Raw genomic sequence first — 144,179 nt, 5'->3', positions numbered from 1 at the left:
TCCGAACGGGGATCGGAAGCTCCGAACTGATCGGAAGCTCCGATCGAACCGCTTCTTCCGAACTGTTTCCGGGTGCTTCCGAACTGGTTTTGTACCACCGGGACCTACCCTACCATTTTCGGACGTTTCAAATCTGATTTTCCACTTATTTTAACCAAATAAGGACTCCTTAAACATGTTTTGATACTTTTAAAATTATATGTCATTTTTTAACATGTTTAAAATCACCTAATCTTGTAAAATGAAACCGGGCTACTACATTCTCCCCCTACTTAAGATATTTCGTCCTCGAACAATCTTAAGTACTGAATGCAGTAAAATACTGAATAAATATCTTAAGTACCAATATGGACTTGAATAAGAACAACAAGTTCTTTATTCTCTCATTATCAATCATCACTGTATCCTGATGAAAAATTGTAATCACTTGACAACTCAAAATCATATCTCTAATCTCATGGGAAAACCACCCAAATAAGGCTTACAATCACTTAATAAGAAACCCAAATCACCATGCTGATCATGCCCCCGATCACTATCTAAAACTCTACTAAGGCCAGACTATACTGATCGAATCTCCTGGTTCTCCCCCAGTACCACCTGCGAAAACTTTCCATCCAGAATGTACTCTTGTCAAAGAATCCTTTCCAAGACCATTCTGTCAACGGAAACTAAAATCTGTATCTCTGATAAAGTCAGACGATAACTTTCAATTATCTTGGCACTAATCCAGTACCAATATAAAATTCATAAGAATATTCCTTTTGGTAATTATACCCCTTGCTATAGCTGTGCAAAATATCAAGACTCAGGTAGCCTCCCCCAATAGCCTATCTGAAATAAACCTCCCAGAAAACACCGGCGTAGGTCGCGCTTCCTATCCCGTCTTGAACAATCCAACACAGTCCTCAGCACCTGGTATAATGCATCACTAAAAGTATGATGAAAATCCATCATCAATAAACAATTACTCAAACACTGAGTATCTGAGGAAACAAGTCAACTCTGGCACTATGTCAAATCACTGACTTTTTGAATCAAAGGAAAAATCCTAGAACTGATCATCTGAAAACTAGCACAACCCTAATCCTTGGTTATGCAAATATCAACTAATTCAACACAGTTGAATATTGATCAGAAAATACTTGGAATTTAAATTTAGAAAATTCTCAAATCATAAATCCACATGATTGTCAAAATACAACTTATTAACATTCTGTTATCACAAAACAGAATTATCAAACGAAATACTCAAATACATCATCCGTCAAAATCATTCTGAGTGTCATCATTCTTTTCTGACTGCGTCTGAGATCCCTGCAAAGCATAAATCTGACCCTGCATCCGAGACTGTTGACCATCTCCATGATGCCTACTCTGGGTCCTCTGCTGCACTGATGCCTCAGACTATCTACTCACCTGAGATTCCATCCTAGATGCTTGTCCACTCTGTCCACTACGCTTGGGACAATCTCTCTTGAAGTGATCAACACTTCCACAGATGAAACAAGCTCCAACAGCGGCTCTACAATTCTCAGTGGGATGATCTCTCCCACAATGATCACACTGCAACTTTTTCTTGCCCGACTGACGAGTCTCACCAGATCCTGTAGATGAAGAAGATCCGGATTTCTTAAACGACTGAGTACGGGGACCCAAAGAACTCGTGGGTCTTGACGAGATGAATGACCTGTTGCGTCGAATGTTGTCCTCTGCCTGGTGACATCGACTCACTAAACCCTCGTAAGTCATGTCATCTCCCACAGCAATTCGGTCATGAATCTCCAGATTAAGGCCTTGGAGGAACAGATTATACTTCGCCTCTGAACTATCGGAAATCTGGGGGCAATAAGGCAACAACTCAAAGAACTTCAACTGGTACTCAATCGACATTGATCCCTGCCGCAAACCCAGCAACTCACTTGTCTTCGTCTGTCAGAGAGCAGGAGGAAAATACAGCTTATGAAAAGCCGTGCGGAACTCATCCCAGGTAGCAACTCCTCGGGATACAATAAAAGGCGCAGAAGTAGAATCCCACCACTTCCGAGCTCGTCCTTCGACCAGGAAATCAAGAGTCTCCATCCGCTGCTCCTCAGTGCATCGGAACTCCCGAAAACAAACTTCCATACGTCGTAGCCAGTTTCCCGCATCCTCTGGTGACTCTCCTCCGACTAAAGGCTTCGGACCCATCTGCATAAACCTATGCATGCTGAAACGCCTGTGATCATCATGGCGATGGTGATGACGGCCCCGACGATGCTCTCGATCGTCCTGATCACCCCAGCGTCCACCTATGCTGCCTTGACTACTCTCGTCACCATGACCCATCATCTACACGATGATTAAAGGTTAAACCCAATTCCAACAATCTAGTTCCCAAGATTACTATGCATGCTCTGATACCATAAATGTAGTGACCCGCGCCGTGATCACCTACTAATCAGAACTTAAGCATGCATTTAACTTAATTAAACATAATCAGAGAAATAACAGCGGAAAATCTTAAAGATAAACAATTTCAAGATAAATAAATTTTGATACAACCAAATCGAATATATACCGAATAAAATCTTAATCTAGAAATCCTCTGATGACCCTTGCTACCAAGCTCTGGTCACCGATCAACTACTGATCTCGCTCCTGGTCCACCTGCAAAACCTGCCCTGTCGAATGGGGTGTCCGAGATAAAAGCAGGGATGTGAGCGCTAATGCCCAGTACGTAAAGTATTGAATATACAGGTCTATATGATGCATGCAACATGAACTATGAATGATCTGGGTAACTGGGATCATATCTGGAAAATCATGCTCAGTTCATAGGCGCCTCCAGTATGCGCACGCTGCTCCGAATATCCAGTGGGTGCCACACATACTGAACCCGATTGTTAGAACCTAATGGGGGGGATTTAGGTTCTATTGACAACTTTAGCAATTTAAAGCGATTATGCAAGTACGCAAGCGGAAGACTTAAGCAATCAAATAATAAGTGCGGTAAATAAATGCGTAATGTAAATAAAGCAGTAAAAGGGATAAGAGATGTTTATGGAAGTTCGACGATTAATCGTCTACGTCTCCCCTTCTTGGTTAAGTCGATTAACCAAGGATCCACTAGCACTTCGAATGTCTTGGCCTTGATGGCTCTAAGGATAGCCTTACAACTTGACACGATCACCGCGCCGATATAACTCAACACTCTTGGCCTTAAGGGCTCCAAGGACAGCCTCAACACAACACTTGGCTTCACACTCAAGTGCTTACAACGATAGCACAACACACTTGGCTTCACACTCAAGTGTTTACAACAATAGCACAACCAACTCACAAACTATTTTTACAAACACTCTCAAATATATCACACAAACACTTTGATAGTGAGAAATTGCTTGCAAAGGAGAGAAGAGATGAGTTGGGATGTCTCCAAATGAACTTGGATGGCCTCTATTTATAGTTGGCAAAGTTTTGAATCTGATTTGAGTGCTTGGAGCGTGTGGTAAGAAGTCAAGGAGTGACAAAAAGTGTTCGGCGCCGCTGCCTACATTTTCCCATCTCTGAGCGGATTTTGTGGAAAAATCATATCTTCCAATCTAACCATTGGATTGACCTGAAATTTGAACTGAAGCTTTAAAACATCTGGATCTTCAATCTGAACGGTTGAGATTTGATTCTAACGGGTCAAACATTTCCAGTAATTTTCGGAAGTCACTTCATCAAGTTTTCGAACTTGTTCTGTGCAACAAAGTTGAAAAATTCATATCTCCATATCCATCCGTTGGATTGATTTGAAATTTGGACAGAGGTTGTAAAACATCCTGAATTTGAATCTGATCGGTGAAGATGTGATTTGGATGTCTCAAACAATCCCAGTTAATTTCTGAAGTTGAATCTTCATAATTTGCTTCATGTTCTGCAGAAATAAGTACTGTGCAATCTTTGTAGAAAAATCATAACTTCATATCTAGCCGTTGGATTGATACAAAATTTTGATATAAGTTTTAAAACATCCTGATATTGATTTTGATCGGTGGAGATTTGATTTGGATATCTCAAGAACGTCCAGTAATTTTCCGAAGTTGATTCTTCATTCTTCACTACAAGTTCTGCAGAAATAGGTACTGCACAATTTTTGTGGAAAAATCATAACTCCATATCTAGCCGTTGGATTGCTCTCAAATTTAGACAACACATGTAAAACTTCTTCATCACGATTATGACCGGTGAAGATCAGATTTAAATGCCTATAAAATTCCCAGTAATTTTCGGAAGTTGCTGCTCCATACTTTGGCTTCTTCTTCTCTTTTTTTTTTTTATATCTCTTAACAATGTTTCATCCATTCAATGAGCAATAAAAGACTTTATAAATACATGTATAGCTTCAAAATAACTTCCAACAATTTATTTGTCAATAAATTCTAATCTGCAAAATCTCACTTTAAATGGTTAGTAACAATTAACCGAGTTTTGTAATCATCAAAACATAATATTATGAGACTTGTTAATGCATTAAAAACATTAATCTCATAACACGAGATTTGTATGCGTTTAAGGCGTAACAATCTCCCCCTTTTTGATGATCACAAAACTTGGTTAAATAGGAGAAATAAATGTACAATATTAAATAAATAATTTAAATTTGCACAATATAATTGCATGAATAAAACTCCCCCTAAATTAAACAATTAGTTAAGAAGAAAATGGTTATCAAATAACCAATTTTATTCTTCATGCATTTAACCATACTAACTCTCCCCTTTAGTTAAAGTATTTAACCAAACTAGTTCTCCCCCTTTTTGTGATAATCAAAAAGACTGGAAAAGTATGCAAAAACATGAGAATTGAAATATGATTTCTAAAATGCAACACATAAATTTCACATAAATAACAAAATATGAGCGTATAATATTGAATAAATACAATTAATTTGTATTATCCAAAATTAAGTTGCTCGAATTTTATATTAAGCTCCCCCTTAATATGTCATTATCTTTAGAATATGTCAACAAGTGATTACAACTCAATCATGCCAAGTTCACCACGCAAACGAATAAAAGTATTTTCATCTAGTGGTTTTGTAAAAATATCGGCAATTTGATTTGTCGTGTCAACATATTGAAGTTCAACTTCATTTCGTTCGATGTGGTCACGAATAAAATGATGACGAATGTCAATATGTTTGGTGCGCGAATGTTGAATCGGATTCTTTGTAAGACATATGGCGCTAGTGTTGTCACAGAAAATAGGGATTTTTGAAAAAGAGACGCCATAGTCGAGCAATTGATGCTTCATCCAAAGAATTTGCGCACAACAACTACCGGCAGCCATATATTCGGCTTCGGTCGTTGATAACGCAACACAGTTTTGCTTTTTGGAAAACCAAGAAACCAAACAGTTTCCTAAAAAGAAACAGGTTCCACTAGTGCTTTTCCGGTCCACCTTATATCCACCAAAGTCGGCATCACAATATGCTTTTAAATCAAAGAAAGAATTTTTTGAATACCACAAGCCGAGATTTGGAGTATTTGAAAGATATTTGAAAATGCGTTTTAAGGCGAACAAATGTGATTCCTTTGGACATGATTGAAATCGTGCACACAAGCAAATACTAAACATAATGTCCGGTCTACTAGCAGTAGCATATAATAAGGAGCCAATCATACTACGAAAGGAAGATTGATCTACAGTTTTACCATTTTCATCCTTGTCGAGTCTGATTGCTGTGCTCATCGGTGTGGATGATGATTTTGTGTTCTCCATTCCAAACTTCTTTAGAATCTCCTTGATGTATTTGCTTTGGTTCACAAAGAACTCATCCTTGCACTGTTTGATTTGTAATCCGAGGAAATAGTTAAGTTCCCCCATCATACTCATCTCGAAGTGTTCCTGCATCAACTTAGAGAATCTTGACAAAGAGTTTCGTCAGTAGAACCAAAAATTATATCATCAACATAAATTTGCACAATCAAAAGATCATTTTTGACATTCTTGGTAAATAAGGTAATGTCGATCTTTCCTCTTGAAAAACCATTTGAAAGCAAGAAAGTAGACAGTTTATCATACCAAGCTCGAGGAGCTTGTTTCAAACCATACAATGCTTTGTTTAGTCTAAACACATGATCAGGCAAAGAAAGATCAACAAAGCCATCAGGTTGCTCAATATAAACCTCTTCTTTCAATTCACCATTAAGAAAGGCACTTTTGACATCCATTTGAAATAATTTAAAATTTCTAGAGCAAGCAAAAGCAAGTAGCATGCGAATGGATTCTAGTCTAGCAACAGGCGCATAAGTTTCATCATAATCTATGTCTTCTTCTTGACTATATCCTTTAGCAACAAGCCTAGCTTTATTTCTAGTGATAGTGCCATGCTCATCAAGTTTATTTCTAAACACCCATTTAGTGCCAATGATAGATCTATCATGCGGCCTAGGAACAAGAATCCAAACATCATTGCGTTTAAACTCATTCAACTCATCTTGCATCGCAATTATCCATGCATCATCTAACAAAGCATCATCTATGCATTTAGGTTCAACATGCGAAACAAAGGCAAGATGATTACAAATATTATTAAGAGAATAACGAGTGGCTACTCCCTTCGAAGGACTTCCGATGATAAGATCCATTGGGTGATCTTTGTGAAGCGTCCACTCTTTCGGAAGTGGTGTTTCCTCAATGGAAACATCTATATCATTTAGGCTTGAGGAAGCCAACTCTTCTTCGAGTAATTCTACATCATCAATGTTAGTGCGAACAATAGTAGACATAGATTCATCAAAAATAACATGCATAGATTCTTCAACAAGTAAAGTGCGTTTATTAAAAACTCTAAAGGCCTTACTTGAGGTAGAATATCCGAGAAAGATACCTTTGTCGGATTTGGCATCAAATTTGCCAAGGTTGTCCTTACCATTGTTATGTATGTAGCATTTGGAACCGAAAGCTCGAAAGTAAGAAATGTTAGGCTTTCTCCCTCTCCATAATTCATATGGAGTTTTCTTGAGAATTGGCCTTATTGATACGCGATTGATAATGTAACAAGCAGTATTCATTGCTTCAGCCCAAAAATATTTTGGTAGAGAATGCTCACATATCATGGTCCTCGCAATCTCCACAAGTGTCCTATTTTTCCTCTCAACGACCCCGTTTTGTTGAGGAGTCCTAGGACAAGAAAAATTATGACCGATGCCTTTCTCTTCACAAGAGTTTGAAAAACTCTCATTTTGAAATTCAGTTCCGTGGTCAGTTTGAAAGATTTTTCTCATTCTCAACTCGTTTGACAAAAGTTTTAAAATAATCAAAGGCATCATTTTTGTGGGCTAAAAACAATGTCCACGTGTAACGTGAAAAATCATCCACAATGACAAATGCATAAAGCTTTCCTCCTAGGCTAGAGTTCCTCGATGGACCACATAGATCTAGGTGAAGAAGTTCAAGGAGCATAGAAGTAGATATAAAATTTTTTCTTTTAAAAGATTCCCTTGTATGTTTGCCAAGTTGACATGCATCACAAATAGAATCTAATTTTAAATTGAGTTTTGGCATACCAACAACTAAATCAAGTTTAAAAAGTTTTTCTATGGTACTAGGACCAACATGACCTAGTCGTCTATGCCAAAGAATGTTGTCATCAACATTCAAGGATACAAGACTTTTAATATTTGATAAAGATAAATTGTTTAAAGAAACCTTGTAAACATTTTCACTTCTATATCCTTTGAAATTTATGGATTTGTCACTAATAAATGATACAGTGCAGTGTTGGGGAGTGAATTTGACTTCATAACCTCTATCGCACAATTGACTTATGCTTAGTAGATTATGCTTAAGTCCTTTCACTAGGAGTACATCATCAATTAGGCAAGAATTAGATATACCTATTGAGCCGATGCCTTCAATGACTCCTTTGCTGTTGTCTCCAAAGGTGACCGTTCCCTTCTCCTTAGGTTTGACTGATTGGAGTAGATCCTTGTTCCCCGTCATATGTCTAGAACATCCACTGTCTAGATACCATATGCTAGGGAGAACAGTTTTTCTAGTTCCCTGAAAGAATTGTTTTGGTACCCTTTAGTTTTTTTGGGTCCACAATGTTAGAAAAGAGAGATACAAAATAGACTTCTAAGAGTTCAGTCTCTCATAGCAACATCATCGCCACTTTCTAAGAGTGCTCCCAGTACTAGGTAGGGCATATGGCCACTTTAAAAACCTATTTCCTTGGACAGAGCAACGTTCAACAGGGAGACCAGCCGCAAGTCAAGGCATTTTTAAGCCGGTCTATATTGAACTCCCTTAGATTGTGATCTCATAATGCCGACTAATGAGTTGTTAAGTACTCTTAGGCCTCCATTTCATATAGCTCTTTTGAACATATTGATATTTCAATGATCTGCATTTATGTCTAACATGACCAGATTTGCAACAATAAGAACAAGTAGGGGGTGATCTCATCTTAGCCTTAGCTATTAGACTAGCAAAGTCTATAGACTTCTTACCATAGCCTATTCCTCCCTTATCAAAGCTACATTTCTGTATGCTAAGTAGGTTGTTCAATTTATTGCTACTCACATTGAATTTATCGAATGATTTTTCTAAGTGATCTAGGTCATCCTTAAGTCTAAGATTATCATGCTCCTTAGTTTCTAATTCTTTTTTAAGATTTCTATTCTCTTTTCTAAGAACCTTAGCCATATCAAACATATCTTTATAAGCATGTAAGAGTTCATCGTAAGTAGGTACCTCGTCATCGTCGTCAGAGACGATGTCATCACTCTTAGCCATGAAGCAGAGGTTTGCTTCCTTGTCGTCGTCGTCGCTATCACTCCAGGTAGCTAGTAGGGCTTTCTTCTTTCCTTTGTCCACTTTCTTCTTGAGTGGGCATTCATTGGCGTAGTGACCTTGTTGTTGACAGTTGTAGCAGGTCACTTCTCTCTCAGGTTTCTTGTCTTTTTTGAATTTGTTTCCTCGCATGAATTTCTTGAATTTTCTTGCGATGAGAGCCATGTCATCATCGTCATCTTCTTCGACTTGTGTAGTCAAAGCTGTCCCTTTGTGCTTGACATCTTCTTTCTTTGATTCTTTTCTCGTGGACACTTCTAACTCATGGGTTTTTAGGGTCCCATGTAGTTGATCAAGATCATAGGCGGCAGTGTCCCCTTTGTTGGATTCGATGATGGCGGTTCTCTTTGCATCCCATTCTTTTGGTAGGGCACGAAGAGCTCTCCTCCAAATTTGCTTGGTAGGATATTGTTCTCCCAATTGTGCTAACTCATTGATGATTTGAGTAAGCCTTCGGAACATGGTGTCAACATCTTCATTGGATTCCATCTCAAATGTTTCGTATTTGAGTTGGAGTAAGTCGATCTTTGTCTCTTTCACTTGGTTGGTGCCTTCGTGACATATCTCTAGCTTGTCCCATATCTCTTTAGCGGATGAGCACATTGATATCCGGTTGTACTCGTTCATATCTAAGGAACAATGCAAGATATTCATAGCTTTAGCATTTTGCGAAATTAATTTCATGTCCTCTTTTGAAAAGTCATCCATTCCCTTAGGAATTTCAACCCCATCAACTATTTTCATAGGTGTATAGGGACCTTTCACCGTCACTTTCCATAGGTCATAGTCTACGGATTGGATATATAGAGACATACGATTTTTCCAATACCCGTAGTTTATGCCATTAAAAAGAGGAGGACGATTAGTAGATTGCCCTTGAGCATAATCACTCGCTAGGTTTGCCATAAAAAGGATTTGAAAAGTATTTTCAAATGGCTCTGATACCACTTGTTAGAACCTAATGGGGGGGATTTAGGTTCTATTGGCAACTTTAGCAATTTAAAGCGATTATGCAAGTACGCAAGCGGAAGACTTAAACAATCAAATAATAAGTGCGGTAAATAAATGTGTAATGTAAATAAAGCAGTAAAAGGGATAAGAGATGTTTATGGAAGTTCGACGATGAATCGTCTACGTCTCCCCTTCTTGGTTAATTCGATTAACCAAGGATCCACTAGCACTTCGAATGTCTTGGCCTTGATGGCTCCAAGGATAGCCTTACAACTTGACACGATCACCGCGCCGATATAACTCAACACTCTTGGCCTTAAGGGCTCCAAGGATAGCCTCAACACAATACTTGGCTTCACACTCAAGTGCTTACAACGATAGCACAACACACTTGGCTTCACACTCAAGTGTTTACAACAATAGCACAACCAACTCACAAACTATTTTTACAAACACTCTCAAATATATCACACAAACACTTTGATAGTGAGAAATTGCTTGCAAAGGAGAGAAAAGATGAGTTGGGATGTCTCCAAATGAACTTGGATGGCCTCTATTTATAGTTGGCAAAGTTTTGAATCTGATTTGAGTACTTGGAGCGTGTGGTAAGAAGTCAAGGAGTGACAAAAAGTGTTCGGCGCCGCTGCCTACATTTTCCCATCTCTGAGCGGATTTTGTGGAAAAATCATATCTTCCAATCTAACCGTTGGATTGATCTGAAATTTGAACTGAAGCTTTAAAACATCTGGATCTTCAATCTGAACGGTGGAGATTTGATTCTAACGAGTCAAACATTTCCAGTAATTTTCGGAATTCACTTCATCAAGTTTTCGAACTTGTTCTGTGCAACAAAGTTGAAAAATTCATATCTCCATATCCATCCGTTGGATTGATTTGAAATTTGGACAGAGGTTGTAAAACATCCTGAATTTGAATCTGATCGGTGGAGATGTGATTTGGATATCTCAAACAATCCCAGTTAATTTCTGAAGTTGAATCTTTATAATTTGCTTCATGTTCTGCAGAAATAAGTACTGTGCAATCTTTGTAGAAAAATCTTAACTTCATATCTAGCCGTTGGATTGATATGAAATTTTGATATAAGTTTGAAAACATCCTGATATTGATTTTGATCGGTGGAGATTTGATTTGGATATCTCAAGAACGTCCAGTAATTTTCCGAAGTTGATTCTTCATTCTTCACTACAAGTTCTGCAGAAATAGGTACTGCACAATTTTTGTGGAAAAATCATAACTCCATATCTAGCCGTTGGATTGCTCTCAAATTTAGACAACACATGTAAAACTTCTTCATCACGATTATGACCGGTGGATATCGGATTTAAATGCTTATAAAATTCCCAGTAATTTTCGGAAGTTGCTGCTCCATACTTTGGCTTCTTCTTCTCTTTTTTTTTTATATCTCTTAACAATGTTTCATCCATTCAATGAGCAATAAAAGACTTTATAAATACATGTATAGCTTCAAAATAACTTCCAACAATTTATTTGTCAATAAATTCTAATCTGCAAAATCTCACTTTAAATGATTAGTAACAATTAACCGAGTTTTGTAATCATCAAAACATAATATTATGAGACTTGTTAATGCATTAAAAACATTAATCTCATAACACGAGATTTATATGCGTTTAAGGCGTAACACCGATCTTGGACTATCACCGTCCTGGGTAAAAAACCGTACACGGTGCCCCGTCAGTCCAGTGGGTGTCACACGGTACCCGATCATATAATAACAACAACCCTAGGGCTGAGCGACCCTAGAACAACTGGTTATCTCAAAAGGATAACAGGCTCAACATGGTATGCAAATGCCACATACAAATCATGAACAGTAAATCATGCATATTATGACAGATAATAATGCAACACATAATTATGCAACACATAAACATGAATATTCAGCTGGCTATCTCAGTCTGTACTTACGTACCTTAGTTCTACTAGGCAAGCTATACCAGCTCTAAAGTCCAAGCCTATAATCCGCACTACAATGCAAAATACTCATGCATTATAACAATATTCTAAAACCTTAACTGCGCCTGCATCCGTCGTCAGCCCGCTGATGACGATTGCCCCAGAACTTGGGCACCACTCCGCAGCAACCTTGGAGCGCCTTGCCAACCTCCGGACCAAGCCTAGGAAGGATGGAATAACTCCTAAACTCCTAAAACTAGGCTGAAACCGAGAGAGAAAGATAGGAATTGGTGTGAAATTGTGGCCCTCGGAACCCATATTTATAGGCCACGATCGAAAGCTCCGATCTCCACCTGCAGCTACGTGTTCAATCCTTGAAGACACTTGGCACTGGACAGGGATTGGAAGCTCCGAATGGGGATCAGAAGCTCCGATCGAACCGCTTCTTCCGAACTGTTTTCGGGTGCTTCCGAACTGGTTTTGGACCCCCGGGACCTACCCTACCATTTTCGGACGTTTCGGATCTGATTTTCCACTTATTTTAACCAAATAAGGACTCCTTAAACATGTTTTGACACTTTTAAAATTATATGTCATTTTCTAACATATTTAAAATCACCTAATTTTGTAAAATGAAACCGGGCTACTACAATTTAACTAAGTGAAATCCTTACAAAATTGGTCGGATTTCATGGGATTTGGGTTTATAAAAATAATAAATTTATTTCTAATAGTTTTCCTAACTTTTTTTTTTTTTTACAAAATATCACTTTCCTAAAATTTATGCTAGTAAATTCTAATATGTATTTTAATTTTTTTCCAAACAACAAAATAGAATTTGAATTCCATGAATTTAAAATCCAATTCCAATTCCAATTTAAATTTAAAATTATATTTTTTAGACATCTAAACATAATGTAGCTATTTTGCTATGGAATGTGGATAATGATTGCATCTAAATATAATTTGATTCATATTTTACCTTTTTTTGAATGCTGAAAAATTGGAAGAAGTTATGAGAACTTCCTTTTTTTTTAAAAAAAAAAAAAACATCGGGGCCCACTGATTTTAACCAATCATATTCTGTCATGTCACCCCAAAGGCAGTGCCCTTGGGGTAGCATAGACTTTCCCGTCTTTTGCATTGCACCATTATCTTTACTTTTTTTATTTAGGTTTTTGGTACTTTTTAGAAAGCAAAAAAATAAAATAAAATAAAAAAAGAAAAATAACTCCAGACATTATAGGTAGTCCATCCCGTAGGAACTACGAGATCACCCCAAGGGCACATATCGATCATATATAGATACATGTTCAACAAATAGAACATATTAGTTGTATGTTCCCAAGTTGCGTGATCAGAACACACACACATATAATTTACAATTTCTTTGTGAAATCTCACATGAGAAAATAATTATATATTTATGAAAAACAAGTATATGGTTAACCCCCTATGATTTTAAAAAAAAAATGTACACAGACAATTTATAGAAATATTAATATCATTCAACTCCTTTGTATTTAAAATAAATTTCGATCATATATATATTTTTAATATAATTCAAATCTAATCTAATCGGTAAAAATGAATATAAATTAATTTATTTTTCTGTTTTATTTTTTAGTCACATTGGTATTTCAAATGTATTTTTTTATCATTCTATATAGTTTCATGTTGCAAAAAATATATCATTTTAATTGCACAAAAAAAACATTTGTCGTATGATTTTAATGATAACTAGCAGTAGGGGCACATGCATTGCGTGTGTAACAAATAAACATCATTTTTTTTTCTCAAGAGTGGAAGATGTGGGAGGTTAAAAAGTTGAAATATCTTAAAAATCAGCATATATAGTGGATTTTAAGATAATTAAAATTGTGGTATGAATATTTTTGATGAGAGAAAGTAATTGAAAAAGAATGTGGTATAAAAGATATTTTTGGGCATTTGAAAAACGAACCAAGACGCCAATAATCTATAAGGTGCTCAAACTTAATTAATAGTAAAAGATCTTCATATGTTCAAATACATAAAATATGAATGAGACGTCGTCTAAAGTATTAAAAGCAAATACTCAAAACTAAGCAGTTGATATTATTTGACCTTCAATTTAGAAAATATGCAGAGTTAATCGTCTATTTATTTTTCACAAAGAATTATCAGTTGTTTTAAAATTACTTACTACGTTCAATACAGTCAATCATAAGTTAATAAGCTTTTCACTTTGGATAGATCGTTGAGTATATTGTACATGTTTCGCGTTTAATCTTATTTTAAAAATATTATTCAAAATAATCAAACGTGGTAATTTAAATAATTAATAGCTAATAATATAGCATGTAATATAAATTATACGATAATAACAATGACGGCCACAACGCTAAATAGGGGATTGAAAACAACCGCGACAGTGACAAACTTTAAAAGTTAGCATTTGAACTCCTTCCCTTAAAAGGTACGTATGCTCATACAAATGTTTTTCTGGTATCTTACCACAAACAGAATGTATTTGATTTTTTATTTTTATTTTTTTAAAAAAAGAGTTCAATGGTTCATCATGAGCATAAAATTTGTTTTCTTAAAAATGCTGGCCGGATCCATCCAGTTTCATAATCATTGATAACAACGTAATTTTGCGACGCAGACTTTTTTTATAATCAACTAAACCGACCCGTGAAATAAATATCTTACGAGACTCTCTTTCAAGTTAATTTCGTAAAATTGATTGTTTTAAATCATGGTAATCACGAGATGCGTGTTCAAAACTGGATGACAGCAAATCGGCCCCTCTCCTTGGCGTAAAAACGAATCTAGTGTTACATCGTGAAACTTAATTATGTTATCAAGTATATCACGAACAACCTCAGTACGCAATGAACGATCAACACGATCAACTACAGCGAGCCGAGAGTTTCACTCTCTATCTTTAAGGCAGATTTGCCCGCCTAGGTGCTAACGGAAATGGTGCAAAATGTCTTCCAAGATAGAACGCTGATCAACTTCGAGTAGCAGCACTGCCAACATGAAGAACTTCGAACAGAAGTGTTGTAAGAAACTTCATATGCAGAAGAGAAGAGAAGAGAATGAGTGAATTGGTGAGAATGAATGCAAGTGGGGTGGTCTATTTATAGACGTTGGACAGTTGCATGCAGACGGATGCACACTTGGCCGAGGGGATGCAAATAAATTGTGCCAAAGCCACGCCCGGTCCGAGCCGAGCCGGCCGGACGGCGGTGGCGCGCGTCAGAAGAGAAGAGAATGAGTGAATTGGTGAGAATGAATGCAAGTGGGGTGGTCTATTTATAGACGTTGGACAGTTGCATGCAGACGGATGCACACTCAGCCGAGGGGATGCAAATAAATTGTGCCAAAGCCACGCCCGGTCCGAGCCGAGCCGGCCGGACGGCGGTGGCGGCGGCGCGCGGCTTATGGTTCGAACCTAGCATATTATAGGTCCGCTCCTTTTAACAAACATGGGTACCTCTTAAGACCCCAACCCATTGTCTAAACTTGGACATTATATTGTGTCATTCATTCCCATATTTTACCAATGTGGGATAATGAGCATGAAAGCCTCATTCACCATCTTATTTACCATCCATTATTTCCAACAAATTATTACTATATAGTTTTATTATTTGGTTTTTATTAAAGTATCCAAAACTTTGGCTCCAAAATTTTCGATGTTTAAAATTCAATTGACCAGTCCTTCTATTGTTCTATTATTGTCTCCAGTTCGTCGGCAAACGTTATGCCACGCAAAAGTAAAATTGCTGAAGTAAGAATAAATACCGAAGATAGTTTGCAGGCAAAATAATCGAGAGTTGTGGTTCAAATTGTCTCAACTTATCGTCACCCTTCAACAAAATTAAAGTACTGCTCCCCTACCAAATTTAAAGCACTACTTTCTTACACCTACAAGTGTTACAAATTGCGTTTGAAATTACAAAATTATCTTAAATATACTTTTGAAATATTAAATACACTTTTAAAAGATTAAAATATTTCAAAAGTGTATTTAGGATAATTTTATAATTTCAAATACAATTTATAATCCAATACATGTGGCATGATCCAAAGAATTATTGAAAAAACAAAGTTTACGAACAAACACACTATTTTACCCTAATTTAATTCATCCGAGAACTTAGTTAATACGAACAAATTAATAGTAAAACCAAGAAAAACAATGCCAATAAATTTAAAAATTGGACCATATATTTGAGACAATTGAAAAACAACGAATCCAATATAATTGAAACTGAAAAAATATTTTAGACCGAGAAAGCTCAATAGCACATATTTATATCAAACAGGTTATTTATTGAGCATGCATGACACAGGAGTAGTCGTTGCCATGGAACCTTGGATTTGGAGCTGCCAATAATTCATCCTCGTTATTGATTAACCCCTTAGTGACCCCACCATGTAAACAATGTTTGTTTTCGATTTTTTTTTTTTTTTTTTATAAATAAATTTATTTGAAAAAACCCAATGTTATGTCTTCGGTTAGTTTTCGTGCAAGATAATTTTTAGCATCAACCTTTTATCACAATTTTTTTCCTTTATATATATATATATATATATATATATATATATATTAAAATTTAAAACTTTAAACCAACAATATTTTAGTCATTGTAGCGTATAAACATGAGGGAAGTGTTATGATCTATCGGGTGAATTTCATCCGGTGGATCTGGGCCGTTCATGGGCCCGGGCTATTTGGACGATAAATTCACCCGGTACAGCATAAAATAAGCCTAAACATGAGGGAGATCGAACTATTTCTCCCCAAAAAAAACTATTTCCTAATGAATTTTTTGTTTCGATCTTAAGATACATATATTTTTACTTCTTTACTATTTTATTAAGGCTGAGAGCCTTAGAAAAATTGTTTTGGTGTCTTGGTCTGAGTTTTTTTAATCCAAAAATACCCCTCCACTCACCTATGTTCTTTCTAATATTTTCAATTTTTTTTATTTCCCCCCTTTTTAATTCACTTTATTTTCTTCTCAATTATATGAACATGACTGATCTCATACCTATAACATATATATACATAAATAATATTCATGTATTACGTCGCACACATATCGGGTGTGCCTCGATTGCTAATCTAAATTAAGGTTAGAAGTTTAGGAAGAAAATATGTGTTCGGATTTATTATTTTAAAAATACATATTATATGGTAAATATTATTAAATTTTATTTCATGATATTTTCTGTGGACATTGATGAAGGATTCGAGCGTTTCAAAGTTTTAAAATATGTTGTGTCTGAGTAAAATAAACAAGAAGTTATATTAAATTTTAATCGTTCCAATTTAATCGGATGTCCCCAAATACAAGCTAAATTAAATTTCAATGATTATATATATACAGTACAGGGAGGAGAGAAATCGGGATAAAACCCAAATACGTCCTTAAAGTTTCCTAACTTTCCAAAAAATATACTAACACTTTATTCGTTCCTAATTATGTTCCTTATTTAACAAATAGTTTTTTTAATATGTCCCTCAAAATAAAAATTGGCTATAATACCCTTATTCTAACAATTATAATTAATATTTCCTCTGGGCTAACAAAATGGTATCAAAGCCTAGGTAATTTTATTCAGACTTTATATTATTCATTAAATCATACTTTTCTTTGTTGATGAAGAGATTTTCAACAAACCATGGATTCAAACGAGAGTTTGAACCAGAAGGATTTCATTTATATGAAATCCCGTAAACAAGTGAATCTATTTAAAATAGATTCTTTACAACAGAACTTAAAGAGACTTAGGTCTTTTATACTCTCTAAAGAGATTAAAAAATATGATTTCTAATTCTCAATTTCTAGAGATCACACCAGATTCCTCTAAACTCTCCGGAGATCTTAGAGAAATTCAAAAGATGGTACAATATTACAGTAATCAGCTGTATGAAATACCTCAACAGATTGGAGAAATCCTTAAAAAACAAGAAGAAATTCTTGTAACTCTAAAGGATCTTCAAACTAAAATTATAAATCTAGAACATACTTCTGGTTCTAGAAAGGGAAATACAGGAGAAAGGTTACCACTCTCGTTTGGTACCGAACCTCTGTTATATCAGAAAGGTAAAACCAAAATGGTTCAAAAACCTTTAACTGATGATGAATTGATGATTAATCTTATAAAGACAGTATCAGAGAAAAACACTATCTGATGACTACTTTAGAAAGATTAAATCTCGAGGATCTACAAGATCTTGCGGATTCTTTTTCGAATCTTAAAGTAGTAGATCTAAAAATGAATTCTCCTGAGGATGAACAACCCATAGGGAATCCCCCGAGATATGTGGTTAAAACATAAGAACCACATAGTGAGTTCCATGTTAAAGAAAATTCACATCCAGCAGGAACCAGATCAAGAAGGAGTAATATACCAATACATCAAACTCCTTATGAAAAAACCGTTTTAGACCCGATACATCCTTATGGGGTTATGTTAAACCTGGTTGTTCTGGACTTCAAAAACAGAGAAGATCTCATAGATGATTGGACATCAGCCATGAGAATAGCAGCAGGAACTTTAGATCTCAATAAAGAAGGATTTATCAAACTTCTGGAAATGAGTCTAATGGGATCTGTCAAGATAGCTTGGGAAATGACCATGCCAAAAACCAAAAAATCAATCTTAGCAGGAGAATCACTTAGCGAGATTGGAGGAAGAATGACCACTCTTTTTAAAGCATAATTCATAGGAGTAGACTATTTCAATAATCAAGATACAGAGAAAAAGAAAAGATATACTCAAGCTCTGTATAGCCTCGAATTACATGATATCAGTTTAGTTGATGAATATATTATGTTATTCACCAAATACAGATGAAATTCGGGAGTTGAAGAAAATGTAGCCATTCAGCTATTTTTTGCGAAAATGCCAAGCCCCTGGAGAGAAATGCTGATAAAAGAATACGTTCCAGGTAATCTTGATACTTTGTCAAGACGCGCCTCTTTTTTGAAAGGAAAATTAGTGGAATGGTGTCATATGACAGCATTACAAAAGAACTACAAGAAAATAAGGGGTATTAACAAGCATACTCCTCTATGTTGTAGAGAAAATGATCTCCCTACGGTTATAGGGAATAAATCACAGGAATTTAAAAGGAAGAAATTCAAAAATAATCCCTACAATAAAAGAATGAAAATTTCTTGGAAACCAAGAACATTTTGGTCCAAACAAAAGGCCAGATCTTATAGATCAGATAGAAGAAGTAGACCTACAAGAACATTCCCAGCAACAAACTCATCACAAGGAAGGGGAAGAACACCATCTAGAAGAACTTTCAGAAGAACTCATACGAGAGCAAGTGAAAGTTTCAAGGATTGCAACTGCTGGACATGTGGAGCAAGAGGACATATATCTACAAACTGTCCAGAAAACGAGAAAAAGGGAGTTAAACTCTTTGAAGCAATACCAGATATGGATGATGCGGTATTCTTTCAAGATCTAGTCCAAGTATATCAATTTGAAGATATCCCCTCAGATGAAAGTATATACGAAGAAGATATATTGTTTAGCCAAGATGAATCTAAAGATGAATCAGAATCAGAATCAGAATCAGAATCAGAATAAAGAAGAAGTGTTTCGACACGAAACACAAGAGAGTTTGGCTGGATTTTTTTAGTCAAACCACGATATCTCATAATATGGTCCAAAGGCTTATGAGAGAAAATCAAATATTACAGAAGTACCAAGGATTTTCGGCAGGACAAGTAGAGAGGGTCTTAGGCAACCTAGGGCTAAGACAAAGAAGACATCATTTGATTTACAAAGTATCCAGAAGGGAAATGACAATCCCGATGGAGTTAACAAGTAATCAAATAGAGATGCAGTTAATTCCTTTTGAAGAAGTAAGAGAGGAATTGCAAAAGCTGAAAAGTGAGGTAGCAAGAACAATGTCTTGGATTCATATTGGAGCAATCCAAATAATGATCAAGGCAACTTTTAAAGAAGGAATAGATTCACCCATAGATATCGTAGTATGTGATAAAAGAATGGGGAATATCCAAGATGCTGTTCTGGGTACGATCTCAGGAAATCTATGTGCAGGAAAAATTGTAGGAGTTATTTATCCAAGAATAGCCTACAATTTAGCTGACAGAGACTTTAGTCGAGCCTTGACGTTGCATCAAAACTTCAAGGAAAAAATATTAATGAAGGAAGGTAATAGACCATATTCTATTACTTATCAAATTTCATATGCTCTTTTTAATACGCATCATTCTGAATTATTTATTAGAAATGAGTTTATTAAAATTCCAGAAATCTTTGGAAAAGTTTCTCAATCAATATACCCGGAAAGAATCGAGTTTCCTTTAATTCAGGAAACAAACATTCAAAGACAAGATAAACCGGTTCTATACAGATATCTAAAAATAGAACCCCGAAGGTTATCTTTCCAAGGTGACCGAATGACAAGTCTAAGGTGGGAAAAATCTCCTATTCAGGAAATTCCACCAGAAGAAAAGGAGTTTTCAATAATATGAAAACTTAGATCTCCAGAAGGATGGAAAGAAGTCAAAATAGTATTCGAAATTACAAGTCACAGGAACCAATTTTCTTGTAACTCGATTTACTATTTAGAGCAGCAGGTAATAGGAACTTACCAATGATTAATAAATATTGGAGAATTGGAAGTTCAAATCTGTGGAATTCCAGGAAAAGAAGTGGGTTAGCTCATTCTTGGCCTAGAGTTTCTGGAGGACCATAAACCATGGAAACGCCTTGAAAAATGAATAGAGTTTATGGCAAAAGAAAAGACTTGGAGGATTCAATAAGAATTCTACGAGATGAAAAATCAAGAGAATTGGATAAGGAACAATCCCTTAATCAGATTCGAAAACTCTGTTTACAAACATAGGAAGAAGCAATTGTTGAAATTAGTAAGTCATGAATATGATTTACTAGAACGCATTGAAGAAGTAGAAATGAGTAACCATACTCTACCTTCTGAGACCTTAGGAAAACTAAAGGCAAATAGTCTTAATCGGATTACTGAGTTACAACACAGTCTGTTAAAAATGGCGGGGCCATTTAGTAATCCCTTTAAAAAATGACAACAAGTCCTTTCTCCATATACATTCCAATAGCGATGTTGTATGAACAATATAAGGCTGAATATTTTGCAGCTTATATTGACTCGGGAGAAGAAATTTGTACAGCAAAAAGAGGAGTCTTCCCTGAAGAATGTGAAGAAGAATTGCCAAAAATTGCTGGACGAGATTTCTCTCGAAGAATTTTAATTCTTTGCAAAGGAATAAAACAAGCAGAGATCCTTATAGGAGGAGCAGGTCAAACATCTTGGTACAAGGTAAAGATACCACCAATCTATTTCCATGATACAAGAGCTGATATCTTGTTAGGAAATAACTTCTTACAAATGTTTAAGAAGTACACACAAGACAATGAGTCAAGAAGACTTATGTTCACTACAATTTATGATCATAAAATTATCGTTCAACGACTCAAGGTTGCTTTTTATCGACAAATACCGATAATATTTCGTAGCCAGCGTGGTGATAAAGAACAACTTTTTCACCCAAAAATGAAAGATCCAAGAAGGTTTGGAGAAACCATGTTGAAAATAACAACAGAACGAGAACTCCAAACAGAGGATATGGAGCTTCTCAAAGTAACTCTAAATCACAGAGATATAGAGTTAGAAAATAAAGTATCCCTTGAAGATGTCAAAAAGAGGCTCAAAGAAAGTTACAACGAGCATCCTTTGGCATGGTGGGATAGAAATCAACTCAAAGCCAGTCTTACTCTAAAGGAAGGCAAAGAGTATGAATTCGTCAGATATAAGCCTATCCCAATGAACATAACAGATCAAAGGGATATGGGATTGATTATCAAAGAATATTTGGACCTTGGTCTAATCAAAAAAGGAGTTTCACCATATAGCAGCCCAGGTTTTCTGGTCAGAAATTATGGTAAAATAAAAAGAGAAAAACCCAGGTTAGTTATTAACTACCAAGGTATTAATAAAATCCTGGAATTTGATGGGTACTTCATACCCAATAGAGAACATCTAATTAGCTGTGTACGAAATGCTAGAGTGTTCTCAAAATTTGATTGTAAGTCTGGATTTTACCAGATTCGAATGGAAGAAGGCAGTAAGAAATTCACAGCCTTCTCTACACCACAAGGACATTATATCTGGGAAGTTATGCCTATGGGATTGGCTAATGCACCCCAAATATTTCAAAGAAAGATGGATAATCTTTTTAAAGATTATTTCAACTTCATGTTTGTTTATATTGATGATATTCTTATAGAATCAAAAAACATAGATGAATATATTAAACATTTAGAGATTTTCTCTAAAATTTGTACACAAGAAGGACTGGTTTTATCTGAAAAAAAAGCAGTCATAGCAACAAGGAAAATTGAATTCCTTGAAATTGAGATTGATGAAACTGGAATAATTCTACAACCTCATATTGTGGAAAAGGTAAAGAATTTTCCAGATAAACTCAAAGATGTAAAACAACTCCAAAGTTTTCTAGGAGTAGTTAATTTTGCAGGGATGTTCATAAACAATCTGGCAATGTATAGAAAGGTGTTTAGTCCTTTGTTAAAAAAGGATGCAAGGTTTATATGGACCGATGAATATACTAAAGGGGTGAACCAATTAAAGGAGATGTGTAAGAATCTCCCAAAAATGGCTATACCCGTGGATGAAGATGATCTGGTGTTATTTACAGACGCCAGTGACGAATGGTGGGCAGCAGTTCTTACTAAGATCACTCCGGATGGAGAAATACCATGCAGATACTGTAACAGTCTTTTTTCAGAATCTGAGGCTATCAGATGGCATATCAACGAAAAGAAATTTTATGCAGTTAAAAGGGCTTTCGAAAAATGGTCATTATTTTTACTTGCTAAAAAATTCACTTTGAAGGTTGATAACACTAATGTAAAAGCTTTCCTAAGGAATAAGATTGAATCTAAACCTGAGAAGGCTAGGTTATTAAGATGGCAAGCTTTATGTCAAAATTATATTTTTGATATTGTTATTATTAAATCTCATGAAAATATTCTTGCAGATTTCTTAACAAGAGATGGAAGGCAGTGACGTAGATTCCATCATGAAAATGCAGAGGCATCTCAGGGAACACCTTGGGTTGCTTCAAACCGAGTTCAACCAGCTTGTCATAAGTGCCGATATGGCGGGCAGGTTACAACAAGCTGATCGGATCAAAGTATCCAATCGAATCACAGGATGTATGCAAGCTCAAACTCAACTATGGGCTGCTATTCAAGGGCCTATTATGTTGGAAAACGTGTTCAGATCAATTAAGAATTGATACTCGGTGCAGCGAAAGTTTAAAAATTTTTATTTTTCTATATGGAACGATTCCATATCATGGGTATCAAAACTTTACGATTAAATTATGCAAGTAAAAATAAAATCACAATTAAATTTTTACCTCTTCAAACAACGGCTTGATTATGGACACAAACAGAATTTAATCTGCTCTTTTTGTATATCCCGGAACCGATGGCTTCACGATCAATCTCCAGAATAAGGTCCACGAACAGAAAACAGAAACCCTTTGATTGATTGCACTAGAAATCAATCAGATATTTATCGATGAGAATAAACAGATTTGATTTGTTAATTCGGAATGTAATTTTTCACAAAAATCACAGACCGAATTTTCTCAAAAGGGACAGAGGATTTCAAAAATCCCCTTGAAATAATATGAGTGATTTTCGAAAATTTCTAGAATGAATTCTTATGATTTTTGAACACTACTCATATATTTATAAATAATTTCTAGACTAGATTAAGTTATGATTATATTAGGACTCTAACTCTTTAGGGCCCATAATCCATAATTTAAGCCCAACAAGCCAAGCCCGTTATTATAGAAATTAATATAAAATTCATCGTGACTCTTATTGATAAACTGATTTTACCAATGTACACAGAAATCATTTCTGCATCTTTTAAAGTCAAGATAATTTTTCTGAATCCGAATTCAGTGATTTCCAAAAATGTTCATCCCTATGTCATTTTAGGAAATTCCACTCCCTTTTAGTTAAGAAGTCCAACTTCTCTTTCATTAAATTTAACTCTTTAAATTTAACTATCTCAACGGGGTTTAGTAATCCATTACTTGTGTGACCCTCAATGGTTCAGGGATACAGTTAGCCGTGGGCTCACAACTCCTTGTGACTCGGAACAATAATTTCCGACTTGCCCAACGAATCATGGTAAGAGCGTCTAGAAACATCGCCCCATGATTCCCTAGGTATCACTGATAGTACCTGCAAGAACCAGTAGATTTTGGTTAGCGTACAGTACGGTCCCTTCATCCAAATATCCCGATCGAATCAACAACCATTGGTGCATCGAGAATCGTTCGAGATTCGATAACTATGCATTACATCTTGGAGATCAAATAATGACATCGCATGTGTTACTAGGAAAACCGAGTAACCTAAAACACATCATGTACTCTGGCCAGAGATTCGTCACACTAATATCTCCTCAGATCGCATAGGATATCCACACTCGCAAGTATGTGGTGAATCCTTGACAACAAAGCATCGACTCCTATATGTGTCGTAACTGTACCCAATCCCGACACCTGATGACCCCAATAGAGTCGGTAAACGAGTCAAAGTACAGTACTAGCATATAGAGTCTCAATGATGTTTCAAGTAGTAAGGACTAATGGTGTACAACCAAAACTGCGGACTTTATCCACTCGATAAGTGATAACCACTTGGAAAGTCCGAATAGGGTAGTTCGATCATTCATCATATGAATATCCATTTGCATGCTTTGAACATCTCCATGTCCATTACCAATGAAACGTGGTACTTGACATCACAAATGCTAGTCTCAATCTCGAGCGATCCTTATCCTTATTTGTGGACGGCTCAATTGACTAGGAACTGTTTAGAATATACAGTGACTATAAGATGTGTTTCATAATAGTGATCTCTCTTTATTCACTATCTTATCTTACTTACACTATAGTATATTCAAGGTTTTTATCAAAACAACAATAGTATATCACAATATAACAATATGAAGAAAGACAAATAAAATGCCATTAATGAATGTAAATTATATTAAACAAAGATTGTTTTATACATAGAGTCATAAAAGCTCTTAGCCATAAGTTGGCTAACCGGGCACCCACTCTTTCATATTATGCGTGCCATAGAAAAACCACTGGTTTCTCAAAAACAAGAAATACAGCCAGCGGTTGTAAAACAATATGTTGAGGATTCTAATACTCAAGAAACAAGCGTTAATCTATCATCAACTTTTGATGATCTAGATAAAACAACAATTGATGAGGATAACTCATCAAGTCAACCTCCGCCTCTGGGGTAAAAGAGTAAGAGATCAATCTTAGGCCCCACACTAACAAGGGCAAATCTAAGATTGATACTAACCCAGCTGTAATTTTTCCATTTCAGGTTTATCAACAAAGATGGGAGAAATTAAGTACAAGAAGTGAAATCAACCTGATCACTTGCAGAGTTAATGTTGTAGGAATATATCCAAGGGTTTGGCTAAAAAACAATGTCAATCCTAAAGATGTAAAGCTATGGTATGAATTTGGGGCTCTAGCCTCAGTTTATACAACTTCACCAGGCTTCCAAAAAATATCACAACTACCAAAATGGATTCAGGAAGCAGTCCAAGAAACATGGGCAAATAATGATCATTTGTCCAGAGGAGATGTGCTCGAGTTATACTTCTTTAGTGCTGCTCCAAAACCAACAAGGAAAGGATCACACGAGCTTTTTTATTTCATCAATCTAAGGAGACCTGACATGAATAATCAAAGATTTATCAAGGATCCTATATCTAAAGAAATACCATTGGTGTCCACCTTTGGAGAAAATGAAATTTCAACCAGAAGGACATGGGGTATTTGGGTTTGTCTCACCGAGATGGATAAGGTCAAATTTCCGTTCAAATTTTATCAAAATTCTGTGAACGGATCATTCCTGTTAAACACAATGACAGGAAAAACTACGGCTTTTGCGGAAGAACTCTTCGAAAAGAAGAGGAACTTTTTGTGGAACAACAAGCTGTCGGGGAGTAAAAAACTCGCCGAAAATTTTGTAACATGGCTCATATCGGAAGATGGTCAGAGAATATCTGCCCAGAATGTCCAAACCAGAAGGAGCCAGAATTCGGAAAAACCTTCAAACCCCGAACGAATCGAAAAGATTTTTCCGAGACAAGCAAAGGTGGACAGGGACCACCAAAACCGCGTTTTCCCAGGGGCCCACTGCAAAAGCAAAAGATGCCCCGACAACAATAAAGAAGGCATGTGAGGAGAATAAATCCAAAAAAAAAAGTCAAGCATGTGACTCCTCCACTAGTAAAAGATGTCATCGGGCATGTGACTCCCACTAGCAAAAGATGCCATCAATAATGACATAAAGAATTCAAGACAGCTGTAAGATTCCCTGAAGTTTCTCGGTGAAACGAGTGGAACTTCGGCTATAAATACAGGATTTTAAGGAAGCTGAAGACATCGATCATTTCCATCAGTTTTCTTACAAATAAAACATTGTAATATTTCTCTTTCTATTGTATTAAGTTTTACTTTTATGTATTTCAAGAACAAGACTACTATGAGTAGCTAAACAAGTTATCTCCTCATCTTCAAAGGATGTTGATTTATGTAATAATATGTTGTCTGAATAAATTTCCGAAGCTCTTCTCTATCATGTTATTTTATTTAAAAAATTAAGCTTTTACTATACGCCATAAGGTAGGAAACGAAATAGGACTGTGCTAGTTGCTGCTGAAGGAGTCTGTGTCAGGAACCATCGGTTGCGATCGCGTGGTTTGGTTGTGAGGAACAACCTGTAAAACCCGGTGGACATAACCCGGCAACAGTGTGGTCAAAGAGGTATTCTGCTTTAATTTACTGACGGAAGCATGATGGGATTAAGCCTTTAAATTTTAAATAGGGAATTAAAGGGTAGAATGGACATTATTTAGTTTTAAGGACAAATTCAAGAAACTATTTAATGAATCAGGGATATATATGGAACATGAAAAGTGAAAGAGATATAATACGGAAAATGGAAAAGATACAGGGATATATTTAGGAATTGTCCCAGAGAAATCCATAAAAAATGTAATTTTTATTGAGAGATTCTATAGGGAAAACTGCATATATCACCCTTGTAAAATTCCGTGTTAGCTAATAACCCCCGGTGAAATTTTTTTAAGCTAATAACCCCCTGTGATTCTAGATTTGTAGCATACACACCCTTTTCAGCTAAAAAATGACGAAAATACCCCTACATAAAATAAATGATAAATTAAATAGTTCATAAAAGTCAAGGGCATTTTCGTCATTTTTTAGCCAGAAGGGGTGTGTATGCTACAAATCTAGAATTACAGGGGTTATTAGCTTAAAAAATTTTCACAGGGGGTTATTAGCTAACACGGTATTTCACAAGGGTGATATATACAATTTACCCGATTCTATATTATATAATACCATTTGATTTCAGTTTTCGTGAACAATTAACTAATTATTTCTCAAATAAGATTTGAGCAAACTTAAGATTATTACAGTGCGATTAATTAGCTATTAGCATTATTTAAAATTTTCTCAAAATTTCCCCCGTCCTGCCGAAACTAGTTTTCAAATTTATTTTTCCTAAAATATCGGCGAAAAGTTTTCAGAAGTACAAAAAATTATAGATAATGACAAATCTTTTAAATTACACAACTCTCCAAACGTCAGCGTCGATCTCTCTTCAAAATCCAAACAGGGACGATCATTGCACTTCAACATACAAATTTTTTTTTTGAAAAAAATTACTACCATCAGAGTATGTATCTAAATCTATGATTGAAATCAAATATAAGTAGGTATATATGAGTTTGATATTGTCCCAGATTAAAATAAATAAATAAATAAATAGAGGCTAAAACAATTTTAAAATGGCACACTACTCTACAAGCTTTTTTTCAATGATGTTACTCCATTCCGGAAATTGAATCGAATTGACAAACATTGATACGAAACTAATTAAATTCCTTGCTAGACGTCCGTACAAATGTTTGGACTTCAAATATTAAATAGTGTTATATTTGGATTCACAAATTAAATATTCGATTTTGTACGATATATTTCTAAAAATATTATTTTTTTCGTAAAAATCCATGAAATCGTCTCAAAAAAAAATTATTCTTTCATTACTACCTGTAGATTGTAATTTTAAAAAAAATTAAAATTGTTTTGCCTTTGCCCAATTTATTGCCGTGGGGACATTTTTTTTTATTCCCCTGCAATCCCACTAGTATTGATGTACATCCATTTGATCCATGTGACGCCTTAGAAAAAAGTAGGTTGCATGCACCTTCTTGGCATGATTGTGTTTTCTTTTTTTCCTTTTAATTTTTTGGGGTCACAATGTAAAATTAGGGCTAATTGCATTTACACTCCCAGTGAAAAGTCTAAAAGGCATAAAACACCATGTGTAAAATTAATAGCATGTTAGAACCTATATTTTAAAAAATTAGCATAAAAACCCCTATGAGAGGGTATAAATGTGCCCGTGTTTGTATAACATAGGGGTGGAATGTGCTACATTTTAAAAAAACTGAGGGATGCATTAGCCTATTAATATTTCTTAGGGGGTTTTATGTCTTTTAGACTTTTCACAGGGGGTGTGAATGCAATTAGCCCTGTAAAATTATTATGGATCTCAAACTTTATACAAACACACACACGAGTATGTGCATAATACAAATTATATTTTCATATATAGTTCATTATATATTATAGTAATTTTTTCTACAATTATTCTATGCTTATTTTTATTTTTAAACTTTTGGTTAGCTTAAAGCCTTGTCTTTGGATGAACACAAGGTTTTTAAAACGGGGAATACCAATTTTTTAGGTGGTTGGTTGATAAGCATGTGATAGAACACTTATTAGTTCATGAAATACGACAGTATAATGTTTTTTTATATTGACATAATATTGTTTAGGTGTAATTTTTAGAATCTCCAAAATATCCCTTTTATTTTTTTAGCCTCCTATATTTTTTTTGTGGGTTTGCATTAAAAATTCAATGTATGTAAAAAAAAATCTATTTTTTAAAAAATAAAATTCAGAAAATTTTATTTTTGAATTTGAAGTTTTGTTTAACAAATGTACTTCAAAAACCGACTAAAAATGCACGCAGCGCGTGCACACGAGGGCTAATGATGCTTAGTAATAAGATAATAGGTTAAATTGAAACGATTGCTTGCATGTATTTCATGCTTTCATATAATTGAAATATTTATCTAAACTTGATAAACTTTGTTTATTTTCATTTTTCTCAAAATTTTGAAATATACTAGCTCTCCAGTGTCGATTATATAATCATACTTTTTTTTGCACATAAATTAAGAAAAATCATTGGAAAAATAAATTTTATATAAATTTTTTATTTTATCTCTATTTAATGTATTCAAAAATCGATCGAACAATTTTCAAGGTGTAGTTAATAGAGATATATTAGTAAATGAGTGTAAAAAAATATTACTAAAGATGATATATATCTATATATTTAGGACAAACAAAAAATGAAATGTGACCTATATAATTGAGACGGAGAGAGTAGATAAATATAAAATTGAAGATTTAAAAATAAATATCTTTTAGAAATATAAAAAAAATCATTAATAAATTTATATAATGAGAGTTTAATTGTAACTTTTAAAATTAGATATTACCAAATTAAGTAAAATTTAGCTAGTATAGAAGTCTCAACTTTGAATTAAATAGTAAGATATATAGCTTCTTAAATTACTCTATAACTTGATTCAAATATTAGATAAGTGGATGCTGAAAATCACAAATAACTTATTAATCACACCAAATGGTACCTAAGGCATAATTTATTTCATGTGTTTGGGAAGATCGTTGTTACCCTGTACGTTTTAAAAGTAAGATGCATGATCACTTTGATTTCATGACCACCTCTCACTTTTAAATTTATATTGGTTCCAAAAATTAAAAAAAGTAATAATACAAAAAATAAAAGAACAATAATTTGGTAAAAATCAAATTCTTCGTTTTATATTTTTAAATTTTGATTTGTATAGATGCCAAAAACTAATTTGTATTATTTTATCGTTGTTGTTGTCATCGAACATGCATTTTAATATTTCGAGCAAGCTTTTACATACAATAAAATTAATTGTGTCAAAGACCACCAATACGAAATTTAATTCAATAAAGTGATATTGTAAGAATTTCACGCATGCATAAAATATTTTATTGTGTATAACAAATATTTTATATTGGAGATAATTTTTTTTTAAAAAAAATGCTAAAATATAAAATGGTAATTAAACACAAGTTTTCACAGGAATACAATAATGGGCTTCAAGCCTTTACTATATGGATTCTACTTAGGATTATTTTTGGGTTTTAGACACTCATTAAGGATTGAGCCCGTCGTAAACCATTTGTTCACGATGGTCTCGGGTCGGATCCGATCCGGCCCAATATAAAGCCCATTTCCCAGTGTATTGCAGCGGAAGCAAACCTTTGGTTCTCCTGTCATTATATTCTGAAATTTTTCATTTTCGTTTCCTGTAATTTTTCTTCATTCACAACTATTGCTCTGGAGTACCGCAGAAATCAGGTAAAATTGGGGCCTTGTTTTTGATAATGTTTTCCGTGAAGTATCCATGCATTTTTCGTTGCAATTGATTGCCGATTAGGGCATTTCTGCTGATTCTCTGCTTGATCTTGATCCGTGTGGTCATCGTAATCTTGCCGGCTAGTGTATATATGTTTTTAGTCTTTTAGCTACACGTAGTCCGATATTTGATTTGGATGACAATTTAAGCAAGTGCCGACGATTCTCTCTTTGGATTATGCTGAAAGGTTTTAGGATGTATTTCCTATCTCGAAGTGCTAATTAACAAGTAAATTTTGTTTTGGCTAGAGATTTTAAATTGTATGAGCATACGGTTTTAAGCTCAGAAATTAACAGTGATTAATTCTCCATATTGTTGTTGTTTTTCCTTCTGTTTGCAAAGGGAACGATGATGAAGATTGATTTTAGTGGGCTTGAACCATCCGCTCCAATCAGGGGAAATGTGGACGAGGATGAGATGCGGAACGAGATTTTGGGCACACCCTCTTTTAAACTTCCCACTATCGCTGATGTGAGTTTGATTTTTTTTACTTGTTTTAAACTTTTTCTGGTGTTTTTGAAATTTCTATCTTTATGAATGCTTAGTTGTTGAATTTACGAACTCATGTATTTGTGTTTTCTTAGTTTGATGGGTTTCAGAAGGCGGCAGTACAGATGGTGAAGCCAGCAAAGGGTACGACAACTCTTGCCTTTATATTCAAAGAAGGTGTAATGGTGGCTGCTGATTCTCGTGCAAGCATGGGAGGATACATATGTGAGCCCTTTTTTATTTATTTATCTGATTTTTGGGTTGAGACATTGGTGATAGTCGTAAGGGAATCCAACTTATTGGTTTGATGATTGTTTGCAAGACTATATGGTTTTGACTTGAATTTATAATTTGCACTGCATTCAAAACTGCAAATCTAGTGATCGAGCTTAATTTCATGAAGCACCTCCTACATGGATACTAACATTTTGAGTGAATGGTTGCCGTGTAAATGCTAAAACATTTGGTGTATTCCTAAGGTTTGGTTTTCAGTAGTTTGGTTTTGCTCTTAAGATGCATGGATAATAAGTAGTTTAAACTTTAAACAGTTAAGTCTACACTCATGTCCTGCTGAAATGATTGTCATCCATTAGAAATATACTTGTTATTAAATGAAATGATCCGATAATCTTAGTTTTGTCTGAAAAATTTTGGGAATGCTAGAGAGAGATCATATTTTTGTGGAATTCGATAAGTTTAACCTCTTCTAAGTGCCATTGAACAATTTTTGCTTCATCTCTAGAACTGATGAAACTGTCTGCTGGATGCTTGTTGGGCCTTATGTGATTTTTATTTGACACATATATTTGTGCATGTATGTTTGTGTGAGCTACTAGTTTTTTTTAAATTTGCACCACACATACATTTCGAAGTTTGATCTCGTAGTTTTTCTTAATGTAAGGTGAGATTCAATAGTTGAAATCATGTAAATTTTCCTGTTGCTGTATCATTTTCATATTTTGATCTTGATGTAAAGCTGCTCACAGTAACTCTAGGTGTTAACTATGCACAATCCCTCTCCATGTAATGTGCAAGACTAAGTTCTGTATGATTATTACATTAACCTAACAGCATCGCAATCTGTCAAGAAGATCATTGAAATCAATCCCTACATGCTTGGAACAATGGCTGGAGGAGCAGCTGACTGCCAGTTCTGGCACAGAAATCTGGGAATTAAGGTAGTGGCGTTAATTACTGGTAAATGGTTTCATCTGGTCGTCAATTTAATAGTTTTATTGCCAAGTTCATCTTTTGATGAGTAAGCAGCGGAATATGTATTGTTTATCTATCATTTAATTGAATTGAGCACATTTATATGGTGCTTGTACTTCACCTGGTATTGAATCCTATAACTTGAATCATAGATATTTGCCCAAAGGTAAAATTTTACCATACCTTTTATTTTATGTTTTCCTGTCACTACTACCAAGCAAGAACGGGAATAAAGACAGGCACACCATAAAAAAAGATCCCATTTGTGGAGGGACAGACCTGGTCATCCTGATCCCTGCTATCATCTTAATGCATTACAATACTGCTTACCATGTCGGTGTTTGAAAATATCTGTCTTGGAAATGAATTTATGTGGGCATTTTATTAGTACTCCTGCTATTTGAGCATCCTATGTTAGTACTAACGAGAGTTTTCTTTCATAATCCAGTGCCGATTACATGAACTAGCAAATAAGAGAAGGATTTCTGTCACTGGAGCTTCAAAGTTACTTGCAAACATTCTGTATTCTTACAGAGGAATGGGTTTGTCCATAGGAACCATGATAGCTGGCTGGGATGAAAAGGTATTAGGATTAAGTATGAATTATTGCCGACTGTTGTCTTTTTCCTGTATTTTTGTAACCCTATGCTATTTGGTTTAGGGTCCTGGGCTTTATTATGTGGACAGTGAAGGCGGACGCCTCAAAGGGACTAGATTCTCTGTTGGGTCTGGTTCACCATATGCTTATGGTGTTTTGGACAGTGGGTGAGTTTTTCATGTCTTTGCTCAAATGTCATTCTTCACGTATTTATCGTTTTCACTTTTTTTTTTTTTTTCATTTTCTGTTTTATTGCTAATCAGTGTAGAAATAGCTCACCAATTGTCGGGGTGGTAGATGCTGAAACTCATGGCAGAATGTTTATTTATTATATTCTTCTTGCAATTTTGTTTCTCACAATTTTGTTCTTATTGATCAACATGATTAATTCACCTTTGTGCATCTATTAACATCTTTAAGCATCACTATTGAACTCTTTATTCTAATTATGCTTCATATTTGTGCATTATTTAGATACCGCTTTGATATGTCAGTCGAGGAAGCTGCAGAACTGGCTAGACGATCAATTTATCACGCAACATTTCGTGATGGAGCCAGTGGCGGTGTTGCCAGCGGTAACTAACTTCTTCCCTACCCCCGAAAAACCCTGCCCCCCTACTGTCTCTAATGTTACCCTTCACTATATATGTATACGTGACCCTGTTCTCATGACCATGATCTCCATTATCTTTCAGTGTACCATGTTGGGGCAAATGGATGGAAAAAACTATCCGGTGATGATGTTGGAGAACTTCACTACCAGTACTATCCTGTCGAACCCATGACCGTTGATCAAGAGATGGCCGAGATTTCAGTGGCCTAGAAGGGGGAGAAAGGATTCACCGCAAATTGCTTCTACTTACCTGTGACGTGCTTTTATTATTACCATAGATAATCGTAGACAGGTTGTCTGTATCATTTTGTTTCAAATTAAACAACTTCCTTTTGCCATGTGCAAAATGATAAGTCATTTGAAGATTGTTGCGCTTGCACCTAGAGATCATACTTCGTGTCTTGCACACGAAATTGTGATATGAATCTTTGCTGTTTCTCTGTTTCCTCCTGTGTTGCATCTGAACCATTCAAACTAAGAAATGTTTTTAGAGCATACGAATGCTTTCTCAACTAGGATTCTCACCGATGTATCATTTCTTTGAACAAAAACTAGTGACGCTTACGGATATGTCATTTTTCGGGATGATGCGTATTGAATGGATGGGATCAATTTTGGTCTCTGTTTATGTCAAATGGTCACGAAGGTGCAATCTGTGTCCTATACATCAACTGTAATGAAATCTTACATTTCAAGAACAAGCTGAGTTTCATCGTGATGGTATCATTAAAGAAATCGCATAGCCAATCACTAGGATGAAAAAATGTACATGAAAAGCCTTTGCTTGGTAGATAATTCAATGTATGTCCACCTAAATGAAGCCACTAACATACGAGGTCACATTGGGACCCCATTTGGCCATTTCCCACTCGTAAAAATAAATATATGCTCTGAGAAAAATCTTTATCACGAAGTAAAAGATCTTTTTGCCTCCATATTTCCCTTTTACTTCAAGTCAATATAGAATTATAACCAATCATTATAAATAAATCCACTTCAAAATTAGTGATACTTTTCACCATCCAAATTCTAATGTAATACATGTACTGTCATCAAAATTGAAAAGGGTCCTCTACTCCTCCCCTTTTTCTCCATCTTCAGATTATAAAATATAAAATTTAGTCACTGTTTCTTTAGAAGGATGACACAAGTAAAGATGAATTTGCAAAATTTGAGCTAAATATTCGATGAAAAAGTTCGTGTAAATCGTAATCGATTCATATTTCATCGTCCGCACCAAAAGCAATGTTAGAAAGAAAATTATTACAATCGAATCTTGAACTCGAGATTTCTTGAACTCGAGATATGATCGATCATATATGAATTGACGAGAATAAATTGGACACAAAACTTGAGAATCTATTGGAACCCCGTTTAATCAGCGCACATGAGTGACAGAATGTGTGGTCTTCATCTATACCTATCCTCACGTGCAATTCTACCCAATTTATAAATCAATAATTACAAGTAATTAATATCTTCATTCCCTATAGCCATCATCCAACTGCTCCGATGTACTTGCACTATAATACACACACTATCAAACACACACACACCCCACGTATAATTGTTAGCTTCTAAGCATGGTTTCATGATTGGTAACTCCATCTAATCATTCTACTCTCCACTAATCAATTCACATTTTAATTTTATAATACAATATAGTATGGCTATTACCCTGTGGATCAGGGGAAGATCCCCCTCCTAAACTTCTTCTTAAAAAAAAAAAGGATTTCTATGTATAATTTTATTTAAAAATATTTTATACTTTAAAGAAAAACACTACTTTTCCTATACGCATCGGATAAATCTTAATTTAACTCAAAAGTCTGCAAGATAAATCGTCTCTCTTGTATTGCGAGTTTTCTTGGGATACAACTGATTGAGGCAAAGAGAAAAATAGACTGGAGATGGAATCAAGATCACTGAGGATTATCAGCATAACTTTCAATTTTTAAAAATTAGATTAGATTTTGGGTTGAACATCAAAATTGTTCATCAAAATGATTCTTTGTTTATGTATCCATTGGACCATTATGTCGATCAATCTAGTCTAGTGACGAGAAATACCAATTCTTGAATCTCGAGGCAAGAATACTTGTTGGAGCACGTACTAAAAATACACCATAAAGGCTTATTTCATTGAAAAGTGTGCACTCACTGCATTACTGTAAAAAACAAAATAGATAATATTAAAAGTTATCACTATAATATAGAGATGATAGCAACACAATACGATGGCCCCCTTTAGCAAAATATACACACACTGAGCCCCAGCATATGGCCACACTCAGAGGTAGCCCCAGTAGTAAAGACAACCCATAACCTATTACAAACCCTTTACTCTTCGTCTTCTTCTATCTTTAGGGTTTTTTCCTCTCTAATTGCAATTTTTTTTTATTTGTTGCAATTTTTTTGTTTTTGTATGGACCACACCTGACTTTAGGACAACTTACGATCTCACCTAATCTTAATTTTTTGCACACAGTTGGTAATATACACGAGATATTACAATGTGTAAACCTCGTTTATAGCTTGCATTAGTAATGACTAATGCCTTGAGTAGATCATGTTTATAATCATCACATATAGATAAAATTGGACTTCATCTGCTCCTAATTAAGGCCGTCTTGTTTGGTAGAATAAATAAGCACTTGAAAAATAATCAAGAGTTCGATTTTTCCTGCTAGCACTTTTTTGGTCGAGTTTATTGTATTAGACTTGTCCATATAACGGTTATGAGTTCTTATATCATAAAAAATTAGAGAACAACCACTCAAATTTTTTTAAAAGAACATTAGATAGTAGTTTAATTTCAATCTTAATTTTTATTTTTATTTTTTAAAGTATTGTGTCTACCAATAAATACATACACTCTATCACTTATTAAGGGTAAAGGCGAACCTACTTTCAATGTACGGAGTAATTTTTTGAAAAATAGGTATCTTATGAGACGTTTTTACGAATTTTTATTTGTGATATGTGTTAATCATATCCATTTTACAATAAACAACAATTTTTTTTATTTTTTTACAAAATTGATTCGTGAGATTGTCTCACAAATTTTTTTATGTTTTTTGAATATATACCCTCAATCACAAAATGAATTCATTTTTATATTAAAACATTTATAAAAAATATATTTTAATTAAATTTATAACTCGCCCATCACTAGAATACCTATGCCATCAACTTTTCAAAAAACTATAAAAAATTATTTATATTTATCACGACGAATCTTAATTGATTTTCAAAGGATCACGTCATTCTACACAAAAAAAATTATTATAAAAACCATAAATTTAAGAATATCTTGTTCAAAGTGACGTTGAGATTAGTTAAGATGGTTGTGAATAAATACAGAGTGGAGATAGGATTAAAGCAAAAAAAAATAAAAAATAAAAAATGACGCAAGCAAGGAAAAAACATGTATAAACTATAAATCAATGAAGAGGGACTTGCTTGTAATAACATCAACATCATTGTTCCCGGAGGACTTGAATGCACACTTAGCTCCTAAGACTGAAGAAACAAATCTTGCTTTTCCTTCACTACTCCACTCTCGATCCAATCCAATTAATAAATCACCAAAATTTTAGTCTTTCTGTTGGCAAATAAAGTTCTAATCTTTTCTCTGTTTTGGTGAGATGGGCCCCATTAATCGAGCCCTTTCTCCTTCTCCAGTCTTTTTCTCATAAATCCTTCAACTTCCTTCACCAAACCCCAGCTCAACTTGAACGTTCGAATTTCCAGAGCTTGATAATTCAATTTTTTTTTAAAATCTTGTAATACTGTTTTTCTTTCCGAATTCTGGGTTTTGGGTTCCGAATTTTCTTGATAATGCACGGGAAAAGGGGTTGCATTTGCTTTTCCCTTCTTTAGGAGCAGCTTTTTTGTGCTTGGACTTTTTCATTTCTTTACACATTTTTTCTCGAGATTTGTGGTATCGTTTATGTCCGTTGAACGCTGAAACGCCTGTTTACATAATGCTGTGCCACGAAAAGCTACCATATTTGGCTCTCTTTGTGCTGAATTTCTGCTTATACGTGAATTCTGGCGTTTCTTTGACTTCCGATGGCCTCTCTTTGCTGTCTCTTAAGTCCGCCGTCGACTCCGACGGCGCCGTGGTGTTTTCGGACTGGAACGAGGATGATGCCACGCCGTGTCATTGGACAGGAATTTCTTGCATGAACATTTCAGGTTCGTCGGAGCCGCGTGTTGTAGGAGTTGCGGTCTCCGGGAAGAATCTTCGGGGGTATATTCCGTCGGAGCTCGGCAGTTTGATTTACCTCCGGCGACTCAATCTCCATGGCAACAGATTTTATGGGTCCATTCCGGATCAACTCTTCAATGCTTCTGCTCTGCACAGCATCTTCCTCTACGGTAACAATCTATCCGGTTCGTTACCGCCCTCTTTGTGTAACCTCCCTCGCTTGCAAAACCTCGATTTTTCCAATAATTCTCTGTCGGGACCGCTCCCGAAAATTCTGCGCGACTGCCGTCAGTTACAGAGGCTGATTCTCGCCGGGAATGGGTTTTCCGGTGAGATTCCAGTGGCCGTTTTCCCGGAGCTTGCTAACTTAGAGCAGCTCGATTTATCGGCAAACGAGTTTAATGGCTCGATACCGGATGATATTGGCGAGTTGAAGTCACTCTCAGGCACTTTGAACTTGTCTTTTAATCATTTTACAGGCGAGATACCGAAAACTTTGGGCGATTTGCCACTTACTGTGAGTTTTGATCTTAGGAACAATGATTTCAGCGGCGAAATTCCGCAAACTGGATCTTTCGCCAATCAGGGTCCAACCGCATTCTTGAATAATCCCATGTTATGTGGTTTTCCATTGCAAAAGTCTTGTAAAAATAATCCAGCCGAGGCGCCTTCGGTTCAGAGCACAGGTTCGACTCAAAATGAGGGTGTCAGCGATCGAAAACGATTAAAACCGGGGTTGATCATATTGATATCCGTGGCTGATGCATTGGGAGTGGCGTTTATAGGATTGGTGATCATTTATGTGTACTGGAAGAGAAAGGATTCTGGTGGATGTAGTTGTACTAGGAAAGGGAAGCTTGGGGGGAATGAGAAAACAGGACTATGCATGTTCCCTTGTATCCATGGTTTCCCGAGTAACAACTCCGAAGTGGAGTCGGAAAAGGGTGGTGGTGGTGGAGCTAGTGGTGGCACGAGTGGTGGAGAGGGAGATCTTGTGGCGATCGATAAAGGGTTTAGCATTGAGTTAGATGAGTTGCTGAGGGCGTCGGCTTATGTTCTGGGAAAGAGTGGTCTAGGAATTGTGTACAAGGTGGTGCTCGGAAATGGCATTCCAGTGGCGGTGAGGAGGCTGGGAGAAGGCGGAGAACAACGATACAAAGAGTTTGTGGCGGAAGTTCAGGCGATAGGGAGGGTGAAGCATCCTAATATTGTGAGGTTGAGGGCGTATTATTGGGCGCCGGACGAGAAGCTTCTCATTAGTGATTTCATTTCTAATGGGAACCTGGCTTCTGCCCTTTATGGTAGAGTCTTGAATCTTTGCTTGTGGATTTTTATCATCAGTACATTGCATTTATTTCCCAAGTTAATGCTGCTTGAATCTTCGGTATGGCATGAATTTTGCACTTCTTGGTGTTAATGATTTTAGATGATGCGTATTTCAAAAGTGAAGAAATTCATTTTTGATCATCTTGGCAGCAAAGGTTCTTTTATACATAACAAGTCCAGTTATTGACAGTTCTTTCTTTTCTACAGGGAAGACGGGGCTGCCATCACCGAACTTAACATGGTCAACAAGGCTCAAAATCGCGAAAGGAGCCGCCCGAGCCTTAGCCTATATACACGAATGTAGTCCGAGGAAATTCGTCCACGGAGACGTGAAACCATCAAACATCCTCCTTGACCCCGACTTCCAAGCTCACATTTCCGATTTCGGCCTCAACCGTCTCATCACAATCACCGGAAACAACCCTTCATCCTCCGGAGGCTTCATCGGCGGAGCCCTCCCATATCTAAATCCAACTCAACCCGAAAAACTAAACAACTACCGAGCTCCAGAAGCCAGGATCCCCGGTAACCGGCCTACTCAGAAATGGGATGCCTACTCTTTTGGTGTCGTCTTACTCGAGCTGTTGACTGGGAAGTCTCCCGAGCTCTCGTCTCCCACAAGCTCCTCCTCGACGGAGATTCTAGACCTCGTCGGGTGGGTGAGGAAGGGATTCGAGGACGAAATCCCATTATCCGAGATGGTCGACGCAATGTTGCTCCAAGAAATACATGCCAAGAAAGAAGTGCTCGCCGTGTTTCATGTAGCTCTTGCGTGCACCGAGGGGGATCCTGAACTTCGGCCGAGGATGAAAATCGTCTCCGAAAACCTCGAAAAGATCGGAATTTGAGTACAAGGGCTATTTTTTTTTGGTGCGAGATATCTAGTTCTATTGATCAAATGTTCATCTCATTCACAAGTCTCGTTATATGATACGTGATGAAGAACATTCCGTCAATATAACAAAGACCGTGGTCGTTTTATTGCATTTCCTATCCCCTTTCAATTTCCCTGTATTTCTAAAAGAATTTGTTTCTCATTAAGTGCAGAAATTCCTACCATTTTTTATACCAGTTTTGTCGCGTAAACAGTTCCGTTTATATTTGCTTCTGGCTTTTTTATGTTATTGTTAAGAATGAAATATAGATCAAACCTTTTATCTTATTGTTAACAATGAAATATAAATCAGACTTTGAATCCATATATTAATAATTAATTATATACACATTAATTATATAAAGTTGAATAAATTATAAACGACAATTGAACTTGTAATTCATCCTAATTAATATGAAATACTATATAAACATGAAATGAGTTGATTTAAAATTTGTTCTTAATTCTCTAAACAACAAGAGTAAATTTGAAATTTATTGATCCTTAGATCCAAGCACAACTTAAAGGGTTCATATTAAGTTCAAATTAAGGTAGAGTTTGTAACCTTTAAAAATAAGTGATTATGAAGAATGAATTACTTGAAAATTTTAGAATTTTCGACTCCAATTGGGATCAAAATAAAGTTGGTGTTCGACTACTGAAATTTCGAACCTCGAAAAATTTGAAAGGTTTGAAATGCATATATATTAAATATATAATTTATTATATTAATAAAATATTAAGAAACGACAGGAACATTGAAAAAAATAATTTTTACTCGATTTCTTTCGATAAAGTATAGAGTTTGGCTCAGAGTTCGAGAATTAAATATGAATCTAATGCTTATCAAGGCAGCTCAATTAGCACTCGAACTGTCTCCATTCGTTCATCTAATCGTAATTGGCCCAAAGACATGAACTGAAAATTGTTTAAGCCATGAAGCAATACTGAAGGCCCAAATTCGTATGGGCTTAGCCTCCAACAAATGGCCCAACAATCAGCTCCATCGACACAACGGAAATGGAGTGTGCATAAAACTGTCTCCTTCCACAGCTCTGCTAATGCCCGAAACACAACCAGAATATGACCCGAATTTCCCGAAGGAACTCACATGTCAAAGCTAGGTCGTCCCCGGATGTTGATTCTTCGTCCAATGACCGTTATTCCGATCGAAAAACGAGAAAATTCGGTGATAGAAGCAGTAATTTAAAGCGGATAATAGCTTTGATCACCAAAATTTCGATTCTTTTTGGAATTCTAGTCTTCTTTATTTACTTTATGAAGGATTTCTTAAACCCTGTGAAGGAGAATGTAAAACCCAGAGTCATCACTCCGTTACCTGCTCCCAAGCTGATGGATCTTCCTATGGTAGTTTTTGTTTAAATTCCCGTTCATGTGAAAATGTGGGAAATTTTCCCATTTTTATTTTTTATGCTTGTGGATTGATTGAAAGTTGTAATGCAGTTTCAAGGGGATCACAGAGAGAGTTTGTACTGGGGAACATATAGGCCTAATGTGTATTTTGGAATTCGCGCGCGGTAAACTTCCATAAGCTGAAAAAAGATTTATTTTTATTTTAATGCTTGGTAGTAGTGATGATTCGTTTTTTTTACTTATTCATACTTTAAGAATTGAAATGATTTTCCATTTTTTAGGGAAACAAATATGGGTGTATTTCTTGTTTCTTTTGAATCAGCATCTTGGCTAGTTAGATTTGATTGAAGTTCTTCAATATTGCATTTGATTCCGAATCTATGGAGTATAGGTGTTTTTTTTCTTTTGGCAGCTGAACGGTAGTGATCATATTTTGAAGATAAAGTATTGGCATTCTTGAATTACATCTTTTATTTGGTTTAAGCTTAATTATTGTCCGCAGTATAATTGTTCCAATCGCTTTAGGTTTAACCATGAGCTATAAAGTTTGTAAGAAGCTGAAATCAACTAGGGAAAATGCTAACCAGTTGACAGTTTCTGATCCATATTATATGCTTATCCATAGTTTGTAATTCTGGCTATACTTCTTTGAGTGTGTGCTAGGAATATATGTGACCAGTGGTTCTAATTGCCAGGACTCCACAGTCTCTGCTTGCCGGTTTGATGTGGATCGGTGTGAAGGATGGAAGATATTTGATGCGGCATGTTTGTCAAGATTCAGATGAGCTTTCAACTTATGGTTGGACACAACATAATGGACGTGATTATGGGCGTCAGGTATTGGTTGACCAAGATCTGACATTGACAACAAGCTTTTTAAAATCAAAGGATAAAGAGAGTGGTTACGGAGGAGATTGGGGAGTGCGGATTGAAGCGCAAAGTGAAAAGTAAATTCCCCGATCTTTTAACCACCTTGCATTGTAAGATCTCAAACTTTATGTAAAGGGTGGCCCTGTCAACGATGAGTGTCTTTTAGCGACCAAATTGACATATTTCTTTGTAGACAACTGCACGAAGTTGTATACCATGATGCATTTTTTGCGTCGTGAAGGTGGAGTTGGAAGGCTTAGGAGTACAAATTGAGTTGTTCTTTAGTTGTGAACATGTTAGAGAAAATTTAACTTTCTACTATGGAGTTTACAGGAGGATGTAGCCAAAATGCTAATGAAGTTGCTTAGTTTTATCATTTGACTCCTCTTTCATGAGTGGGAATAATTATTGCTTTTTCTTTTTAATGAAATTAAGTTCATTGTCAACACTATAATCACTTGCTAATATAAATTCCTGATTTTCTGAATGTTAGATCTAGTGAAGATATGGATAAAATCGTGCATTTGTTCTTTTACATGGCTGATGAAGGTGGATCTATTCTAAGTTTGGGTGGAGACAACATGGGCATCCATGACGACCGTATCCTAGCCTTTGGTTCACGAAATGATGTTGGTAGTTGGCAACTGCATTTAGAATCAAAGGTATCTTCTCATAAAGATTTAAGGAATTTGTATGCAGAGAAAATACATTAACAGTCATATTGTGTAATGTAATGCTTCTTTGACTTGTCCTCCAGAATATACCTACTTGAAACTGCAACCTTTTTCTACTGTTAATTATAGTAGGATCTTGAAGCGCCTGATCAACTTTGAAACTCTCTGTCCAAATATCTATACTCCTCTTTTCTTGGTAATAAATCCTAAGTTTTTGCCTTTTGACTGTACTGACCTCACTTGTCAGTAAATGGAGAAGGATTGTGAAATAGAACAGAGATGCTTATTTAACGCTCGATCTCTTTTGAAACAAATTTGCATTCAATATTGAACGAACTTATGGCCAAAATCGTATCGAGTTCCCTATGTTGTGCAACTCATGAAGTTACGCAAACATAAGGATCTCCTTCTTCTGGGTTTTTCTTAAACTTTTAAGTCTGTGTTCCTTGCAGCTTGAAGCTTTCACTGGTCGAAATTTATCCAAGGACTGATTGTACATGGATTTACTGGATCTGAAACAATAACTGACTTATATTTTGGGTTGCTGTCTCTAATCCTCCACATCAAGTACTATCATGTTTGTTAATTGAACAAATGGAAGTCGTTATTCCTTGGAAACTGAAAAATTAATACTTCCTATGAGTATAACCCTTGTCATAGGCATGAAAATGTTCTATCAGATGCTTGTAAGAAGATGTGTTGTAAATGACGCATTAAAGTTTGTGTGCTTTGAATAACTTTCAACTTTCATAATCTTTTGAGTGAAATCACATTTAGAGAGACAGAAACTCTGCCCGCAATCATACAATCAAAACTGTGCAATCCAGTTGGTTTGCATGTTGTTATTCGCTTTTCTTAGTTGTTCCTAGGATCATACTCTTGACCTTTTATGCAACGTAAGTGAGAACTTTGTTAAGGTTTATTAGTTTTATGTAGTACCTACTTATGATATTAGTTTGGGGAAATAATTTTTCAAGGAACTTTTTCAGGATGAATTTGAGCTCCACTATGCTGCTTTCAGGACGCCTCACATTCACAATCTATCCGATCTAGTCCAAGTTAATCTTGGAACCCAGGTGAGCAAGCAGCAACCAGTCGCTGTGTTTTTGCAAAACAACTTCTTATTATTTTGATATCATGTTCAGCGACTTATTGGCACATCTTCATGTCACTCCTTGTAAAAATCCATTCTTTCGGTTTAGGCTAGAAAAATTGGTCGCTTACAGCTTTCAGATACATCCGATGATGCTCCGAACATTCTAGTTTTTCAGGTTTGTTATAATGAATTATTCATGATCTTATCGTGCCGTGTTTAATATTGTTTTGCTTACATCTGCTTCGCTTGACATTTTCTTCTACTTTATCAAGATAGCTGCCACGATCCCCTTCATAGCCGATATTGCATTTGTATCAAGATCTAGTGGTTCTAGTTTAAGTACTGAAGAACGTGTCAAAAGCTTTATAGGTAATTATACATTTGTTTTACATTATTTTCGAATGCAGCGTATCCTTCAAAACATCTTTAGAAAGTAGATTTTAGCTTACTGAAGTTACAAATTATGTTTCCCTAAGCCTTTGAGACTGTTTGTTTTTTTCTTGAAAATTAATCTTTGATTTGTTAGGCAACCTTATTTCATTTCTTCTCATTTAGAATCATTTTTCCAATCAGGTGACTCATTTAGTAGTCGTTTAGATCAGAAGAAGAATCAATTTGAAGACAAATTCCACAAAGTCTTTAACATGTCTGATGAGGTATGTATTGCCAGATTCTTCTTTTCCTCAGATTCATTGTTCTTTAGAGTTTAAAATTTTATTACTTTTGAGATTTGAATGTTATTTAAGTAATATATGAGCCTTTTAGGGCTTTAATCTTTGTTCTCCAACAGTATGGACATAAATTATACAATTTGGATGTGAAAATTGTGAAATGCAAGATGATAGATGCTTTTGATGTTTTCGGTTCTCATGCCTGTGTTTTGACTTCTTGTAATGTGGAAATATCTCTTTTCAGTCATTTTGTGCTTCATATAGGCAGCTGTCTTTCTTGCCGAAAGGAATGAAGAATCTATTGGTCTTTTTATTGTTTCACGTGGAACTCCTGTTTGGTTTTCAGTGGATAGTGTTCATTACTTTGTTTAGGAATTCTCTCTGGAATATGTTGAAGAGAACCATGTAACGAACCTGCATCACCATATTTGCTGCCATGCAAAACGAGTCATGCTTTTTATCTCATCTCATCAATGTGTATATTTCCCTAATCTTGCCAAGCTCTTTGGAATTCTATAAATCTGCATCATCTATGTTCTCTTATACCATAATAAATGCTATCACGTACCAATTGTTATTATCTCCGTGCTACTATGCTCCAAATTCCTCCATCTCCCATCTTCTGAATTGAGATGTAATGTGGTTTTTTCAGCTTGATTCTGAAGCCATAACTGTGGGTCAAGCTGCTCTTGGGAATTTGTTGGGTGGAATTGGCTACTTCTACGGCCAATCAAAAATTTCACTTCCACCTTCCTCTAATGTATGTCAATATAGCTTAGTTGCTACCATGCTAATGCTTTCATCCATGATGATATGAAATTGGTTGCCTTCTCCCTGTAATAGAATGTGGAATTATGTCAAGAGTTTCAGCCTATAACTGTAATTTCTATTTACGTTCAACAACTTGCCCTACCTGCTTTTTCGCTTCTTGTCACAGGAGTCATTTTGCTATCGTGAAATCGTAACTGTTTCCTTTTATAGCATTATAGTTTTCACTTTTCAGGTTGAGTTTTTGCAGGATTTTCAGTAATATCTCACTGAAAGAATAGTTCTACTGGTACTACTGAACTTGTAGTATCTTAAATACAAGCTGGATGAAGGGTATAATTTCACAAAATTGTGAGACTACACAGAGCTCTTGGAAAACAAATTCAGACTGACTAGTGCATGGAAGTTGTTCGCAACTTCACTGGCTAAAATATATTTTAAATACAATAGTTTCAAGGGGTATTCCTGACATTAATTAGGTCAGCAAAAAGTGGTGCAAAGCCGCACATAAGATTTTGACATGGTTTGCCAATTGCTTGGGAGGTTCACAAACAATTGATTATCTGTTCTTTTCACGTGATAAAAGTTTATTTATGTTCAATTCCTGATCACGGAGTAATACCAGACTGTTTTGACCCTCTACACATTTATTTTTTAATTTCATTTCTGTGAGTTCAATTAAGACAAAATTATCTTATCAGATATGTTTGAAAATTCAGTAATTTTATTGCTTCCTTCTATTTGTATGATTATTTTGCGCGATTTGGATGCCTAGAAAGTCATTGATGATATTATTTATTACAGAGAGTTGGTGATAATCATATATTATATTGGCCAGCTGAGCTGTACACCGCAGTGCCAAGTCGACCCTTCTTTCCAAGGGGATTTTTGTGGGATGAAGGCTTCCATCAACTACTGATCTGGTAAGTTATCTCTTAGCTCATAGTTTTCTTTTCCTATTTTTTTCAATTTATTTTGTAATCTTCCTCAAAACCTTGTATTTCTGGTATCAGCTTGGGTCACAAATTATTTATATTGAAGCAATCTGATATTTCTTGAGCTTATAAATTTTGTTTGAGTCTCTCTGTGGAAAGGCGTTGGGATATTCACATTTGTTTGGACATCATCGGGCATTGGTTAGATTTGATGAACATTGATGGATGGATTCCGCGTGAGCAAATTTTAGGTGCTGAAGCCTTAAGGTGATGGCAAGTAGCTTCATCAAGTCTTTTCCTCCATTGTACATAAGTCAAAGAACCCCATATATATTAACTGTGTTTTGCTTTATATGCAGTAAGGTACCATCGGAGTTTGTGCTTCAGCATACAACTAACGGAAATCCTCCAACATTGTTTTTGGTTATACGAGGTTACTTTTTACTGCAATGAGAGACTTCCAGCATGCCATTTTTTGATCAAAATCTTTTATGTGATATTAAAGACAATTGGCTCATATTTATTTGTTGATCTCATATTATGACCAAAAGTATCAACATCTTTTTAACTTTCCTTGTTAATAATGAGCTGTATCATGAAAATGCAATAACTCATCAACCTTGGAAGTGCCTTGTGTAATCCCACTCCTATCAGCCTAAAGAAGAAAAGCGTAGGTGGAAAATTTGTGACATGTAGGCATATTACGTTTATGATTTATTATTGCTTGGGCATTGTTGTCTATCTGATTGTTGCATGCCTCTCATCCTTTCTATGGTCAAGATATTATGCTGAATTGCAGTAGCAAAAGAATTGATAAATGCTTTTTGTTACTGTACCCGGAGGCATCTTGTTCACTTTTGTTCTGGTCAAACACTTATTTTCCATGAAGGTTCCGTACAATGTGTGTGCTACGATGCATAGCCAAGTATGGTTGAAGCTGAATCATTTTTACTGGTATCATTTTGGCTACAAATGATTTTAAACTCATCTCGTAGAGAAAATAATGTTGTTGTTTGTTTCTTAGAATAGCTGGTATCATTTTGGCTACAAATTGCATCTCGTAAAATTCATTCCAGGTGTGAAACTTCTGGTAAATTGCTGAATCATTGTTAAACGGTGATAAAGGTTTTTGTTTTGCAGATTTGGTATGTGGCATGAAGAGAAACAAGTTTGCTGCTGCTGAAAGGAATGCGATCTCAATTTTCTTGCGGCGAGCATTCCTTCGCCTTGATGCATGGTTTCAATGGTTCAATACTACCCAATCAGGTGAGCATGGTAGAAATTATGGAAAAAGTGTTTTTCTGGCTATTGATATGTGAATCTTTGTGTAGCGAGATATGTATGTGTTGCAGGGATTTTCAACCTAGATTTTGGCTGAGCAGCAAGTTAATTGGCTTCAGTAATTTAAACATAATTTTTTTTTTATAGGAAAAGAGGAGAATGCCTACTTTTGGCATGGAAGAGACAGCACAACCATTCGTGAACTGAATCCAAAGGTTTTCATCCAGGCCATTTGTATTCACTTGTTTAAACTACTCCCAAATTCTTGTTTATCGGTTTTGACGCCTTTCCTCCTAAAGAGTAATTATAACTAGTCAACTTTTTTTTTCTTTCCATGATTTATACTTTGACCGCTTAATTCAGTATTTATTAGCAAGTATACTAGGTCAAGTAATAGTAAAGTGGACAATGAGTCCAAGTATCGATCCCACAGGGACTGTAGTCAATTCTCAAGAATTAATTATTTAGCTTAATCTAGACAGAATAATAAAACGAGCACTAAGAATTAAATAAAATTTTAATTACTAAAATAAAATAAGAATTAAAATAGAAGAATAATAAATTCAATTAAATAGAGACAACCAAAACACACGCAGATACCAAACAAATCATGCAAACAAGTGGCAAATCCAGGATCCAGATTTAATCTTAAATCACGGCGAATTCTCCTAATTTATTTAACAGTCTATTTCTAGAACAGTTAAACTTATTCAAATATTGACGGATTAATTTTCATAATTCTAATCAAATTCAAATGCATTAGGAATTATGAGAATTCAGTTTTCACCTAAAACCGCATACTGAAACCGGATACTATTTCTAGTTGGTTTAACCATATGTCAATTGTTGGAGCGATCGAAATCGATTCCTCCTCTGTCGACTTGGAATCAATTAACAAGCAAGTAAATAGTTGATCAGGTTCTTCAATTTCCAAGCCTCCGCCCTAACCGCCTCACGATCTCTGCGTGCGATTCGAACCCCAAATCTGCTCTTTTATCTTCTATTTATATGGCTTGAAAAGCCCATGAGATAAAGCCCGGCAAATCAAGGATTTTAATTTTCGAAAATTATATTTTTTCTGATTCTGCGACATGCACGGACCCTGGACATGGGTCCGTGCCCACCTCCGGTGCCCTCTTCCTCAAATTATTTTTTTCCTCGCGACATGTCCGGACCCCGTGCAACCTCCGTTCATGGGTCTGTGCATACATATGTGCCAGCGCGTAGTTTTTTTGAAAAAAATCATATCTCGAGTTCTAGCCGTCGGATCGAGCCGAAATTTGGACAGCAGCTTCAAAACATTTTGAACTTGATTTTGAACGGTGGAGATCGGATTTAGATCTCTCTATCATTAAAAATGAATTTTTGACCATAGCTGCTCCGTAATTCATGCTTGTGGCTCTTCTCTTGCTCCAAAAATCATGATTTCTTCAATATTTCTACAAAAATCAACCCGAAGAGTGAAATGCACACACATGAAATAAATCATGAATAAAACGTATAAAACAATATGAATGCATGCAAAATAAACATAAAAATAACACAAAATAATGCACACAAAATGCATTTATCAACTTCCAATTTATTATTGATTTGGACCTTGTCATAAGAATACTGATGGCGTTGATAATTTTCGTCCTTGCTACTCGCAAGTATATATAGTTTGTAAATTCTATTAATTAGAACATCACTTCTAGGTGATCTGTATTTCCCGGAACTGATATAAATGAATGTTACCATCAGCTCTTTTGGTGTCCTCTGTAGTCTGTAGTACGCACCTAGAGCCTAGAGGTTTGGAATTTAACACTACTAACAAATGCATCAGATATACACCTGGAGGCATAGGCCTTTATTGACTTGCAAAATTTTTAGATGCAAGGACAGTTATAATTTGCTTCATTTGTCAAATTCAATGGTTTATTTTCTTGGCATCCCAGTCATTATCATCTGGATTGGATGACTACCCACGTGCATCACACCCCAGTGAAGATGAGCGTCACTTGGATCTTAGATGCTGGATGCATCTTGCTGCAGATTGCATGCACTCTATTTCAGAGTTCCTTGAGGACAGAGATGCTGGAAAGGTATGACAAAAGACATGGCTAAGTTGTGGGGTTATTCAATTTTCAAGCTTTATGAAAATGCGCAGGAGTATGGCTGGACAGCGAAATTGCTCTCGGATTTTGAGCTTTTAAATCAGGTAATTCATTTGTTTTCCTCGTACTTATTTCCTTCACAGATTTCTTGTGCATCATGACTGTGTCTACTAAAGTTGTATCACAGTTGACTTTGTTACTTGTGAGCAAGTAATTTGATATCTGTCATTCCACAAATCTGATGTGTGCTTGTTTTCCTTTGCAGATGCATTTTGATCATACTTATGGAGCCTATTTTGATTATGGGAATCACTCAGAGAAGGTACACCTTTGGCTTTTCAGATGTTCCTGTAATGATGTTGGATTTCACAGTGTGTGAATAGTTACTACTCCACTCGCTTAACAGTGCTTTATAGGGAGAGAAGAGAATGTTATTTGTAGGTTTGTAATTGTAGTGGCATTGCTTTTCCTATTAGGTTCGTCTAAGTTGGCGACTAGTAGAGAAGGCGGGCAATTATCCTACTCGTGAACTTGTACGCGAAGTTTTAGAGAAACCTGAGCTGAAACTGGTTCCACATATTGGCTATGTCAGCCTTTTTCCCTTTATGGATAGACTTATACCACCAGTGAGTTGAGCTTAACTTAATTACTGATGCTATTTCGTCTGTTTGGTGTTCTGTCATATTCTAGTTCAAGTTTTTACGGCATTTTAAATCTTCCGACAGGAATCATGGATACTAGAAAAGCAGCTTGATCTGATCTCAAACAAGAGTATTCTGTGGACGAACTATGGACTCAGATCTCTAGCCAAAACAAGGTAAACAAAAGGACCAAGTACTTAGGCTACCTGATTTGTAATACCGTAACTATGAAGGTTTTGATTTTTCCTTAATTAGTTCACAATTTATTGAGTGTGTACCAGCTCAATATACATGCAACGCAACACTGAACACGACCCGCCATACTGGAGGGGGCAAATTTGGATGAACATGAATTATCTGATTCTTTCCTCACTTCACTATTATTCAGAAGGTACATGTTATAAAAATAAGGTATTTTAGCCCATCTAAATATTTCTTTCTTTCACATATGGTTATTTGCTCGATTGTTGTAGTGGATGGACCATACAAAGACCGAGCCAAGGTCATTTACAATGACTTGAGGAACAATTTGATTCGGTATATGCCCCCTCAATAGTTTATGGTTCAACTGAAAATGTGGCCTTCTATGTGCATTTACTTGTATTTAATTTAATTTTCCGAGTCTTTTCTTGTTGCAGAAATGTAATTAGGAACTATAATGAGACTGGCTACTTGTGGGAACAGTATGACCCAAAGAAAGGTAAGGGGAAAGGCGCACGGCCATTCACGGGTTGGACAGCTCTCATAGTTTTGATCATGGCGGAAGCATATACCGACTGTTGAGTTCTTGGCAAAGAGCAGCCTCCAAGTTTTGGAGTTTTGGAGTCCAAGCAATATTCACATCGATCTTTAACTTATAACAAGTACACAACCCATTCGGAATTATGTTCCCAGTGGTAGTCTATTTCATGTTCCATTTAATAGCTGCATGATGTCTCTAGTAAATCGTTAATAGGTTTACTTTAAGAACGTGTGCCATCCACCCATTCACATGATATCATGAATGATGAAACGAAACGCCATTTTTGGAACAGAAACTTGGTACTTCATTTGACCTCAGAGCAATAGAAGAAAATCGCAGCTTTTATTTCTCTATTTCATAATAAAACCTTCATTGCAACTGCAACACGGTTTCTTGAGGGAACCCGTGTAAAATAATACTGGCTCAAGTTACGTTATGAACAGTATAAACATTTTTTGCATTTAAAAACACCAAGTATGGGCAAACTTCAAAAATTAATCCTTTTACCCGAAAAATTTCAGATCATCTTAATTCACATTTGAATTCAACTCAGTGAGATTTCAAAACTAGAAATTATATTTAAATCATTCAAAATCCCAAGTCAAAACTGCTTCACTCATCCCACCGCAGTCAAAGTTCTTATTTCATCACTGCATAGTGATTATTATTTGATAGACCACGCTAGCTGTTTATGCTTATATTCAAGCAAGTTTTAGCTTGTAAATCGACCAAGATCTTGATATCAGCCAAGTGTCCATAGCCTGAACAGTAACGGTATATCGCAAATTACAGCAAAATGAGAATATATGTAGTCACGAGTACTTTTAAATTGGTAATCGTTAATCAATGTCAAGGTGCTGTAAATACTCATCCATCAAGATTGTGCTATGTTACTAAGACCTCGAATGCTGAAAACTCAGATAGCCTACTTCTTCGATGTCTTCTTTTTTGAGCCAGAATTAACAGCAGGCTGCGGCTTGGGATACTTTTCAGCTTCGCTTGGCTCTAACCAATTGAGGGGATGCCGGTTGAAGAATGGCCAATTGGGGATGGTAACAATAGAAGTTAGCACGACTCCTGCTGAGTAGATAAGGAACATGGTCTGAAAAGACCCCAACACATAGCCTACAATGAATGCCACAGCTGCGAAAATTACCAACATCAGCTGCATCAGCTGCTCTGCTAACTTCTGCCCCTGCCAATCCATCTGCCAAACAAATTATTAAGTAACAAGATAGTTATGCCCCAATGAATTAAGTGCTCAAGTAGATGTGATCGGGATTAAATGATTTATATCAAAAGGAGTTGTGAAGTAACTATTTAAGGAAACCAATAACACAGTTTATGAAATCATAAATAAATGGTTGAAGTCTCGTCCTTTAGTACCCAATAATATTGAAATTTCAGAACAAATCACATCCCCAAGGGGTTGAGTAATCAATCAAAGCCAAAAATATGGAATAGTGATGAGCCTGAAAATAAATAATGGGTTGGCAAATATTGAGATAAACGAGGAACAATGGCAGATACTATGCAATTACTGGGTAGGAAAAAAACACTTGCACAATAAGCAATAGAGTCCATCATTATCAATTGAAGCAAACAACTCCAAAAAAATCAAAGCCGCGTTCCTCAAGGATGGACATAACAATACTTATTCAAAACGGGAAGAAAAAAGGCCGTAACACACCCACAGGACGTTGTCCAATTAACTTAAAAACCAGCTTTTCTTTTGGATGGATCAACAAATGGTACGAGTGTACCAGACTAGTTGGGTAGCCAACTAGCCATTTTGACTACCCTAACCCGGCCCCAATTTTTCAGGTTAATCCGGGTTGCCCAAACATAGAATCTTGTTTTCTTAAATAAAATTAATAACAAAAATCCTGGTTTCTCAACATTTTAGAGCATAAAATTTCACAGCAAGGCAAAGATGCACAAATTTAATTAAAACCATCAAAACACTTGACAATATTCATAACAAGGCAGAGATACATAAATCTAATCAAACCATCAAACTAAATAACTTGAGATTTCTTGGTGCGACTATACCAGGCACACGGCATACAAAACACATTTTATGGGTTCTCTCAACCTTCAAATTAGATAAGAACTTTAAGGATAAATCTCATATACTCCTCATATCTAACCCACCATGGCCTGCTACATGAAGAAATGCACTGTTTAAACTACAAGCTAAACAAAATCTCCTCGTGCTGTGATACACTTTTGAACATGTAGCATTATTCACTGAACCAATAATCATTAGATCTCAAAAGGTTCACCCAATAACATTGGGTTTTTCTGTCCCTGGAATTTACGAGAGACTGTTCAAAAATAGGCAACAGATCTCTGCTTTTTTCATCAGGTAAGTACCAAAGTAGTACGTGTTCGACTTAAAATTAACATCGCATCCCTATCACTAACAACCTTTACCAAAAAACATATTTTAAAATAAATCATTCCCTTGAAATGCTAAGTTAATTAACTGGTAGCATAAAAAATACAGAATTAAGTCCATACAGAAAATCTTTCTATATCGTCAAAAAAAGATGCTCTATCAGCAGAGAACAAGGAAACGATGTAGCATCGTTTACTGAACCATCAGTCATTGGAACAACTGAAAAGGTTCACCCAGTAACATTGCAAATCTTTTATCCCTGATGTATACGAGAGCCTTGTTCACAAAAGGCAGTAAATCCCTGCTTTTTTCATCAGGTTAAACGTTGTAATTGACCCAATACTCAAATACAAACTGGAACTCGTACCAGCACCAGCAACGTAGTGAAAACAAAAAACAACGGACCTCAGCAACCCCAAGCATATAAAGTTCACGACACATCAAATTTCAAAACTTTCGAACAAAGTTGACTAAGAAACAAAAAAAGATCCAATTTATAAATTTACAAAATCAAAACTCTGGAAAACAGACCGCATCGCGTTTCCGAGATCAAAATTAAATTACACGTGAACATTTTAGCCGGACCCAAAAAAAAATTAAGAAAGAGAACATAACTTGAAACTAACTAGGAGATCGGATCCCCTAGCTTTGCAAGCTGCGACAATATATAGCAAATAAAAAAGTAAAGACACATCACAGAAAAACCAAATTCCACAAAAATGATAAACGAAAACCTACATTTCGTGGCGTAATCAGGCTCTCTCGAGTACTCCACCTGTCAAAAATTAACAACAAATGAGAAAAATTGGAAGTAAAGATCAAATAATCAACGTCTTTAATCACTGTAGCGAGCCTGAGAAGGTACCTTCTGCCAATCGGAGAGAAAATGTCCCGTAGGAGAAGTTTTAGTACGAAACCGTAATATCTACGGGGGTCATATTGGGCTGGGCTAATTGTTTCTACACAATAATTCTTTTATTTCAAGTGCCAGATTTTGGGCCTGAAGGCTCTATTTGTGCCCAATTGACTCGTACAAACCCAACTTTTATAGGTGGGAGAGATTTTATTATGAAAAAATAAAAATAACATAAATTTTCCGACATTCAACGTCTATAAAAGTTTTGAAAATTAGCATCAACAACATTTAGAAAATACAGATTCAAAATCTATCATTTTTTTTATTATCTAATCATCTTGTTATTGTGAAGAGGTGTGTATATTTTTAAAGTAACTAATTTTAGGAATTCCCATTAATTTTTGCAAAGGATGCAGAATTTATTTATTTTTTTACAGTTAAACTTGTAATTTTATTGCAAACTAGTTAATGTGAGGGGATGCAGAAAATTAAGAGACCGTGTAACATACTATGGTTACCTATTGTTTAGAATATAATTTATTTTGAAGCAAAAATAATGAACTGTTAATTAATCAAATTTCAAGATGTTTGAAGTTCAAAGTTTATGTAATATATTGAAATTACCATCTCTTTCAAAATGGGAATATATAAATATATGTGATGATGGTTGATAAAACCGAGTGTCCGGGCTGTCAGGGTAGTGAAGTGGGCATGACGAGATGACCGGGTTGATGAGGATGGTATGTAATCTGTCTTTCCCTGACTGAGATAATCTGCACACAGGGAAAAGAAAATAAAAGCACGTTAATGGAACGCCGGAAGGCTTTCCGGCAGGGCCACTCTGATGCTTAAGTCAGACTTAGAAATAAAGTGGGTTTTTTTAGAAAAAATGAGTATAGTGTTTTGGGGATTCAGATGAACATACTCTTACTGATACCTGATGCAAGGTATTTATAGACCCTAGAGTGAGAGAATGTCTCTGCAATTTCAGGGTAGTGGCCACGATCTGGGTCGTGGGTGCAGGGGTTGCCCACGTTTACCCGTCGTGCACGATCAAGCCGGAAGGCTCGGGGTTATGGCAATCGTGGGGATCATGCTCCTGCGAAATGGGTGTTTCCCAAGTCATGAAGACTTGGTCTTCTCGGCCTCATGCCTCCATCCGGAATGAGCTACTCCCTTGTATCTGAGCTACTAGTCCGATTCTATCCATCCATGCTATCCTTGCCTCTCCATAGCCCCGATACTCCTGACTTCCCGGGTTATCACCACTCCTCCCTAAAATAGTCGGGCTAGAGCCCCGCTCGTTGTCCTGACTAGCATCTCTGTCGCCTTTGCCTCTCCCTAACTCCGATACCCTTGACTTCCCGGGGTATCACCACTCCTCCCTAAAATAGTCGGGCTAGAGCTCTGCTCGCTGTCCTGACTAGCATCCTGTCGCCTTTGCCTCTCCATAGACCTTGATACCCCTGACTTCCCGGGGTATCAATATGTATATATATATTAAGTTGATTTTTCTAAGTAAGAGTAAGGATGTACAAACTTTGGATAAAACCGAAAAAATTGTAAATCTAAACCGAAAAAGTCAAACACCGAACCAAAAACCAAAATTTGAAATTCGGATATAAATGTTAAAATCGAAATTTATTTGGTTCGGTTTGGGATTATATATCTCAAAATGAACATACCGAAAAAACTAAAATTTTATTAAATTAATAATTTTATTTATATAATTGTTTATCTTATATATTTTATGAGTTGATATCAAGTGAATAAAAAATCATTTTTTTAATTTTTAATTGATTGTTGTTTATTTAAATCATTTAAACTTTGAATTTAAAGGTTTTACAAAGAAATCATTTAAAAGATAGCATATTATATTTTAAAATATATTTATAATATTGATTAAAATAATTATATCAAATCGAAATAATCGATCGAAAATCGAAATAACCGAACCGATTTATTTTTATTTTTTATTTTATTTTTTTTAGAATGATTATCGCTTATATCTATTACCCCATATCCATCACATATTGGATTATAATGCATATAATTTTGTCTTCGCGACTTTTTTAAAAAAAAATCATTGTGTTTTATTCATTGAATTATTATTTGTTTATATTTTCATTTCATATTAATTATAAAATAATACATTTTCATATTTTATAATTTTAAAAATATCATCTTACTAAATCTCACGCATATCATATTTAATTTGTAATATAATAATAATAATAACTAACATTTAAATATATAAAATATAAATACAGGTTTTGTTTGAATGTGTACTTTAAAAAAACGTTTTTAGTGTTTAACAAGTGAAAAAAATTTAAAATGCGTTTAGACAAGATTTTTATAAAATGTTTTTGGTAAATATTTTTAAAAAAACGTTCTCCAAATAAAAACATTTAAAAGATGTTTTTTTGATATTTTTATCTTTTTAGAAGCAATTATATAACTCAAAACACATCACTTTTGAAATGTTCAAAAATTTTTAAAAAAATATTTGTTCAAAAACATTAAAAACAACTTTTAAAACATTTTATAATTTTTTTTAAAAAAAACACTTTAATAAAAATATTTTATAAGTATATATCCAAACGAAATAATATTATTGTATCATACTCAACATTTGAGTCGAGTCGTTAGTAAAAATAATTTACAGGTAACTTAGTTAAAATATAAATGGGTATATCATGTAGTAAAGTGTATGTTTTAGATACATGATTATTAGCAGTCGGATAACAAAGTAAATAGAGAAATAACCAATTGACCATAAGTTTTTGTTCAAAATAGTTTCCATGGCAAAACAGAAATTTTTTGTTCAAAATAGTTTCCACGGCGAAACAGAAATTGTTGAAAAAATTATCATATTATGGCACAATTCAACTTTTAACAGTTATATGGCCATTGCTCGATAAACAAGATCTCTTTCTAAACCCCGTTCAAAACAAGCCAAATCTTTAAAGCAGTTTTCGTTAGTCAATTATTTGAACCATATCAGAATAAATTACGATTGATTGAAATGGTAGAATCATAGAAAGAGCTGGAGAAGCCATCAACCTTACAAATCCAAGTATATTCTAAACTCAAAATCATCATTTCATGCAAATAAAACACAATAGTCTCAGAAAAAACAAGGGCGAGAGGGTATAAGCTCAAAAATTGGCAAAACGATGATTTGGGATTCACCATGAGCTCAAGCTTTTCTAGGCTTGCTTGTTGCCAACTGAGATTCAGGCTGCAAAACAAGCAAGAAAATGTGCCGGTTATCAGTAAGACTAACAGAAAATTGTGATTCAAAGAACTCTTTGACCAATACTAAAAAAGGATTGGAGCATTCATTGTTACCTCCTTTTTCACAGGTTCTTCCTTTTCAGATAGAATCAACTCGATGTGGCAAGGAGATGACATGTAAGCTGGTAAGGACATCATAATGTTAGCTCAAAATTTTTTATTAATTATAGCTTGAGAAATAAATAGATAGCGACAATGCTTTACAAAAATAGTTCTCCCACTTTTCTTTATCAATATAAGAAAAATGAAGAAAAAAAGATGTAGTACGATTTATTCTCCCATGAGCACGGTATGTGCGACGTCTTTGCTTTTGAGCCTGGTTAACTTGAATGTGGGAAATGAAAAGTGAATCCACATCCAAGCCTTTCACCTGGGCACAGAAATCTTTAGTTATTAGATAGAGATGTAAATGAAGTACAACGAAAACAAATTGAATAAAGCTTTACCTCCGCATTACTCTCAGCATTCTTCAGTAAATCCAAGATAAACTTGGCAGATTTCGCAGGCCAGCGACCCTGTCCGTTGGAATGCCTGTTCTTTGCCTGAGCAGTTCTCCCGACCCCACCACAGTAGCGAGTGAAAGGGATGGCCTGCTTGTGAGCAAGGACATCTTCCAAATACCTTTTAGCCTTGGCCAGAGGCAGCTTTCTGATGGCATGTGCAGTTTCCCTAGTATTCTGCACAATTAAATAAGATCATGCATCTTAGATTAGGAATTGCATCATTTTCAACAAAGACAGAACGCCAAAATGATGATACCGATAAACAAAAATCTATTTCAGCATGAGACTCCATGGTGCGACAATACCAGACACAAATGGCACACAAAAGACATTTTACGTCGAGCTGCTACATGAACTGCAACGTTTATATTACAAACTAAAAACAAAATCTCTTATTGATGTAACACACTTTTAAACATGTAGCATTATTTACTGAACCAATAATCATTAGATCTCAAAAGGTTCACCCAATAACATTGCAACTTTCTGTTCCTGAAGTTTACGAGAAATCTGTTCTAAAAAGGCAACAGATCGCTGCTTTTTTCATCAGGTAAATACCAAGATAGTACACGTGCAACTTAAAAATAACATCAAATACCTACCAATGACGACCTTCACCAACAAACATGTTTGAAAATCTCATTCCCTTGTTGCTAGGTTAATTAACATATAGCATAAGACATACAGAAAAAAGTCCATAAAGAAAACTTTCCAAGTCGTCAAAATATAGACACTAATCAGTCAGAAAACAAGGGAACAATGTAGCATCATTTACTGAACCATCAGTCATGGGAATAACTCAAGAGGTTCACCCAATAACATTGCAAATCTTATATCCCTGATGTATACGAGAGCCTTGTTCACAAAAGGCAACAAATCCCTGCTTTTTTCATCAGGTTATATGTTGTAATTTACCCAATACTCAAACACAACAAGAGCTCGTACCAGCTCAAGCAACAATGTAGCATCGTTTACTGAACCATCAGTCATGGGAATAACTCAAGTGGTTCACCCAATAACATTGCAAATCTTATATCCCTGATGTATACGAGAGCCTTGTTCACAAAAGGCAACAAATCCCTGCTTTTTTCATCAGGTTATACGTTGTAATTGACCCAATACTCGAACGCAAACAGGAACTCGTACCAACCCAAGCAACTTGGTGAAATAAAAAACAACGGACATCAGCAACCCCAAGTTTATGAAATTCATGACACACATCGTTCCAGCACATTAAATTTCAAAACTTTATACAAAGTTGACTAAGAAACAAGACAACCAATTTAAAAATATTTACAAAATAAAAATTCTGGAAATCAAATCACACATGAACATTGTAACCGGAAACAAAAAAGAAAAGAAAAGAATAGAAAACATACCTTGAAATGAACTCGGAGATCGGATCCCCTGGCTTTGCAGGCTGCGAATAAATACATAACAAATCTTTAGAAAAACTTAACAGAAAAAGCAAATTCTAAGTTTTGCGACCAAAAACGATAAACGAAAACCAACCTTTCGTGGCGTTATCAGGCTCTCTCGAGTACTTCACCTGTCAAAATATCAATAACGAATATGAAAAATTGAAAGTTAAAATCAACATTATAAACTCAGTGATTGTGAATACTGTAGAGATTGGTGGAAGAGATATACCATCCTGCTTCTGATGATCGGACTTCCGTCTCAGGGTTCTAAGGTGAAGGAGGCGAGTAGAATTGTAGAAATGGGGGTATTCATTTATATCTTTGTTTCGAAACCCTAAGTTCTGGGTGGGTCATAATGGGCTGGGCTAATTGTTGCGAGCTGAAATGGGGGTATTCATTTATATGTCTGTTTCGAAACCCAAAAGTGCTGGCCTGTGGGTCATACTGGGCTGGGCTAATTGTTTCGGCACAATAATTCTATTTTATTTATGCTCGAGAACTGGGCTTTCAGGCTCATAATTTTTGCCCAGTTGAGGTGAGGTGTACAACCCAACTTTATATCACATTGGTAAAAGTTAAAACTAACAAAATGTTTGTAACGAGTCAATATTATTTATATTTATAATAAAAATAATATTTTTACATAAAAAACAATAATTTATCATTGATGACCCAAATAAGATACATGTTTCAAAAAATTGACATGCGAGTCCGTTTGATAAGATTTTGTCTTTTTTTAATTAAAAAATATTTTATGATTTAAAAACATGTCTCACAAAATTTACACGTGAGTTCTTCTGATAAGATTTTTTGTCTTTTTTAATTAAAAAATATTTTATGATTTGACAAAAAAAAAAATTAAAATATAACTTAATAATATAACAAAAACTTGACCAATATTCAACGCATATAAAACTTGTTATTATTAAAAAAAATTAAAATATCCAAATTTAAAATGTATAATTATGTTATTGTGAATTTGGAGGGGAAATTTAGCATTTTGGTCCTATAAATTGGCTTATTTTTTTATTTTGATCTTGTATGTTGTCATATTTTGGAAAAGATACAATAAATTGGATATTTTTTTGGTTTTGGTCCTGTATGTTGTCATATTTTGGAAAAGGTACAATAACTTAGATATTTTTTTGTTTTGGTCATGCATGTTGTCATGTTTTGGAAAATGTACAATAAATTGGATATTTTTGTTTTTTGTTTTTTTCATGTTAGTTGTCATGACTCGAAAGAAATATCATGTTTAGTTAACATAATATTTTGCATATATGACACTTATTGATTATTATGTGGCTTAAATTGGATTCCACATAAACAGAATTAACTAAAAAAACAAAAAAAAACTAAAATATATATAAAAAATACGTGAATCATGTATCTCAAAAAAACCTTCACACAAACAAAAACATAGGTTGAAGAGGCCGAGTCCAAATCGTATTCTACCCCTATTAAATAATAAAACCCAATAAATTTTGGTTATATTTTTGTTTTAATAAAATTACCTTTGAGGTAAATGACAGGCAGTGTATCCATATGCAAGTCCTGTGATAAAAAATTTAGCCATTTAAATCTCTTTTATTGAGATAAAAGGGGCCGACCGTTCAATTAGATTTTTGTTTGTGCGAAATCTTGTTTGAGGTAAATGATTCCCGTATTTTTCTTATATGTTTTATTTTGTTACAGTTAATTTTGCTCATATTGAACCCAAATTATACCACATAAAAATTAATAGGTGCCAAGTTGGCGAAATCTTATGTCAACTAAGCAAAACCCGACATCTCTCGAGAGTTCTGGTAACATGGGATGAAATCCAAAAAAATATCAAAGTTATTGTATATTTTCCAAAACATGAAAACATTCAGGATCAAAACCAAAAACATATATAATTTATTGTACATTTTCCAAAACATGACAACATATAGGATCAAAACCAAAAATATATCCAAGTTATTGTATCTTTTCCAAAATATGACAATATACATGACCAAAACAAAAAACAGGCCAACATACAGGACCAAATTGCTAATTTTTTCGAATTTGGAGTGTCGCATATATTTTACAAGTTGACAATGTTTTAAATTCAGGAATTTTTCAAGTTGGAATGTAGAAATTTTTTGTTTTATAATACATAGGTAGATATTAGAAAGTTTTCACTTATGACCTACAATCGAACTCGTGTTTTTTTTTTTATCTTTTTTTCTGCTACTTCTCTTTTAGTGGAGATATTTAACTCAAAATTTGGAGCAACACATATAATTTAGAGTTTCCGATGTTTTAAATTCACTATATCACTTGTGATCGAACTCATGTATCTCTTTAGTGAGAGATATTATGTCCTCTCCACTCAAAGAATGCTAAAAATTAAGAAAACACGTAACAATTAAGAAACCATTTAACAAACTTTCATTGATCATTACTATGTTTACCTAGTGTTTAGAATAAAATGTCTTATTTGAAGTTTTCCAAAAAAAAAAGTCTTATTTGAAGGAAATTTGATGCAAGAAGAACTGTGAATTTAGAGAAGATTCAAATTATTTGATGTCCAGACTCCAGAATTCATATAACATTAAAATATACGTTAATCAAGTTCATTGTTCCAACTTCCAAGTAAAGTAATCATAAAAATATACGTAGACGTCTCAGTTAAATCATCATAATCAGATATTTGATGTAATATCGATTGCTGAACACCAATAATTTTGAATTACATACATTTGACATTTTAATAACGTGAAAATCCACAACCGATATCTTTCGATGCGCACAAAGTAAACTCCAAAGTAACGCAATAGCCTGAAAACTACGTTAATCAAGTAAACCGCACCGGGCTCAGTTAAATCATCATAATCAGATATTTGTTTCTCTTTTCTTTTTCACACAGATTAAGAAAAAATTATTGAAAAAGTAAATTTTATATAGACTTTCTATTTTATCCCTATTTAATGTATTAAAAATGATTGCACAATTTTCAAGGTGTAGTTAATATATTAGTAAAAAAATGTGAAAAAATATTACTAAATATTGTATATGACTATATATTTGGAACAAAAAAAAAAAAAACATGAACAATATAATTGGGACGGATGAAGTATTTCACTAGCGGCCAAACTCTCAGGAGTGCACGCACGAATTGGGATTTAGCGTATGAGCGGAATGTGGAACGACTTCCAAAAAAATTAGCTGATGACAGACAAGGTAACTAGGAAACTAAAGAAACTGTCCATAACTTAAATTCTGTTCAAAATAGTTTTCATAGCGAAACATAAATTGTTTTTAAAAAACCATTATACGAAATAGGTAGAGATGAAAGTTGTCAATGTAGCGACATCCATCCAATTAGGGAAAAGGGCTTTCAACTTCTTCGTTGACTCGGTTAAATGCAGGTCTACTACAGCAATCTCAACCTTCAGAGATTCAGAATTACTTGCCTGCACAATTCATATTAAAAGAATATTAGCATGCATTGACATAGGCCATAGCATATCATGTTACGTTTTTTTCTTTTTCTTTTTTTTTTCTTTCTTACAATTAACTTTCCGAACAGCTTAGGCAGTGTTTTCGATCTTTAAATTGGATTTCACATAAACAGAATTAACTTAAAAAACAAAAAAAAAAACAAAAATATATATAAAAAATACGTGAATCATGTATCTAAAAAAAACCTTCACACAAACAAAAATATAGGTTGAAGAGGCCGAGTCTAAATCGTATTCTACCCCTATTAAATAATAAAACCCAATAAATTTTGGTTATGTTTTTGTTTTAATAAAATTACCTTCGAGGTAAATGACGGGCAGTGTATCCATATGCAAGTCATGTGATAAAAATATTAGCCATTTAAATCTATTTTATTGAGATAAAAGGGGCCGACCCTTTAATTAAATTTTTGTTTGTGCGAAATTTTGTTTGAGGTAAATGATTTCCGTATTTTTCTTTTATGTTTTATTTTGTTACAGTTAATTTTGCTCATATTGAACCCAAATTATACCACATAAAAATTAATAGGTGCCAAGTTGGCGAAATCTTATGTCAACTAAACAAAACCCGACATCTCTCGAGGGTTCTGGTAACATGGGATGAAATCCAAAAAAATATCAAAGTTATTGTATCTTTTCCAAAACATGAAAACATTCAGGATCAAAACCAAAAACATATATAATTATTGTAACTTTTCCAAAACATGACAACATACAGGACCAAAATAAAAAATATATCCAAGTTATTGTATCTTTTCCAAAACATGATAATATACATGACCAAAACAAAAAACAGGCCAACATACAGGACCAAATTGCTAATTTTTCCAAATTTGGAGTGTCGCATATATTTTACAAGTTGACAATGTTTTAAATTCAGGAATTTTTCAAGTTGGAATGTAGAAATATTTTGTTTTATAATACATAGGTAGAGATTAGAGAGTTTTCACTTATGACCTACAATCGAACTCGTGTCTTTATTTTCTCTTTTTTTCTGTTACTTCTCTTTTAGTGGAGATATTTAACTCAAAATTTGGAGCAACACATATAATTTAGAGTTGCCGATGTTTTAAATTCACTTTATCACTTGTGATCGAACTCATGTCTCTCTTTTAGTGAGAGATACTATGTCCTCCCCACTCAAAGAATGCTAAAAATTAAGAAAACACCAATAATTTTGAATTACATACATTTGACATTTTAATAACGTGAAAATCCAACAACCGCTATCTTTCGATGCGCACAAAGTAAACTCCAAAGTAACGCAATAGCCTGAAAACTACGTTAGTCAAGTAAACCGCACCGGGCTAGTCCAAGAAGGTATTGACAGGAGGAATCGAACTCCTGATATCTGGTCAAACTCTCACCTACTTGGGCACCCCTCAAGTACACGTTATGTTAATTTCATTATCCTTTAGAGTGGCTCTAGCTTCAAAATAATTTTTTTTATTTTTATTTGAGAAAATTATACTCCCTATGTCCTATATATATTGTCCTCTTTTCTTTTTCACACAGATTAAGAAAAAATTATTAAAAAAGTAAATTTTATATAGACTTCCTATTTTATCCCTATTTAATGTATTAAAAAATGATTGCACAATTTTCAAGGTGTAGTTAATATATTAGTAAAGAAATGTAAAAAAATATTACGAAATATTGTATATGACTATACATTTGAAACAAACAAAAAAGAAAACATTAACAATATAATTGGGACAGATGAAGTATTTCACTAGCGGCCAAACTCTCAGGAGTGCACGCACGAATTGGGATTTAGCGTATGAGCGAAATGTGGAACGACTTCAAAAAAAATTAGCTGATGACAGACAAGGTAACTAGGAAACTAAAGAAACTGTCCATAACTTAAATTCTGTTCAAAATAGTTTCCCTAGCGAAACATAAATTGTTTTAAGAAAACCATTATACGAAATAGGTAGAGATGAAAGTTGTCAATGTAGCGACATCCATCCAATTAGGGAAAAGGGCTTTCAACTTCTTCGTTGACTCGGTTAAATGCAGGTCTACTACAGCAATCTCAACCTTCAGAGCTTCAGAATTACTCGCAAGCACAATTCATATTAAAAGGATATTAGCATGCATTGACATAGGCCATAGCATATCATGTTACATTTTTTCTTTTCTTTCCTTTTTTCTTTCTACAATTAACTTTCCGAACAGCTTAGGCAGTGTTTTCGAGCTTTAAATTGGATTCCACATAAACAGAATTAACTTAAAAAACAAAAAAAAAAACAAAAATATATATAAAAAATACGTGAATCATGTATCTAAAAAAAACCTTCACACAAACAAAAATATAGGTTGAAGAGGCCGAGTCCAAATCGTATTCTACCCCTATTAAATAATAAAACCCAATAAATTTTGGTTATGTTTTTGTTTTAATAAAATTACCTTCGAGGTAACTGACGGGCAGTGTATCCATATGCAAGTCCTGTGATAAAAAATTTAGCCATTTAAATCTCTTTTATTGAGATAAAAGGGGCCGACCATTTAATTAGATTTTTGTTTGTGTGAAATTTTGTTTGAGGTAAATGATTCCTGTATTTTTCTTTTATGTTTTATTTTGTTACAGTTAATTTTGCTCATATTGAACCCAAATTATACCACATGAAAATTAATAGGTGCCAAGTTGGCGAAATCTTATGTCAACTAAGCAAAACCCAACATCTCTCGAGAGTTCTGGTAACATGGGATGAAATCCAAAAAAATATCAAAGTTATTCTATCTTTTTCAAAACATGAAAACATTCAGGATCAAAACCAAAAACATATATAATTTATTGTACCTTTTCCAAAACATGATAACATACAGGACCAAAACCAAAAATATATCAAAGTTATTGTATTTTTTCCAAAACATGACAATATACATGACCAAAACAAAAAACAAGCCAACATACAGGACCAAATTGCTAATTTTCCCGAATTTGGAGTGTCGCATATATTTTACAAGTTGACAATGTTTTAAATTCAGGAATTTTTCAAGTTGGAATGTAGAAATTTTTTGTTTTATAACACATAGGTAGAGATTAGAGAGTTTTCACTTATGACCTACAATCGAACTCGTGTCTTTCTTTTCTCTTTTTTTTATGCTACTTCTCTTTTAGTGGAGATATTTAACTCAAAATTTGGAGCAACACATATAATTTTGAGTTGCCGATGTTTTAAATTCACTATATCACTTGTGATCGAACTCATGTGTCTCTTTTAGTGAGAGATATTATGTCCTCCCCACTCAAAGAATGCTAAAAATTAAGAAAACATGTAACAATTAAGAAACCATTTAACAAACTTTCATTGATCTTTAGTATGATCAAGTCCATTGTTCCAACTTCCTAGTAAAGTAATCATAAAAATATACGTAGAAGTCTCAGTTAAATCATCATAATCAGATATTTGATGTAATATCGATTGCTGAACACTAATAATTTTGAATTACATACATTTGACATTTTAATAACGTGAAAATCCACAACCGCTATCTTTCGATGCGCACAAAGTAAATTCCAAACTAACGCAATAGTCTGAAAACTACGTTAATCAAGTAAACCGCACCGAGTTAGTCCAAAAAAGTATTGACATGAGAAATCGAACTTCTGATCTCTGATCAAACTCTCACCTACTTGGGCACCCCTCAAGTACACGTTATATTAATTTCATTATCCTTTATGGTGGCTCTAGTTACAAAATAATTTTTTGTATTTTTATTTTAGAAAATTATGCTCCCTTTGTCCTATACATATTGTCCTCTTGAAAAAATTATTGAAAAAGTAAATTTTATATAAACTTCCTATTTTATCCCTATTTAATGTATTAAAAATGATTGCACAATTTTCAAGATGTAGTTAATATATTAGTAAAGAAATGTAAAAAAATATTACTAAATATGGTATATGACTATATATTTGAAACAAATAAAAAAAAAAACGTGGACAATATAATTGAGACGGATGAAGTATTTCACTAGCGGCCAAACTCTCAGGAGTGCATGCACGAATTGGGATTTAGCGTATGAGCGAAATGTGAAACGACTTCCAAAAAAATTAGCTTGATGACAGACAAGGTAACTAGAAAACCAAAGAAACTGTCCATAACTTAAATTTTGTTCAAAATAGTTTTCCTAGCGAAACATAAATTGTTTTAAGAAAACCATTATACGAAATAGGTAGAGATGAAAGTTGTCAATGTAGCGACATCCATCCAATTAGGGAAAAGGGCTTTCAACTTCTTCGTTGACTCGGTTAAATGCAGGTCTACTACAGCAATCTCAACCTTCAGAGATTCAGAATTACTTGCCTGCACAATTCATATTAAAAGGATATTAGCATGTATTGACATAGGCCATAGCATATCATGTTACGATTTTTCTTTTCTTTTTTTTCCTTGCTTACAATTAACTTTTCTAACAGCTTAGTCATCTCCAACTTGTTTGAAAGTTTTCGAGCTTTAATTGTAAGCTCGAGATCGACCAAAAAGCTAGACAACCACGTCGAGCTCGAGTATTGACTGATCGATCAACCTCGAAGTGCGCAAGTTTGGAGCTTGATTAGGAATTAAAAGTTTACCTCCAACCAAAAGGTCCAGTTTTCACGGCCTGCTCCAGTCAGTCTACATATATACGATGGTGGCCCATTCCCGAACTCCACCGGAGCTTTAAGAAATTCACAGAGATTTAACATAACAGCGAAAGAAGAAACATCTGGAGGCACCAAAGAAAATTGAATCACCTGGAACTACATTGTCTGCGAAAGACCAATTTGATAACGGGCCAGTAATGTTAAGGACAGCAACCCACACCTGCTTCAAAGAACTGAGACAAAAATATACAGAAAAATATTAACATCTCTATTGTGTTTAGTTAGAAACCACTCAGAAATATTAACACAAGCTAATTAATTCACAAATAAGTAACAAAATAGTTCGTATATTATTTGTAATTTGGCTCCGGTCCTAATGAATGGTCATATTTTAGCTGGTATTAATATCTAATTCATTGTTTTGCATGCTTTCAATAAAGTATTACCCCAAGGATAATTCCAAGTAGACTCTCCGAGGTCCTCCAACTCGAATAAGTTGGGATTTGTCAGTTGATAAATACGGGAAGAGTCTGTACTGACTCAAGATATCATCTGTTTTAGCAGGGAATTTTAAGCTTCTTGAAAACAGGGAAGATATTGGAAATATACCCTGCAAAAGAAAATAAAGTATATCATATACAGGATCGTCACATATCGTCATCCTTCTAGGTATATTGGGATGGCACCAGCTAATTAAAGTGGAGTAATGAGAAATTTTTTTGTTTGTAATACTCAAATGACAAAGGGGAAACAAAAAGTTGAATTTATAAACAATAATGGATTAACATGCGGTTACTTTTAGGTTTCTGCCATAAGATGCAAGAGAGTACCTTCCATCTCTGAAAATTTGACTGATTAACAGTGTCAAAACTAATTTCTGGATTAGCATGAAGTTCCTTCACCGCTGCTGGCGCATGTTTGAAAACAAACATTAGGGAATTTGAGTCCACTACTGCAAAATCGAAGTTGGCTTCCAATATGTGGTTTGCATCTATAAATGGATAATTAGATGCTCGTTAGAAGGCCTATCAAGACAATAGTCCATGACTGCACAGAAATATCTTACAAAAAGGAATTCAAGAATAGTTCGATTTTAAACAATGAGAAGAGTACCTGTAGTTTCAATAGTATGCTGAAGTACAACTCTCTTAGGTGCATCTTGGCTATAGGGAAAAAATTGTGATGACACAGCCAAAGCAAGTATGGTAATTTGCAGCAAAAACCAGACAATTGATGATTTTGCTACCCACTTTTCAACAACAGGTAAAACAGGACCAACACACCAGCCAGTTACAAGTCCAATTACAGCTGCAGTTATAACATCAGGAACAAAAAACCCTGCAAATAGTTGAGACTTCATCAAAGTTATAGAAGAAATTCACTACGTTTCAGCCTATAATTGACTTAGCAGCTTTAGGCCCGGTTTGGTTTCAAAAGCTAGGCCAAAAAAGCACTTTTTTAAGTGCTTTTCATTTAATAAAGTGTTTGGTTGACCAAAAAAGTGCTTAAATAAGAACTTTTTTAAGTCAAAATTAGAGCTTTTTCAAAAGCCAAAAATTATAGCTTAAAAAAGTGCTTTTTTTAAAAAATGTCTATCAAATCCAAACGAGGCCTTAATTTCCTGTAATATGCATACAAGACAATCTCGTCTCTTGTTGGTTGTTCCTCAATCCTCATCAATTCAGTCAAGAACATAAATCGTGTGGTTTCTCGCTAGTTCTATGCACTAATTTGTCTAGATCCAGATGCTTCAAGTATAATAAAGCTACAAGTGAGAGAACACAAGATTTTTCTTGACACCTTACGTTTAAAAATAAATGGAAAATAAAAAGCATGCACCAGATCTGGGAGGATACTAAAAAAGGAGCAAAACCCACAAGTTTCTCCTCTATTCACTCTTAGATGTGAACAAAAACCGAATTAGAAAACTAACCATAGGGGGGTGGATGCGAGCCTGTCATGCCCATTTTCTCAATTACAAACACAGCAAGAAATCCCCCAAAATAGACAGAGTACATCAAGCAAGGTATCAAAGGGACGACGTAGCATGCTGTTGACCTGACAAAACATCTTGGTCATACCAAATTTCCAAACAAATATTACAAACTCAACGGTTTGAACAAAGTAAACTGTTTCCACATAAGAAACAGAACCACCAACAAGAACATGGAGTGTTGGCATATTCTGGACAAAAGTAGAGAAAATAAGTAATAGAACATGATCAAAGAATTATGTAATGTAGTGTACCTGAGAGATTTGCGACCAAAGGACTTGACTGATAAACAAAAGGAGATCCATGCAGGAACCATAAAAACTGATATAAAGAATGTCACAAAACCGCTACTCAACCCAGATAAAAGGTATACCTGCTTCCAATTTTTAGTTAGCAATTTAAGGATTGTAATCATGATTTTTTAGGAAACCAAAAGAATAAACTTCTCAACTACAAAAAAAAACTAAATTAGTAATGCATGCACCAGGGTAATGAAAGAATATAATCCAAATGCTCCCCAAAACCTAGCTTCATCAACCAACTCCTGCAAACATGTCGAATCAGAACTAATCAAGAGTGAAATAATGTAAATATCATGACATTGCAAAACTCAAACTAAGCACGTGAATTCAATTCAATAGTTGAATATAGCCTAGCACAAGACCATGTACACCTAAGTTTCTGCCCATTTTAGCCATTTACTTCAGACATGTACCAAATTCGGCAGAGGTGCGTTTGTAAAGCAGCAAGGTAAAAGCCTTATGACTTATTCAGCAACTACTTGACATTAGCTCAATGAACTATGTAAAAAGATATCAGAAGAGTTAACGCTTCTACATTCAACAAATTTTTCTTGTTAGATATATAGCATCTCAGTGTTTTTCTGTCCATAGACCTGAGGGATGAGACAATCCAATACCCTGATTAAATAAGATTAACACAGAAGCACACACCTCTCTTGGTAATGAGAAAGCAGAAAAATCTTGAGAAAGTGGAAATTGTTTCCAAATCACTCTTGGAACTAACAGACCAACAATTGAGCAGGGTACGGACATAAAAAACGCCAAATGTGGATGTGCAAACCTACATTGGAAAAATAAATGATGAGGTATGTGAGTTCTCTATGATAAGAACAATGGAATATTATGAAGGACAATGAGGACAATATTAGAGGAATCAAAACATAAAAGCAATCCAGCTAGTAGTAGAATAACTTCTTGACTACTGAACTTCAATATGGACAATGTCAGATATAGTCAAGGGTAAAATATCCAATCAGGCAGAAACGCTTGACAGCACATAACTTAATCAAGGCCCATACGACCTTGGTGGGGAAAAAAACTCAATACTCAGCCTATATCAAGGAAGTGAGAGTACGCAGCAGGAAGGAGGAAATATGAAAGGCGAGAGGACCCAAACACACCATATTAAAACTACTGTCAATGAACCAAAACTTCAATTTATTAAGCAGAATAATAGAACATCCGTCCATGGAGCTCTCATTAGGATGCATTCATGAAGCAAAAACTCATAAAAAAGACCGACTTCTAACACAAAATACAAAAAGGAGAATTATGATATTAAAAACCAGAAACCAATATTAAGGCAACTAAAAATCTGTACCAGTTCATTGAATGTTCACAGAATAGCAACCGCAAGATAGCAAAAGTTACAGGAAAAATAATGGCCAGTACAATTCCGCTGGCATGGTACAGTAATCCTGCATCATTGTCACTTAATCGTTACACATGGAACACCGAGGAAATCTACCTGTAACAAAAAGTCATACGCACAAATTTTGAATTTCAGTAGCAAATTCATTACCTTTCAAGAAGTCGTAATAGGAAGCAAGGGAACTAATTAAACCCCCAGTTGGTAAGCGTAATAAAAGAGGCATGAGGAGGAAGATAGCAATTGGAATACTGTGAAGCACCACCGCGAGCCTTCTTGAATACAAGACCTGAAAAAGACTTATGCATCAGAATTGAAGTTAGCTCAAAACCTGGATTATTGGTGTTTACATATTTACTATAGCTAGAGAAATTATTGGCCAACTAAACCTGAAAATCAAATATTGGCATACCAAGAACTGTGAGAAGTAATCAAAGAAAACTGCTCTTTCACCTTCGGATCTGCTAGCAGCAGCTGTAAATGATACTCGCTCTTGAGCATTTAATAACTTAGAAGAATTAGCAAAAGCTTTCATCACACTAAACAAATTGTCCCCACGTGCTTGCATGCTTCCAGGTCTAAAAACAAGTGCACACAATTAAAAACAAATTTAAATAATAAATTTCTGACCTTGAAAACACATCCAGCAACTGTACCAAAATAGCAGTTGGTACGTACATTATTCTTTCCACGGTATCTGAGGATGTGTGGTAAAAATAACCTCCAAGGAGAAAGATAATATCCAACCCAGGAATATCTCCATGATCTTTGGCAAACATTCTATAGTCTGTATCACCAGGAATTGCACCAAAAACATCCTGCAATGGATTGACAAACATGAAAAACGAAAAGTTAAAATAAAATATAACTGCAATCAGTAGCGAGATGTAAATAAACTAATGGTGAGGAAACACACGTCGATAGTCAATTTAATGTGGCAAAACCATGTTAACAAGAATGTTTAGCACCAAATATAAACCAAAACAAAAACAGTATGAATGTCGTGCATATCTATCTGCTTCTAAAATCATCAGAACATCCACATAATATCAAGAGTCCAAAGAACTTATTTTTAGCATTTACATTTTTAAAAATAAACTAAATTAAATAAGCCTCCTTGATATCAGAAAAGACGAAAAGCAAAAACCTGAGCTGCACTGTTTGCCATTGGATATACTGCTGATTGAGCATAAACATATGAAGGCCAAGATCCGGGACCAGATTGGCACACTAAATCTGTCGAGTGAGAAATATTACAATGAAAATCAACAAAGAACTCAGCTCCTGAAGAAATTCAATCTCATGAAGGGAGGTAAATTTGCACCCTCCACATAATTTTCCTGCAATCAATAGCAAACTAATACACCATAGAAGGCTGAAAGCTTCGATTTCATCCCTAGTTCAAAAAACATTTACCATAGTCTAACCAGATAGCAAAACTAATCAAAAAAAATTATAGAAAATGTCTAGCAATAATCCAGATTCAATTCAAGACCACAAATTGCTGCATCGTGACATTCCATAACATTTCAATTTGAAACTTACCAAAACCTCCTGTCCCAGATGCCTCAACATCAATAAAAGCTCCTATTGTATCCCGCCATCTATGTGTTGTCATGAAGCCATGTGAACCCTGATACAATAAGAAATAAGCCATGATATGCAACCGGAACTGGAACACACAATTTGCATTCAAATTTAAAAACCATGTTAAGATCATGGACTTGGGTCTAACTACTCCCCAAAAGCTAGCTCAAGGGAAGGAGAATTGTCCAAGTCCATATTTACAACTTCCAAGGACTTCATCCAGCCGATGTGAGACATCTAACAAAAACCTATCTCACACTCATTTGCACTGGCTTGATGTAGAACCTATAATGCCTTAAGAAGGTAAAAGCAAAGAAGTAATCCAACAAATTTTTTTTTCCATATTATTTCACACATAAATACTATCATAGTCCCGGCAACCAATAAGGGCATTTATAGCACAAAATCGAGTGGACAAATAATTTTTTTTGTAAAATGATATTTCTTACAGGAAAAAAAAAATATCAGCAATTGATCAATCAACTTTATTAAGTGATTGCAAAGTGGAACTTTGCAAATAATGCTTGGTTTAACATATTGACTCGTTTGTGCCATACATAGAAAAGAAAAAAACGAATCAAATCTGACGCCATGTTAAACAAATCAATACCAGAATGTGGTTTGCATGTTTGATCCTTGAAGAGAAGAAGAAATACATCACGGTGAAACGAACTGAACTTTACAGTACCATGGTGGGAACAAAATATCCATACTTGTAGATGTACTATTATTGTTATAAAAACCAAACCAAGAATCAGAGGACAACAATGTTAAAAGCACAAGGGCAAGTAAAATAAAAATAATATCACTCACCAGCATAAATAGTTCTTCTGCTCCATTAAATAAGAATATAACTGGCTTAGGAGGAATCCAGCCAGCATCTACTGTGAGCCTTGCTAGTTCGAGTAATGATGCTGTCAAAGAAAAACTAGTAAAAATTAAGCCAAACTTCATTGCGCTACTGTAAACAAGACCATATTGTGCATTCCACCCACCAACACATGAACCACAATCACCAGCTCCTGGCGAACCAGGCGGGGTATCAAAATGACCGTTCAATAACACTGATGTGTCAGTGTCTAGAGAATTTATTGATGAAATCCTGCACGTTGATTGAAGTTGGATTAAGTGACTTGAGGCATTCACAAAGCACTTCTTGTAGCAAGCATTCAATCAAAAAATACTCCGCAATACTGTGTTTAGTCTAATCGCCGTTTACATATTGGAGATATTATGGATTGCAGCTGCCACTCAACAAATCCAACTAGCTATTACATTAATTTCATAATAAAACAAAATAATATTTGGATACCTTAAATGGGACAGGTGGTAGTACCAACAGAGAAGGGATAAGATTTTAAAACGAGAGAAACATTAGCAACAACAAAACTGCATATCAAAATACTGGTCCTTTTTCTCATGTGAGGAGGGAACTTATATCTAACAGATATATTAGATGCTAAAATTTCTCGATACAGCAACATACTTAACGCAACAATAAGGAGCCAAATCAAAGATACCTGACAAAATTTAATCATAATCAAACCCAAATTAAACTACAACCTCAAACTAATAATTTTGACTCAACAAACTGGTCAAAGGTATAATAAACAGAAATGTATAGAAAGCGAACAAAGCAAAACAATAGGTAAAGTACCTCATTAGGATATTTGTATGATTTCTATAAGTTAGTGTTAAGCTCTGCCCCAAAAAAATCATATTGAATGAGCCATTAACTATGGTTTCTTCGATCTCTATCCTGAAAATACAAACAAACAAATACTGAAGCAATTTCTTCGCACGCCACCTTAAAATAGTGTAACAATCAATAATTTAGATACACTTCATATATTAATCAATACACTGACCTAAAATCAGATCCAGCTCGTTCTTTTATCATTTCTAACTGTGTTTTTATGTACTTTGCTGCCTGTCTTAAACCTGGACTTCCCTCCTAGATGAAATTAAATCACAAAACTGTCACATCTTCTATGACGCTTGATAACCAAAAAGGAAAATATAAATAAATAAATAAAAAGTAAATGTTTGGTTCCCAAAACTACAAAGGCTAGGGAAACAGGAAGTTTATGCATTAGATTTAATTGGATTGAAATTGAAAGTAAAAAAAATGTTACACATGGTAACTTTCATTTCAAAAATCAACCAAGTAGAACATACATATATATACATAAGAAATCAAGAAATTGCAGAACAAAAACCTCAACAGAGTTCTACAACAATTGTATCTAGAACAACTACAGAGATTTACCTAAAGAAATGAACACTGTGGCCGCATGAATTCAAGCAATAAGAAAAATAAATAAACTTTACTTCAGTTGTTTTCAAAATGTCTCATAATTGCCAAGTTCGATCAACTAAACATCATAGTTGCATCAAGTTCAACAAAAGTGTGTTGAACAATAAAAACAAATTAAAACAGTGATATAATATTACGTTAATTTTCAATGGAAAATCATCAGTTTATTGACCACGTTCAACCATGAGTCTAGCTCGACATAATTACAGCAGAAATTCAACAAAATATTCCGCTTGATTGAATCACTCAAATTTGAATATCTAATTCTATTAAAAAGAACGCCAAGAAAAAAATTGACTTCTAAGGTTTGACCTTGGAAAATCTTCAGGAAAGAAGCAGTTTTTTTTATGGGAATACTGGAAATAGTATAATAGAGAGGCATGCTAATACAAGATCTTTCCCAAGTAAATCATACATGAAATTCATTTTTCATTTGCTTGCTTATACTAAATCTAACCGGGACATACAAACAAACATCATAGCTCCAATAGATATTACCAATAAATTACTGAAACGAGATTATGATCATGAATCATTCAGACCATCCTAACCAATTACAATAAAAAGTCAACAAAGCAAGGTGGAAGGACAGAGCATACCGAGCAGCGAAACAACCTTCAACATTGATTAAATTCATCTAAATAACCGAATTCCCGTCCTCCAAACAATTGAATTGAACTTGGTAAAGAACAAAATCACATGCATAAAATTACTCAAATATTCAACAGATAGATGCTAGCATATCAGACACGTCGTCGCGTCGTTGCTGACCTGCCGACCGCCGATGTCTTCGGCCAAAACGCGAATATGCTCGATCGCTCTAGCTTCAGAGAAGCGATCCAGCGGCGCGTCAAAGCCGAGAGGCGTGATGAACTTCATGTGAATAACGAAGTATACAAGACACGAGATGAGCCCGTAGAGAACCACGAGAGCGAAAAATACTTTGAATCCGGTGGCGTCGCCGGAGCTCGGACGGAATAGCGCCATTGTCTTCGATTCCGGAGCTACAAAATGAGAGTTTGTTTCTTGGTTTGCTCCAGCACAGGAACCAATTTGTGGCGGTGTTTTCTAGTTAAAGAGGGAACCGTTCGGACTTTTTTGTTGCTTCGACTTCTAAACTCTTATTTTATATGGGTCCATCTTTCTGCAAAAATGAAATTTAAAATATTTTATTATAAAGCAGAAAAGAGCTATTATAAATACGAAAACATAAAAATCTATAATCTGTAATAAATAATAAAAGGTGAATTATAATTAATACACGTGCTTGGAAAATTTATTTTTTTAAAAATAATTTGGTCAATAGACTTTTATATTATATTATTATGATTATATATGAATTAAATAAAAAGGTAAATTCATTTTAAATCTTAAATAGTAAATCTAATTTTAACTTTGTAATCATAATTGTCAGGAAAAATATATGGTTGTAATCTATGATCCACGAAAAATGTTTCTCACTATCTCGGTCGTTTTTTTTTTTTTTGGGTTGACAATCATTGCAAAACATTGAAATATTGTATTAATATATGATAGTTGCGTACAAATTGTTTTAAATCTGATATTAATATATGATTTTTTTAGTATTCAATATGTATAGCAAGTATTCACATTAATGATATATTTGTTCTTTTTCATATAAAAATTGGTACAAAACATTAAAAATATAGTGTTAGTATATTATATTTGAATGCAAATTATTTGTGATCTGATACTAATAAGTGATGTTTGAGTGCATAAAGATGTATTGCAACTTGCAAGTGTTGATATTAATGATATTTTTCAAATTTATACTAATTTTTTTTTATATCAGATCTAAACCAGTATTCTCAAATATCATATTTTTAATGTTTTATACGTCTTTCCATATCGGTTAACAAACATATGGGGTCAGAGAGTACAAAAATATTTTTTTTTTTGTAATAGGGAGAGCAGACATATTTTTACCTGACATAGATTGAATGCAAATTTAAGTTTACTTTTTACGAAAATCAAAATTTTCCAAATAACACCGCATAAAATCCTCTGTTGCACTTGGTGCTAGAAAATACGTTTTGGATTGGGTGAAAGTGTTTAGGGTTTTGTGAATACTAAATTATGCTTCAACTTTTGTATGTTTCTTAACAAAAAACTATAATCAATATTGAGATGTTTGTTTTTGTTTCTATTTTTTTGTTAACGAGTTAAAATTATAATTCGACATTTATATAATTTATCATGTTCCACAATTGCTCTTAATTTCTATTAATATTTTGGAGCTTTTTTAAAATGTTATATTTTATTTATACATGGGTTTTTTAGAATTTTGATCTAATGAACATCCACTATAAACCGACTGATATATCATGCACTTATTGATGTAAAAAACATCAACTTAACGGTGTTCACATAAATGTTCACCGTATAATCAAAATTTCATACATACATACATACATACATACATACATACATATAAGTTACTGGTAAAAGTATAGTGTATAGTACAGTATAGCAATCGTACGTAATCATAATAATATATAAGAGTTACGATATATAATATAGTAATTATTATATTTTTTGAAGTAATATAATATATTATATTATATTATATTATATACTAGCTATTATAAATTTTTTGTTTTAGAATTTTTAGATACGTATTATCTCTTTTTTTTAGAAAATGTCCTTGTTTTAATTAATTGACATTTTCAAGACTTATCTGATGTTTCGAATGTTATTTTTATAACTTAGTTGGATGGTGATGGGTTATGACTACACAATCTACTGGATCCAAACGCAATTATAAGGTCTAGTTCAAATATTTGTTTTGGGGTCTAAGCATATTTAATTATTATTTAGATCTCTTTAATGAGGCCCAAAAATGTACAACAACCCCATAAGAAGTTCAAGCTCACAAAACTCTTACAATATCTATAAATAGTTCAAATTAATCTCCTCATTCTTAAGGTACATATTCTTTTTAGCACAATAACGTTCTGCTCTCGATTATTATTATTTGAGTAATCACTGACTTGTGCATCAGAATGACTTTATCGAGAACCCTCTCGACGCCTTTGACTTTGCTTTGTGACGTAGGAACAACTCATCGTGACTGAAATCGTATTGGTAATCATTGATACTTCAGATTTTGCAAAAGCAATCTCTCGAATACGAATATTTTTTTGCTACATTATATGTGTAATTATTTTGAGTCATTTTATTCTACGTAGATTGATTGTTAATATTTAATATATGTCATTGGTCCTATCACGTTTTAAGTTATTAAAATCTCACTTTCAATTATAATTTGTTCAGATACACCCTCCTCGTTCCTTGTTTTATGCGCTATATTGACATTTAATTTTCAAGACTTATAAGAGGTTTTAAATATTAGTTTTGTTATGCTGTCTATCAATTGTGTCAATCTCTTTGTCCATCATGTATAAAACACTCAACTATTGTATATGGTGGACACAGAGGTTGGCACGGTTGATGGACAACCTAGCAAAACTCTTTAAATATAGTTTTAGTTTTACTTGTTTTGCAGCTCTATTGACATTTTCAATATTTTTTTAGGCTTCTTATGTCTTTTTACAACTCACCTTGATAAATAATTTGCATCAATAATTTTTGTTCTAAGAATAGTTGCTAGTATTTAATATAGAATAATGCTAGAGGTACAACAAATATCGTGTACATCGATATTTACAACAAATATATCGTGAGATTTTGCTATTATATCGTGATATTTTATATTCAATTTATCATGAGATTTTGATAAATGGATTTTTTGTATTGAATTTTTTGTGTTGTACAAATTGATGTACAAATTTGGTTGTACATCTAGCATTGCTCATTTAATATATATGTAATTGATTTCCATATTAATTAAATATCATCGTGATTTCGTGGTTAATTAATTATAATTTATTAAAAAATTTAATTAAATAATAAATAAATAAATAAAATCAACTAAAAGAAGTGAAACGTAGATGGGTAATCAATCAAGAAAAAAATCTTCTGTTACAAAATTAATTGGTGTTACATTATGTGTTACACCAATTATTTCTTGACTCAATTTGTGTCCATATATTTCTTACAAGTAAATTAATCGCTAATATTTTATATATGTGTTGTAGTGTAATAATTGTCCTTGTTGGAAGAGCAATCATGACGCTTGAGATGTTGCGCGGTTTAAAAGATTTGAGCTAGATGAACTTGCGTTAGCACCTAAGATACATTTTTGCAAATCGACAAACAGTACTCGATCCTACAATATGTCATCGACTTCCGTGTTATTTAAGTAGCATAACAAATAGTTATCATGAATTACTTACTTTTTTAGGTTTCTAATTTCATATTCATGCTAATTAAATGAGTCGCAGTTTGAAGCAGTAGAATTAATATTATCATGTTCAAGTACTGATTCCTCTTCTCTCGTTGCATTTGCGAGCTCTTGATCAATCTGCTGCGCTGTTTGCTCTAATGGTATCCCATTTCCGCCATTGTTTTCCTGCAAGATTATAATAAATGCATGCAGCAGTAAGCGAAACTATGAGAAAATTCAAAATCATGAGCTTAATTCTCTCGAGTTTTCCAATAATGAACACATATTTCAGTATTGGATTAATTATTATTATTTTTAGAATGCATGACAGAAATATTTAGTTGGAAGTATTGTTAAAAAATAACAATTCCATCTTTAAAAAAACAAAAACAATTCCAAATATGCCCCACATTAATTATAACAAGTAAAGATATGTACACGCTCTGCACGTAAATTTAATTTTTATTTAAAATATAGTTTTATAATTATATAAAAAAACTTTTTATATAAAATATAATAAAATTAGAGTAATTTCAATTTTATATATGTTATGTTTTTTTTAATTTATGCCATATGCACACATCATATTTTACAACACCATGTGAAATTAATTTTTGAACCCATGATCATGTTGAGAAGAGAAAGTGTAAACTTAATTACCTTTAAATTCTATAATAAATAATAATACTCCAAGCAAAACAAACATTTATGGGATATTAAAGAAATTTCTTATCTCAAATCTGCTTGACAAGAATCTTATCAAACATTTTGTCAAACTTATTAAAACAATATGAATCATATGGATTTTAATTTGGATTAAAGGATTGGAGTTAACGATAGAAAAAATTCAATTCAAATATCATCTGATTCAATTGGAGAGAAATCAAAACCAAATTAAAACCAAGTACAATAAATAAACAAAATATATTTTACCTGTATGTTGTAGTTGGATTTCATCATTGTCCCCATTGTGGAAATGACATAAAGTATTAGAGTAGTGTTTGAAAGAGCTTCTAGAAAGCTCTTACAGTTCACATACATTTCACGTGTGTTTTGTATCTTTTGTAAGAAATTAAGGTGTTGAAAATTTGATGAGAATGGGAGGTATTATATTGTTCTGTGACCAGTAGTACATGTCCAAGATAGTGCGACGTGACCTGTAGCGTCCAAGATGATGCATGTGTAAAGTTGAAATGAAAGAAATGCATCATACATTTAGTCTGTTGAACCCTTTGCTCTTAATATAGTTATTTTACTCGAAAGAAAGTGCAAATAACTTCCCAGTAGAAACTTAAAACACTTGTTCCAAAATAGCCCAAATGAATCCTTTCATCCTAAAGCTTCCAGTTGAGGAAAACACGACCAGAAAAGTCAGATTCACAAACCTTCCCTGTTTTTCAAGTAAAAAATAACTTTCGGAAGTTTGTACGTGGTGTTTTATGGTGTTTGAATTCTGATGTTTATCGCCTTTATGACTCAGCTCTTGCTTTTGTTATTTTCATTTTGCTTGTATGGTGTTTATTCTACTTTCTTGTTTATCCACAATTATATTTTATTTTATATATTAATATTTCCTTTTCTTTAAGGCTGAAATGGTGAAACTTCGATCGACTCAGCTAGAAGAGAAAGTGTCCGCCTCTATTGTTGGTAATGTGCATCAGCCCAAAGATGTCAATATCATGACGCAATTTTTAGGCTCACGGTCTCGCTACGTTAAGGGCTTAGGTCCATTACCTAAACTATCTGTGGTAGGTGGTAGTGGAAAAATTATGAGTATGCAACAAATGACCGACGAGCAACAACATACTATAGATGAGCAACAAAAGACTATTAATAGTGATCATGAACAAAAATTTGATGCAATATTGCAACAACTTCAACAGGTCATTCCTGGTTTCTCTTTCCAGCCTCCACCAGCATCTTCGACTTGATCTCCTCCAGCATTTCCCTTGCCTCCCGAAACGACTATGTAGTTTTTTTTACAACTTTATCTTGTTAGTGTTTGGCAAGTTATGTTTTTTTTTTTTACAACATTCGACTAATTGTGTATCTTTGTCAAAAGCATTTGACTTATTATAATATAAGTAAATTGCACATCTATTGAATTTGATTATATTCAATTATTTTATTTGAGATTCATATTTAATAAGCTAAAAAACATTGATGCAGGAAAATAAAAAATATATAAGTAACTTTCTGCGACGCCTTTAAAATGTAGTCAAATGTTTAATATTTTTGCGACAAAAGAGTTGCGTTGCCAAATAATTAAAAAAAATAACCACAAATAACACTCTAAAAAATTAAAAATACGTTTCGCGACGCGTGGAAGACGTCGCCAAATAAAATACATTTGGCGATGTCCCTATGAGCCGTCACCAAATGCCCACGCCTTTCGTGACGTTGCACACAACGCGCCACCAAATGTAATATTGAAATTTGCCAACAATGTAGCCGCGACGCAGCACGGTGACGCGTTCTTGCGTCGCCAAGGCGTTGGCGGCGTGTTTATCCTTAGTCGTCAAAACGGGTCAGGTCCGTCGGTGTAGGAGATCGGTTAACTCGTGCCCGAAAACGCAGTGTAAATATTAAAATTTTTAAGATAAGAGATCCGAGCACTTGTGTAGCATTCAAAATCAAACAACCATAAGGTGTTTAGAAGTTTTACCTATCAATCTCAAAGATTGATTTATGGCTCCAACCAAGTTGATAAACAACTAGGCTCTTGAAATGGTAGACACTATCTACAAGCTTCCAAGAGCACACTTTGCTCAAAATGGATTCAACACTTCAAGCCTTCTAATTAGGTCCACGACGAGACGATCTAGATCCGCTCTAAATATGCACTAGAATATTTAGCGAATTTTGCATTGAGATTTTTCTTTTCTTCTTCCACAAAAATTGAAAGAAAAAACTTGGAGAATTTTGTATATGGTGTTCGGCCACCACTCACTACAAAAAATGGAATGGAATGTGTGTGTGTATATATTATTCAAATAATATATTAAAGATGAGGGATTAAATGAGTACAATTAAGTCATGCATGGAAAAGTTCAAAGCATGCATGGAAAATTGCACTCAAAGCTTTAACCCTTCACATTCCATATATATATATATATATTAACGTGTATATATATATATATATTCAAATGGCATTTTGAACTTATTTTAATTAATTATTAAACCTAACTCCATTTAAGTTTAATCAATTAATTAAATTCAACTTGAACTCATTCAAGTACACTAGTAACAATAATTATATAACACTATTTTATTTTAGCTCTACAAGACTCAATAGTGTTTAATTAATTCAACACTTAAATTAATTTAATTATTTGTACATTAAAATGTATACTAGTGTTAAATTAATTCAACACTTGAATTAATTAACTAAGTTCAAAATAATAGTTTAGAAAATCACCATTTTCATAAACTAATTATTTTAAGTCAACTTTTAATCTTGGAACACATTCACAAATTAAAAGTTACTTATTCAATTCATTCTTCAATTTAAAAGTCAAACTTATAATTTATTTTACTTATAAACTCCTTTATAAGTTGTTCAACACATTGAACTAATTTTAATCTCAACGGGATCTAGAAAGCTAGTACTTATGTGACCCTCAATGGTTCACTGATACCACTAGCAGTGGGTTCACATCTCCATGTGATTCGGGATCAACAAGTCCTTTATATGAGCATACCCTATATAGCTCCATTCTTATTAATCAACTCATTGATAATAAGAACGTCAGAAAACTCAAGTCTAATAGTACCCAACCAGTCATGTGAAACGTCTAGTAGCATCGCTTACATGACTCCCTAGGTATCAAATGATAGTGCCTGCAAGAACCAATCAATTATGGTTAAAGTACAGTACGGTCCCTTCAACTCATATATCCCGACCGATTCGACAACCATTGGTTTATTGAGAGTTGTCATTGAATCGATAACTATGTGTCATGCCGTAGTTGCATCGAAGGTGTAATTCAAGAAACCCCTTTCTTAAGTACCACCTACTCTGATCAGAGATTTCAAGCTACGTATGCATGAGATTACATAGGATATCCATACCCGTAGGTAAGCGGTGAATCCCCGACTACAATGCATTGACTCCTATATGTTTCTTCACAACACCCAACATTGCCACCTGATGACCCCAGATGAGTCGGTAAACAAGTCAAAGTGAAGCACTAGCATATAGAGTCTCCATGTTGTTCCGGGTCATAAGGACTAATGGTGTACAACCATAAACTAGGACTTCTCCACTCGATAAGTGAGAACCACTTGGAAAGTTCTTTAGGGAGGGTTGTTCAGTGCACTCTACAAGGAGCACCTATTTGCATGTTTGGACATCTCCATGTCCCCTACCAATGAAACATGGTACACACATCGCAAATACTAGTCTCAAGCTCGAGCGGCCTTTATCCTTTTTTATGGCGGCTGAATCGACTAGGAATAGTTTATAATATACAGTATTCCAAATATGAGTTTCATGATAGTCATCATATGACCATCTCATATTCTTTCTACTATTTGTATATTCAAGGGCTTTATCTATGCAGCTTGCATGAGTATACAGATAAAGATTTATCAAATTAAATAATGTCAAATATTATTAAAATAAAAATTGGCGTACAAGAGTTTTCTCAAGGACCATCGGCCAACACATTGGCTCGACGGGCACCTACTCTAACAGTCGGGCCAACCCGTCCCACCATGAAAAACTAACGGGTTGGGTTATGATTTTACTGGCTCGTTTGGAGACGGGTCATGGGTTAAGGCGGAGCGTCCTGCTAGTTTTTTTAAAAAAATAATTTTTATATATATTTTTTGAATTATGGGTATAAAAACACTTATTTTTAAATAATATTTTTTAAAAAATTTAAAATAGTATTTGATGTTTTTTTTAATATCTTACATTATTATTATTTTATGGTTAAATATTTATTTATATTATTCATATTATTTGAAAATGTGATTTTTTATCCAAAATATAATAGTTAACATCAAAATTTTATATGATTTGTTTGATTGTGACATTTATTGAAACGACCAAATATTCTAAAATAACGTATGCGGAATTATTTTTTTTTTTTTTTATAATACTAAGTAAAATACATGTACATACATGCCCATACATATATGCACAAAATAAACAGATTTAAAAATAACATAAATAAAATGCAACATTTCTTACTTGAACATCTGAGTCAAACTTACTAAAAAGACCGTCAAAACAATCAACTTAGAAATTTGCATGCAATAAAATTATTTAATAAAAATAATACTAAAATTCACCACTGAAAAGGCCTAAAAGTAATAAATAAGAAACAGATTTTAAAATTCTTGAAATATTCATGATGACTCAGACAATGGCCGCGGGGGATCACTGCATGTCTGCTCATACGTCCTCACCGCCGGTAGGCACTACATCATCCTCTACATACTCACCTGCACCATATAAGTGTAGTGAGCCTAGAGGCCCAACATGCTAACATAACAAAGATTTAAAATAATTTAAATCACTGAAATACTAATACATAACATATACATGAATGAGCATGCTTAAAAATCATGAATCATAACTCAAAATCTTGCTTAAACTTGATCTTAATTATAATCATATAATACATACATAAACAATGTTGAGCATAACTTTTTCTAACATCGCATGGTCATATCCATAGTGTAACCTTAAACTTAAATGGTTCGACTGATCAGTCTCTTAAAACCAACGTACGCGGCGGTGACGAATCACCTCTTACTGGTAGTAAACTACCCTTAACATATGGGGACTTGTCCCCCTTAAATTGTTACACTACTTCAACTTTCAACATAAAATTATTTTCTGGCTCAACCTTAACATTAAATCATGCCATAAAAATTATTTCATGAATGCATGTACTTAAATAAAAAGTGTGTACTTCATATATATTTAATTTAATTTTCATAATAAATAATAAGTACTTGAAATAACTTCCATGCATAAAATAATTAAATATATATTCAGGACACATGCTATTTTTTTTTTATGGGATTGTACTGAACTGCTGGCCCTAAACACTCAAGCCCATTTACTTAAAAATATGGCCCATTAACACTGAGACTGACCCAATAACTCAACTTAACCCCATTAACTTACATTTAAGTCCAAATAATTAATTCAAGCCCAATAAAATATTTCTGGATAGCCCACTTAATTTAATTACTTAATCAAGCCCAATTAAACACTTAAACTAAATAATAACTTAAAAATAAAAATACCCGAGTCCGACTAACTTAACCCAGACCCGGACCCACTAGACATGACCCATGACTTATTGGACCCGACCCGAACTCAAGACCCAACCCGGACCCAACTTAAAAACCATAAACCCGAACCCTTACTTCCTTTTCCCAATTCTGTTCGATCTTGCGCGCAGCAGCCTTCCATGGCTGTTGCCGCCGTGCTCCAGCCGCCCCTAGTCAGAGCACCACCCCATACACCTAGCCCACCTCAAGATGTTTCCAACAAGGTAAGAACCAGCCCAAACCGTTACCTACAGCCCTCACACGAAGCTCTACACCATGGCTATTCTCTATTCACGCGCAGGTAGGAGCAGTGGCAGCGTTTTCGATCGTGCCACTCGCTCCGACCACCAAAAATTGTGAAACCACTTGCAAAACTTAGCCAACATCTAGGGGTTTCCAATGCAATAAACCTTACCCAAAACCATGCCCAGAGGAGGGAGAACGAAGCATTCTCCCACAGCCCCAGAACCTGCGTGAGCCACCCATGACAGAATTCGATTTGTTTCGTTCCAGCCCTTCTCCAACCTTAATCGATCGACTAGCCCAAGTCCGACCCTAGGACATAAATGAATCTTGGCCTAGCAGCCATACACGCCCATGCTAAAATAAAAACGTGAGATGATGAAAAAAAAACCCAAGCAAACCATGCGCTTACAAACAAAAGTTCGAAAATTCAATCCATGTTTGTGCAAGACTTGATCGAAAATTCTCCTGATGCAAACACACACATACAAATATACTTACTGAAAATGTGCGAAATAAAGGAAGGAAACATGTCTTGCACCGTAGAATGAAAAGAAGAAGGCGTAGATGACGATTCTGGGACAACGGGGCGATGACAACCAACTTGGAGCTTGAAAAATCATTCAACAATGGAGGCTTGGAGCTAAAACCGACTGAAGAAGATGAAGGAGAGGTGGGGTTGGCGGCTGGGAGTTTTGAGCGTAGGATTTTGGGGTAGGTTTAGGGTAATTAGAATAAAATAAGGTTTAGGATAGTTAAATTAAATAGAAGATGTTATATATATATAATATACAACTTAAAACTCCAAATAAAAGTTAAAAAAATCTGATAACTAATTAAAATCCCGAAATATTAATTTTAGGGAATTTTAAAGGTAATTAAAAGTCAATATTTTGGCTAAATTTGGATAAAAACGGACTTCTAAAAATATATAAAATTAAATACTGATAATTTTGAGGAAATAAAACTCAAAATAATATTTTCGGGCTCCTAAAAGACTCATAAAATAATTTGGGTAGAAAGTTGTTATCTCATCCGTCCACGGTCCCGTCTACGCAATAAAATAATTAAATTTTCATAAATCATGAAAATCACTAATTATGGGTTAAATGCTTAAAAATAACTTAAAACATGCACAATTAATTTCACATAATTATTTAACCCATAATCTAAAATTCTAAATAAATAAAATCCCTAATTATGCATGCGAATTTACGTACTAAAAATACTGGGTGTTACAATTCTCCCCCCCTTAATTTGAATTTCGTCCTCGAAATTAAAGTACTTACCCGAACAACTCCGGGTAGCGAGTCCTCATGTCTGTCTCGGTCTCCCAAGTAGCTTCCTCCTCCGAGTGATTCAGCCACTGGACTCTGACCATCGGTATGACCCGCGACCTAAGTCTCCGCTCCTCCCTAGCCAAGATCCGTACTGACCTCTCCTCATAAACTAGATTAGGTGGCAACTGCAAGGGCTCGTAATTCAACACATGCGACGGGTTAGAGACATATCTCCAAAGCATGGATACATGAAAGACATCGTGCACTGCCGCAAGGCCTGGTGGTAAGGCCAAACGGTAGGCCAAAGTGCCAACTCTCTCCAAGATCTCATAAGGTCCAATATATCTCGGATTAAGCTTACCTCTCCGGCCAAATCGTACCACTCCCTTCATAGGTGACACTCTCAGAAACACGTGATCACCTATTGTGAACTCCAAATCTCGTCGTCGAGTATCTGCATAACTCTTCTGACGACTCTGAGCAGTCCTCATACGATCCGAATCTGAGTCACAATGTCAGCTATCTGCTGCACGATCTCAGGACCCAATAAAATCCTCTCACCAACCTCATCCCAATGCACAAGAGATCTGCATCTCCTCCCGTACAATGCTGCATAAGGAGCCATACCTATAGACGACTGAAAACTGTTGTTATAGGTAAACTCCACTAATGGCAGTTTAGTCTCCCACGAGCCCTGAAATTCGATGACACAAGCTCTCAGTAGATCCTCGAGAACCTGGATCACTCTCTCAGACTGATCATCTGTCTGGGGATGGAACGTTGTACTGAACAAAAGTCTAGTCCCCAATGCTGTGTGCAAACTCTTTCAAAATGCAGACGTAAATCTCGGATCTCTGTCTGATACTATCGACACTGGTATGCCATGCAGTCTAACAATCTCCTTGATGTAAAGCTCTGCATACTGTGTCAACGAGTAAGTAGTCCTCACTGGCAAGAAATGAGCTGACTTGGTGAGTCTATCCACGATCACCCAAATAGCTGTGCTCCCTCTGTTACTCCTCGGAAGGCCAACTACGAAATCCATCGTGATGTTCTCCCACTTCCATACCGGAATGGATAGAGGATTAAGAAGCCCTGCTAGACGCTGATGCTCTGCCTTGACCTGCTGACAAGTCAAGCACTCTGATACGAATCGTGCGATATCACTCTTCATGCCGGGCCACCAATACAAAGTCTGCAAATCCTTATACATCTTCGTACTTCCTGGATGAATGGAATACGGAGATGTGTGAGCCTCTGTCAGGATCTCAGTCCTCAGCTGATCAATGTTCGGGACACACAATCGACCACTGTACTGAATAATGCCATCACTGACAGTAAAAAGAAGATTTCCCTTAGCCTCATCCCTCTGCACCAACCGCTGTAACTCCTCATCTGTAGGCTGTCCATCCCTGATCCGATCTCGTAGAACTGGCTGCACCGTCAACACTGACAAGCTCGGTGCATGACCACTCGAGTAAAACTCCAAACCAAACCCCTGAATCTCGCTCTGCAGTGGTAACTGCACTGTCAAACACGATACCACTGTCGACTTCCGACTCAAAGCATCGGCCACTACATTAGCCTTACCTGGATGGTAGCTAATGTCGCAGTCGTAATCCTTCACCAACTCCAACCATCTCCGTTGCCTCATGTTTAACTCCTTCTGAGTGAAGAAGTACTTGAGGCTCTTATGATCCGTGAAAATCTTGCACTTCTCGCCATACAGATAGTGCCTCCAGATTTTTAAAGCGAAGACCACTGCTGCTAACTTCAAATCATGTGTCGGGTAGTTCTGCTCGTGAATCTTCAACTGCCTCGACGCATAAGCAATAACCTTACCACACTGCATAAGTACTGCGCCTAAACCTAGCTTAGACGCGTCGGTGTATACCACTAACTCCTCGTGTGGTACTGCCATCGCCAACACCGGTGCGGTAGTGAGTGCTTCCTTCAGCTGATCGAAGCTCCTCTGACAGTTTGGACTCCAAATAAACTTCGCATTCTTCTTGGTTAAGGAAGTCAAGGGTACTGCAATAGAGGAAAAACTCTTGATGAACTTCCTATAGTATCCTGCCAAACCCAAGAAACTGCGAATCTCCGAAGCATTCCTCGAAATACCCCATTTTTGCACTGCCTCAACCTTCGACTGATCCACTGCAATCTCATCTCTAGAAATAATGTGGCCAAGAAATGTCATCTGCTCAAGCCAAAACTCGCACTTGCTGAACTTGGCATACAACCGATGCTCCCTCAAAGTCTGCAAGGCTGTCTGTAGATGCTGCCTATGCTCCTCAACGCTCCTAGAGTAGATCAAGATATCATCAATGAAGACTATGATGAACTGATCAAGATACGGCTGAAATACCCGGTTCATGAGATCCATGAAAATCGCTGGAGCATTGGTCATCCCAAATGGCATTACTAAGAACTCGTAATGCCCATAACGTGTCCGGAAAGCAGTCTTGGACACATCTGCCTCTCTAACTCGCAGCTGATGATAACCAGATCGCAGATCGATCTTGGAGAACACTGAAGCTCCCTGCAACTGATCAAATAAGTCATCTATCCTCGGCAGTGGGTACTTATTCTTCACTGTGACTCTGTTGAGCTCTCGATAATCGATGCACAGTCTCATACTGCCATCCTTCTTCTTCACAACACTGGAGCTCCCCATGGAGAAAAGCTAGGACGAACAAAGCCTTTCTCTAATAACTCCTGAATCTGCTCCTTCAACTCTTTCATGTCGGTAGGAGCAAGTCTGTACTGTGCCTTTGAGATAGGCACAGTGTCTGGCAATAAGTCGATATTGAACTCCACCTCTCTCACTGGTGGAATCCCTGCAACATCCTCCGGAAAGACGTCCGAAAAGTCACGAACTACCTCTATCTCTGATAATGATCTACTGGCTGGTTCTGAGGCCGTGACAATACTCGCTAGGAAACCTCGGCAACCCCGTTTCAACAGCTTCCTCGCCTGAATAAGAGATATCACCTGAGGAATATCACTGCTCTGAGATGCATGAAAAGTAAACGGGTCGCCTCCCGGTGGTTTCACTGACACTGTCCTCCGACGAAAATCAATCGAAGCTCCATTGACTGTCAACCAGTCCATACCCAATATCAAATCAAAACCGCTCAACGGCAAAACCACTACATCTGCGCGAATGGAGTGCCCCTGCAGCTCCAACTCCAGCTCTCGAATGACACTAGAGGTAAAAATAATCTGTCCTGATGGCATAGTGACATCATAACCACTGTCGGCAATCTCAGGTGTGATGCCTATCCGTCTGATAAACTCTAGGGAGATAAATGAATGCGTAGCCCTTGAATCTAGCAACGCAAACATGGAGTTGCCTCCAACTAGAATTCTCCCTGCACGCAGAAGAATCCCAACAACTTCATACTACTACTAAACTTTTTCCCCAAAGATGAGTCACTAATAACCCTTAATTCTAATCACAAGTAAAACATGTTTCCTATTATAACATGCACATAGAAAATCCCAAATAACAAATTATTCCACAAAGAGAAATCGAAATTCTTAACCAAAGGAAGAAATCATAAAATACTAGGGGTAAGATATACCGGTGATCAAGGAGGTATCTGGGTCTGCCTCCTCAGCCTGCATCACGAACACTCTCCCTGTAGTGTTCTTCTTCCTCGGGCAATTGGCCATCTGGTGCCCTGGCTTCTTACAATGAAAACAGACGCCCGCTCCTAGAAGACATGGTCCTGGATGCATCTTCTGGCACTTCGGACAAGTAGGATATCCTCCAGCATTAGGAGCCCCGCCCCTAGGCTGCTGTCTCTGCTGCTGTGGCTTCTGCTGGTTCGGGCCCTTAGACGGCCCAGTATACTGCTTCTTCACAGAAAGCTGCGAAGATGGTCGCTGATATCTAGACTGAAATTGCCTCTTACCCTGCTGCTCCCTGTGGATCTCTCTCCTACCATCCTCCGAACGCAAAGTTCTACTGACTGCCGTCTCATAAGTAGGGACGTCCGCCATACGAACGTCATGCTTGATCTCCGCCCTGAGCCCCTCAATAAACTTTCTCATCTTCTCAGGTGCACTGTCAACAATCAGCGGCACAAGGTTGTCAGCCCCTCTCGAACTGTCGGATGTACTCCACAACTGTCTTGTCTTCCTGTCGGAGACTCATGAAATCTTGAATCATGCTACTGCGCATGTCTTCAGTGAATACTTGGAGAAAAACATCCTCCGGAAGTCTGTCCATCGCAAAGTAGTCAGATTCACTCCCCGTGATGCACTCTCCCACCATAAGTCTGCATCACCCTTCAGCATGTACACTGCGCACCTCACCTTGTCCGCATCAGTCAAACCCATGTAAGCAAAGATGCTCTCCAAAGAATGGATCCACCCCTCAGCAATGAGTGGATCTGTGGCACCTGCGAACTCCTTAGGTCCCTTCTTCTGGAACCTCTCCGCCACGTCCTCATCATGGGACAGTCTCGGACGTGCTGCCTGCTGCTCCAACAGAGCAGTAATCCCAGCCATCATGTTTGCATTGGCCTGTTCCAATGCTGATAGAGGGTTTTGCGGAGGTGGGGATCCTCCACGCCTATTCACTGGTCTCGGAGGCATTCTACACCACCACATATTTTTTTACGTAAATCGACATGCATAACTAAGTACTTAAAGATTTTTTGCTAACATAAATGCTTAAGTCTTAAACAGGATACTACTAAATCATACTAAAAGCAATTAAAACTTACAGACCGATAGCGTGGATTTCTGAGCTCGCATAGCAGTGATGACCCCTCCAAGAACGCGGCTCTGATACCAATTGAAACGACCAAATATTCTAAAATAACGTATGCGGAATTTTTTTATTTTTTTTTATAATACTAAGTAAAATACATGTACATACATGCCCATACATATATGCACAAAATAAACAGATTTAAAAATAACATAAATAAAATACAACATTTCTTACTTGAACATCTGAGTCAAACTTACTAAAAATACCGTCAAAACAATTAACTTAGAAGTTTGCATGCAATAAAATTATTTAATGAAAATAATACTAAAATTCACCACTGAAAAGACCTAAAAGTAATAAATAAGAAACAGAGTTTAAAATTCTTGAAATATTCATGATGACTCAGAAAACGGCCGCGGGGGATCACTGCATATCTGCTCATACGTCCTCACCGCCGGTAGGTACTACATCATCCTCTACATACTCACCTGCACCATATAAGTGTAGTGAGTCTAGAGGCCCAACATGCTAACATAACAAGGATTTAAAATAATTTAAATAACTGGAATACTAATACATAACATATACATGAATGGGCATGCTTAAAAATCATGAATCATAACTCAAAATCTTGCTTAAACTTGATCTTAATTATAATCATATAATACATACATAAACAATGTTGAGCATAACTTTTTCTAACATCGCATGGTCATATCCATAGTGTAACCTTAAACTTAAATGGTTCAATTGATCAGTCTCTTAAAACCAACGTACGCGGCGGTGACGAATCACCTCTTACTGGTAGTAAACTACCCTTAACATATGAGGACTTGTCTCCCTTAAATTGTCACACTACTTCAACTTCCAACATAAAATTATTTTCTGGCTCAACCTTAACATTAAATCATGCCATAAAAATTATTTCATGAATGCATGTACTTAAATAAAAAGTGTGTCCTTCATATATATTTAATTTAATTTTCATAATAAATAATAAGTACTTGAAATAACTTCCATGCATAAAATAATTAAATATATATTCAGGACACATGCTATTTTTTTTTTCATGGGATTGTACTGAACTGCTGGCCCTAAACACTTAAGCTCATTTACTTAAAAATATGGCCCATTAACACTGAGACTGGCCCAATAACTCAACTTAACCCCATTAACTTACATTTAAGCCCAAATAATTAATTCAAGCCCAATAAAATATTTTTGGATAGCCCACTTAATTTAATTACTTAATCAAGCCCAATTAAACACTTAAACTAAATAATAACTTAAAAATAAAAATACCAGAGCCCGACTAACTTAACCCTGACCCGAACCCACTAGACATGACCCATGACTTATTGGAACCGACCCGGACTCAAGACCCAACCCGGACCCAACTTAAAAACCATAAACCCGAACCCTTACTTCCTTTTCCCAATTCTGTTCGGTCTTGCGCGCAGCAGCCTTCCATGGCTGTTGCCGCCGTGCTCCGGCCACCCCTGGCCGAAGCACCACCCCATACACCTAGCCCACCTCAAGATGTTTCCAACAAGGTAAGAACCCGCCCAAACCGTTACCTACAGCCCTCACACGAAGCTCTACACCATGGCTATACTCTATTCGCGCGCAGGTAGGAGCAGTGGCAGCGTTTTCGATCGTGCCACTCGCTCCGACCACCAAAAATCGTGAAACCACTTGCAAAACTTAGCCAACATCTCAACAAACCTTACCCAAAATCATGCCCGGAGAAGGGAGAACGAAGCATTCTCCCACAGCCCCAGAACCTGTGCGAGCCACCCATGACAGAATTCGATTTGTTTCGTTCCAGCCCTTCTCCAACCTTAACCGATCGACTAGCCCAAGTCTGACCCTAGGACATCCATGAATCTTGGCCTAGCAGCCATACACGCCCATGCTAAAATAAAAACGTGAGATGATGAAAAAAAACCCAAGCAAACCATGCGCTTACAAACAAAAGTTCGAAAATTCAATCCATGTTTGTGCAAAACTTTGATCGAAAATTATCCTGATGCAAACACACACATACAAATATATTTACTGAAAAGGTGCGAAATAAAGGAAGGAAACATGCCTTGCATCGTAGAATGAAAAGAAGAAGGCGTAGATGACGATTCTGGGACAACGGGGCGATGACAACCAACTTGGAGCTTGAAAAATCATTCAACAATGGAGGCTTGGAGCTAAAACCGACTGAAGAAGATGAAGGAGAGGTGGGGTTGGCAGCTGGGAGTTTTGAGCGTAGGATTTTGGGGTAGGTTTAGGGTAATTAGAATAAAATAAGGTTTAGGATAATTAAATTAAATATAAGATGTTATATATATAAAATATACAACTTAAAACTCCAAATAAAATTTAAAAAAATCTGATAACTAATTAAAATCCCGAATATTAATTTTAGGGAATTTTAAAGGTAATTAAAAGTCAATATTTTGGCTAAATTTGGATAAAAACGGACTTCTAAAAATATATAAAATTAAATACTGATAATTTTGTGGAAATAAAACTCAAAATAATATTTTCGGGCTCCTAAAAGACTCATAAAATAATTTGGGTAGAAAGTTGTCATCTCGTCCGTCCACGGTCCCGTCTACGCAATAAAATAATTAAATTTTCATAAATCATGAAAATCACTAATTATGGGTTAAATGCTTAAAAATAACTTAAAACATGCACAATTAATTTCACATAATTATTTAACCCATAATCTAAAATTTTAAATAAATAAAATTCCTAATTATGCATGCAAATTTACGTACTAAAAATACTGGGTGTTACATTTATTATTGGTTATTGTGTAACATTTTTTATATATATTTTTCGATTTCAAATACTAATGTTGTTTTTTGAATTTTTTTTTAAAAAATATTGGCGGGTTGACCCGTCTAGACAGCAACTTGGGGCGGGGCGGGGTTTTGTTTTTATGGCCCGTTTAGAGGTGGGCCTATACGGGTCAACTCAAACGGGTCGTGGTTCGGGGTGGGACGGCCATCTTGACAGCTCTACTTTTTAGCTTATCCTTAACAAAATTTTCAAAATTAGAGAACCCCTAGCAACGCGAATTAAAAAAAAAACTTAGGGAGTGTTTGTTCAATATAATCAGTTTGCGGAGAAGTTAGATTTCAAAAAAAATTATAAACCATGTTGTTCGTTAACTGTCGAAGTTAAAAGAAAATGAGAATTTACGGTATTTTTGTAAAATTCATTAAGGCTTCACCAAATTGATTGAGAATTAGTTAGTTAAATACTAGTAGACAATTTCAAACTATCTTCTTGAGATTTATTTAAATCATGTTTTTTTTTTTTTTTTTTGTAGTATATGATTTATGAGATTTTTTTTAAAAAAAACAATTAAAAAAACTCATAATTATTATGTCCAAATATTAAAAAACTGTTCTATATATATATATATATATATATATATATTTAATAATGTTAAAGACACATACAAATATATAATATCGTGTATGTCGTTTATATCGTGAGATTTTGCTATTATATCGCAACATTTTATATTTTGTGTAGAAAATTTTAATTTTGGTATTTAGTTTTTGTTATGTAATGTTGATGTATATGTACTATGTAGTATCATTTTATATACTTTTAAATAAAACTTGTAAAAAAAAGTCGAATAGAACAAAGGAAAGATTTAGGTTCATGAGACACGGGTCAAAATTGGACCAAAGCCTATATAATGAAACGAGCCCACTATGGAGTTGGGCCTAGCTAAAGGTATAGGATTGCCTCTAATTTGACGAGAGGAAGGGACCACATTTTATGTATCATTATCAATAGCAAAAGAGATAATTAACTTTATATATGGGTTTACATTAATTACCTAAAGCAAAAGCAAAAGTATATGTCTACGTTAATTACCCAAAAAATTAGGTTTACACTCTATACTTAGGCTCTTTATATGATTCCATGGTATAGCTATGTTGTATGGGGTCTTTGCCTCTTTGGAGTATGTACTTGCTTTTGCTCTCTTGGAATTTTACTCATTTATTTGCCTGGACTATTTAAGACACAGAATAATATGCCAACTTGTGTCATACTATCATTAACTTGGTCAGGCATCGACTCAGGAAGTCGATGAATAGTTGGGCCCTTCCCTTAATTTGCTGGTCAAAGATTTTCTAAACCGTGTCCTTGATCTTTATTTCTATTTTATTAATTAAAAAGCCAATAACTTGATGTTTGTGATGGCCTTGTAACATTCTTTTTAAGAAAATGCTGCACGGTTACACACCGTTTTTGAAATTACAAAATTATCCCAATAAAAATGTTTTCGTGAGTGCCAATTGCATGTCCATGTAGCATAAACCTTCTTTTTATTTTATCATTCTTTTGGAAATATCTGAGAAAAGTGGTGAGCACTAAAACTTTTAAAGCTACAACATAAGATGGCTGTTGTAAGTATGTATGTATGAATCATATACTCAACACCTGAAAAGCGCTAGGCTATGTGCCATGCTCTGCCTACATCCCATTTGTTGCTTGCTCCTTGGTTTCCGACACTTCTTTTGTTCTGTATTGATACCTACGTGCTGCGTACAAGAATACACAGAAATTTACGACACTCAAGACCGTAAGAAGCCAGTAAAAGTAATCAAATCTGCCTGTATTTATGTTCTGTGCCAGCCACGAGGGTCTCCCTTGCTCTGCGTCCCCTGTCGCTGCTTTCACGATGTTGTTCAATATGGTGGCTCCGAAGCAACCCAATCCCCCGGCAACTGCAGCGTATGCGGATCCTATACTTCTCATGGCGTCTGGAGCCTCTTCATACAGGAATTCGAGCAATCCCACGATGCAAAACACCTCGGCAATCCCTATGAGGCAGTACTGGATCAAGAGCCAGTACGCGCTCAGTTTCGGCATTGGAGTCAAGAAACTGGCATCGTAGCCATGTTGTATGGAGTAATGTCGTCTATAACTCTCGAAGATGGCGGCCACGGCCACCGATAGGATCGAAACTGCTAGACCGATGCCGACCCTTTGAAGCTGAGAGGCGCCGTGTGGATGACCGGTGATTCGCCTGGAAACTGGGACGAATACGGAGTAGTACAGCGACAGCAGTAGGAATATGCTGAGGCCGGGGAAGACTGGCATGCACGTGACGGGGAGTTTCAGCCGACCGATATGAGTGTTCAGTGTGTATGCTTGCTGGACTGATAGAGTCAAGAACTCTGTTAAGATTAGATTGAGCATGATGGTGCAAGTTGGGATTGGGATGAGTTTCACAAGAATTTTCACTTCTTCTACTTGAGTCACAGTGCAAAGTCTCCATGGACTTGGACAGGGGCCATCTTCTTTCAGCCTCAGAGCTGCTTTGTCCAAACATCTGTGGGTTTTCAAAAATGGTATCATATCAATCGCTAAAATCTTGATGGCTGGAAGAGTCTGGGGGAATATCAATCTTTAAACGTTACCTGAAATCATCGGTGTGGGCGATCTTGGAGCTACCTTTTATGGCGGATCTTTTCCCCTGAAGCTCATACAAGCCCACAAACTCGCTGCTGTGAAAAGAATCGTTTCTCTTCCGAAAGGCGGCGACTAGGACTTGTGCCACACGGGTCAAGGGGCTGCCACCGGGCAGCCTGTGCCTATAAAGAGGAGTGCCCAGAAAGAAAACAAGATTGGACATGCCCATGGCTATGGCCAATGAACCAAAAGCAGAGCCCCAACCATGTTTGATTTGAAGGTACACAACTCCTGTGAATGCCACAATGGCCCCGACCGTGACCGAGAGGTAGAAGAAGTTGAAAAATCTGTCGAGGTGGGTTTTGTAGTCCCTATCTCTTTCATCGAATTGATCGGCGCCGAAGGAAGAGACGCAGGGCCTAATGCCAGCAGCCCCAAATCCGGTCACGTATAGGACTGTGTAAAGGTAAAGCATCTGCCAAGATTTCGCAGGCTCGCAATTCCCTAAAAGAAGCGCAATCTGATTGCACTCGTCTTGGTTGGGCATCAGATTCTTCATCGTTGCGCATATGGTTATTCCTGTTAGACCCTCCAAGAAACAACAACAACAACAAAAAAAAACATTCAAAACGAAGTTTCAAGCTGATTCAAATCAAACCAAGAGAAGCGCACCGTGCACGTACCGCAAGATAGATAGTGGTGAAAATGGCTATCGTCCAGTATCTCCCAAGATATGCATCAGCCAAGAAACCACCCAAGACAGAGGATGCCTGCGATATCCCCAAGAAATTGTTCACTGCGTTGGCCGAAACCTCGAAAGGTCGATGCATAACGTAGAACATAAAAGCCACCATGTTAACCGAGAGCCCGAAGTAAGCCATTCTCTCCGCCATCTCATTCCCTGCAGCAAGAAGAACCAACATACCAACACCACCACATGGCAAAAAAAAGGATCGAAACAAAAAGAAACATCTGTCCATATACTCACCAAAAATGAAGAAAGCAGCAATCCACCCACCGGTCTTGGACATTTTGTATTCAGAAATAGGCTTCCCCTGGATGTTAACCGGTGTGGCTCCGCCAGGTGTGTACCCACCTCCAAGCGCAGACATCCGCCTGTCATCTGATTCAAGAAAATACAGCCCCAGCTTTTTCCTCCTACTGGAGTCTTCCTGCGCATGATATTGATCAATTTGTACTAACTCAGTGGACTTGATTTCTCTAGCGCCACCATCAAGATCCATCTCGGCTAGCCAGCCAGCCAGCCACCCCCACACTAGCTAACTCAGAATTTATATGCTTGCTTGTTAATGGCTAGCTACGAGATAAAATCTCTAAAGATCGATATATATACAAAAATTAATGTGGCCACTGAAGTTGATTCATCGCTATGACCCAGCTAGAGTGAGAACAGATGAAAACTACGCATTTGCATGTCAATAAATGCAGGCAACAGGCGAAGTTGGGGTTAATAATGAAGAGATATGTAATCATAATAATCAACCCACTCTCAAAACCACAAAAAGGGACGTCTTGGATCTGGCATTTCCTATGACTGGCCTATATCAATGGTTCTTGCATGTGTGCCTCACCACTCGCCCCGTGGACCACGGTTCACAGTTCGGTTTCGTTCGGTTTGAATTTGTTAGTCTCAAAATTAGAAAAAACGATTTTAAGATAGCGTTTGCAACCTCTAAATATAAGTGATTATGTATTTTTCTTCACAGATTTGTTAAAAATAAAATTTCATAATCAATTATATATAGAGATTGCAAATATGCCTAAATATATTTAATTGTATTGTGGATATATATATTTGCTTTAGTTTCAATTTTACTCTATAATCTAGTCATTTTGAACATTCAAAAGTCGTGCTAATTGGATGGAACGATTTCTAATATATGGAATTTCGATTATAATTCTATTGTTAAGAATGAAACAATAAATAAAATCAGAAATCCAAACACTACTTATTTACATATTAAATATATAAATTAGAATGAATTTTTAATGACATTATTATTGTCTATTGAGATAGATTTGAAACACATCATAAGTAACATAGAATACTATTTAAACGTGAAATCAGTGGGTTTGAAATTTTGGTGTTATTTTTCTAAATAACAAAAATACATGTATACATATTGAAATTTTTCCATCAACACACAACTCTAGCTATTGCAAGGCCTGAATCTTTTTATCCAAACACAACTTTAGATCGAGTTCCCACGGATCAAAATCGTATGGAACCAAACTAAGTAGTAAAATTTCTTAATCTTAATACTCGTAAGAAAAAAATCTAATCCATATATATAAATAATTATTTGATTTGGTGTCTTTTTTTTTCTTTTTTCTTTTTTTTTTTTTTTTACTAATTCTTGAATAAGCAGAGTAGAAGCAATTGACAATTGTCATACAATACAGAAAAGAAATAGCAGAGGAGTACTTATGGCAGGTTCAATAAAGAGAGTCCCAACTAACATGTGATGTGTGAAAGAAAGAATTGAAATTAATCAGGAATGGATAGGAAGAAGCATTGAATAGGGAAGGAGAGGGTAGTTGTGGCACTCACTGTTTATTAATTATTATGTATATATCTGTAAATAAATGTATGAATGAAATGATTTGACCGCTTAATTAGTTGGTACCATGGCTTGCTTTGCTTACGATCCATTTCTCTATTTTTGTTTGCTCAATAAATATGCATTCATGATTTATGGTTGAGATTTTTCGATTTTAATTCAAACTTAGGTATTTAATACATCACTCATTATCAGTCTTTTTATTTCCCTTTCTTTCTTTGTAAAAACAAATTGTAATTTGTATGTTTATAAGTTTATTTGCGTCCGTCCATTTAATTAAATAGACTTTCAGTGCCAAAATTGTTCCATGTTCTTCACTCACTTTACTTCTTTAAAACAACTCGGTTAGAACTCGAGCTCCAGTCAAATTCGAATATTTTGAATATATAATCGAGCTCGAGTTCGAATATTATATGCATGTGTTTGAGTAGCTCGCGAGCTGCTCGATTATATATATATAAATATAATATATATCGATATATATATATATATATATATATTTATATATAAGTTTATTTTTTGAGTTTCGAGTTCGAATTTGAATTTAATTATTTGATTGAACTCGAGTTCAAGTTCGAATAGACAAAATATGAGTCGAGTCGAGCTCGAGTAGTACGATATTCGACTCATTTACACCCATATACCAACCTAATCTGCATATTGTCTATATTCTCTCTTGAAGATACTTTAAATACGTTTTTATCGTTTTATAAGTAAAAGTTTTTTTTACAGCAAAAACTTACAAGTAAAAAAGTGCATTTGAATAATATTTTTTGTCAAACGTTGTTTTTAAAAAAATTTCATTATTGTGCTCCCTGTATAGGCTTTGAAAATAAGTGAGAGATGTATTTTTACAATTTTAGAATAGACGAAAATGTTCTCCAAGTAAAAAAATTTTATAAGATACTTGTTCAAACACATATTTGTTATTAAGATAATTTTTAAAATATTTTATAATTTTTTAAAAACACTATTATAAAAAAAAAAAATATTTATCCAAACGAAGTGATAAATATCATCACGTTGTTAATACAATGGGGAGATAATATTTACATTCACACTCGATTTTGATTTTTTCATTGACGATGGACAAAATTACCCTTAATATTTTTTATTTATACCATAAAAATAAACACTCTTTGAAACATAAATTCTAGAACTCTATTTATTTTTACAATATTAATATTTTTTAGTACCCCACAACCATAATCAATTCCTATTAACACAATCACAATATTATTAAAGGGGTGTGAATTTTAATGATTTTAAAACTATATTTATATGAGAAAAAAAAACATTGGAACTTTGCCGATAATCCAAATTGGTTAATACTTAATCCATCTCACCTCGTCAAATAAATGGATTGAATTGACAATTTTACCAACTCGTTTAAATAACGAGCCGAGCACTCATCCCGTCAACTGATGGTTCGACCAACCTATCAATTATATTTAAAAATTGACATGTCGGCCCACTCATCAAAGCCAACTGATAGGCTTTTGTGAGTTTGCGAGTGGCCCGTGGGATCGATTGGATGCACATGTAATTTATGTCATCTCTTCCAATCTCTGCATTTTGTTTTCGAATTATACATTGCTGCATATTTTTTATAATTCTTATCATATTTATTGAACTTAGAATTAAAAATTTCAAAATGGTTGTTATTATATTTTGAGTACCGTACAATGAATGTTACAAATAGTTATATATTATTTTTGAAATTAAAAACTATTTAAATGAAAACATATTCCAACTAAAATATATTTAAAATAATTTTATAATTTCAAAAACAACATACAACATATATAACATTCTCGTCAATAAACATAGCTTGATATTCTTTTAGCTCCTAGCAACGGGCATTTCCCATATTCGGCATTCGGCAGTCTGTTTTCTGATACTCATCAATCTGGGGGCCCATCATCACAACCATAATATTGAAGATCCATTCAGTTCCTTTTTGGTTCAAAGCCCAGCCTATATTTGCATCAATTGGGCTCAGTTCTAAATTTTGGAGCCTGCGATTAACCATTTCAGCCTCAAACGAAACCACTTAAAAATGATCCATAAAAGAGTTGTGATAGTGACTTTCTATGCTACATATTGATGTTGCTCTAGATAAAAAAATTGGAAAATACAGGTGCAGTCCATATTAAAAAAGCCCATGAAGTGCAGACACAACCCATGAAAACAAGTCCATGGATTCAAAAGTCCAATACAATAAATCGGGTGCACAGCTCAGCAATATCTAATGGATAGATTTTTATTATCTTAGAAAGGAATATTTGTTTGTTAGGTTGTTATAGATTCTTAGACAGCTGCCAATATCTTATTAGTGATGAAGATCTATAAACATGGATTTTTGTAATTATCTTGTATTCAATGGCAGAAATGAAACTTAGAGAATTCTCAAGATCATCGTCTTCTTTATTTTTCTAACCTGGTATCAAAGCCAATGGCGGAAGCCACATCTCCTCCTGGAGCTACACTGTTGCCCAGCTCTATCACTCTCGCTCCGATTATAAACCCTGCAAACCAAATCAATTCTGTAAAGTTAAGTGACGATAATTATCTTCTCTGGAATCTCCAAATTCTTGCTGGGATTCGCGGCTTAGGATTGGATATCTTTCTTTTTGATGATTCTCCTCTTCCTCCGCGTATTGTTCTCGATGCACGTGGTGCAGAGATACTTAATCCTGCTTTTACCTCATGGTGTACACAGGATCAACTGCTCTTTTCCTTCCTTCTTGCTTCTATGACGGAAGGTGTTCAAAGCCAAATGGTTGGATGTCTCACTTCTATGCAATTATGGTCAAGATTGGCGTCTCTGTTTGGCTCACGATCAAAAGCTAAGGTGATGCAATACTGTAGTGACCCTGCATGGTATCACCTACTAACTGGCAACTAATAACATGCATTAAACTTAATACAGCAAAATAACTTAACAGAGTAAACATGCGGAAACAAAACCATAATTTACATATCAGCTTAGTAACATAATCCAGGCTTAAATCTGTAGTGATACAACCAAATCGAAACCTTAAACAGTAAACATTATACAACTATATCGAATCCTGTTGTATAATAAAATCCTCAAGGCTCCTGCTCCCTAGTCCTGCCTTGAACTACCAGCTCCGTCCATCCTGCGACCTGCCCCATGGAATAGGGTGTCCAAGATAACAACTAGGACGTGAGCACTAACGCCCAGTACATAGACATGAGTAAACATATGTATATAATGTATGCAACATGATGACTGGTACAAGGTCATCTGAAAAATCATGCTCAGAACCGGTGCCACATGAGTGCTGCCACCGCACGGATCAATATCTGGGTGCAACCACACTCGTCTAGTACACCAGAGTAGTCAGACATAAATGCCCCCGCCGTCGCGGTACTCTCAGTGACAGACTATCGAGTATAGAGCTGAGCGGCTCTATAGTCAGGTATAACAAGATATAGGCTCAACGTGTATATGCACATGACATATGAATATAGAAAGCGGTAAATCATATATCATGCCATATAATAATGCCAAATAAATGCAACATATAAACATGTATACTCGCTGGCAATCTCAGTCAATGTGTACGTACCTCTAGGCTAGTTCAAGTATAGTAAGATCTTAGGTTCTAAGCCTATATTCAAAAGTTCACCGTATCACTACATAAATTCTATAAGCCTAACTAAGCTAATAAGTACTCCCAAAACTTAAATAGATTCCCGAACCATACCTTCGTCCGTAGTTAGCCCTTTGGAGTCGCTAGTTCCGGATGACTGTAACCACACCTTGGTTATTCCAGAACCTCTATTATAACCGATAGGGCCCTTAAGTGTATATCTCACACTATATAACTGAAGAAAAAAACTCGGAAATTCGTATTTAGAAATGAATTTGAGAAGCCCTATTTATAGGCAAAATTCCCGGCCAGGATCGAAACTTCCGATTTCAGGATCGGAGCTTCCGATCCAGCTTACTGCGTGCATGTGTGACACGTCGGGATCGGAACTTCCGATCGGGCGATCGGAGCTTCCGATCTGCTCTACGTTCAACACTTGTCAAAACTCGTGGCTGAGTCATCGAGCATTGCTGGCAGCTGGAGATCGGAACTTTCGTTCCAGGATCGGAGCTTCCGATCTCTGTGCTTCCGATGAGGTTCCGAAGTGGCTAGGATCGGAGCTTCCGATCTGGGTTCGGAGCTTTCGATCCGGCCCAAAGTCAAAAGCCCATATTCCCTTCCGAAGTCCAATAACACTCCGAAATTACTAACCCTTAATCATGTTTAACATATTATTATCTTAAAATGGAATCTGGGTTACTACAAATACAAACTTCAACTTCAAACCTTGAAAAAGGGAAATCTTAGCATGAAAGATTATTTGGGTAAAATGAAGAATCTTATGGATATTTTAGCAGCCTGTGGTCACTCCATTCCTAATGAGGATCAGGTCCTATATGTGCTTGGTGGAGTAGGACTTGAGTATGACTCCGTCGTGGTCCATGTTACCTCCCGGGTTAACTCTCTTACTGTATCCGATGTAGGTGCTCTTCTAATGGCTCACGAAAGCAGGATTGAGTCTTATTCACTCAATAATGAAACCACAGCTCCATCGGTTAACACTGCTACACTTCCTTCCAATTCTCAGAATAAGTCAGAGTTTTCTTCCTCCAACTCTCAGTTTTTTTTCCGTGGTCGAGGTCGAGGTCGAGGAAGAAACACTCATGGAGGACGTCGTGGGTGGAATTACTCTTCAGATCGCCCTGTCTGTAGGATCACGGGTCATGTTGCAGAAAAATGTCACTATCGTTTTGACCCAGATTTTGTTCCTTTTCCCAGGCAACATGGCGGATATAGCTATGGCTCCTTTCAAAAACAATCTGGTCGTCCACCCTCTAATTCGAATCCTCCACAAAGAACTTCAATGCATTATCCTATTGCTGCGTTAGCCTCAAACAATGCAGAACCATCCACCGAGGAGTGGTGGTATCCTGATTCTGGAGCTTCACATCATTTGACGAATGACTTAGCCAATCTCTCCTTTGGTTCCGAATATGCTGGCCCTGGTAAGATTCACATGGGTAATGGGGAAGGCTTGTCCATTTCTCATATTGGTCACTCTACTTTTTTATCTCCTTCCTCTCGTTCCTTTTTATTAAACAATTTATTACGAGTTCCGCATATAACTAAAAATCTCCTAAGTGTCAGCAAATTTGCACAGGATAATCATGTTTTCTTTGAGTTTCACCCCACCTTCTGTTTTGTGAAGGATCTAGCCACCAAAGCAGTACTTCTCAAAGGGAATTTACATAAGGGCCTATACAAATTCAGCTTAGAAAAACCTACATCTGTCTCTGGTTCTCCTACCTCGTGTCCTCAACTCAGCTTCTCTTCAGCTCACTCCTCTAGCAGTTCGAGCGCTCTGAATCAGTCTTTGCATCATTCCACAAAGCCTTCTGTCCTAAATAGTTGGCATGCTAGATTAGGTCATCCTAGTATGCCTATTGTTAAGAAAATTTTGCAGCTTTGTAATGTTTCTATTCAAAAAAATGAAAATATGAGTTTCTGTTCAGCTTGTGCAATGGGAAAAAGTCACGAACTTCCCTTCCCTTTATCAAATACTATATTTTCTGAACCACTCGAGCTAATTTATTCTGACGTTTGGGGTCTGTAGTAGCCCGTGCCCTAATTGAGTAATTAAAGGATTAATGCTAATTAATTGAATTAGGTATCGGACGGATCGGAAGCTCCGAAGGCACGATCGGAAGCTCCGAACAGGATCGGAAGCTCCGATGAGCGATCGGAGGCACCGATGTTATTACGTCAGGCATGACGTGTGGTTGGATCGGAAGCTCCGATCAGGACCGGAAGCTCCGATCACCCCTATCCGGATTCAACAAGTGATATTTTAACACGTGGCAGATCAGGATCTTCGGAAGCTCCGATGGCAGGATCGGACGTTCCGATCGAGGTTCGGACGTTCCGATCAAGGATCGGAAGTTCCGATCGTTGTCTACAAATAGAAGGCCGAGGCTTCACTTTCATTTGCCAATTCCGAGTTCTCCTTTCCTTTCTAGTCCTTTTGGAGCTGTTCTAGTCTTCTTAGGCTTGGTCCGGAGGTCGGAGAGGCGTTCGGTAGTCGTAGCGGAGTCGTGCCCAAGTTCTGGAGGCATCGACATCAAAGGGCTAACGACGGACGAAGGTATAGCTTTGCTCCCTATAAATATTTAGGAGTATGCAATAGCTTAGTTAAGGCTTTTAGAGCACTTTAATGATAGTAGTATCATTTGGCAGTGTAGAGCAGACTATAGGGGTGGACCTAGAGTTGGTAGAGCTTTCACTGTTTTGAGGTACGAAAGTACTATTAGAGATATCCTGACTGAGTATGCATGTATTATATGACTGCATGATTTATATGCCATGATATTATGCTGCATTCATTTGCATCTTGCTGTATCTCCTTCGAGATGTCTGTAGTAGGGTTGTACCCTATCCTGTTAGTGGATGGACTTCCATCGATTTGGGTCCGGCGTATCCACGGTTATCTCGGTATGGGAGCCACCTCCTGAAGCGACGGCACAGCGTGCTACATACCAGGGCCCGGTCTGTCTCTGTTATCTGATCCTTGACCTCGAGTCTATAGGGAGTTCACTTTGCATGCATGTATACTCATACTCTCGCACTGAGCATTTTATGCTCACGTCTCGTACTCTGTATTTTCTGGACACCCTATTCCATGGGGCAGGTTTGCGATTGGACGAGGAGGGTGGATCCAGGAGGGGCTAGTCAGTGGTTGGCCAGCTGGAGCTTCGTCTAGGTTTTATTACTGTTGTTTGGGTTTATACAACTATTCGATTTGGTTGTATATTATTGGATAAATTACAGATTCCTATTCTTGGGATTGTATAATGTTTATGGTTTCCGCAGTTTTATTCTGATATCTGTTTTATTAAGTTAATTGCATGCCTAAGTTCTGTTTAGTAGGTGATCCGGGTAAGGGTCACTACATTTATGGTATCAGAGCATGCAAAAGAATTCTTGGGATTTAGTCTCATCTTGAGGTATTTTTGTAGATGTCAAATCGTGACGACCAGAGTTCTCATGGCAGTGTTGGTGGGCGTTCGGGTGATGCCGACCGGGAGCCTCGTCGAGAACGGCGTCATCGTCATCATGATGACGAGCGTTTCACTGTGCGTCGATTCTTAGCTATGGGTCCCAAGCCCTTAGTTGGAGGTGAGTCTCCGGAGGATGCGGAGAACTGGTTAGACCGCATGGAGACGACTTTTCAGACTTTCCAATGCACCGATGAGCAGAAGGTGGAGACCCTTGGCTATCTTCTGGATGGGCGTGCGCGCAGGTGGTGGAGGTTTACTTCTACACCTTTTGTTACGGCGAGAGGAGTGGCCACCTGGGCCGAGTTCCGCACAGCTTTCCAAAAGCGGTATTTTCCTCCGGCACTCCGTCAGTCGAAGGCAGGCGAGCTACTGAGTCTGCGACAGGGAGCCATGTCTATCGATGAGTATCAGCAGAGGTTCTTTGATCTGCTATCCTATTGCCCCGAGATTGCTGATAGCTCAGAGATGAAGTATAATCTGTTCCTTCAGGGCCTTAACCCTGAGATCCATGACCGTGTGGCGGTTGGTGACGATATGTCCTACGAGGGTTTGGTGAGCCGTTGTCATCAGGCAGAGGACAGCATTTGGCGGAACAGGTCTTTCCCTCAGTCGAGGCCTGCTAGTTCTTTGGGTCCCCGTGCCCAAACTTTCAAGAAGTCTGGATCTTCTTCTTCCTCTGGTTCTGGAGGTATTGTCCGTTATGGTAAGAAGGACAAGTGTGATCACTGTGGGAAGAACCATCCATCTGACAAGTGCCGTAGAGCTTCTGGAGCTTGTTTCCGTTGTGGAGAGACTGGTCATATCCGGAGGGATTGTCCACTGTCTGGGGGAGGCGGTTCTGGTTCTGGTTCAGGATCGGGTTCTCAGGCCACCGTTCAGCAGAGGTCGCAGGGACAGTCTGCTGGGAGTTCTCATATGAGTCCACGAGCTTCTGGCCAGGTGTTTGCCCTGAGACATGATCAGGCTGTGGAGGAGAATGAGAAAGTCATCGCAGGTACATTTATGCTTTATGGTATACCTGCTCTTGTACTTATTGACACTGGTGCATCTCATTCCTTCATTTCTGCACGTTTTGTTAAGAGGCATAAGTTACCATGCATTGCACTAGACGTAGTGATGTCTGTTTCTACTCCGACGGGCCAATCTGCTTTGGCTAAGCGTCTAGTGATGGGTTGCCCTTTAGAGTTCGAAGGGAACATTCTGTTAGCGAATCTCATGGTCCTGGCGATGGACGACTTTGATTGCATCTGGGAATAGATATGTTGACTACCTATCGAGCTTCAGTGGACTGCTATCAGAAATTAGTACGCTTTCATCCGGAGGGGAGTGAGAGCTGGTTTTTCTATGGTGAGGGAGCGCGACCCCCGATGCCTTTGGTATCAGCTTTGAGAGCCTGTAGAGCTCTAGAGTCTGGCGGGGAAGGCTACCTTATCTATGCAGTTGATTTGTCCGCTGAGAGTATTGGGATAGAGAGCATTCCTGTTGTGGATGAATTTCCAGATGTATTTCCTGATGAGATTCCGGGTTTTCCTCCTGCTAGGGAAGTTGAGTTTGGCATAGAGTTGATGCCGGGTACTTCGCCTATTTCTAGAACACCGTATCGTCTGGCTCCGTCAGAGATGCGTGAGTTGAAGAATCAGCTACAGGATCTTTTGGACAAGGGGTATATTCGTCCTAGTGTATCTCCTTGGGGAGCTCCTGTTCTCTTCGTAAAGAAGAAGGATGGGTCGATGCGGCTGTGCATTGACTATCGGCAGCTGAATCGAGTCACTGTGAAGAAAAAGTATCCATTGCCTCGTGTTGATGACTTGTTTGACCAGCTGCAGGGCACATCAATTTACTCCAAGATTGACTTGAGATCTGGGTATCATCAGTTGAGAGTCCGTGATCAGGACGTAGCCAAGACTGCATTCCGTACTCGCTATGGGCATTACGAGTTCCTAGTGATGCCATTTGGTTTGACTAATGCGCCGGCTATATTCATGGATCTGATGAACCGTGTCTTCAGGGAGTATTTGGACAAGTTTGTCGTGGTCTTCATTGACGACATCTTGGTGTATTCACGTAATACGGAAAAACATGTTTCTCACTTGCGGTTGGTACTACAGACTCTTCGAGATGAGCAGTTATACGCCAAGCTGAGCAAGTGTGAGTTCTGGATGGATAGAGTGGTCTTTCTTGGCCATATCATATCCAGGGAAGGGATTTCTGTTGATCCAAGCAAGATTGAAGCGGTACTTAATTGGTCGCGTCCGACGACGGTTGCTGAGATCCGTAGTTTTCTGGGTCTAGCAGGGTATTATCGTCGCTTCATTCTGAACTTCTCTCAGTTAGCTCGACCGTTGACGTAACTTACCCGCAAGGGTGTGGATTTTGAGTGGTCCTCCGAGTGTGAGGAGAATTTCCGTGAGCTTCGACGGCGGTTGACTTCTGCGCCGGTGTTAGCATTACCGTCAGGATCTGGAGGGTATGTAGTTTACACGGATGCTTCTCTTCAGGGGTTAGGTTGTGTCCTGACTCAGAATGGGAATGTGATCGCATACGCTTCTAGACAGCTGAAGCTTCACGAGGACAACTACCCAGTCCATGATTTGGAGTTAGCAGCCATTGTGTTCGATTTGAAGATCTGGCGTCATTATCTGTATGGCGAGAAATTTGAGATCTTCACCGACCATAAGAGTCTCAAGTATTTGTTCACTCAGGCGGAGTTGAACATGAGGCAGAGACGTTGGATGGACTTGCTTAAGGACTATGATTGCGAGATTAAGTACCATCCGGGAGCTGCTAATCTCACCGCTGATGCTTTGAGTCGCAAGGTGCGATTATCCGCACTTCAGACTTGTTCGATGTCTAGTGCGATCAGTGACTGTTGTACTTCAGGTTATACCTTCAAGCATAAGAAAGGTATGCAGAGTATCCAGATGTTTGCGATATTATCTGAGCCAGCCTTGTACTCGCGGATCCGAGATGCTCAGATGTCTGATTCGAAGACCCAACGTTTAGCTCGTCTAGCTAACGAGGGTAGCTCGTCTGGATTTCATTATCAGTCAGATGGCTTTCTGTGTTTGTCTGGTAGGCTTGTGATTCCACAGGATGAAGAGTTGCGAGAGGAGATTTTATCTCAGGCACATCGCACTAAGTTGAGTATTCATCCTGGGAGCAACAAGATGTACAAGGACCTACGTACTCGTTTCTGGTGGAAGGGAATGAAACGCAGTGTTTATCAGTTTGTTTCGAGATGTTTGGTGTGTCAACAGGTCAAGGCAGAGCACCGACGACCTGGAGGATTGCTTCACAGTCTGCCTATTCCTGAATGGAAATGGGAGTTTATCACAATGGACTTTGTGACCCATTTGCCGATATCCCCGAGGAACTGTGATGCTATCTGGGTTGTGGTGGACCGACTCACCAAGTCAGCGCATTTCATTGCCTATAGTCGAGAGTACTCTGTGGATCGCATGGCACGGATGTACATTCAGGAGATCGTCCGACTTCATGGAGTGCCTGTGAGCATTGTCAGCGATCGGGACCCCAGGTTTACTTCTAGGTTCTGGGGGAGTGTTCAGCGTGCGATGGGTACTACTCTCAGTTTGAGTACAGCCTATCATCCGGAGACTGATGGTCAGTCAGAGCGCACTATCCGTACGTTAGAGGATATGCTTAGAGCGTGCGTCATGGATTTTGGTTCAGCCTGGCAGGATCATTTGCCGTTGATCGAGTTCGCTTACAACAACAGCTATCATACTAGTATTGGGATGGCACCTTTTGAGGCGTTGTATGGGCGACGTTGTCGTACTCCACTCTTCTGGGAAGAAGTGGGGGAGAGACAGGCTGAAGGACCGGAGTTTATCCAGCAGGCGATAGACATTGTTGATCAGATCAAGCAACGGATTAAGACTGCACAGGATCGTCAGGCCAGTTATGCTAATATCAAGCGTAGGCCTTTGCAGTTCGAGGTCGGGGAGAAAGTGTTTCTGAGAGTGTCACCTTTCCGCAAGATTATCAGATTTGGCCTTAAGGGCAAGTTGTCTCCCAGATTTATCGGTCCGTTTGAGATCTTGGAGAGTATTGGCGATTTGGCTTATCGACTAGCATTGCCACCGCATCTATCCAGCATTCACGACGTGTTCCACGTATCTCTGTTGCGACGGTATGTGGCGGATGAATCTCATATTCTGCAGCGGTCTGAGGTTCAGGTAGACAAGGATTTGACTTATGTTGAGAAACCTCTTCGTATCCTGGATTATAAGGATAAGGTTTTACGGAACAAAGTCATTCCTTTGGTTTTAGTTCAGTGGCAGCGCCGAGGCACTGAAAAAGCTACTTGGGAGCTTGAGGACAGGATGCGTAAAGACCATCCTGAGTTGTTTTGATTTCATTCTTTAAGTTGTATTCAGTTGCAAACTCTGTAAACGTTTGATTTGAATAAAGAATGTTTCTGATTTCTGTATTTGCATTCGGTACTTAAAATCTGATTTCGAGGACGAAATATCTTAAGTGGGGGAGAATGTAGTAGCCCGTGCCCTAATTGAGTAATTAAAGGATTAATGCTAATTAATTGAATTAGGTATCGGACGGATCGGAAGCTCCGAAGGCACGATCGGAAGCTCCGAACAGGATCGGAAGCTCCGATGAGCGATCGGAGGCACCGATGTTATTACGTCAGGCATGACGTGTGGTTGGATCGGAAGCTCCGATCAGGACCGGAAGCTCCGATCACCCCTATCCGGAGTCAACAAGTGATATTTTGACACGTGGCAGATCAGGATCTTCGGAAGCTCCGATGGCAGGATCGAACGTTCCGATCGAGGTTCGGACGTTCCGATCAAGGATCGGAAGTTCCGATCGTTGTCTATAAATAGAAGGCCGAGGCTTCACTTTCATTTGCCAATTCCGAGTTCTCCTTTCCTTTCTAGTCCTTTTGGAGCTGTTCTAGTCTTCTTAGGCTTGGTCCGGAGGTCGGAGAGGCGTTCGGTAGTCGTAGCGGAGTCGTGCCCAAGTTCTGGAGGCATCGACATCAAAGGGCTAACGACGGACGAAGGTATAGCTTTGCTCCCTATAAATATTTAGGAGTATGCAATAGCTTAGTTAAGGCTTTTAGAGCACTTTAATGATAGTAGTATCATTTGGCAGTGTAGAGCAGACTATAGGCGTGGACCTAGAGTTGGTAGAGCTTTCACTGTTTTGAGGTACGAAAGTACTATTCGAGATATCCTGACTGAGTATGCATGTATTATATGACTGCATGATTTATATGTCATGATATTATGTTGCATTCATTTGCATCTTGCTGTATCTCCTTCGAGATGTCTGTAGTAGGGTTGTACCCTATCCTGTTAGTGGATGGACTTCCATCGATTTGGGTCCGGCGTATCCACGGTTATCTCGGTATGGGAGCCACCTCCTGAAGCGACGGCACAGCGTGCTACATACCAGGGCCCGGTCTGTCTCTGTTATCTGATCCTTGACCTCGAGTCTATAGGGAGTTCACTTTGCATGCATGTATACTCATACTCTCGCACTGAGCATTTTATGCTCACGTCTCGTACTCTGTATTTTCTGGACACCCTATTCCATGGGGCAGGTTTGCGATTGGACGAGGAGGGTGGATCCAGGAGGGGCTAGTCAGTGGTTGGCCAGCTAGAGCTTCGTCTAGGTTTTATTACTGTTGTTTGGGTTGATACAGCTATTCGATTTGGTTGTATATTATTGGATAAATTACAGATTCCTATTCTTGGGATTGTATAATGTTTATGGTTTCCGCAGTTTTATTCTGATATCTGTTTTATTAAGTTAATTGCATGCCTAAGTTCTGTTTAGTAGGTGATCCGGGTAAGGGTCACTACAGGGTCCCTCTCACATGCCTTCTCGAAATGGTTTTCGTTATTATGTTAGTTTCGTGGATGCATATAGTAGGTACACTTGGATTTATTTTCTGAAACTCAAATCAGAAGTAAGTCGAGTGTTTCCTTTATTTAAATCTCAAGTCGAAACTCAATTCAATAAGAAAATTAAAACTTTGCAAACAGATTATGGAGGAGAATTTAAAGCCATTACATCTTTCCTTCAACAAAATGGCATTGTTCATCGTTTTTCATGTCCATACACGTCTAAACAAAATGGTGTCGTTGAACGAAAGCATCGACATGTTGTCGAAATGGGTCTTACTCTTTTAGCTCATGCATCAATGCCTTTACATTTTTGGGAGGATGCATTCTCCACTGCTGTCCATCTCATAAACCTATTACCTACCATATCTCTTTTTGGAGAAATTCTGGTTACCCGTCTATATCATCAAATACCAGATTTTTCAACCCTTAAGGTTTTTGGATGTCTATGTTTCCCTTGCTTACGTCCCTATAATCAACATAAACTTGCGTTTCGATCCATTCCTTGCACTTTTATAGGCTACAGTAATCAACATAAAGGTTACAAGTGTATCAGTTCTAGTGATCGAGTATATGTTTCACGACATGTCAAATTTGATGAATGCTCTTTTCCTTTTGTATCTCCTACCACCATACAGTCATTATCTTTCCATACGAAATGCTCTCCTTCTTCGTCGCTATATCTTCCACAAATTACCTCCTTGCAACCTTATGATCATACCTTGCGGTCACCTCCTCTTCCTGAAACAAGTTCTGTCACAATTCCTTCTGCTGCATCTCTACATTCCAACCACTCTTCTCCTGAATCTTCACATTTCTTAGTTTCTCCTGAAATGGATGAGTCTCCTCTGCCTGTGAATCCTCTTCATATGGTGACCAGATCTAAGGTTGGGGTGTTCAAACCAAGAGTATATGGTGCTTCTTTATTTGATGCTTATGAACCTCAAACTGTAAAGGATGCTCAGCAGCGTCCAGAATGGATCAAAGCCATGAATTCTGAATATAATGCTTTGATGCAAAATAAGACTTGGTCACTCGTTCCAGCTCCACCAAACACCCCGATCATAGGGTGTAAATGGGTGTTCAAGCTTAAAACAAATCCTGATGGGTCTATTGCTCGACACAAGGCTAGGCTTGTTTCTAAAGGCTATTCCCAAACTCCGGGCTTAGACTACACTGAAACATTTAGCCCAGTTGTTAAACCCACAACCATACGCATTGTGTTAACTATTGCGGTCTCTCGTGGGTGGAATATCAAACAACTTGATGTCAATAATGCATTTTTAAATGGTTCGCTCAATGAAGTAATCTTCATGCAACAACCGCCTGGATTTGAGGTTCACCATGGCAACGGTCCCTTATTCTGCAGGCTACACAAAGCTTTTTATGGTTTAAAGCAGGCCCCTCATGCATGGTTTGAGAAATTACGGAGTGCGCTTCAATCTATGGGTTTTGTCACATCACGAGCTGACTCCTCCTTATTTGTTAAATTAATGCCAACATATGTGGTCTATATTCTTGTTTATGTTGATGATATTGTCATAACAGGAAGTGATTCATCTCAAATTCAGCAGATTATTCGCACTTTGGATGCTCAATTTTCTCTCAAAGACCTCGGTGCTCTATCTTATTTTCTGGGACTTGAGGTGCACAAACAGAGTGATGGTTCATTATTTCTTTCTCAATCTAAATATGCTCGGGATTTACTCCTGCAAACAAAAATGCATCAAGCAAATTCTATACCAACACCTATGTCTACTGGTGTTAAGCTGTCTGTCAAGGATGGAGATCCATTTCCTGAGGTCACATTGTACCGAAGCACTGTGGGTGCGTTGCAATACTTAACAATTACAAGACCTGACATTTCTTATAGTGTCAATAAGGTATGTCAGTTTATGCATACTCCTCTCATAACTCATTGGAAGGCTGTAAAAAGAATTCTTCGTTATGTCAATGGGACGTTGGACTTTGGTGTCCACTTGCGTACTTCTTCTTGTCTTTCGCTGTCTGGATATTGTGACGCGGACTGTGGAAATGACTCCGATGATAGACGCTCCACCTCGGGGTTTTGCTGGTTTTTAGGAAATTCCCCAATATCATGGAGCTCAAAGAAACAAAGTGTAGTATCTCGTTCGAGTACGGAAGCCGAGTATCGTAGTTTGGCAAATGCAGCCTATGAACTTCTTTGGATTCAATCATTGCTGCAGGAGCTTCGCATTTCACAGATCAGACCTCCTACTTTATGGTGTGACAACATGAGTACTATAGCACTTAGTGCAAATCCAGTACACCATTCCAGAACTAAACACCTTGAATTGGATCTTCACTTTGTCAGGGAAAAAGTTTTGTCCAAGCTGTTGAGCGTTCAATATGTGCCTTCCTTTGATCAAATAGCCGATGTACTTACAAAGCCATTATCTGCTCCTGTCTTTACTCGACTTCGTAACAAGCTAGGTGTTGTTCTTCGACCCTCACTTCGCTTGAGGGGGCAAGATAAAGAATTGGAAAATACAGTTGCAGTCCATACTAAAGAAGCCCATGAAGTGCAGACACAACCCATGAAAACAAGTTCATGGATTCAAAAGTGCAATACAATAAATCGGGTGCACAGCTCAGCAATATCTAATGGATAGATTTTTATTATCTTAGAAAGGAATATTTGTTTGTTAGGTTGTTATAGATTCTTAGACAGCTGTCAATATCTTATGGCAGAAATGAAACTTAGAGAATTCTCAAGATCATCGTCTTCTTTATTTTTTTAACTGCTCTGTGTTAATGTTTGAGAGAATTTTTAGAAAATGTTTATCAGTTTTTTTTCATAAATTTTATAAAATTTCAAAATTTTGTAAAAAAAAGTGAAAAAGTGCTCTCAAACACTACCTAAACCTTTTGATTCATGTTTGTAAAGTAGAAAGATAGCCATAATTTTTTTTTATAAAAAAAACACACAGAAAAACAACACAAAAAGAAGACAGCTGTCACTATGATAATTATGTTATATTCATTCAAGTTAATTTGTTTAATTAAAAAAAGTATTAAAAAATTCCAACAAATTATATTATGCTACGTATTAAGCGTCGATCCATCGGTAGGTAATAGTCAATTTACACGATACTATACCTAATATGATATCACTTCCTTCGGTCCTCGGAAAAATCTTAAAATTATACATTTCTATATTCTTACCTGTATTTTTGAATTTTTAAAACATCGGATAATAAATCTTATTTCTGTTCACAATCAATGATTTTAAAAACTTTTTGATATACAGTTACGACTCTAATCATTTATAAAATTTGAATAAAATATATATCAAATAAAACAAGACAAAAACTCTACGGTAAAAAATTATTAATTTTTATTTAAAAATATTACTTTTAATTGTAAATAGATTGGATTAACATGTCTCATGAATGTATTGTCTCACACCAGATGTAGTAACCCAGATTCCATTTTAAGATAATAATATGTTAAACATGATTAAGGGTTAGAAATTAACCAATTCCAAGGTTCAATCGGACTTCAGAATTAAGAATTGGACTTTCAATATTTTAGTCAGTTCGGACGGTCCGAAGAGGACTTCGGACGATCCGAACTCAGCAACTCGGGGGCTCCGAAGATGGCTTGTTGACTTCGGAGTTAAGGTAAGTTCGGACGATCCGAACCCCAGTTCGGAGGGTTTGAACTCGTCTGGAAATTTTCCTATAAATAGGGGCCTTCAGATTCATTTCTGATTACGAATTTCCGAGTTTTCTTCTTCAGTTATATAGTGTGAGTTATACACTTGAGGGCCCTATCGGTTATAATTGAGGTTCTGGAATAACCAAGGTGTGGTTATAGTCATCCGGGACTAGCGACTCCAAAGGGCTATCTACGGACGAAGGTATGGTCCGGGAATCTATTTAAGTTTTGGGAGTACTTATTAGCTTAGTTAAGACTTATAGAACTTGTGTAGTGATACGGTGAACTTTTGAATTTAGGCTTGGAACCTAGGATTCTACTTTACTTGAACTAGCCTAGAGGTACGTACACATTGACTGAGATTGCCAGCGAGTATACATGTACTAGCCTAGAGGTACGTACACATTGACTGAGATTGCCAGCGAGTATACATGTACTAGCCTAGAGGTACGTACACATTGACTGAGATTGTCAACGAGTATACATGTTTATATGTTGCATTTAGTTGGCATTATTATATGACATGATATATGATTAACCGTTTTCCATATTCATATATCATGTGCATATACACGTTGAGCCTATATCTTGATATACCTGATTATAGAGCCACTCAGCTCTATACTTAATAGTCTGTCACTAAGAGTACCGCGACGGCGGGGACATGTATGTCTGACTACTCTGGTGTACTAGACGAGTGTGGTTGCACCCAGAGGTTGATCCGCGCGGTGGCAGCACTCATGTGGCGCCGGTACTGAGCATGACTTTTCAGATGACCATTTACCAGTCATCATGTTGCATGCATTATATACATATGTTTACTCATGTTTATGTACTGGGCGTTAGCACTCACGTCCTAGTTGTTATTTTGGACATCCTATTCCACGAGACAGGTCGCAGAATGGATGTAGCTGGTAGTTTAAGGCAGGACTAGGGAGCAGGAGTCTTGAGGAGTTAATTATACATCAGGATTCGATATAACTGTATAATATTTATTTTAAGTTTTCAATATGGTTGTATCACTACGGTATTAAGCCTGGATTTATTACTAAGCTGATATGTAAATTATGGATTTGGTTTCCACACGTTTTACTCTGTTAAGAATTTTGCTTTATTAAGTTATTGCATGCTATTAGTTGCCAGTTAGTAGGTGATTCAATGCAGGGTCACTACACTAGACTTACTTATAAAGCAAAAATATATAATACAGGTCATACCCCTGAATCACTATTTTATATATTCCATCTGTCTTGATTATATAGTCTTACTTTTTTTCTTCACAACACAGATCAAGAAAAATCATTGAGAAAACAAATTATGTATATACTTTATATTTTATTTCTATTTAATGCATTCAAAACATGGTTGCACAATTTTCAAAATGAATTTAATAAGGGTATATTGATAAAGAAGTGTAAAAAAACTATTTTTTAATATGATGTATGCAGGGACAGATCCAGAAATAAGAATTAGGGTGGACTTGAAATTAATGTAATAAATTATGAAAAAATACATTTTTAGTCCTCATACTTTCATATCAAAACACTTTTGGTCCATAAACATTTCAATACAACACTTTTAGCCCTTAAACTTTAAAAATTGTAACAAAATTAGTCCTTGTCATTTATTTTATAGTTAAATATATTTGTGAGGACTAATTTATGATATTATTAAATTTTAGGGACTAAAAATGAATAAAATAAAAAATAAAATATTTTGAAAAGATAAAACATGAAAATAGTAAATGAAACTCTATTTTTTAAGAAATATTTTATGTGTTATCTTTATATTCAAATTGGAAAAAATTTTAAAAACTAGAATTAAAATTAGAGTTTCAAGATTAATTTTTATACATATGTATTTTTTATTTTTTGTAATTTATTATTAATGTTTAATATTTACAAACATAATTATATATATTACATATTAATATTTGATATTTTAAGAAAATTTATCTAGTTCGTATCTTATTATTAAATAAAAGTAAATAATTTATTAGATTTGATATCAAATCAATTATTTAGTATAAAATATATTGAATAAATTTTATTTTAAAAAATTATTAAAAAACACATTAAGAAATGTGCTTATTAAAATATTTATAGAATATTTTAATTTTAAAAATATATTCGATGATTTTTATGTAAAAACTCCATATTCTAAAGTAGATTTAAATAAAAAAAAACGTAATAAATTTTATTTACATATAATAACATTTTAAAAAAGAATAAATATGTTACTAAAAAATGTTTATGTTGTAGATATGTGATTATTTATGTTCTTTATTTTTCATGTTTATTTTATTTAGGTCACTATAATTTAAAAATATAATAATTTAGTCCCAAAAATATATTTAATCATAAAAAACTATAAGAACTAACTGTGTTGCAATTTGTAAAGTTTAAGGACTAAAAGTGTTACTTTCAAATGTTTAAGGATCAAAAACGATTTGATGTGAAAGTATAATGACTAAAACTGTACTTTTCCCAATAAATTATATATCATTACCCAAAAAATGTAACAATTTTTTTTTTTTGTTTGGCCCACCCAAATTTTTTTTTTCTTTTAATTAGTTTGGCGTGTGCAATTTTATGAACAAAATTGGACCTCACTAGTCACTACTTTCTTATTTAGCAAATAAATTAAATCCTACAATGGCTTTATATACATACCATTCGGTTTTTCCCCTTAATCAATTCAATATTAGTTACGATAAACATAAGTCTTTATAATTTTGGACAAAATAAACAAAATTTTAATTAAACTATTAAAGTGTTACTGTAACAAGAAAAACTAAAACAATGTTAAAGAAAAAGACAATAAATCCTTGTTGGATCAAAATAATATTGAATAAAAAATAAAAAGAACATTACCTGGACATGCTACAATATAGGCGAGATATTTAGGTCAATTGAAATAATGAAAATTAAGAGATGTAATGAGAATTAAGAGGTGGGATGGGCGTGGACGGCTAACTAAAGGAGTAGGCTATTGGCGTGGACTTTTTGTGTGTTATATAAAATCTATATAGAAATTAATTTTTTTTTTTGGGCTGGGTTACAACCCATCAGAGTCCTTTTTATGATCCGTCTTGGGATGTATGTATGTATATTTGGGACAAAAAAAAACGTGATCTATATAATTAAAATGAAAGAAATATATAAAAAAAGAAGTGAAAGTATTTAAAAAACCATACAACTTTTATTACTCCTCACAATTGTTTAACAGCATATGGCCATCCATAGTTTATGCACAAAACGATGGGTGTAAAGGGCACCTCGGTAATCGAGATTGAGTTGGGGGATTCCTGTTAATACGTGTTAATAAAAGTTATAATTATAATTATGCTACTACTACTACTAATAATAATAATAATAATAATTATCTATATTATTAATTAAGTGGTAGAGGTGAATAGTAACTAACTTTTGGTGAGATTTTTTTAAATATGCAAATAATACCCTTAATTAGTTTTTTTGTTTTCTAAATTTTTACCTTTTGTTTCACAAATATTTTTATTTTATAATTTAATTACAAATATTTAGAAAACAAAAATAAATTAAAAAATAAAATTATGATTATTATAAGGGTTTCCAATTGCTTGTTTTTATATGCGAGTGAGTGTGTGCTTAGTTGTGCCCACTACCAAGATCCAGCTCCAAAAGCATACCCGTCAATCATACTATTACCAGGTAAATCTTTCAAATCTACTCCACCCCAATTCGTCGATTTATAGTGTGTTTATCTTCCAACGTGAATCCCTAGTTTGGATTTCTTTGTTCATCATACAAATCCCATCATCTGTTTCATTTGATATTTATTTTGTGCATTTGGGTGGTCGAAATTGAAGTAGGACCTTTAGATTTTTCAACGTCTTTTCCTGCAATTTCCAGACTTTTTGGCGGAGTAATGACGGTATCCATGGATGTGGAGGAATCACCCCCCGCCTACAAGCAAATCATGAGCGTGGGGATCCTTCTGCTGGCCACTCTCGTGGTGGCAAAATTTGCGTATGCATTGATAATTCCAAGATCCAAGAAAAGGCTGCCGCCTACGGTGAAGTCATGGCCCGTGCTGGGTGGCCTGGTGCGGTTCTTGAGAGGGCCGATTGTGATGCTGCGTGAGGAGTACCCTAAGACTGGGAGTGTGTTCACTCTCAAACTGCTTAACAAGAACATGACTTTCTTGATCGGGCCGGAGGTTTCTGCCCATTTCTTCAAGGCCCCGGAATCTGAACTCAGTCAGCAAGAGGTGTACCAATTCAATGTGCCTACGTTTGGGCCGGGGGTGGTGTTTGATGTGGACTACACCGTTAGGCAGGAGCAGTTCAGGTTTTTCACTGAGGCTCTCAGGGTTACTAAGCTGAAAAGTTACGTCGATCAGATGGTTGTGGAGGCAGAGGTATTATCATTTCTTTGTGATTCATGTTATTTGTTTCATAAGTCTTTAAATGGTACAAATGTTGTCACTTTTTGCTTGGGAAAAACTTAACTAAGCAGAAGTATGATCAAAACTCCATACATTGCCAGTTAGAACCGAATCTCTTCCATAATGCAATTCTGGGAATTCGGTGGTTCTGGACCCTTTCCTTTACTTATTCAACTGATTTTACCTGGCGTACTCATTGGAAGATAAAGAGTGTTGGATCCCCATTGTTCTTTTGATATACACACCCCTTTCCTTTTCTTTTCAACTGATTTTACCTTGCATGCTCATTGGAAGATAAGAGTGTTGGATTGCCATTGTTCTTTTGATATACACACTATATACTTGATCGACTAAGGAATAGTTCCACACATCTTAGCCAACCATTTCCATGTACAAAGAAGCAATATGTTCATTAGACAAAAAAAAGAGCAAAAAACACTATCCACCTACGAAATATCTATCATCAAATCGACAGAAAAGAAGGAATCTATACATATATTTGTGGTTTAATAATGCAATTATTCATTTCATACTGTGGAAAAACTAGTGAGGCCTGACTTCACTTTCTACAATTGGGCAGGAATATTTCTCAAAATGGGGAGACAGCGGTGAAGTGGATCTGAAGTATGAGTTGGAACACCTAATCATATTGACAGCCAGTAGATGTCTGTTGGGTGAAGAGGTTCGCAATCAGCTTTTTGAAGATGTTTCTGCTCTCTTCCACGACCTTGATAACGGAATGCTTCCTATCAGTGTGATATTTCCATACCTGCCAATTCCAGCCCATCGCCGTCGTGACCAAGCTCGTAAGAAGCTTGCCGAGATTTTCGCCAACATCATAAATTCTCGAAGACAAACAGGCAAGGCACAGAATGATTTGTTGCAATGCTTCATAGATTCTAAGTATAAAAATGGGCGCTCCACAACTGAGGCGGAGGTTACTGGCCTGCTAATTGCTGCTCTTTTCGCTGGTCAGCACACAAGCTCCATTACTTCCACATGGTCAGGGGCGTACCTCCTCTGCAACCCAAAATACATGTCATCTGTGGTGGATGAACAGCAGAAATTGATTGAGAAACATGGGGATAAGGTTGATTATGACATTTTGTCTGAGATGGAAGTCCTATACCGTTGCATAAAGGAAGCCCTCAGACTCCACCCTCCACTGATAATGCTTCTACGTAGCTCACATAACGACTTTAGTGTGAAGACCAGAGAAGGTATCGAATACGACATTCCCAAAGGCCACATTGTGGCCACTTCACCTGCCTTTGCAAACCGACTCCCGCACATCTTCAAAGATCCAGACACTTATGATCCTGACAGGTTTGCGCCAGGGAGAGAGGAGGATAAGGCAGCTGGAGCTTTCTCCTACATATCTTTTGGCGGTGGCAGGCATGGTTGTCTAGGAGAGCCATTTGCATATCTGCAAATCAAAGCAATATGGAGCCATTTGCTTAGAAATTTTGAACTGGAGCTCGTCTCACCCTTCCCAGAGACTGACTGGAATGCCATGGTAGTGGGCGTGAAAGGAAAAGTTATGGTGCGGTACAGGCGCAGGGAGCTTTCCCCTAAATAATTGGCTGAAAATTTCAGTAGCTTCAAGTGATGACATTTTTAGTTTGTGTAGTGTGTTGGATTTTCTGCTGCATATTTGATTTCATCAGACTCCCCTGGTTGTCTCTGTCTCAAACGTTTTGAATTGTCGATTTATATCTCTCGGTTGCCTGAGAATCTTGTCTATTTATCTGGCTGAGTGCGGGCACACTGGCGCTTCATTGCATTGTAGGATTTTCGTTTTTCTTCTAAAAATTTACTGTTGATGTTTGATCACGAAAGTAGCATACTGACAAATTTGGTTATCTACGGTATTAGTTCCTGTGCATTCGTTCAAATTCCACGACTGGAAACTTATAGCTGACGACATGAACAACCCACCTTATAAAATTATGACGATGACAATGATGCACAAAAAATTTCTTCTTATTCTATTCTTCGAGTACAATAAAAATGAAATGTCATAACACGACCAAAATAATAATAATGATAACGTCATTGAGAACTCGATGTGATGATCTTGAAACAAGCTCTTTAAAAGGAAAACAATGACTAGTAGCCAGCATTATTAGAAACACACTGCCCAGCCAATACAAAATTTAAGTCAAATCACATAACAGATGATCACAAACAAAGAGTTGGTCCCAGATTTGATTGCTGTAATACGTTCCTATGAAAGTAAATGTTCACCCAACCAATAGCTTGTTTTCTTCCAAGAAGCTATAAGTGGGAACCTCTAGGTTGAATGGTGCAGGTCCTTTGCGAATCCTGCCTGAGATGTCGTAATGGGATCCATGGCAAGGGCAAAACCAACCACCAAAGTCACCAGCATTCGGCAATGGAATACACCCCAGATGGGTACACACCCCAACTACCACAAGCCATTCTGGGTTCTTGACCCTCTCAGAATCTTGTTGTGGATCACGAAGAGATGCAACATCAACACTGTTAGCCAAATTTATGTCATCTTCAGTTCGACGCCTTATGAAAACTGGCTTCCCACGCCACTTCACGGTAACAGTTGCCCCGGGTTCAATGTTGGCTAGATCCACCTCAAGCGAAGCAAGAGCAAGGACATCTTTACTTGCAGACATACTCAAAACAAATTTGAGGACTAGGAGACGGGCCAGTGATGCATACACGAACCTGCCACCAGTCAAAACAAAATACGCAAATGCACGTTTACTGGGATCACCAGGTGGATACCGCTCATGATTGTGCTCATCATACACAATCTTTGAACTGGGGTTCTTTATTGCAGCCACTGTAGCTGGGAGATCTGGAATCATACCAATCTCCTGTCCAGACGCAAGGACACCAGATGAAAATCCTGGAAAAATTTCATCAAGGTTTATATATCATTGAAATCTGTCAGGCACCTTAGTTTGTAAATCATTGAAAAATTTCAAAAAAAAAATTGAGCTAAAAATAGGAGCTAACACCAATGATTAGTGGTACCCAGCTGTACCGATTTAAGAAATTGTGATGCTCAAAATCATAAAATTAACAATATTTAGATTGGAACAGAGTTGAATGTTGCAACACAATGGGCTAATACAAATAATCAAACACCCGATTATCTTCAAATCAAACATCTTTAAGACACTGATAAAGGGAATTGACTTCTGAGAAACTGAACAGTGAAAAGAAGAGAAAATAATACCAAAATAATCAAATTAAAGGATCCAGGATCTGACTACAACAAGATGTTGCAAGAACACATCCAAATGAAATGCCTGGAGCAAATAAGTACAGCTAGAATGAAGCAACCAAGTGAAACTGATGTAGCTGTGGAAACTGTAAGAAAGCTCATCCTAACGCAGACACTCAATCCTACACTCTCTTCTACTTTGGCATGAAAATAAAATTCAGGCCTCAAAACAATCACGAACAAACAAAATCAACCAGCCAAACAAGCACTCTTCAATGGAAACCTCTCCAACATATACACATACATTTCAAATTCAAGCCACCATCGCCTACTCAGTTCTTTCAATCAGGAACAAGACAAAGCTTAACTGCTTGACATAGAATATTTTTTGAAACAGCATGTATCCTGGTCAACAGATTGAAACAGCATGCAAACTTTCTAGAATATCTCAAGGCTAGAAAATTTTCAGGTGGTTTACTCAACAAAACAGGGTAAAGCAGATGCTATGACACCTTTGAAAGAATTATTGTCCTTCAAAAATAATTGCTATAAAAATTTTTCCTCATAAGCAATAATTCCAATGGCTCACACTCGTTCAGCCAATGTTGTATGGTAGATAACATCATTAACAAGATGGGTTAAAGAAACATATGTTCATTCGAACCACACGATTGGGAAACAAATTAAGAAATATCGTCAAAAGGTAGAGTATACAGAGCCTAAAAAGTAAAACCCCAAATCCGCAGAGAGAAAGCTCATTCAATAGATTTATTTTTCTCGTCCCATTGAAAGCAAACGCAAAATTTTTCACAATCAACAGCATATTCAGCATCAAAACTCGTTTCTACCAGCAGACGCCCACATCAAACATCATCCCGGCCACTCAATTACTAAATAATCACCGAAAAGTCAATATCACCTCAAGAAATCCAAGAGGTAGGAAACAAAATAATTATCACACAACCAAAATCACAATCTAACAAAGGCAATTTCAGATCTTGCAAAGACAGCTCATTTCACCGGAAGAAACAATCAAACACCACACACAATCCCATCTGCCGTTCGTAAAAAAAGGTAATACTAACACAATACTTCAACTTTCTACAAAATAAATCACCTAATCGTCCAGTAAAACGAGGAAAAAACAAAACGAAACTATTAAGAACAGCACCGAACCTCTGATTTGATCGAGATATGAATTGGTAGGAGGAGGTGAGGAAATGAATGGTGCGCGGTCATCTGAAGATGGATGGAAGGCGGCGGGAGGGTTTCGGGCCGAGTAGGCGGCCGACGAATTCCGACCAGATAGCCATGAAAGAGACGACAGCCTCCGCCCTGCTACTCTCAACATCTTAGATTGATGGAGATTCTCCTCTCTTCTCAGATTAATTTCGATCGACTTCGATGATATGCAAAATGTGGTGTGCACGAGAAATATAAGGAAATTCAACAGATTAATTAATATATAATATTATAATACACATATATATATATATATAGATTAATGCTTTGGCTGCATCGATTGTGGAACCGCCATAGCCCAACCGGTGGAAGCTTAGTCCTCACTTTTGTCGTCGCGTGTTCGAGTCAGTAGAGTCGCAACTCATCAATTTTTGTTTTTAATTAATAATTAATATAAATATAATTTTTTTTTTGAAATGACAACAATTTAATTTTTGTCTGGATTTGGCCGTGAGATTTAAATCTATTCTACTTAATTTGTTTACTTTTAATTTCACAAGATTTATTTATTTATTTTCAAGCAAATATATCTATAATTAACCATGTATAAATATATATAAATGTAAATGTATCTATAATTAACCATGTATAGAAATACAATCTCCAAATTCTAATATACATTTACTCTATCTAAACCTAAATTAAATATCACAAATCTAAAGACAAACCTTATTTCGTTGTTTAGCAAATTGGACAATGTTTGAGGAAAAAATAGTTGAATCATGTCTCGAGAAACAAAAGTAATTCTTTTCAACTATTACCCACAAATATAAAATTTTACATCAGACTAGTTCGAATGTCAATTTTGTAAATTGATATTTTATTTGACGAGACCTATAAAAAACATTAATTTTATTACACATAATTTTTATAAAATGGATATTTATTTGATCAAACTCATAAAAAAATATTATTTTTTATAATAAATATGAGTCAGATCGATCTATTTCATAGATATGAAACCGTGAGACAATCTGATAAAAAAAAATTATATTATTGCGTTAGTCCGAGGATTTATCCAGAGCGTATCGAAAGGTAGCGGCTGCGGAGTCCCACGTCACAAAAAAAAAAAACAAAATTATATTATATGTATATAGTAAGCATAGCATTCAAGGTATTTGAGTAGATTTACAAATGTATACATATGAATATGATCCAGTGTGGTGTGTGGGCTTTGAAAGCCTTGTTTTTAGTAAAAAAAGAGTAAGAGGGAAGGTGGCCGAAAATGAAAATTTTCAAACGCTTTTCTCTGTTTCCCAAACGATTTCAAAAATTTCAAAACTATATTGTTGGTTTATTAATTATTATTATATTATTCGCCCTTTATAAATTACGGCCCCCAACTACTCCACTTCTCTTTACTTCATTCATACTAATTATTATTGTTATTCATCCGAAACCATACTTTTGATTTCTTCCCATTTTTCTCTGCAATTCAATGGCGGAACCCAGCGACCTCCCCTGCGACGCCGACGGAATGTGCATGGTCTGCAAGCAAAAGGCTCTGGAAAGCGACACCATCACTTGCAAGACGTGCGTCACCCCCTGGCACGCCACGTGTCTCACGGCGCCGCCGAAAGCTCTGGTCGATGTCGCTCAGTGGGACTGCCCCGATTGCTCCGGCGTCTCTCAGCCCGCGGCCAAACCCGCTGCTGACGCGGGAGGGCTTGTGGAAAAGATTCGGGCCATCGAGTCCGACGCTTCGCTGACCGACCAGGAGAAGGCAAAGCGGCGCCAACAACTGTTGGGCGGGGCCGGAGGCGGAGGTACCGATGAGCAGAAGCAGAGGACGAACGAGGGCGGGGGCGTTTTGGAGATTTTGGGGGATAAGTTCAATTGCTCCATTTGCATGCAGCTTCTCGAGAGGCCCGTCTCCGTATGTTGACTCTTACCCGATGTCTTTTTTTTTCGCTTTTTTCTTTAAATCTCAATGCACCTGTTTATCCTTGGAATTTTAATGGTGTGCGTGTGTGTGTGTGTGTGTTTTTTTTTTTATTTTTGGGTATTTGACATTCCGCCGTTTTCTGATATGGGTCTTTGTTTCCTCTTGTAAATCAGTGCGACTCAAGTAAAACCCTGACGATATTTGGTGCCAAGCAAAATGCCTTCTTGTATCATTTTAAGGATTTGGATTTTGGGGTTCATCTGCTTTCCGGGATACTTGAGATTTAGTTTCTTTGTGTGTTCCAAGTGTTAATTAACATAGTTTTAAGTTATTTAATCACAATGCATCAAATACTAAATTAAAAAATATTGGGTTATGTTCGCCAAATCAAGATGCTCGACTGCCATCTGATTCGGATGTGTATTTTGACTTGCTATCATGGTTCAATAGAATGCCATTATGTCAGATCACAGATGTAATGTGAACAAATGCTTCTCTTCTAACTTTCATGTTTATGAAGGTTTGAGAATGTAGTGGAGTGTATCTGAGGGGGGGAAAATGGCGGGGATGTCTGTTATAGTTGACATGGACCGGTGTAGTAGCATGGCAGAACACAGATCTTGGTAAAAAAATGATGAAATAAAAGGAAACATAGAAGGAAAGGAAGAAATATTCATAATCAATCAATTAACGAATGAAAAAGAAACACAACATGAAAGAAATATGTCTGTGAAGGTTTGAGAATTTAGTGGAGAGTGGATCTGAGGGGAAATTTGGCGGGGTGTCCGTTGTGGTTGACGTGGACCAAAACACTATCGTGGCATGTAATAAGAAAGAAATATTTCATATGAGGACATACTAAATCAATTAACGAATTAAAAAGAGTACCGTTAACGCAAACATATTGGAGATCACTTGCCACCGCATGATTCTCATGACATAATGTTGCTTTTAAATTACATGTTTGGTGCCAAATGCTTTTCCATATACGTATAGATCGACGTCATGCGATATATCGGTATAGAATATTTAAATTTATATTTGCTGTTTATTAGCTGATATTACCTCAAAAAGTAAGCTGTCACCATAATTTTATACAATATCGATTTACCCTTTTATAGTTAGATTGCCTAGATAGGTAATTTGGTTAGTTATTGCAATTGTATGCCTTCAAATTTTTTCAAAGATGATTTCTCTTGGTTGTTAACAAAAATAAAAAACGACAAAACACCTGTAACGGTACATGGTTGATATATCGTGGCATGCTTATTGTGTTAGCCTACGCTATGAAACTGTTGTTTTTTTTCCTCGTTTTCTTATGTGTTACACGTGTTGCTCATTGACGATTGTGTGAATATTTATGATAAACTCAATGAACTGTAACCAAGTGCATTGATTGAAATTTATCTCTTACTATGTGGCAGTGGTTGTTAATTTACATTTACTCTTGTTTCAGACCCCATGCGGCCACAACTTCTGCTTGAAATGCTTCCAAAAATGGGTAGGGCAGCAGCAGAAGAAAACTTGTGCTATCTGTCGCAAGGCAATTCCACCCAAGATGGCAATGGAACCTCGAATAAACTCTGTGATGGTTATGGCCATTCGAATGGCTAAACTTTCCCAGTCTGGTTTTTCTGTTGGCACGCTGAAGGTCCACCATTTTATTCACAACCAAGATCGTCCTGACAAAGCATTTACCACCGAGCGGGCACAAAAATCTGGAAAGGCTAATGCTTGCAGTGGGAAGATTTTTGTCACAATTCCTCTGGATTTTTTTGGTCCAATTACAGCGGAGAATGACCCGGGAAGAAATTTGGGTGTTATGGTTGGAGAGACTTGGGAAGACAGGATGGAATGCAGGCAATGGGGGGCTCATTTCCCCCATGTTGCAGGTATTTCAGGCCAGTCAGATCATGGGGCTCAATCTGTTGCATTATCTGGGGGTTATGAAGATGATGAGGACTGTGGCGATTGGTTCCTCTACACAGGAAGGTGTATTCAATTCTCATTCTATGCATTTAACATTTAAATATTGTTTCTGTTTTAGGTTTTATTTGCTTGATGTCAAAGTGAATTTGATCAAGACTGATTTTTTTTTAAAAATCTTTTGAGTAGAAACAAGATGACGAGGCTGCTATGGCTATGTTTGAATTTGAATTGATCTTCATCTACACTGTTAGTTTTTTGAGTAAGCCTTGGTGCAGGAATTAATTTTTGTGAACACTCTGGCTGCTCATTCTTACCAGGGTTCTCTGATTTTCTTCTTGTAATCCATGTCATTTATTACTTTCCGTCTTTGGTAGATTTGATACGGCACTATGTTTAACAGTACATTTTCCCATCCAAAGTCAGTTGTGTCTATTATTTTATATTATTTTTTTTGGTCTTGAATATTTTGATATGTTTGCTTAACTCTGTTCTTTTTATGGATTTTGTTTCCTCCACGAATCCAAGGTAAAAAACTGAGGCTATTTGAAGCCTTCACACTATTCCATATTTTGCGAACTAACTTTTTAAGTAATCCCTAAGATTTCTTACATCTACTAGTTTGGTCACAATAAATTTTTGGTTGGAACTTAATCATGGCCCGCGTTAATCTGAGCTACTACATTTCCTTTGATGACCTAATTTGTTAGCTTTCTTGTAAAGAAACCGAGATTACATTTCCTTTGACGACCTAATTTGTTAGCTTTCTTGTAAAGAAACCGAGGTTTAGGTTGTTGGTTGATAATTTTTGTTGTCCATAGAATGTCTATATAAACATCCTCTACGTTTTTCTTATTAGCATCTTATTTTCTTCTTTTTGGTGTGTTATTCGAGTAATCAGTGGTGGGCGTGACCTCAGTGGGAATAAAAGGACAGCCAAAAATCAGTCATTTGACCAAAAGTTTACAAAGCAAAATGAAGCCTTGCGAGTCAGTTGTCGTGAGGGATATCCTGTTCGAGTAGTAAGGTAAATTTTATATATTTATTTGCCCTGTGCATTTTGTTTGATTTTGTGAGATTTTTTTGGAATTTAAGCTTATTTAGTTGAATAGAGATGCAAGATCGGTTGGTCTCTTTCCATTTTTTCTGCTCAGTACTTTGTAATTTAACTTAGCTCAATTCGAGAAATGTAAGTATAACTTCCCTTTGCAAACGAAATGGCTTTAGTCATTAGTTTGTTGCTTAATCCTTCCATTTCTTTGATGAAAATTAAAGGTAAGCTTTTCATCTTATTCAGAGACAAGTGGGTTTCTGAGCATTATTCCTGCAGTCAAATGTGTAGTTAATGTTCCTGGTTAGTTTTTGGCAAAGTGGCCGTTGATATGAACTGTGGAGGGCATCATCTGTATCATAAAGTTTATCTACTGTTTTATGCTCTCAATTCCCTATTTCACATCTCCGCTTTGTTTCCCTGACAAGCAGGTCTCATAAGGAGAAACGCTCTTCTTATGCCCCGCAAGCAGGTGTGCGTTATGATGGGATTTACAGGATTGAAAAGTGTTGGCGCAAAGCTGGAATTCAAGTGGGAAATTTGCTAAGACTATATCTTTGCCATAATATGTTTCTTTATGTAAGCTTAACACTTTCTTGTCGATTTTGTTCGCAGGGATTTAAGGTTTGTCGATATCTATTTGTTCGCTGTGATAATGAACCCGCGCCATGGACAAGGTTGGTTGTTTCTGTCTCACCTAATTTATCTATTTTCTTGGCTTGTATCGTTAATTTTTATGGATTTTGATGCAGTGACAATCAAGGAGACCGTCCAAGGCCACCACCTAATGTCCCAGAGTTGAAGCATGCTACTGATACTACTGAAAGGAAAGGGAGTCCTGCCTGGGATTATGATGTGAGATATGGGATGACTTCTTTGTTAATTTCAACAAATTACTCTTAGATTGTGTGGCATGTTTGAATTGTTTTTTGCAATAGTGGCTGGAATGAATTCGACTGCAGAAAACTTCAATTATTTTCATGTGCTCTCTCTTTGTTTGAGAAGAAAAACAATCCAGCTATCTACTTTTCTGTAATATAGGAGGAAAAGGGCCAATGGACGTGGAAAAAACCTCCACCAGAAAGTCGAAGAACCCCAGGTGATGGTGATGTTGGTAAGATTTCAAAGAAAAGAAAACTTCCAAGCCGAAATGGGTATGTAAAAGAAAAACTTTTGAAAGGTATGCTACTCAATTCAACTATCTTGCAATTGCCGGTCTCCTGGAAATTAGACCGAGGTCTCATTTATTATGATTTCCACATGGTAAAATCAGCATTCACAAGCCTTGAACATAAATATGTCTGCAGAATTCATGTGCCTCATCTGTCGAAAAGTGATGGTTCTACCGCTCACTACACCATGTGCTCATAATTTCTGTAAGGCATGCCTAGAGGGTGCATTTGCTGGTCAATCCTTTGTAAAACAGAGGACATGCGAGGGGAGGAGGACATTAAGAGCACAGAAGAACGTTATGAAATGCCCATCTTGCACAAATGATTTATCTGACTTCCTTCAGAATCCACAGGTAATGAATGCTATTACAACAATTAATGATGTGTTACGGAACTTTTGCTGTAGAATTCAGGGTCTTTTTTTTCCAGACGATGAGATAACATGTATGTTTTCTGTTATGCAGGTGAACAGGGAGTTGATGAATGTCATTGAATCGCTGCAGAAGGAGGAAGAAGCATTAGAGGCTAAAGATGCTGAGGAAGTTGTGGATAGCGAAAGTGATGATGAAAGCAACAGAGATAAAGCAACCGAAGGCAACATTCCTGCTGAAAATGATGAGAAAGTGGTGGTTGATGATTCAGCTGCTCATTAGTTCTACTAAAATACAATCCCCACCCCAAGTTTTCTTTTGCACTTTTGGGATGTTTTGAAGATTATGCAGCCACCTGAATATTGTTTCTTGGTTTTTGTGGCACTCGGTCTTTTTACTATGATCTTATCGACATTATACATTCATTTGCTGTGTGTGAATTCTTGCTGTTGCTGCTTTCATTGCATATTTGTATATGTATTTTTAAACTCCATCTCTATGCTTTTTATGTCAGTTATGTACTTATTTTGCCAATTTATTATTGTATTTTTTTACGATATATATGTTGGTTGAAAATGGCAACCCTTTATTTTGTTTGGCTTGAAATAGATGAGTCACGACTCACAAGGCCAACACGGATTCCAATCACTAGAGTCTCCATTACCCGATGTCCTCAACATATCAAATGGACTCGTGCGGGTTGATGGATCAGCGGCCCAAAATACTATAATTGTCGGGCAGCCCAACCCAGCATTTGTCTCACTTGAGGACTGCCTAACATTAGAACTTACAAGGCTGTCTGTATAAAGAATGTTGAGTTAATGTAAGTAAACATGGTCCCAACCTAGACTTGGAACCGAACCATGGAAAAGGGGCCTAGTTTCACGATGGGTTATAAGTTAATTTAATGGGCCAATCTATATCCGGCCCAATTTCATGAGAAACGGCCAAGTCCAGCCCAAGTTCTAAAGGTGGGTCCGAGCAGATCCGACCCAAGTTCAGGAGGACCAGCCTGGACCCGGAGAATTTCTATTCGACGTGAGTAAACAAACCCCTTGCCTTCTCGTAATATATGGCATGCATGGGTGAGTTTGTTCGGCGAAGACGCAAGAAATCGTAGCTTCTACAAATTTAGAAGAGATGACATTCACTTGATTTGGATAAATGCTTTGATATGTATCTTTTCTATTCTATTAAGAATGAGCCCTTGGTATGCTTGGTATGACCATAAACTACCTTTTTAAAAAAATTTTTTTTTTTAAAATTTTTCCCACCCTACTACACCATTCTATTTCACAGAAAACCTAATTCGTTTAACATGTAAAATGGAGATTTTCTTTGATTTTTTTCCCAATACACCAAAATTGATTGTAAAAATACTGTTTTACGTCATCCATTTCATTCCACACACAACTGCGTGTGCATTAGTGACTAGTATATATGATCTATGTGTAGAATTTATTTGATGTTCTTGGTATTCCGCATGGAAATGAAAGAAGGGACAAAAGGATCAGAAAGAACAAATTCAACACCTTTGGTGTGAGGAATTTGGTTGGGGTGAGTGGGGCTTTCGTCGGTTGAGACCAATACAAGAGCGAATTCGAGATCGCCAGTTTCTTGAGAAAATAGATCGATGAGAGAGAGAATGGGGCAAAAAATGAGAGAATTCTAGTTTAAGTTACAATACTATTTATATTAAATTATGATAACTACTATCAACCAACTCATTACTCATACTTCACTTCTTCGGGTTGCAAACTTTTAACTTCTATCGATAAACTTTAAACCCTGATATTGTGTCATCTCTAAATACTTTACATGATTCACCTTTATTTAATATTGATCAAATTAGATCTCATCGGCGTTGGTACAACATAAAACTTGTCCATGTTGAATCTGTTAAGCTCCGTTGTATATTCACTCTAGTTGATAAACAACATACAACCCTTCTTCTCTTTGTTTCAATTGCAGATTTACAAGAGGTCGTTCAAATTCTATTAGTCTACTTGATCTCTTTCATTTCATTCAACAAGAAAGAATAGCAAGAAAAGAAGAACGAAAAGTTTTCTAGCAACTGGTTCTATCCATTTCTGAATCATTACAACAAAAATTCAATAACACTGACTTTTTAAGCAAACTGCTCCAAAAAACAAAAATAGACACAGAAAATAAAGGACGACAAAACAGGGCACAATAAAGAAACAAAAATGGCCCGATAAAAGAAGATACGGCAGCAGAAGCGCCTCCAAACAGCATAATTTGTTGTAGTTCAGAAACTCTATGCACACATACAGAATCACAAACTCATCGAAACAGTACAAAATTTTGAAGCTCCATATGTTGCTCCTCATTGTGCCTGCCACTGTTGTGTTGGGCTCATGACACAGATGAAAGGTGCAATTCTTCAGACAGGCAATCCCTCAACCTCTAGAGTTTCTCAATAGTAGGAGATTTAGCTTCCCCAGGTTAATTTTAGCTAATGCCGTCTGTTGCTACTCTTATCATAACATAATGTACAAACAAAATTCAGTTAGGAAAACTACTGCAAAACATTTGATTCTACCACGATTAGCAGTCAAAACAGAAAAGCAGCAGCTTAATCTGATTCTTTGCCTGAAGCAGTTGATACATCCCCATAGACATCCTCCCCAATCACAGAACCAGATAGGATTTCTTGATTGTTTTCCCCAGAGATGGTGGCTCGCATTTGGCTGGGTCTTGGTCGAATATTAGCACCCATAGGGAAGGGAACCTGCAGCAGAAGTAGACAAAAATAAGACTCTTGATTTTTCTTGAAGGTTACATCAAGGTTAAACTTAAATCCACATCTAAGAGTTCTGAAGTCCAATATCAATTTAAAGCGAATCAATGCAACAACTAAAAGGTCACTCCAAGTCCTACCACATGGATTTTCTTGAGTATGGAATGGATAAGATAAGTTAATTTATCTAAGGGAAAAAAAGAGACAGGCATAAAATTTCAAAATTCATCCATAGTGTGCAAGGCACCTTGTTCTCATACCTGATCACCAGCATTGGGACCTTCGGTATGGAAGAGTATGGGACGACACCTCTTGTCTTCATTCATCAAGCTAGAATTCTGGAAATGCGCAATTAGGGCAGCCTTTCCCTGGATTCGAGCATATGCCAAGGATGCTACTTTTTCACTGTTAAACTTTTCCCATTTCTTTCCATTGAATGTCTGCAAAGTCAAGAAAGAAAATACATTTGGACCAATCCCACACACAAACAAGTGTCTGAAGAATCTGTAATATACCTGATAAAAAGGGATGATGAGGGAAGGATCGGTCATATTTATAAAAGCATACCCTACATTGCATTTGTTCTGCATCCAAAACCCAACATGAAATAATAAGAAACAACTTTTTGCCAAAGTAATAAGCATCCTAGAAAGCCCTTGACAAATTAACAACAAATAGAGATAAATTCTTTTGAGTACCTTAAAATCAATAGGCAAGTAAATGAAATCATAAGTCCCTCTATGACGTTCATCAATTGCAGCCAAAAGCATTTTTGAAGTGTACCTGAAGTCACAACCATCATGGATATAAAGGGAAGCACAGGTTTTGAAAAAAACAAGAAAAGAAAAAGAAAGTATATTTCACATGGCTTGGAAAAGCATTTAATTCGATGCAATTAAAAAACAATGTCGGTGGTGTATGTTTCAAATACAGAAATCCAGGATATGAAATAAACATCAGTCTCAGATAAACACGCGTCAGCAGATAACAGTTATCAAGTACTTTAACAGTAAGATGAGCTTGCTCAAACCAAAGAGTTATCTGGACAGTCCAACACCATCCTACGGTACATGGAAAGATAAAACCTTAAAAATTATTCATTTAGTCACTGGTATGCAGCTCATACTATAACATCTATATCCGTGTGACAACCCGTTGGACTTGTGGAAAAATGCTAATCATCAAGGGATTGTGAAACCAAGGGAAATGTTATCAGCTAGGGGAAATGAATAAACAATATAAAAAAGCAAAGGGGCCCTACTTGTTAGGAATGTTCTTTATCATAAGGGTTGTCCTCTTATCTTCTCCTCTTAAAATTCGGTCCACATCGAGCTCAAACTGTTTCTTGTTGTCAGCTTGACTAGAGTTGCCTTCATTTCGGTGGTTTCTCACACGTTCGTTGGGAGAATCAAATGAACTAATCAGAGGAATAATTTGGCCCCTTGCAGGAAAAATCATGCCTCTCTGATGTTGAGGATGCAATCCATTATTTTTGGAAGGAATTGGCAGGTCTATACAATTTCCACCAGCACGAGAAAAGATGTTATGAGGGACGAATTCCAGCGGATGTGGTGAATTACCAGACATTCTCATGTTCCCAAGGGAACCTGGGTGAAGTACGGTTGTATCAGGTGACTCTCCAGCATAAGCATGTCGTCTGTCCCAGATATTCATAGATGGTGCCGACCCTACATGTTGATTGTTAAGAGGTACAAGAGCATTCAGCATATGAGAAGGTGCCCTAGGAACTGCATGCAAATGTTGAGGAAGAGAAGCACCAATCCCATTGACAAATGATGTTGAATTAGGCCATGCACTGGATTGAGGTTGTCGGTGATAAGAATGACTCCACATGTAGTGATGGCCAGGTGGAGCACCGCTGCCATTTCCAGAGGAACCAAAACCTGAAATGAAGCTCATATCATTCATTACAGTCTCACAGTTGGAAAAAAACAGTAAACGGAGGAAATATTGTAAATGGAAGGATGCCATCTCTTTTTTCATCAAACATATCAAGGGACATAAAATCTTTCTCAGTTTATACTCCTGCCTTTGACAACTTATTTTCTAAATGCAATTAACCTACAAATTTGGTTTGTGCCCACAAATTAAGCAGCAACTCGGGAAGTCTAGCAAAGATACAAAAGAAAGCAGAGGAACTTGTGAAGACTTACTGTCATTTAACTCATACGACTTGCCATCGTTACCAACTCTACAAAACTGCTGGTTGTCAAGAATTTCTGGTGGGCGAGCACTAATATTTGCAGCCATGTTACTTGGTGAACCAAAGAGAGGGGAAAGCCCATTTGTTAAACAACCCTTGTACTCTGGAAGTGAATGAGGATGGGTGTTTGTCACTCCCTGAAGTTCAAATTTCAGGTGGTTCCTCAAGTGGCCAGATTCACTAGTAAGCGAATGATTTCCTGATCCAAACTTTATTAGAGAGGGCAAGCTGTAAGATACGCTAGATGGATCTCCTGATTGAAACACATTATCCAGGAGCGGACTAGGAGGACCTCCAGTTCCTGAGTATGGACCATTATCCATACTGGATGTGCTTCCTCCAAGAGACATAGATCCTGAAATAATCATTCGAACACATATTAACAGCTTTTTCTGATAATTGGAAACGAAACAGCTGTTAAGTAAAAACTACTATAATTACCAACAAATCCAGTAGCTAGGATATTAGGAAGGCTATGGTGTTGTGATTGAATACCAGACTCTGCTAGTTCCGGCTCTGAAGAAAACGGCTGCCTTATTCTATACAAAGCACAGAAAATCCAACGGAGTCAGCGGAAATAAAGTATTCTCTGTAAAGTCCATCAGCCAACAAGGCTCAGTTAACTGGAAAACCTAAAAAATCGTATTGTTTTACTTGCAAGGTTGGTTTCATAAATGAAGATATTCCAGAACGAAGGAAAAGTAACAACAATGAGGATTAGAAATGAAGGCAGATATAAGTGTCTGGTCCACCTTTTAGAGCCACCAGATAGTCCAGGTTCAATCTTAATCCGCTTTCCAGATATGTCACCCCTATTCCACGCACGGATAGTAGATTCTGCAGCTCTAACATCATAAAACTCAATAAATTTGTGCTGACTTCTAGGCAGAGTTTCACGAATCTACACCAATAACAATAGTTAATAGCTACAATTGCTTGCTAAGTAAGGTACTAAGTTGGCAGTTGGCACCAAAAGTCACCTCCTTGATATCACCATAGACTCCAAAGATTTCACGGAGCTCATCATTTGAAACTGAAGAATCATGGATGAAAATCACAAGAGTTCCCTGATTTACATCCTTCTCTGATGGATTCTCCTGTCAAAAGTATCCAGCAAAGACAGTTTACATAACATACTGCATGTTTAAGATAAGCAACGGATAACAAAAATGATGTTAGTTAAATCCAGTGCAGAAGAGCAAGATAGCTGACATTACCTTTGGAATTGAGAAATGTATATCAAGCTTCCTACGCCGTAATTGCTTATTTTGGAGAGCTTTCAATGCATTGCATGCTGCTCGTATGTCATAATATGAGATCATAACAAAGCCACGATGCTTGCATGCTGTATACAAAGTGCGAATGTCCCCATAATGCTACAAATATGAAATTTGAAAATAAGAATCCACTACAACAACAATGTTACCAAAAAAGAAATTGCTTGAATCACAACTTGAAGAGCCAAAATATAGTCACAGTGTACCTCAAAAACCATTTGTAGTTCAGAATCTTCAACATTGCTATTTATATTTCTCACAAAAAGTGTTCTAGAAGGGTGCTCCCCATAAGGGTGTTCCCCACATTGAGAAACCTCAGATACTCCCATTTCAGTATTTGGATTTACATCAGAAAGTTCATATTTTGTTTGCAATGAGCCATCTTCTCCAAGTTCCAGCCCTCCCACACTGCTAAACAGGTCTAGATCTTCTGCATTCTCCCCACCATTAAATTGGGCAATGCTATCCAATCCATCAGTCACTCCAGAAAGCAAGTCATCGTCATCGGGAAGAAGATTACCAATGGTTAGAGCCTCAAGTTCTTTAAGGGACACAAAAGCATCCTCCCCTTGAGAGTGGGAGGCAGCGGCACCAAAAGAGTAACCATAAGCAGAATGATTCGAAGGTAATAGTACTACATGAGACAAAAACAGAAGGAATAATGAGTCTGCATCTCAAAAGAAATAACATAAAAATGAATAAAATGAAATCGTTCAAGTGCTTTTTCTGGCATGAGTTCCTGAGAAAAGAACACATTCAACGAATTAGTTGGCACAGGGGAAATGCAGTGCATACACTTTTTACTAAATAAATCCGACATTGAGCTTGAAAAGAGGCTGTTTTCATCCTGAGAACCCATGATACTTATTTTATCTCCACCGACCAAACCAGATGCAGACTCCGGATTAATATTAGTTCTAATCCTTTGATCATGGTCAAGAGCACTTGGCAAGGAATGACTGGCAGCTCTATCAGCTGCAAACATGTGCTTCCCTAATGAAAGGTTAACATTTCGACCATGACTGAGATAAAATTCAGGAATACCAAAACCCTGAGGATCCAACGGGATTCTATTCTCAATAGGTGATGAAGCAACACCTGCGGCTCTTAATGCGCCACCAGCTTTCAAACCTGCAAATAATCCACAATACTTAATGCAATCCCCAATATTGATCCAAGAAGTCTAATAGCTTGAAGAATTGTGAAACAAAGGCAAGTCAATATAACTATTTTTTGTCAAAATGCTTGCACACTTGTGGAATTTTGCTGGAATTCGATTACCTTAACCAGAACTCGAGATGACATTTCAAGAATTTTTTAGGAGGAAATTAATACATTATTAACAATGCAACTAATATGTTCAGGTTGCGGCTGAATATAAGAACAATATTTCACCGGAACCTTTCACCTTTATGGATAGAAATGTTTACCACGTAAAAGCCAAATGTCACATAAATCCTTTAGTTATTTCTTCGTTTTTATCAAAACTAGTAAATTATTTTATTTACAAACATAAATAACAAAATAATAGATGAATACTTTCTTCATAATCATCATCAGACAACAAAAACTAACCCCATCTGCACCAAAGGAATTTAATTATCCATTGGTAAACCTTCTGTTTGTGTCAGTCGCTCAAGGAGGAATATTAATTCACAAAACACAATCGAATAGACAATAATAGGATTTTCAAACTAAAAAAAGCTTTTGACAAATAATAATCACTTGAAAATGCATCAATTGTAATTTAGGTTAGACTCCATATTTGGCATAAAAGTAAACAACTAACCCTTACCCTCCCCACCTGCTCCCCATTCCCGCCCCCCTCGACCCAAGAAAGAGAGAGAGAAACGAGTAACTGAACTGTTTTCTTTGCATGTAAAAGCCACCATAAACTAAGACCATGGGCAACTCACCGAGATAACCAGGACCGTGGTCCATCGTCCATGCACCAACTTGTCTCTGCAAAGAATGGAAAGAAGAAATCAGGAATCATCATGGCTGTGGTGCAAAGATGCTCAACAGAATGCGGGTGGAACCAAGACTGATGCAAGGCGAACCACCGGGCAATTCAAGTCTGCTATAATTTTTTTCCACGATATTTTCAGTGAAATTCTTCCAACATTGCATTTCAGCACATACCTCATGCAAAGATCGAGTTTCCTCCGGAAGAAAAGATGAAGGAGGTACACCTGAATGGTTAGTCATAATGGAGGGTACGATTGATTTAACAGAAATCCTGTCCTTGGTTTGCAGCAAAGAACAAACGCTTTGATTCTGTAAGACAGTTCAAAAAAAAATCCAGCGTTAGAGAGAAACACGCACAAATAATACACAATCCATATGTTTCATATTTCATTTACCATCAGGCAAGACGTTAATGGAAATTTAAGTTTCTCGATTAGATTTCCCAAATCAGGAAATTTAACGTGAAAAGAGCGGACTTCAATTCTCATAACGAATCGCTTATTTTCTTTCTTAATTTTTCGAATAAATGGATAAGTCTATTTGAAACAAGAAAAGAGAACGTTATCGAGATCCAGCAACCCACAAACCACAATTCACGGATGTTTAAAATAAATGTTAGAAATTGAAGCAGATCGAGAAAAGATCATCTTAAATTTCGAACTCTAGATTAACGTGAACACAAAATTCAACATCAGATCACAAACATAAACCCTCGGACGACCAAAAGTTGCCTCCTTTGGACTTGTAAGACCACAATTCTCAAGGGATCAAAGTCCAAACAACTCAAATTCCACAAAAAGTGAACCAAAAAAAAAAAAAAACCGTCAAAGAAAGGCCAGCTCCAGAATCAAAACAACATCTCTCAAAGCTCAAAAAACCGTACCAAAGAGAGAAACAAAGTGGTGGAGGGTGCAGGAAACAGCAAGAGGTGAGCGGAGAGAAGAAGAATTTTAAGAAAGCCAAGTAAACTGAGAGAGAATTTAAAAATAACAGGACAAAAGGAATAAATTGCGGGAGAAGGCAAAGGGAAGGGAAAATGTAGGAGAGATCTAGGTATCTTTGGCGTGCAAACAACATCTTCCCATATCCTTTAATTGCTTCCATTTCTGGGCGGTGTTTTCCCACATTGGACGTTAATGTACCTCAACAATTTACATGTGAAAATTCTCGTTTCCTCCCATGAGTTTGCACCTACCTGAAGAAGGAAATGACTTCCTTTTGTTCAGCTCGCTTTTGATTCTCCTCCCCCTTTCCCCGCCGCCGCCGCTGCACATCCGATCGTTGATTACGTCACGCCCGGCGAGCCACGGTGGAGATTCCTATCTCCACCAGATCGCTGGGCACACAGAGAGATTAATATCAAACAGAGAAATAATAGATGGAAGGAGAGAGAAAGAAAGAAAAAGAAAGGAAGAAAGATGGTTCTTTTATATGTGTGTGAATGCATACATATTGTATATATATATATATATTTTGTTTGAAATAGGAAAGAAAAATTTTTGAACCGAACAAGGACAGTGGTAAACAGTTGTTGCTGCTGTTATAAAAATAATAATAATTATGATAATGATATTTTTCGAGATAAAACAATAATAATAATTATTATTATAAGTATCATCATTACCGTTTTGGATAATGCTATTTAAAAAAATGGGGTATCTCAAGGTTATTAACGAATTTTCCAAAAAAAAAAAAGAATGTAATTAACTAGATATATTATTTTTTTAAAGATTCATTTTAGTCTTGAGTTATGTCTCCAGTTATGCTAAATTGATGGTCGATGAGGTTTATTTTATTATATTTTATGAAAACGTGATATTGAAGTTACTGAATATCGAATTATTAAACATCATGATCGTACGGAATGTCTATCGGTAATTCATGTGGTTACATACTTACATTTAAGTGATCATGATTTGGATTATGATTTATGCGAATTTCATGTCTCGAGGATCTTGGAGCTCGGATAACGGGGATTCGGGATTCAAGATTCATTGGCTAGTTGCTGATTATATGATATGATTGGGAAACCGTTAAATCGCTAGCTGTGAGACAACAAAACGGTTAATTTACGAGCTTCGAGACACGAAAACCGTTAACTCGAGAGTCTTGAGAAATCTCGGGCGTGTAAAATTTGTTCGCGTGTCAATAGTTGCGATATCATTATATTTGGATGGATAATATGAGTATCAACTATTGTTCGAGCGGTTAAGAAATGATGACATATATGTATTATATCTCTCGGTATTTACCATCAAGAAAAGAAACAATCCATAAAATTGGTCCGCGGTCATGCAGTTATGACAACGCTGCGTTTGGATGGGTAATAATGAGATGATAAGCATTACCCGAATTGTTAGGATATGATTGTGAACATATTAAAACTCAACTATTTATTACTGGAAATATTATAGAGCATATTTTAAAAAAAAAAAATTATAGAGCGGGAAATAAACGAAGATGCATTTAAGCATATCCATACCCCACAAACCCCATATCAATTATCTCAGTTTTCTTAATTAAAAAAATAAAAAAAATCATTTTTCATTATTTTTCCTTGCCAATCATCAGTGAATTCTCTATAAATGGCTCAGATACACCACCCGATTGGCATCTCTTTATCAAGATCCCACGCATGGCATCGTTTTCTATCTTTTTTTTAATATAAAAATAATAATAATGTGTTTGTCGGTTAACAATGGTAAATATACTTATTATTTTTTTATAGTAAAAATATACTTATTTATTGGGTAGGTTTTATGTTATACGATTTTACGAACCTATATTTATGATATGGGTCGATTCGAATCATATTAATTTACAACAAAAAGTAATATTTATTTATTTTTGTATAAAAACAGTAATTTTTCATTGGTCAAGTCGAATAAAATATATGTCTCACAAGTTTACCATTTTATGGGAGTTTTAGTACATTTTATTTATAAAAATATGATTTATTTTATTAGATATAAGAATTTTAGATAGTCACTTTGGCTGGAATAATAAGATAAATAAATGGTTAATAAATAAATGATAAATATTTTTTTTGACTAAAAATAATAAATAAAATTATTTTTAAGTAAATGTAATATGTGGTGATAAAATAGTATTATCTATACTATCTATACTATATTATAATACTTGAGGCACCTAGAGAAACTATTTGGACACCATCTTTTGTTCCATTTTTGCCCCTCATCCACTTCTTATATTATTATTCCATAATAATTACCCTTCCTACCCACAATTCCCCACTAAAAACCTCCCACTAACTCCATTTTCACATAAAAAACTATTTTTTTTTTATAATACAGTAATTCTAATCATCTAATGACTTCTTAATTTTGATCATATTTTTTATTTGGTTTCTAAATTTTATTTTTCATATGATTTTTTTTCGCAAAAATATGTTAATCAAAAGTACAAAAAAATTCAGAAAAATAAAATAAAAAGGGAATGTAATTGAATTTTTCGTTGCACACACAATGTGTGTGCCACGTTTACTAGTGTTTTATATGTATGAGATGCATTTAAAATATTTTTACTTAAATACCATAATTACCCTTCTAACATATATAGTACTATTACAAATCCCATCAATCTTTAAATTTCTCTTTTATTTTGATAGGGCATGGGATATTTGTGGAAGACTAAATATCTTGTGAGACGGTCTCATAGATTTTTATTCATGAGACGGATCAACTCTATCCATATTTACAATAATAAGTAATACTTTAACATAAAAAATAATAATTTTTTATGAATAACCCAAATAATAGACCCGTCTCACAAAATTAACATGTGAGACGGTCTCACATAAGTCTTTGCCTTTTGTGGAAAGAAAAAGGAGGTTTAAAAGAGTGAAGGTTAATAAAAGGGGGATGAGTAGGATTATATTCTCACCTTTAAATACACTTGAGTATACATGACATATTAAATGAGTTTGTTAAAAATACACCAAACAAAAGTTAAACACCAAAAATAACCCATAATCCTACTCAATCGCCCATATGGCAATACTACCAAACATCCCACGGTGTTAGATAAATACAATA

At 36.2% G+C, this 144,179-nt stretch overlaps 11 protein-coding genes and 5 non-coding genes across 19 annotated transcripts; 5 read left to right on the top strand and 11 right to left on the bottom strand.

Moving 5' to 3' along the window:
- Positions 1-30,298: 30,298 nt before the first annotated feature.
- LOC140871769 (proteasome subunit beta type-5-B-like) lies at positions 30,299-33,818 on the top strand. The gene is made up of 8 exons (XM_073274459.1): positions 30,299-30,402; positions 30,803-30,931; positions 31,045-31,174; positions 32,021-32,127; positions 32,610-32,744; positions 32,823-32,926; positions 33,234-33,334; positions 33,455-33,818. Exons 2-8 carry the CDS (start codon positions 30,809-30,811, stop codon positions 33,580-33,582), a joined length of 828 nt encoding a protein of 275 aa, XP_073130560.1. The 5' UTR covers positions 30,299-30,402; positions 30,803-30,808; the 3' UTR covers positions 33,583-33,818.
- A 3,064-nt stretch (positions 33,819-36,882) lies between these two features.
- On the top strand, positions 36,883-40,005 carry LOC140871873 (receptor protein kinase-like protein ZAR1). Its single transcript, XM_073274614.1, has 2 exons — positions 36,883-38,886; positions 39,119-40,005. The coding sequence occupies exons 1-2, from the start codon at positions 37,359-37,361 to the stop codon at positions 39,757-39,759; spliced, it is 2,169 nt and encodes a 722-aa protein (XP_073130715.1). The 5' UTR covers positions 36,883-37,358; the 3' UTR covers positions 39,760-40,005.
- Positions 40,006-40,824: 819 nt separating this feature from the next.
- Positions 40,825-51,350, top strand: LOC140871335 (mannosyl-oligosaccharide glucosidase GCS1). Its single transcript, XM_073273801.1, has 22 exons — positions 40,825-41,153; positions 41,250-41,323; positions 41,855-42,106; positions 42,523-42,691; positions 43,693-43,779; positions 43,906-43,974; positions 44,072-44,168; positions 44,373-44,455; positions 45,123-45,230; positions 46,043-46,161; positions 46,333-46,440; positions 46,533-46,606; positions 47,314-47,439; positions 47,602-47,669; positions 49,392-49,538; positions 49,604-49,654; positions 49,816-49,872; positions 50,027-50,176; positions 50,276-50,367; positions 50,473-50,582; positions 50,665-50,728; positions 50,830-51,350. The coding sequence occupies exons 1-22, from the start codon at positions 40,869-40,871 to the stop codon at positions 50,972-50,974; spliced, it is 2,535 nt and encodes an 844-aa protein (XP_073129902.1). The 5' UTR covers positions 40,825-40,868; the 3' UTR covers positions 50,975-51,350.
- A 360-nt stretch (positions 51,351-51,710) lies between these two features.
- LOC140871779 (signal peptidase complex subunit 1-like) lies at positions 51,711-54,278 on the bottom strand. Its single transcript, XM_073274471.1, has 3 exons — positions 54,200-54,278; positions 54,073-54,109; positions 51,711-52,140 (listed from the first exon to the last, which is right to left on the bottom strand). Exon 3 carries the CDS (start codon positions 52,138-52,140, stop codon positions 51,859-51,861), a length of 282 nt encoding a protein of 93 aa, XP_073130572.1. The 5' UTR covers positions 54,073-54,109; positions 54,200-54,278; the 3' UTR covers positions 51,711-51,858.
- On the bottom strand, positions 53,167-53,295 carry LOC140872394 (small nucleolar RNA snoR74). Its single transcript, XR_012147814.1, has one exon. It is a non-coding gene; the product is annotated as a small nucleolar RNA snoR74 (small nucleolar RNA).
- Positions 53,513-53,645, bottom strand: LOC140872393 (small nucleolar RNA snoR74). The gene has a single exon (XR_012147813.1). It is a non-coding gene; the product is annotated as a small nucleolar RNA snoR74 (small nucleolar RNA).
- A 2,915-nt stretch (positions 54,279-57,193) lies between the features above and the next one.
- Positions 57,194-59,721, bottom strand: LOC140872089 (large ribosomal subunit protein uL22y-like). The gene is made up of 7 exons (XM_073274829.1): positions 59,641-59,721; positions 59,503-59,539; positions 59,370-59,410; positions 57,934-58,164; positions 57,755-57,857; positions 57,542-57,609; positions 57,194-57,431 (listed from the first exon to the last, which is right to left on the bottom strand). Exons 1-7 carry the CDS (start codon positions 59,641-59,643, stop codon positions 57,390-57,392), a joined length of 525 nt encoding a protein of 174 aa, XP_073130930.1. The 5' UTR covers positions 59,644-59,721; the 3' UTR covers positions 57,194-57,389.
- Positions 58,406-58,534, bottom strand: LOC140872392 (small nucleolar RNA snoR74). The gene has a single exon (XR_012147812.1). It is a non-coding gene; the product is annotated as a small nucleolar RNA snoR74 (small nucleolar RNA).
- Positions 58,748-58,880, bottom strand: LOC140872391 (small nucleolar RNA snoR74). The gene has a single exon (XR_012147811.1). It is a non-coding gene; the product is annotated as a small nucleolar RNA snoR74 (small nucleolar RNA).
- LOC140872390 (small nucleolar RNA snoR74) lies at positions 58,948-59,080 on the bottom strand. The gene has a single exon (XR_012147810.1). It is a non-coding gene; the product is annotated as a small nucleolar RNA snoR74 (small nucleolar RNA).
- A 7,089-nt stretch (positions 59,722-66,810) lies between the features above and the next one.
- On the bottom strand, positions 66,811-76,138 carry LOC140871556 (uncharacterized). Of its 2 annotated transcripts, XM_073274106.1 has the most exons (21): positions 75,833-76,138; positions 74,613-74,698; positions 74,402-74,503; positions 73,740-73,846; positions 73,558-73,658; positions 72,703-72,790; positions 72,305-72,393; positions 71,836-71,975; positions 71,570-71,735; positions 71,311-71,446; positions 71,110-71,206; positions 70,440-70,569; positions 69,971-70,030; positions 69,741-69,859; positions 69,427-69,551; positions 68,607-68,831; positions 68,324-68,484; positions 67,940-68,103; positions 67,644-67,726; positions 67,482-67,567; positions 66,811-67,212 (listed from the first exon to the last, which is right to left on the bottom strand). In XM_073274106.1, the coding sequence occupies exons 1-21, from the start codon at positions 76,046-76,048 to the stop codon at positions 67,069-67,071; spliced, it is 2,625 nt and encodes an 874-aa protein (XP_073130207.1). In that variant the 5' UTR covers positions 76,049-76,138; the 3' UTR covers positions 66,811-67,068. The 2 variants fall into 2 exon arrangements, with proteins under 2 accessions (XP_073130207.1, XP_073130208.1); XM_073274107.1 differs by lacking the exon at positions 74,613-74,698 and having other exon boundaries at positions 75,833-75,939.
- A 20,141-nt stretch (positions 76,139-96,279) lies between these two features.
- LOC140871815 (protein NRT1/ PTR FAMILY 6.1) lies at positions 96,280-98,818 on the bottom strand. Its single transcript, XM_073274543.1, has 4 exons — positions 98,335-98,818; positions 98,030-98,247; positions 97,355-97,935; positions 96,280-97,266 (listed from the first exon to the last, which is right to left on the bottom strand). The coding sequence occupies exons 1-4, from the start codon at positions 98,588-98,590 to the stop codon at positions 96,405-96,407; spliced, it is 1,917 nt and encodes a 638-aa protein (XP_073130644.1). The 5' UTR covers positions 98,591-98,818; the 3' UTR covers positions 96,280-96,404.
- A 21,418-nt stretch (positions 98,819-120,236) lies between these two features.
- On the top strand, positions 120,237-122,786 carry LOC140871487 (obtusifoliol 14-alpha demethylase). 2 transcript variants are annotated; one of them, XM_073274017.1, is made up of 3 exons: positions 120,237-120,303; positions 120,505-121,012; positions 121,620-122,786. In XM_073274017.1, exons 2-3 carry the CDS (start codon positions 120,521-120,523, stop codon positions 122,616-122,618), a joined length of 1,491 nt encoding a protein of 496 aa, XP_073130118.1. In that variant the 5' UTR covers positions 120,237-120,303; positions 120,505-120,520; the 3' UTR covers positions 122,619-122,786. The 2 variants fall into 2 exon arrangements, with proteins under 2 accessions (XP_073130118.1, XP_073130119.1); XM_073274018.1 differs by lacking the exon at positions 120,237-120,303 and having other exon boundaries at positions 120,310-121,012.
- Positions 122,787-123,001: 215 nt separating this feature from the next.
- Positions 123,002-125,691, bottom strand: LOC140871489 (cytochrome b-c1 complex subunit Rieske-4, mitochondrial-like). Its single transcript, XM_073274019.1, has 2 exons — positions 125,424-125,691; positions 123,002-123,926 (listed from the first exon to the last, which is right to left on the bottom strand). Exons 1-2 carry the CDS (start codon positions 125,596-125,598, stop codon positions 123,283-123,285), a joined length of 819 nt encoding a protein of 272 aa, XP_073130120.1. The 5' UTR covers positions 125,599-125,691; the 3' UTR covers positions 123,002-123,282.
- Positions 125,692-126,835: 1,144 nt separating this feature from the next.
- Positions 126,836-132,334, top strand: LOC140871609 (E3 ubiquitin-protein ligase ORTHRUS 2-like). The gene is made up of 9 exons (XM_073274196.1): positions 126,836-127,365; positions 128,831-129,366; positions 130,202-130,327; positions 130,783-130,882; positions 130,967-131,028; positions 131,104-131,206; positions 131,393-131,531; positions 131,659-131,876; positions 131,988-132,334. The coding sequence occupies exons 1-9, from the start codon at positions 126,928-126,930 to the stop codon at positions 132,174-132,176; spliced, it is 1,911 nt and encodes a 636-aa protein (XP_073130297.1). The 5' UTR covers positions 126,836-126,927; the 3' UTR covers positions 132,177-132,334.
- A 1,754-nt stretch (positions 132,335-134,088) lies between these two features.
- LOC140871347 (protein MEI2-like 4) lies at positions 134,089-141,547 on the bottom strand. 2 transcript variants are annotated; one of them, XM_073273814.1, is made up of 15 exons: positions 141,320-141,547; positions 140,299-140,433; positions 140,073-140,118; positions 138,952-139,287; positions 138,363-138,790; positions 138,097-138,255; positions 137,860-137,976; positions 137,632-137,780; positions 137,321-137,418; positions 136,830-137,234; positions 135,917-136,559; positions 135,354-135,438; positions 135,171-135,239; positions 134,916-135,095; positions 134,089-134,646 (listed from the first exon to the last, which is right to left on the bottom strand). In XM_073273814.1, the coding sequence occupies exons 2-15, from the start codon at positions 140,362-140,364 to the stop codon at positions 134,491-134,493; spliced, it is 2,937 nt and encodes a 978-aa protein (XP_073129915.1). In that variant the 5' UTR covers positions 140,365-140,433; positions 141,320-141,547; the 3' UTR covers positions 134,089-134,490. The 2 variants fall into 2 exon arrangements, with proteins under 2 accessions (XP_073129915.1, XP_073129916.1); XM_073273815.1 differs by lacking the exon at positions 141,320-141,547 and adding an exon at positions 141,008-141,275.
- Positions 141,548-144,179: the final 2,632 nt, after the last annotated feature.

Source organism: Henckelia pumila, unplaced genomic scaffold (assembly GCF_033568475.1).
Source record: "Henckelia pumila isolate YLH828 unplaced genomic scaffold, ASM3356847v2 CTG_461:::fragment_3, whole genome shotgun sequence".
NCBI lineage: Eukaryota > Viridiplantae > Streptophyta > Magnoliopsida > Lamiales > Gesneriaceae > Henckelia > Henckelia pumila.
This window is presented reverse-complemented; position numbering and strand designations above follow the sequence as displayed.

Excerpts from the sequence above, each read along its gene's own strand:
- LOC140871779 (XM_073274471.1), bottom strand. The coding sequence starts at position 52,140 with ATGGATTGGCAGGGGCAGAAGTTAGCAGAGCAGCTGATGCAGCTGATG.
- LOC140871347 (XM_073273814.1), bottom strand. The coding sequence starts at position 140,364 with ATGACTAACCATTCAGGTGTACCTCCTTCATCTTTTCTTCCGGAGGAA. Across the intron at positions 138,256-138,362 it reads AACTACAAATGGTTTTTGAG|CATTATGGGGACATTCGCAC; the intron begins GTACACTGTGAC and ends TCATATTTGTAG. Across the intron at positions 135,439-135,916 it reads ATAAAGAACATTCCTAACAA|GTACACTTCAAAAATGCTTT; the intron begins GTAGGGCCCCTT and ends TTGTGACTTCAG.
- LOC140871609 (XM_073274196.1), top strand. The coding sequence starts at position 126,928 with ATGGCGGAACCCAGCGACCTCCCCTGCGACGCCGACGGAATGTGCATG. Across the intron at positions 131,029-131,103 it reads GAACCCGCGCCATGGACAAG|TGACAATCAAGGAGACCGTC; the intron begins GTTGGTTGTTTC and ends ATTTTGATGCAG. Across the intron at positions 131,532-131,658 it reads AAAAGAAAAACTTTTGAAAG|AATTCATGTGCCTCATCTGT; the intron begins GTATGCTACTCA and ends ATATGTCTGCAG.
- LOC140871556 (XM_073274106.1), bottom strand. The coding sequence starts at position 76,048 with ATGGCGCTATTCCGTCCGAGCTCCGGCGACGCCACCGGATTCAAAGTA. Across the intron at positions 71,207-71,310 it reads CTATTACGACTTCTTGAAAG|GATTACTGTACCATGCCAGC; the intron begins GTAATGAATTTG and ends ACAATGATGCAG. Across the intron at positions 70,570-71,109 it reads TGTGAACATTCAATGAACTG|GTTTGCACATCCACATTTGG; the intron begins GTACAGATTTTT and ends TTTCCAATGTAG.
- LOC140872089 (XM_073274829.1), bottom strand. Across the intron at positions 57,858-57,933 it reads ATGCTGAGAGTAATGCGGAG|GTGAAAGGCTTGGATGTGGA; the intron begins GTAAAGCTTTAT and ends TTCTGTGCCCAG. Across the intron at positions 57,432-57,541 it reads AAGAACCTGTGAAAAAGGAG|CCTGAATCTCAGTTGGCAAC; the intron begins GTAACAATGAAT and ends CTTGTTTTGCAG.
- LOC140871769 (XM_073274459.1), top strand. The coding sequence starts at position 30,809 with ATGATGAAGATTGATTTTAGTGGGCTTGAACCATCCGCTCCAATCAGG. Across the intron at positions 31,175-32,020 it reads AAGCATGGGAGGATACATAT|CATCGCAATCTGTCAAGAAG; the intron begins GTGAGCCCTTTT and ends TTAACCTAACAG. Across the intron at positions 32,927-33,233 it reads TATGGTGTTTTGGACAGTGG|ATACCGCTTTGATATGTCAG; the intron begins GTGAGTTTTTCA and ends TGCATTATTTAG.
- LOC140871335 (XM_073273801.1), top strand. The coding sequence starts at position 40,869 with ATGACCCGAATTTCCCGAAGGAACTCACATGTCAAAGCTAGGTCGTCC. Across the intron at positions 45,231-46,042 it reads CACTTCCACCTTCCTCTAAT|AGAGTTGGTGATAATCATAT; the intron begins GTATGTCAATAT and ends TATTTATTACAG. Across the intron at positions 47,440-47,601 it reads GTTCAATACTACCCAATCAG|GAAAAGAGGAGAATGCCTAC; the intron begins GTGAGCATGGTA and ends TTTTTTTTATAG.
- LOC140871815 (XM_073274543.1), bottom strand. The coding sequence starts at position 98,590 with ATGGATCTTGATGGTGGCGCTAGAGAAATCAAGTCCACTGAGTTAGTA. Across the intron at positions 98,248-98,334 it reads TGCTGCTTTCTTCATTTTTG|GGAATGAGATGGCGGAGAGA; the intron begins GTGAGTATATGG and ends TTCTTGCTGCAG. Across the intron at positions 97,936-98,029 it reads TCACCACTATCTATCTTGCG|GGTCTAACAGGAATAACCAT; the intron begins GTACGTGCACGG and ends TGTTTCTTGGAG.
- LOC140871487 (XM_073274017.1), top strand. The coding sequence starts at position 120,521 with ATGACGGTATCCATGGATGTGGAGGAATCACCCCCCGCCTACAAGCAA. Across the intron at positions 121,013-121,619 it reads AGATGGTTGTGGAGGCAGAG|GAATATTTCTCAAAATGGGG; the intron begins GTATTATCATTT and ends ACAATTGGGCAG.
- LOC140871873 (XM_073274614.1), top strand. The coding sequence starts at position 37,359 with ATGCTGTGCCACGAAAAGCTACCATATTTGGCTCTCTTTGTGCTGAAT. Across the intron at positions 38,887-39,118 it reads CCTGGCTTCTGCCCTTTATG|GGAAGACGGGGCTGCCATCA; the intron begins GTAGAGTCTTGA and ends TCTTTTCTACAG.
- LOC140871489 (XM_073274019.1), bottom strand. The coding sequence starts at position 125,598 with ATGTTGAGAGTAGCAGGGCGGAGGCTGTCGTCTCTTTCATGGCTATCT. Across the intron at positions 123,927-125,423 it reads ATATCTCGATCAAATCAGAG|GATTTTCATCTGGTGTCCTT; the intron begins GTTCGGTGCTGT and ends AAATTTTTCCAG.